Raw genomic sequence first — 144179 nt, 5'->3', positions numbered from 1 at the left:
AGTTTTCTTGGGGCTAACAGACGATGGTGAACACGAATCAGCTAGCGGAGATGATTGCCACTATGGCCCAGGCAATGACTAACCAAGCGAATGACAATGCTTTGAGACGTGCTGCGGAGGAAGCGCGTGATCAACACCAGCGTCAGAGGGAGGCGACTTTGGATCAGAACAGAGGGTTGAATGACTTCAGGAGACAGGATCCGCCTAAGTTTTCGGGAGGTACTGACCCGGACAAAGCGGAACTCTGGATAGAGGAGATTGAGAAGATCTTTGGAGTGTTATAGACTGCTGAGGGAGCCAAAGTGGGGCTGGCAACCTATCTGTTGTTGGGAGATGCTGAATACTGGTGGAGAGGCGCCAGAGGAATGATGGAGGCAAATCATGTGGAGGTGAACTGGAATTCTTTTCGAACAGCTTTTCTCGAGAAGTATTTCCCGGACAGTGCTCGTGACGAGCGTGAATCACAGTTTCTGACTCTGAAACAAGGAAGCATGACCATTCCGGAGTATGCTGCCAAGTTAGAGTCTCTGGCAAAGTACTTTCGGTTTTTCCGTGATCAAGTTGATGAACCCTACATGTGCAAGAGATTTGTGAGGGGATTGAGGCCTGATATTGAAGATTCGGTGAGACCATTGGGGATCATGAGATTCCAGGCATTGGTTGAGAAGGCAACTGAGGTGGAATTGATGAAGAATCGGAGATACAACAGGGCTGGAACAGGAGGACCGGTGAGGTCGACACCACAGAGTTTTCAGGGAAAAGGGAGGTTTCAGGCGAGGAAGCCATATCAACGACCTGCGGGGAGAGGATTTACCCCGGGATCTTACAAGCCTATGGCTGCTGCTACTTCTGGAGGGTCGGGAAGCCGTACCCCAAATCGTGAAGTGACTTGTTTCCGTTGTGGAGGAATGGGGCACTATGCAAACAATTGCACGAGGCCACCAAGATGCTACAACTGCAATAAATCTGGGCATCTGGCTACGGAATGCAAGGCACCGAAGGTTGAACCGGCTGTGAATGTTGTTAGTGGGAAGCGCCCAGTGGCGAAGGGAAGAGTGTATACCATGGATGGAGAAGAGGCTGAAGGAGCTGATGGTTTGATCAGAGGAGAATGTGAAATTGACGGTAATCTTCTAACTGTACTCTTTGATTCTGGTGCAACTCATTCATTTGTCTCTAAGGATTGCGTATCAAGACTGCATCTGCCTATTACTACTTTGAGTTTTGATCTTATGGTAACTACACCTGCTAGGACTCTAATTGCTAATGCCGCATGCATGCACTGTTCAGTAGTATATAAAGATAGAACTTTTCATGCCAACCTAGTATGTCTACCCCTTAAAAACCTAGATGTAATCCTAGGGATGGATTGGTTATCCCACTACCATTGTCTTTTGGACTGTAGTCGAAAGAAAGTGGTGTTCCCAGACTCGGATCTTTTCGAGTATCTTTCTATTAACCACATTAGTGCATCGTTGAGCGAGGGCACTCAGAAGTACTTTTCATTGCTAAGTCTGGAGGGGAAGAAGGAATCGGATATTCAAGGTATTCCGGTGGTTCGAGATTTTGCGGATGTTTTTCCTGGAGATGTACCTGGACTGCCGCCTGTACGCGATGTGGAGTTTGTGATCGACATTGTACCCGGAACCGGACCGATTTCGATTGCACCTTACCGTATGGCACCTGCGGAGTTAGCGGAGTTGAAATCTCAGTTGGAGGATCTTTCGGCAAAAGGATTCATTCGACCAAGTGTTTCACCGTGGGGAGCGCCAGTGTTGTTAGTTAAGAAGAAAGACGGAAGGTCGAGATTGTGTGTGGACTATCAACAACTGAACAAGGCGACGATCAAGAACAGATACCCGTTGCCGAGGATAGATGATTTGATGGATCAATTACGAGGGGCTGCTGTATTTTCGAAGATAGATTTGAAATCAGGCTATCATCAGATCAGAGTGAAGACTGAGGATATACCGAAGACTGCATTCAGAACACGCTACGGACACTACGAGTACCTAATGATGCCGTTTGGAGTGACAAATGCACCTGCTGTTTTCATGGATTACATGAACCGCATCTTTCATGAGTTCTTAGATCGGTTTGTGGTGGTGTTTATCGATGATATATTGATATATTCGAAGGATGCAACGGAACATGAAGGACATTTGCGCCAAGTTCTACAAGTGTTGAGAGAAAAGAAGCTGTATGCGAACCCTTCCAAGTGTGAATTCTGGCTGAAGGAAGTTAATTTCTTAGGCCACGTTATCTCAAAGGAAGGCATAGCTGTGGATCCGACGAAAGTAGAGACTGTTTTGGCTTGGGAGCAACCGAAGACAGTGACAGAAATCAGAAGTTTTGTGGGTTTGGCTGGATACTATAGACGCTTCGTTGAGGGATTTGCCAAGATCGTTGGACCTTTGACTCAACTGACGAGGAAGGATCAACCTTTTGCATGGACAGAGGCGTGTGAAACAAGTTTTCAGACTCTGAAGGAACGTTTGACGACGTCACCTGTGCTTATTTTGCCGCAACCGGAGGAACCTTATGAAGTTTATTGTGATGCTTCGTATCAAGGCTTGGGATGTGTGTTGATGCAACATCGAAAAGTTGTGGCTTATGCTTCGAGACAGTTGAAGACTCATGAGAAGAACTATCCGACTCATGATTTGGAGTTAGCTGCCATTGTGTTTTCGCTGAAAATCTGGAGACATTACCTCTATGGTTGTACTTTCACGATATTTAGCGATCACAAGAGCCTTAAATACTTGTTTGATCAGAAGGAGCTGAACATGAGGCAACGAAGATGGATGGAGTTCATCAAAGACTATGAGTTTACGTTGCAATATCACCCTGGGAAGGCGAATGTAGTTGCTGATGCTTTGAGCAGAAAGATGCATGTCTCGTCAATGATGGTTAAAGAGCTGGAGTTACTGGAACAATTTCGAGATATGAGTCTAGGTGTGACACCGTCTGAGGGAAAGTTGAAGTTCGGTATGATCAGAATTGCCAGTGGACTGATGGAAGAGATTAGAGAGCAACAACTGCAAGATGAGTTTCTGCTGGAGAAGAAGAACTTAGTGATTCAAGGGAAAGACCCGGAATTCAAGATCGGAACTGACGATATCTTAAGATGCAAGAACAGAGTGTGTGTACCCAATAATCCAGAATTGAGAAGGCTGATCATGGATGAAGGGCACAAGAGCAAATGGAGTATTCATCCGGGAATGACCAAGATGTATCAAGATTTGAAGCTGAATTTCTGGTGGCCAGGAATGAAGAAACAAGTGGCCGAGTATGTAGCTGCATGTTTGACTTGTCAGAAGGCAAAGTTAGAGCATCAAAGACCTGCTGGTATGCTACAGAGCTTAGACGTGCCAGAATGGAAATGGGATAGTATATCCATGGATTTTGTGGTGGCTTTGCCAAGGACACAGAAGAGACACGATTCGATTTGGGTGATTGTGGATCGTTTGACCAAGTCAGCGCATTTTCTACCAGTGAGAACTACCTACAATGTGGAGAAGTTGGCTGAGATCTATGTGGCGGAGATTGTGAGACTACATGGGGTTCCGACAAGTATTGTGTCTGATCGGGATCCAAAGTTTACTTCGCACTTTTGGGGAGCTCTTCATGATGCGTTAGGAACCAAGCTGAGGTTGAGTTCGGCGTATCATCCACAAACGGATGGGCAAACAGAAAGAACTATTCAGTCGCTAGAGGATCTACTACGGGCTTGTGTGTTAGATAACAGAGGAAGCTGGGATGATCTTCTGCCATTGGTGGAATTCACCTACAACAATAGTTTCCATGCGAGCATTGGGATGGCACCGTATGAAGCTTTGTATGGTCGGAAGTGTAGGACACCTTTGTGTTGGTATCAAGATGGGGAGAGTTTGTTGATTGGGCCAGAAATGCTGCAACAGACGACGGAGAAGGTTAAGCAGATCAGAGAACAGATGAGAGCTTCACAGAGCAGACAGAAGAGTTATGCTGATCAGAGACGTAGGACCCTAGAGTTTGAGGAAGGTGACCATGTGTTTCTACGAGTTACTCAGACTACGGGGGTTGGACGAGCTATTAAGTCAAGGAAGCTTGCGCCAAAGTTTATTGGGCCTTATCAAATCACTCGACGTGTTGGACCAGTTGCATATCAGATTGCACTACCGCCATTTCTTTCCAACATTCATGATGTATTTCATGTGTCGCAGTTGAGGAAGTACATTCCAGATCCGACTCATGTAATCGAGCCAGACAATGTTGAACTGAAGGATGATTTGACCTTTGAGGCACCGCCAGTGAGTATTGGGGATAGGAGAGTGAAACAGCTGAGGGGAAAGCAGATTCCGTTGGTAAAGGTGATATGGAACAAGGATACGGGGGATGCTACATGGGAATTGGAAGATAAGATTAAGGAATTGTACCCCGGAATTTTTGCTGAACTCTGAGTTTCGAGGACGAAACTTTCTTTTTGGAGGGGAGTATTGTAAGACATGAATTTTCAGAACAAGCTAGTTTCCGACTCACGCGTAGAATCAGTGTAAGCGTGACAGGAGTTTGATATTTGAGGAAGATTAATGAAGAAGAAAGTTCAGGAATTGCTTGAGGAATGTTGCGTAGTCGTTTTCGGAGTTAGTGCGAGTCGTCTGCACACTTGCCTTAGGGCGAGCGTGTCCAGAATAGGCTATTTCGCTCTTAAAGCAACGTTTTGAGCGAGATTTCGAACTCTCGGAAAATTTAAAGATTCTCTTTATTTTTCCATCGACCAGCGTTTCATTTCGGAACTCTGGACTGTACGCACGATAGGTTTCACTTTTCGGATGTCCGCCGACGCTAATTTCTTTGCTTCGAAACCCTATTTTCGAGCAATGGATGAAGACTTTTTCTATTCGGGACTTCTAACGAAGATTCCGTCCGCGTTGCTAGACTTGTTTCGACGTTTCCAATCTTTCTTCAGTAGGAAGTTTTGTCGTTTGAGCATCACAGCAAAAAGTAGTTTTTCGGGGCAGACTAACCGACACCGCTTTTGAGTTTTTCGATATCGTTTTTCCCAAATCCTAGATATTTGTTTTGAGTTCTGGAATTCTGACGCTAGAATCTCTCTTAGAATTCCACGGTGATCGTGCTGCAAAAATCGGAATCGCGAAATTTTCATTTTCCCGCGATTTCGCCCGCCTATAAATAGCGCGAAAAAAGCAAAAATCTCCTCATTTGCAACCATTGAGGCCGCGAGTTCTAGGGGGAGAAGAGGAGGAGAGATTTTCGCGAAATCTTGACCAATCTTCGTGCAGTTCGTCCCTACTTCTAGGTATCGAGGTAACTATCATGAATCCTGCCTCTGATTGTTGTTTCTGTTGCGTTTCTGAAGTCGTTTCTGTGCTCACAGTTTTGAGCTTTTTCTAAAATTGTCCGATTTCTCTGATTTCTCGCTTGGGTTATGTTCCTTATGTTCCCCTGAGTCTAAAACCTCTGTCAGTAAACTCTGATTGCGATTCAGTTGTCCAGGATCTGAAAAATTGACTCAAAACTCTTTTTGTCTCACATTTCGAAACTTTATTGTCGTAAAGACTTAATCTGACTTCGTGCCTTTAGGATTTGTTGTCACGGATGTCATGAGGATCGTTGCTGTCAAATCTGTTTTCAGAACTGATAACTTTGAAGTTTTGAGCCTTTATTTTGGACCAAAATGCCCCTGCGTAGTCGTATTTCGACCCGATTGTCCGAAAATTGTTCTGACAGTTTCTTTGCCTTAGTTTTACCCTAAAACTACCTTGTAAACTGATTTGATCGAAGAAAAAGAGCCGAAGCCCTTTTCTCCTTATGGTCGTGGGTTTTTCCTAAGGGGGGGGGGAGTTTTTCGTTTTCGAAAGCTTGTCCTTTCGTACCCGTTTGTCGTATTCTGAAGCTTTGATGCTTTGTCTATCGTTTATGTATTGTTTTGCGATCAAACTAATCGATTTTGTTTGAATTCTGCTTTGTTTTTCTCCGAGGTTCAGTTGAAGGAACTTTGGAAAGTTCAGAGCACTTGAGTGAAGGAGCTTGTGATTTCGAAGCTGGAACAGCTCGAGGTTAGGGCAACTTACTATATATTAGCTATGAATGCATGATAGGCGTCGATCAATTCGACTTATGCTTTACTTTGATGTTGATTGTGTTGATGAACTGATGTTGTGATGTTGTGCTTTGTTGGATTGTGCGTTTTGACGCGACTTCGGAGTGGAGATTCATTGATCTGGTGATCTTTGATGTTTCGGGTTGGATGAACAACCCTAGGCAAGTTCAAACGAGGGGTTTGGGACTTAGCCATTTATTGGGATTTGTTGGAATTCTTAGACTTTCCCCGGGAAACTTCTTTTGGGTGGTTGGTTTTCGGAAAACCTAGAATGAATAGAATTTTATAAACTAGAGACTTTGGGAGACTTAGACTTTGAGAAATAAACTCATAACCTGACTAATTCAATTCGAAACGTTTTTACTAAATGAATAGTTATAGGAGAACTAAAGGGGAAAACATTTACGAAAGACGGGGAAAAGTCGACCTTTGTTGTGGGTTTGGAGAGCTATCGGAATTGGGGAAAGCCACTAAGGTGAGCTATGGTGATGATTGAAGTCACCGAGTACTTTAGTACTCTTGGGGAGTGTTGTGGAGCCGTGTTGTATTGACCGACACCTAGTGCTCTTGTTGTTTGGGCTGTGTTGTATTGACCGACACTAGACCCTTGTGTTTTCTTGTTGGAGTTGTGTTGTATTGACCGACACTTACTCCGAGTTGTGTTGTATTGACCGACACTAACTCATTGGGTTTGGTTGAGATTGGGTTGTGCGCTAGACACTTTCGTGGTAAGGACGATTCGTTGTTTGGCTAACCACGTTGCATTCAATCGGGTGAATAACGGGAATGGTTCACCTGTGCATATCATGGTGAATAACGGGAATGGTTCACCTTGCATTAATGATGAATAACGGGAATGGTTCATCATTCGGTGAATAACGGGAATGGTTCACCAAGGATGAATAATGGGAATGGTTCATCCAGGATGGATTTCATCCAGGATGGATAACGGGAATGGACCATCCATAGTGAAAATGCTTCACTTGTGGCGAACGGGAACGCGTCACAAATCCGGATTCATATTGTGCATTTCACGCATACATTCATGCTGACTGAGACTGTGTGCTGTTTGTTTATTGAAGCAATGTTAGAGCCATAACATGCTAGGATTACTTATATGCTTATATAACAACTTATATATATATACCCTGTCACATGTTGTGTGTATATGTACTTATTGCTGTGAGTTGACCCTAGCGCCTTGGCTTTGTTTGTATGTTTGTCTTTGGGCGGTCGGCCTGCTGCCAGATGTCGATGGCCGACTGGTTCTCGACGGTCTCTCCCTCGAGGGGGATCAGATATGAGTTGCTGGATAGGGATGCCCCCACCGCTTGGGTGATCGATGTGGCTGGTCACCGGGCGACGTATAGGGGAAGGGTCATGGAGGACCGGACGGATGAGCGAGGACGCCTGACGAGCGGAGTGCTACAGCGTATGGAGCTGAGTTTTGACTTGCCGCCCTCAGTTAATTGTGGACCAGGCACTGGACATGCACCACCTGCACCACCTCCGACTTCACCTTCTGTTGAGGAGGACCCAGAGGAGATCGAGCCTGCTGTTGCTGCTACACCTGTTGTGCCACCTCCGGCTACTGCCATCGCTTCTACCGACGTGGCGTCGTCCTCTAGGCTCGTACAGCCGAGGGGGGAGTCTGTTGTCCCATCTGTCTCACGTCTCTTATCTTTCTCTTCACTGCACGGCTACCGTGTGGACCCCTTGATGAGGGTGGAGGAGGAGGATGTTCTCACAGGAGAGGTGGATGTGGAGACCGGCTCGACTAGGGCGGTGCGCAGGACAGTGAAGAGGGAGGTTATGGATTTGGACACCGAGATGATTACGGTGGATTCCGACTCTCACTCCGAGAGCAGTGGGGAGAGCTACTCGCCGAGCAGCGATGAGGAGGAGGAGGATTGGTGAGCTGAGCTGGGAGGGTAGGTTAGGATTAGTGACATTTTTTTGTGTAGAGCTCTGATCGTCAGTTTCTTTTTGGGAAAGGGTAGGTTCCGATGTGTGGCTTTTTGTGTGGTTCTTTTGAGGAGGATCACAGAGAGTCTGTCGGAGTATAGAGGTCTTCCTTTCAGGCCATTTTTGAGTGCCGACTTTCTCTTGGATAACTGTATTTTGATACTTTTACTCACAGTTCTGGTTTGTATATTTGCCTGCGGGCGTATTACTTTGGAGTCACTGCGGCTTCGCGTGACATGGAGTGCAGCCGAGGCTGTACAGATGTATATGTTTGTATATCGGTTAGTTTAGTTGTTGGGTGTTGTCTCTACTTCTTTCTCGCTTTGATTTAAAGGAAAAAAAAAATTACCTGTTTTCCGCGTAAAGTTATTTTTGGTTACTAAAGTGACACCTGGAAATCGGGGTGTTACATTGTTCGTTTGTGCTTATATATGCATATCTATATATATTCATGTCACATATGTCTGCAAAAATCCTTTTATTCATAATATTTTTTTTCTGTTTACATCATACATTCGTTCTGTTTACATTTTTTTCCTAAATCTAGAATGGAGGATCTCTCCTCATTCTTCTGCACTCCTGGCGCTGCTCTGACCTATCCTTCTCCAGACGATCCAGTGCATACTGGATGTTGCTGAGCCTGTCCTTAAGCTCATCCCTCTCCAGACTCTCTTCTGCGGTATTGAGATTCTCTTCCAAACTTTCCTTCTCTTCCAGCAGCTTGAGTTCAAGCCGGCTGAGTTCTTGTACCTCCTCCACGAAGGCAAGAAATTCCTTAAGGTCTCTCTCCAACTCTGGACGCAGGTCCTCTTCCAGCAGTGACCGTGTCAGCTCCGCGATGGTCGTTGCACCCTCTGGATGCCTGATGTTCAGGAACAAGTCCTCCTCAAAGGCCTTCTTCCTCAGCTCTTCTAGTGCTACGATGTATGATGCCATTTTTTTTACTGAAAATCGTTCGAGGTGTGAAGCTTACCTTTCTCTCCAACGCTTTATATAGGTTTCACTCTCTCTCTGAAAGTTAATGCTCCTACGGTTTTTTCGAGGTTAAGTTCTTGGTAACTGACCCTTCTCTTTCCTCGCTTGGCCGGTGGTAAACGTTCTTATCTTGCATTAACTCTTCTATTTATTTCGCCTAACTCTGATTCTTGCATCGTTTTCATTTCCTTTAAACTTAGACCTTCTCTAAGGGGGAGTACCTTGTACTTCAAGCTAAGTTTTTCACACCCCAAGCTTTTTGCTTATGACAAAAAGGGGGAGTAAACCCAGTTTTTGATGTGTAAGATGTGTTAGTGTGATTTATTTTTCTTTTGGAGAATTTAAGAGTTCCACCTTCATGACCATAGATGTGTCACTGGGCAAATACAAGGAATACATTTCACTTCTTCTGAAGTGATTCTAAGTTGACTCTGATACTCAAGACTCTGATACCCTGTCCGTGACTCTGATTACTTATGCGCTCTGATTACTCGATTTTCATCTATGTCATAAGTTTTTCACTCTGAACTCTTATATCATTTAGCTCATAATCTAGACTTTACTAACGTTTTCATCAAGTATTAGATTCAGGGGGAGCTAAGCTCAGAATCAAGCAGTGACTTGAATTCAGAATGAGCAAGATAAACTATTCACATCAGGATAAGTCTTATTCTATATCTCTAAACTCTAAGTGAATTCAGCTTAATGTTTAAGAATTGTTCATCAAAAATCTTAGTTTTGTCATCATCAAAAAGGGGGAGATTGTAAGATCAAGTTTTGATCTAGTAGTACAACTCTATGTTTTGATGATTACAAGTTAACCTTTTGATATGAACAATTGTGGTACTCTAACGTGTTTTTCTGAGTGTGCTATTTACAGGCTCTGACCTCAACTCAATCTCACACAAATCAGAAGCACTGTGTATAAAGAGTGACCCAAGCAACGCTTTCGCATTCACCATGTTCAGTATGAACAGTGGAAAAGCTTCAGAAGTTCTGAAGTTACACAAACTCTGATGAGGACTCAGTCACTAGAAGTTCTGAAGATCCAGAAGTTCTGATAACCAAGAAACACTGAAGGTTCAGATGTTCTGATGGTGTAGAAGACTCTGAAGATCCAGAAGCTGAATAGTGGAAACTCTGAAGTCCGAAAGCAAGAAACTCTGAAGGCCATGTTCTTCCCTCTGAGTTCAGAATCAGAAGATACAATGGTCAGAGGATCTGTGCCTTCCCTCTGACTCTGATCAACCGGCTTCACAAGTTCCAATATGAAGCATTCCCCTGATCAGAAGTCTCCTAGGTTTAAAGGTCGCATCGCTATCCAAGTACAAAAGCAACTGTACCTTCCTGACGACCTACCTAACGTTCTCAGCCACAACAGAAGCTGGATTTTCCAGAACTGCCCTCCAACGGTAGCATTTCCCATGCATCGCTCAACCCTAATCCTTGGAGTATATAAAGAGGCTGAAGACTGAAAGAAACGGCTAGAAGCAATACATACGCGCAAGACATATTTAAAATCTTCTAAGTTTTCTTTCATCTGAAATTCATTGAGTTTACTATTAGCTTTTTAGAAGCAAATCTCTTGTAAACAATTCTTTGATAAACAGTTTGTTTAGTTCCTTTAGGAGATCAAGGTTGATCGGATCCTAGAGAAGACTAAGAGAGTGAATCTTAGTGTGAGCTAAGTCAGTGTAATTGTTAGTCACTTGTAGGTTTCAAGTGCAGTTGTAACTCTTACCTGATTAGTGGATTGCCTTCATTCTAAGAAGGAAGAAATCACCTTAACGGGTGGACTGGAGTAGCTTGAGTGATTTATCAAGTGAACCAGGATAAAATTCTTGTGTGCTTTTCTATCTCTTATCTCTAGCACTTAAGTTCTCGAAAGATTTGTCAAAATCTTTAAGGTGGAAGTTTTATACTGAAAACGTTATTCAAACCCCCCCTTTCTACCGCTTTTCATACCTTCAGGTCGGAGGTGAGTGTAAGGAATTATAGAGAGGTTGGTTTCAGGAGAGGCTGGGTGATTGCTGCTGTGAGCTTCAGAGGCACCTTGTGGAGAGGCAATGTTAAACATTTGAGCATTTGGTTCAGAGGTTCCAAGGTGAGGTTCTGAAGTTTCAACCAGAGGATGGGGTGATCTAACTGAGGATTGGTTAGACACAGATTGTTCTGGTTCAGGTTCTGGTTGAATAGGCTCTTGTTGGTCAGGGGCAGGGTGAGCTTGTTGAGCCAAAGGGTCTGCCTCATGTAAAGGATTGGCCAAGATAGGTTCATCTGGGTCAACTAGACGTTCAGGTCTAGGGCCAGGATATCTCCTAGGGCTTGGACAAGTGAGATAGTATTCTTCTAAGGTAGACACCTTTTCTTTTCTAACTTCCATGAATTTTCGAAGGGATTCAGAGTTGTTGGAAGGAGAAGAATCAGCAACATTTGTTGGGAAGGATACGGGTGTAAGGGCTGTGGAAGAGTCTGTATCCGGGGTTCTGGGAGCCAGACGTTCTGATGCTCTTGGGACAGAGTGATCAGATGTTCTGGGTCCAGGTTCTGTTTGGTTAGGCTCTGGTTGCTCATGAATGATGGGTTCAGAAGTTAATGGGTTGTACGGGATGGTAATGGGAGAGGTTGGTTCATCTGGCCTAGAGGGTTGGTTCTGGAGCAAATTCCAGAGAGGTGCTTCAGTAGGAGAAGGTTGAAAAAATGAAGACCTTGGGGAATGTGGTGGAGAGGTGGTTTGTGCAGCTGGTTGGGACTCAGGAATAGGAGTGAGGGGATTTGAAGATTGTTTGAGCATGGCTGATATGGGGAGTGCATCAAATAAATTCAAATCATCATCAAAAGCAACTGCAGACTTACTTGAATGTGCTGATGATCTTGTCACTCTGGCAGGAGTTTCAATCCTTCTGATCACTTCAGCAGCTGGTTCCACCCGAGTAGGCTTCACCACAATTCTGACCTGCTTCTTCTTCTTCTTAGGAGAAGGAGGACCATCCTCATTATCACCATCATCACCATCATCGGGCTTGCTGGTTTCATCATGTTTTCTCTTGGATTGACCAGCCTTCTTCTTTTTGGTCAGAGGGACATATGATTCCTCAGAAGATTCTTCTAGGATCATCTTCCTCTGAACTTTCTTCTTGATAGGAGAAGGAAACTCTGGAGCCGGCGGCAGTCTGCTGAAGAATTCATCGAGATCAATTTCAAAGCCTTGAGCCCTTAGGTTTTCAACATAGCACCTAATGGCTTCAGGATTGTCTGCCTGTGTCCACAGAGGGTAGTCATTCAGAGGCACCCTTCTACTTCTGATCTCAGAAGATGTGTCTTCATGGGCAGGAGCAATCTTCTTCTTGACTAGGCCCATTTTCTTTAGAGAATTTGCAGTGAAGACATCACTGACAATGGTGGTCAGATCTTCTGTGCATCCAGCATTTACCAGATCTTGAATGAGGTCACTCTCAATGAAGAGATCAGACAACAGTCTCCCAAAGGGAATATACTTGATTGCTGACTTGATGGAGGCAGTGGTACGAGAATTCCAGATACACTCCTTCAAGTAGGAGAACATGAAGTAGGGAAGGCAGATCTTCTTCTTGTCTTGGATGAAGAACAACATCGCCTTCTGGTTGAAGTTGATGTAGTCTGAGGAAATGCCCTTTGGTCTATGGTTTATGCAGTGGAGCAAAATCTTGTGCCAGATCCTGAGCTTGGGATGAAGGTCCATCACTTTGTAATTCGTCTTGCCCGGTTTGTAATTGGTGTACAGGGCCTTGTTGGTCTCATCCTTCGTCTTGGGTTTCAGCTTCGATTCAGTGAATTGGAAACGATACCCAAAAGCAGTTTCTGCACCCAGCAGGTTCACGAAAGATTTCTCTGTAATGATGATCTTTCTTCCAAGAATGTGAGATACCACCTGAGTATCATCGCAGTCGGCGTGCTTCCAGAATTCCTTGATCAGTTTATCATACACCGGTCCTCGAAGCCTGTTGAAGTAATTTCCCCAACCTTGAACTTGGACTTCAGGACGAAGATCATACCCATTTGTAGCAAGGTTGTCGAGGTCGAATCTCCATTCTGCCAGTACTTGAAGTTCCTCAGGAGCATATACGCAGTGAACGGCACAGCCCCGTTCTGCAATCGGAATAATCTGCTCTTGAGCTTGACCTTGATCTTGAGTCGGATTCTCAGGACCCTTTTGACCTGTTGCTAGACCAACTACCATATGAGGGAACTGGGTTGCATCTGCAGTAGCTCTTCGGGTTTGACTCACCATTTTGGAGCGGTTGAAGGTTTAGGTGGAAGATGAAGGTTGAAAGATGAAGAGAGATCGAGAGAGAAATCGAGGATAAGCGGTTTTGAAATAGCAAGAGAGAGAGAGAGAGTAAAAACCGGAAGTGAAGGAGATCGTGTGTGTATAGTGGGTTTTGACAAATAACCGTTGTTGATTGAAAAAGCAATTTAAAATCAACGGTTGAAAATTAAAGATAGATAGTAACAGTAAATACACATATCACACACAGAGAGAAGCACATCTACACGCAATCATGACAGACTGTCACACGGGCACAAGGAACTATGCATCAGAAATACTGACACACGTGTTGCTGTCTCAGCTTCAGAGTCAGTACCAATGGGTACACACACTCTGATTGAGTTACCTTCTGGACTAGACATCTTCTGATCAAGAAGTATCATAATCAGAGGTTCTGATCCATCTTCACTCTGGACAAAAGTCCATGTTCAGATTTTTCAGAATAAAATTAAATCTATCCTCTGCTAAGGGCTTTGTAAAGATATCTGCCCATTGATGGTCAGTATCAACAAATTTCAGAAGAAGTACGCCCTTCTGTACATAATCTCTAATAAAGTGATACTTTACCTCAATGTGCTTTGCCCTTGAATGCAAGATAGGATTCTTACTCAATGAGATTGCAGCAGTGTTATCACAATAGATTGGGATATTGCTCTCAAGGATCTGATAATCCTCCAGCTGATGTTTCATCCAGGGCATCTGAGTGCTGCATATTGCTGCTGAGATATATTCTGCCTCTGCAGTTGATAGTGCAATGGTTGATTGCCTCTTGCTTGCCCATGAGACTAGATTGCTTCCCAGAAATTGACAATTTCCAGAAGTACTTTTTCTCTCTGTTCTATCTCCAGCATAATCAGCATCACAATAACCTGAAAGCTTATACTCTGATGTTTTCTTATACATCAAGCCAAGGTTAGTGGTGCCTTTCAGATACCTTAGGATCCTCTTAACAGCAGTTAAGTGGGTTTCCCTTGGATCTGATTGGAAACGAGCACATAAATGAACACTAAATAGTATGTCTGGCCTAGATGCAGTTAAGTATAGAAGTGAACCTATCATGCCACGATAGAGCTTCTAACATACTTTACCACTTTTATCTTCTTTCTCCAGAATGCATGTAGGATGCATTGGAGTCTTGGCCACTGTAGATTCCAGCATATTGAACTTCTTCAGAAGTTCTTTAGTGTACTTGCTCTGATGGATATATGTTCCTTCTGGTGTTTGATCAACTTGTATTCCCAGAAAGTACTTTAATTCTCCCATCATACTCATCTCAAATTCAGCCTGCATCATCTCAGAAAATTCTTTGCATAGAGATTGATTAGCAGAACCAAATATAATATCATCAACATAAATTTGCACAATTAAGATGTCATCTTTATAAGTCTTGCAAAAAAGAGTTGTATCTACTTTACCCCTTACAAACTCATTCTTCAGAAGGAATGAGCTGAGTCTCTCATACCATGCTCTGGGAGCTTGCTTCAGACCATAGAGTGACTTCTTCAATTTGAACACATGGTCTGGCTTCTTCTCATCTTCAAAACCTGGGGGTTGATGAACATAGACTTCCTCTGAAATATAACCATTTAGGAAGGCACTCTTCACATCCATCTGATGTAAAACTATGTTGTGATTCACTGAAAAAGAGATCAACAGTCTGATTGCCTCCAGTCTTGCTACTGGAGCAAATGTTTCAGTGTAGTCTATTCCTTCCTGCTGGTTGTAGCCTTGAGCAACTAGCCTTGCCTTGTTTCTAACTACATCTCCTTTCTCATTCAGCTTGTTTCTGAATACCCATTTTGTTCCAATTACATGGACACTCTCAGGCTTCTTCACTAAGCTCCAAACATCGTTCTTGGAGAATTGATTCAGTTCTTCTTCCATGGCCAGAATCCAATCCTTGTCCTGAAGAGCTTCATCTATGGACTTGGGTTCAATTAAGGACACCAATCCTTTCAGACTAAGCAAGGTCTCTTCAGAGGGTCTGAAGGCAGATCTGGTTCTGACTGGTTCGTCTTTGTTGCCCAGAATCAATTCCTTAGGATGAGCTGCAGTGATTCTGCTCTTCTTCAGAGTTTGTGAGTTAGAGGGACCTGCTTCTTCCTCTGGTTCATCTTCCTCTGGCTCAGCTTCCTCTGGAGCTTTGCCTTTGTCAGAAACATTAATGCTTAAATCTGCAAACTTCTCAACTAGCTTTGACTGGTCAGAGTCAAGCTTATCGTCAAATCTAACATGAATAGATTCTTCAATAGTCTTAGCATTAGTATTATAAAATCTAAAACCTTTAGATCTCTCAGAATAACCAAGTAATAGACACTTAGAAGACTTAGCATCAAATTTATGCAATCTATCCTTAGTATTGAGAACATAACAAACACAGCCAAAAGGATGAAAATAAGAAATGTTGGGTTTTATGTTCTTCCACAATTCATAAGGAGTCTTATTCAGAATTAGTCTCACAGAGATTCTGTTCTGAATGTAACATGCTGTATTTACTGCCTCTGCCCAAAAGTGCTTAGCCATGCTAGTTTCTTGGAGCATGGTTCTAGCCATCTCCTGAAGAGTTCTGTTCCTCCTCTCAACAACACCATTTTGTTGAGGAGTTCTGGGACAAGAGAAATCATGTGCAATTCCATAGGAATCAAACAGACTCTCAAACTTGTCATTCTCAAACTCTCCACCATGGTCACTTCTGACACGCACAATCCTACAAGCCTTCTCGTTTTGCACTTGAGCAATGAAGGTAGAGAACACAGCATGAGACTCATCCTTGCGGGTTAGAAACTTTACCCATGTCCAGCGGCTATAGTCATCAACGATAACCATCCCATATCTCTTGCCACCTATAGACTCAGTTTTCACTGGTCCAAAAAGGTCGATATGCAGAAGTTCCAACGGCCTTGAGGTTGAGACAACATTCTTTGCCTTGAAAGGGACTTTTGTGAATTTGCCTTTCTGACATGCTTCACAAAGAGCGTCTGAAGCGAACTTCAGATTGGGTAAGCCCCTGACGAGGTTTAGCTTGCTCAGCTGAGAAATCTTTCTCATACTGGCATGCCCTAACCGTCTATGCCATACCCACTGCTCTTCATTAACAGACAGAAGGCATTTCACATTCTGAGCCTCCAACTCAGATAATCTGATCTTATAAATGTTGTTCTTCCTCTTGCTGTTAAACAGAACAGAGCCATCGATTTGACTTACAGCCCGGCAGGACTTTTGATTAAATATAACATCATAACCCTTGTCAGCTAATTGGCTTATAGACAATAAGTTATGTGTTAAGCCGTCTACCAATAACACATTATCAATGAATGGACTACTATCTACACAAATAGTACCAGTACCAACAATTTTACCCTTTTCATTTCCTCCAAAGCCAACTTCGCCTCCGGGCTTAAGTTTCAGCTCTCGGAACATACGCCTTTCTCCCGTCATGTGACGCGAGCATCCACTGTCCAGATACTATGTGAGGGCTGAATGTGTGATGTTCTCACCTGCTGTTGTCAATCAAGCACTTGGCAGAAGTGCTATTGAATTTATTGATGAAGAAGTGTCCATGGATGATGTTGCCAAGGAGCTTACTGCAGGTCTTGTGGAGAAGTGGCCCAGCAAGAAGTTGTTGTCTACTGGAAATCTCAGTGTGAAATATTCTATCCTTAACAGGATTGGTGCTGTGAATTGGGTTCCTACTCAGCATACCTCTGGTGTTTCTGCAACGCTTGCCAAGTTGATCTACAGGATTGGCAAGTCTATTGCTTTTGATTTTGGAACTTTTGTGTTTGAGCAGACATTGAAGCATGCTAATACTTGTGCTGTGAAGCTGCCTGTTTCATTTCCTTCACTTCTTACTGAGATCATTCTGAAGCAACATCCTCAGATTCTCAGGGCTGATGATGTGGCTATGTCTCGTGGTGTTCCAATCACTTTGGATCAACGTTTGTTTATGGAGCCACATGTTCTAGACATTGCTTTACCAACCAGCAGAACATCTGCTCCTCCTGTGACTGAATCTGGTACTAAGGCCATAATTGCTGAATTACAGGAAGTTTCCAAGGCTTTGGAGGAGACAATCAGGGTGAGCACTGCTAGGAAGCTTAAAGTTGATGCGTTGCTACACAAGCTTCAAGTAGAAGAATGTCAAGGTGATGAGCACCGTGCTGCTGCTACAGCTGCTCAGGAAGCGAGTAATGAAGAGGAGGAAGGATCTGAAGAAAGAGCAGAAGGGTCTGGGGAGGAGTCAAGTTCTGAAGACTAGTTTGCTATGATCTTGTGCTATTTTCTTTTGTTTTTGGATGCACCCTTTGCAAATTTGTGCTAAAAAGGGGGAGTAGTTGAAATTGAAGATTCTATGGTCTGCTATGTTTTGTGGAACTGTTGTGTTTCTTCTGCTATGTGTGTTCTGATCGTGTTAGCTCTGATAGTGTTAGCTTTGGTCTGTTTAATTTGAAGACAAGTTCAAGACAATGGCTATGTTTGTTTCAAGAGGCATGTTCTGATAGCAGTATATTTTTTTTCCTGATGGCAGTAGTTCTGAAACGTCACTTCGGAAATGTTACTTCTGAAACGTTACTTCTGAAACGTTATTTCTGAAACGTTACTTCTGATAGTAGTACTTCTGATCATGTGCGGTTAGCTTCTGATAGTAGTACTTCTGATCATGTGCTGCCAGCTTCTGATGGTAGTATTTCTGATACGATGATGTTCAAGCTGATCTATTTTGGTGTCGTCATGTGCTAAAGCTGATTATACTTCTGGTTGTGTGTTTGTGCTACTAAGTATTTTGTTCCAACTATGTCTTCTGAAGAATGGTAGTTGGTTGTGTAGTTGCATCAGTTGAGGGGGAGATCTGACTAAGGGGGAGAATTGTTTCTCTAGTTTTTATCCTCTCTAATTGGGAGTTGTTTTAGAAAAAATTTGACAAAGGGGGAGATTGTTAGAACATGTTGCCATGCATTTTGTCAAAACAACCGATTGTCGAAGCAGATGCCGTGGCATCTGACCTCGTGAAGCTAGGGCATCAGTCGTTAGCTTGTGTATCTGTTGTGGGCCCTCTGAAGATTTACTGAAGATATGTTTTTGAGTTACTTGAGGAGCAAGTAGCTATTCCATAAGGGTTTATTTGTTGGTTTGTTATTTGTTGAAACAATCTTTGTTAAAAGATTGGTTTCTATCTTTACTTGTGCAATAAGAAACCGAATCTACCAAGATTGCGTTTTGAATTGTTGTTACTGTAATCTGTTTCTTCAGCTCGTGCCAACCCTAAAGCCCATGCTACCGCTGCTGAAGTCTATAAAAGGATGAAGACCTAAAACATGAAGGGGTCGAAGCTGATAGAGAGAGATCGAGTGTTTTAGGATTTGTTAATTGTGCTTTGTCCTTGTTTGTTGTGAATCTGTCTTTGCTCACTGATTCTATAAAGCAAAGAGAGATTCTGTGTGTTTGATTGCGTTCAAACTCTACCTGTTTATTGTGTTCACCAATCACTGTGGCAGTGATTGAGAGAAAGTGAGAGGGGCTCTCATACTTAGGTTGAGATTCTAAGTAGAAATACACTGGGTAGATTAGGAAGTGAACTATGAACTGAGTTGTTCATGAGTGTCTGTAATTCCTGAATCTTGAGATAGTGGATTTCCTTTCTTTGGCTGCAAACCCTCCAGACGTAGGTGAAAGTTTTCACTGAACTGGGTTAACAATTACTGTGTGTTATTGTTTCAGTTGTTAAGTTTTGTTTTACTGTTAAGCGGTTGTCGAACCTCTTGTCCCAGCATCGTGCAGGACAATCGTATCAGAGGGAACCTGAATTACAATTGGCATCAGAGCAGGCACCCTATTCTGGTTGGGTGAGCTCCAGGGAGTTTTATTCAAGTTCTCATGGATAACAAGGAGGGAGGATCAGTAAATAGGCCACCCATTCTGGATGGTACTAACTATGACTACTGGAAGGTTTGCATGACAGCCTTTCTCAAATCAATTGACAACAAGACTTGGAAAGCTATTGTCAAGGGTTGGAAGCACCCCACTAAGGCTGAGGTTGAAGGAACCTCTACTACTGTTGTGGAAAAACCTGAAGAAGAATGGACCAGTGTTGAAGATGAAGCTGCTCTTGGAAATTCAAAGGCTCTAAATGCTATCTTCAATGGAGTTGACAAGAATATGTTTAGGCTGATCAATACGTGTACTGTGGCAAAGGATGCTTGGGAAATTCTGAAAACTGCACATGAAGGAACTACTCGAGTAAGGATGTCAAGGCTGTAAGATCAAGTTTTGATCTAGTAGTACAACTCTATGTTTTGATGATTACATGTTAGCCTTTTGATATGAACAATTGTGGTACTCTAACGTGTTTTTCTGAGTGTGCTATTTACAGGCTCTGACCTCTATTCAATCTCACACAAATCAGAAGCACTGTGCTTAAAGAGTGACCCAAGCAACGCTTTCGCATTGACCATGTTCAACATGAACAGTGGAAAAGCTTCAGAAGTTCTGAAGCTACACAAACTCTGATGTGGACTCAGTCACTAGAAGCTCTAAAGATCCAGAAGTTCTGATAACCTAGAAACACTGAAGGTTCAGATGTTCTGATGGTGTAGAAGACTCTGAAGATACAGAAGCTGAATAGTGGAAACTCTGAAGTCCAGAAGCAAGAAACTCTGAAGACCATGTACTTCCCTCTGAGTTCAGAATCAGAAGATACAATGGTCAGAGGATCTGTGCTTTCCCTCTGACTCTGATCAACCGGCTTCACAAGTTCCAACATGAAGCCTTCCCCTGATCAGAAGTCTCCTAGGTTTAAAGGTCAAGTCACTTTCAAAGTACAAAAGCAACTGTACCATCCTGACGACCTACCTAACGCTCTCAGCCACAGCAGAAGCTGGAATTTCCAGAACTGCCCTCCAACGGTAGCATTTCTATGCAGCGCTCAAACCCTAATCCTTGGAGTATAAATAGAGGCTGAAGTCTTAAAGATGCGGTTGGAAGAATTCACATAAGCACAAGCTATATTCAAATATCTTCAAGCATTCTTTCATCTGAAAATTCATTGTGTTTACTATTAGCTTTTTAGAAGCAAATCTCTTGTAAACATTCTTTGATTAAACAGTTTGTTTTGTTCCTTTAGGAGATCAAGGTTGATCGGATCCTAGAGAAGACTAAGAGAGTGAATCTTAGTGTGAGCTAAGTCAGTGTAATTGTTAGTCACTTGTAGGTTTCAAGTGCAGTTGTAACTCTAACCTGATTAGTAGATTGCCTTCATTCTAAGAAGGAAGAAATCACCTTAACGGGTGGACTGGAGTAGCTTGAGTGATTTATCAAGTGAACCAGGATAAAATCCTTGTGTGCTTTTCTATCTCTTATCTTTAGCACTTAAGTTCTCGAAAGATTTGTCAAAATCTTAAAGGTGGAAGCTTTATCTTGAAAACGCTATTCAAACCCCCCCCCCCCCCCTTCTACCGTTTTTCATACCTTCAATTGGTATCAGTGATCCGGGCCGGTGTAAAAAACAATGGCTGCCACCACCAGTGAAACTCAAAGAGATGGTTACAATGCAAAGCCTCCTATGTTCGACGGTCAAAGGTTCGAATATTGGAAAGATAGACTGGAAAGTTTCTTTCTGGGTTTCGATGCAGATCTTTGGGATATTATTGTGGATGGCTACGAGCGTCCAGTTGATGCAGATGGCAAGAAGATCCCAAGGTCAGAGATGACTGCAGATCAAAAGAAGCTGTACTCACAACATCACAAAGCAAGAGCAATTCTTCTAAGTGCTATTTCTTATGAAGAGTACCAGAAGATTACAGATCGTGAGTTTGCAAAAGGCATTTTTGAATCTCTAAAGATGTCTCATGAAGGAAACAAGAAAGTCAAAGAATCAAAGGCATTGTCTTTGATCCAAAAGTATGAATCCTTCATCATGGAGCCAAATGAGTCCATTGAAGAAATGTTCTCCAGATTTCAGTTGCTTGTAGCTGGCATACGACCTCTCAACAAGAGCTACACAACAAAAGATCATGTCATAAGGGTCATCAGGTGTCTTCCTGAAAGTTGGATGCCCTTGGTAACTTCAATAGAGCTCACGAGAGATGTTGAGCGTATGAGTTTAGAAGAACTCATCAGCATACTAAAGTGCCATGAGCTGAAGCGCTCTGAGATGCAAGATCTGAGGAAAAAGTCTATAGCCTTGAAATCCAAATCTGAGAAGGCTAAAGCTGAAAAGTCAAAAGCTCTCCCAGCTGAAGCAGAAGAATCTGAAGAAGCATCAGAAGATTCTGATGTAGATGAGCTGACTCTGATCTCCAAGAGACTCAACCGCATCTGGAAGCACAGGCAGAGCAAGTACAAAGGCTCTGGAAAGGCAAAAGGAAAGTATGAGTCCTCAGGCCAGAAGAAGTCATCAATCAAGGAAGTCACGTGTTTTGAGTGCAAAGAATCAGGGCACTACAAAAGTGATTGTCCAAAGTTGAAGAAGGACAAGAAGTCAAAGAAGCACTTCAAGACAAAGAAGAGTCTGATGGTAACCTTTGATGAATCAGAGTCAGAGGATGTTGACTCTGATGGTGAAGTCCAAGGACTTATGGCTATTGTCAAAGACAAAGAGGCAGAGTCAAAGGAAGCTATTGACTCTAACTCAGAATCAGAAGGAGATCCTAACTCAGACGATGAAAATGAGGTATTCTCTTCTTTCTCTACCTCTGAACTGAAACATGCCTTGTCTGATATCATGGATAAGTATAACTCTTTATTGTCTAAGCATAAGAAGTTGAAAAAGAACTTATCTGCTGTTTCTCAAACTCCTTCTGAACATGAAAAGGTTATTTCTGATTTAAAAAATGATAATCATGCCTTGATCAATTCTAACTTTGTGCTTAAAAACCAGATTGCTAAGTTAGAAGAAATAGTCGCTTGTGATGCCTCTGATTGTAGAAATGAATCTAAGTATGAAAAGTCTTTTCAAAGATTCCTGGCTAAAAGCGTAGATAGAAGCTTAATGGCTTCAATGATCTATGGCGTAAGCAGAAATGGAATGCATGGCATTGGGTATTCTAAACCAATTAGAAATGAACCCTCTGTACCTAAAGCTAAATCCTTGTATGAATGCTTTGTTCCCTCTGGTACCATATTGCCTGACCCTTTACCTGCTAAAGTTGCTAAAACCCCTCTCAAAAAGGGATCTTTCTCTATGTCTAAATATTATGCAAATATTCCTTTAAAATATCATGTTGAGACACCCAAGGTGATCAGAACCTCTGGGGTAACTAACAAGAAAGGACCCAGAACGTGGGTACCTAAGGACAAGATTATCTATGTTGCAGATATCCTTGATAGCTCCACTGAAACACCAATCATGGTATCTGAACAGTGGATGCTCGCGTCACATGATGGGAGAAAGGCGTATGTTCCAAGAGCTAAAACTTAAGCCTGGAGGCGAAGTTGGCTTTGGAGGAAATGAAAAGGGTAAAATTGTTGGTACTGGTACTATTTGTGTAGATAGTAGTCCATGCATTGATAATGTTTTATTGGTAGACGGCTTAACACATAACTTATTGTCTATAAGTCAATTAGCTGACAAGGGTTATGATGTTATATTCAATCAAAAGTCCTGCCGGGCTGTAAGTCAGATCGATGGCTCTGTTCTGTTTAACAGCAAGAGGAAGAACAACATTTATAAGATCAAATTATCTGAGTTGGAGGCTCAGAATGTGAAGTGCCTTCTGTTTGTTAATGAAGAGCAGTGGGTATGGTATAGACGGTTAGGGCATGCAAGTATGAGAAAGATTTCTCAGCTTAGCAAGCTAAACCTTGTCAGGGGCTTACCCAATCTGAAGTTCTCTTCAGACGCTCTTTGTGAAGCATGTCAGAAAGGCAAATTCACAAAAGTCCCTTTCAAGGCAAAGAATGTTGTCTCAACCTCAAGGCCGTTGGAACTTCTGCATATCGACCTTTTTGGACCAGTGAAAACTGAGTCTATAGGTGGCAAGAGATATGGGATGGTTATCGTTGATGACTATAGCCGCTGGACATGGGTAAAGTTTCTAACCCGCAAGGATGAGTCTCATGTTGTGTTCTCTACCTTCATTGCCCAAGTGCAAAACGAGAAGGCTTGTAGGATTGTGCGTGTCAGAAGTGACCATGGTGGAGAGTTTGAGAATGACAAGTTTGAGAGTCTGTTTGATTCCTATGGAATTGCACATGATTTCTCTTGTCCCAGAACTCCTCAACAAAATGGTGTTGTTGAGAGGAAGAACAGAACTCTTCAGGAGATGGCTAGAACCATGCTCCAAGAAACTGGCATGGCTAAGCACTTTTGGGCAGAGGCAGTAAATACAGCATGTTACATTCAGAACAGAATCTCTGTGAGACCAATTCTGAATAAGACTCCCTATGAATTGTGGAAGAACATAAAACCCAACATTTCTTACTTTCATCCTTTTGGTTGTGTTTGTTATGTTCTTAATACTAAGGATTGAATGCATAAATTTGATGCTAAATCTTCTAAATGTCTATTACTTGGTTATTCTGAGAGATCTAAAGGTTTTAGATTTTATAATACTGATGCTAAGACTATTGAAGAATCTATTCATGTTAGATTTGACGATAAGCTTGACTCTGACCAGTCAAAGCTAGTTGAGAAGTTTGCAGATATGAGCATAAATGTTTCTGACAAAGGCAAAGCTCCAGAGGAAGCTGAGCCAGAGGAAGATGAACCAGAAGAAGAAGCTGGTCCCTCTGATTCACAAACTCTGAAGAAGAGCAGAATCACTGCAGCTCATCCTAAGGAATTGATTCTGGGAAACAAGGACGAACCAGTCAGAACCAGATCAGCCTTCAGACCCTCTGAAGAGACCTTGCTCAGTCTGAAAGGATTGGTGTCCTTAATTGAACCCAAGTCCATAGATGAAGCTCTTCAGGACAAGGATTGGATTCTGGCCATGAAAGAAGAATTGAATCAATTCTCCAAGAACGATGTTTGGAGCTTAGTGAAGAAGCCTGAGAGTGTCCATGTAATTGGAACAAAATGGGTGTTCAGAAACAAGCTAAATGAGAAAGGAGATGTAGTCAGAAACAAGGCAAGGCTAGTTGCTCAAGGCTACAATCAACAGGAAGGAATTGACTACACTGAAACATTTGCTCCAGTAGCAAGACTAGAAGCAATCAGACTGTTGATCTCCTTCTCAGTAAATCACAACATAGTTCTTCATCAGATGGATGTGAAAAGTGCCTTCCTAAATGGTTACATTTCAGAGGAAGTTTATGTTCATCAACCCCCAGGTTTTGAAGATGAGAAGAAACCAGACCATGTGTTCAAATTGAAGAAATCACTCTACGGTCTGAAGCAAGCTCCCAGAGCATGGTATGAGAGACTCAGCTCATTCCTTCTGGAAAATGAGTTTGTAAGGGGTAAAGTAGATACAACTCTCTTTTGCAAAACTTATAAAGATGATATCTTAATTGTGCAAATCTATGTTGATGATATTATATTCGGTTCTGCTAAACAATCTCTATGCAAAGAATTTTCAAAGATGATGTAGGCTGAATTTGATATGAGTATGATGGGAGAACTAAAGTACTTTCTGGGAATACAAGTTGATCAAACACCAGAAGGAACATATATCCATCAGAGCAAGTACACTAAAGAACTTCTGAAGAAGTTCAATATGCTGGAATCAATAGTGGCCAAGACTCCAATGCATCCAACATGCATTCTTGAGAAAGAAGATGAAAGTGGCAAAGTATGTCAGAAGCTCTATCGTGGCATGATAGGTTCTCTTCTATACTTGACTGCATCTAGGCCAGATATATTATTTAGTGTTCATTTATGTGCTCGTTTCCAATCAGATCCAAGGGAAACCCACTTAACTGCTGTTAAGAGGATCCTAAGGTATCTGAAAGGCACCACTAACCTTGGCTTGATGTATAAGAAAACATCAGAGTATAAGCTTTCAGGTTATTGTGATGCTGATTATGCTGGAGATAGAACAGAGAGAAAAAGTACTTCTAGAAATTGTCAATTTCTAGGAAGCAATCTAGTCTCATGGGCAAGCAAGAGGCAATCAACCATTGCACTATCCAAGGAATTGATTCTGGGAAACAAGGACGAACCAGTCAGAACCAGATCAGCCTTCAGACCCTCTGAAGAGACCTTGCTCAGTCTGAAAGGATTGGTGTCCTTAATTGAACCCAAGTCCATAGATGAAGCTCTTCAGGACAAGGATTGGATTCTGGCCATGAAAGAAGAATTGAATCAATTCTCCAAGAACGATGTTTGGAGCTTAGTGAAGAAGCCTGAGAGTGTCCATGTAATTGGAACAAAATGGGTGTTCAGAAACAAGCTAAATGAGAAAGGAGATGTAGTCAGAAACAAGGCAAGGCTAGTTGCTCAAGGCTACAATCAACAGGAAGGAATTGACTACACTGAAACATTTGCTCCAGTAGCAAGACTAGAAGCAATCAGACTGTTGATCTCCTTCTCAGTAAATCACAACATAGTTCTTCATCAGATGGATGTGAAAAGTGCCTTCCTAAATGGTTACATTTCAGAGGAAGTTTATGTTCATCAACCCCCAGGTTTTGAAGATGAGAAGAAACCAGACCATGTGTTCAAATTGAAGAAATCACTCTACGGTCTGAAGCAAGCTCCCAGAGCATGGTATGAGAGACTCAGCTCATTCCTTCTGGAAAATGAGTTTGTAAGGGGTAAAGTAGATACAACTCTCTTTTGCAAAACTTATAAAGATGATATCTTAATTGTGCAAATCTATGTTGATGATATTATATTCGGTTCTGCTAACCAATCTCTATGCAAAGAATTTTCAAAGATGATGTAGGCTGAATTTGATATGAGTATGATGGGAGAACTAAAGTACTTTCTGGGAATACAAGTTGATCAAACACCAGAAGGAACATATATCCATCAGAGCAAGTACACTAAAGAACTTCTGAAGAAGTTCAATATGCTGGAATCAATAGTGGCCAAGACTCCAATGCATCCAACATGCATTCTTGAGAAAGAAGATGAAAGTGGCAAAGTATGTCAGAAGCTCTATCGTGGCATGATAGGTTCTCTTCTATACTTGACTGCATCTAGGCCAGATATATTATTTAGTGTTCATTTATGTGCTCGTTTCCAATCAGATCCAAGGGAAACCCACTTAACTGCTGTTAAGAGGATCCTAAGGTATCTGAAAGGCACCACTAACCTTGGCTTGATGTATAAGAAAACATCAGAGTATAAGCTTTCAGGTTATTGTGATGCTGATTATGCTGGAGATAGAACAGAGAGAAAAAGTACTTCTAGAAATTGTCAATTTCTAGGAAGCAATCTAGTCTCATGGGCAAGCAAGAGGCAATCAACCATTGCACTATCCAAGGAATTGATTCTGGGAAACAAGGACGAACCAGTCAGAACCAGATCAGCCTTCAGACCCTCTGAAGAGACCTTGCTCAGTCTGAAAGGATTGGTGTCCTTAATTGAACCCAAGTCCATAGATGAAGCTCTTCAGGACAAGGATTGGATTCTGGCCATGAAAGAAGAATTGAATCAATTCTCCAAGAACGATGTTTGGAGCTTAGTGAAGAAGCCTGAGAGTGTCCATGTAATTGGAACAAAATGGGTGTTCAGAAACAAGCTAAATGAGAAAGGAGATGTAGTCAGAAACAAGGCAAGGCTAGTTGCTCAAGGCTACAATCAACAGGAAGGAATTGACTACACTGAAACATTTGCTCCAGTAGCAAGACTAGAAGCAATCAGACTGTTGATCTCCTTCTCAGTAAATCACAACATAGTTCTTCATCAGATGGATGTGAAAAGTGCCTTCCTAAATGGTTACATTTCAGAGGAAGTTTATGTTCATCAACCCCCAGGTTTTGAAGATGAGAAGAAACCAGACCATGTGTTCAAATTGAAGAAATCACTCTACGGTCTGAAGCAAGCTCCCAGAGCATGGTATGAGAGACTCAGCTCATTCCTTCTGGAAAATGAGTTTGTAAGGGGTAAAGTAGATACAACTCTCTTTTGCAAAACTTATAAAGATGATATCTTAATTGTGCAAATCTATGTTGATGATATTATATTCGGTTCTGCTAACCAATCTCTATGCAAAGAATTTTCAAAGATGATGTAGGCTGAATTTGATATGAGTATGATGGGAGAACTAAAGTACTTTCTGGGAATACAAGTTGATCAAACACCAGAAGGAACATATATCCATCAGAGCAAGTACACTAAAGAACTTCTGAAGAAGTTCAATATGCTGGAATCAATAGTGGCCAAGACTCCAATGCATCCAACATGCATTCTTGAGAAAGAAGATGAAAGTGGCAAAGTATGTCAGAAGCTCTATCGTGGCATGATAGGTTCTCTTCTATACTTGACTGCATCTAGGCCAGATATATTATTTAGTGTTCATTTATGTGCTCGTTTCCAATCAGATCCAAGGGAAACCCACTTAACTGCTGTTAAGAGGATCCTAAGGTATCTGAAAGGCACCACTAACCTTGGCTTGATGTATAAGAAAACATCAGAGTATAAGCTTTCAGGTTATTGTGATGCTGATTATGCTGGAGATAGAACAGAGAGAAAAAGTACTTCTAGAAATTGTCAATTTCTAGGAAGCAATCTAGTCTCATGGGCAAGCAAGAGGCAATCAACCATTGCACTATCCAAGGAATTGATTCTGGGAAACAAGGACGAACCAGTCAGAACCAGATCAGCCTTCAGACCCTCTGAAGAGACCTTGCTCAGTCTGAAAGGATTGGTGTCCTTAATTGAACCCAAGTCCATAGATGAAGCTCTTCAGGACAAGGATTGGATTCTGGCCATGAAAGAAGAATTGAATCAATTCTCCAAGAACGATGTTTGGAGCTTAGTGAAGAAGCCTGAGAGTGTCCATGTAATTGGAACAAAATGGGTGTTCAGAAACAAGCTAAATGAGAAAGGAGATGTAGTCAGAAACAAGGCAAGGCTAGTTGCTCAAGGCTACAATCAACAGGAAGGAATTGACTACACTGAAACATTTGCTCCAGTAGCAAGACTAGAAGCAATCAGACTGTTGATCTCCTTCTCAGTAAATCACAACATAGTTCTTCATCAGATGGATGTGAAAAGTGCCTTCCTAAATGGTTACATTTCAGAGGAAGTTTATGTTCATCAACCCCCAGGTTTTGAAGATGAGAAGAAACCAGACCATGTGTTCAAATTGAAGAAATCACTCTACGGTCTGAAGCAAGCTCCCAGAGCATGGTATGAGAGACTCAGCTCATTCCTTCTGGAAAATGAGTTTGTAAGGGGTAAAGTAGATACAACTCTCTTTTGCAAAACTTATAAAGATGATATCTTAATTGTGCAAATCTATGTTGATGATATTATATTCGGTTCTGCTAACCAATCTCTATGCAAAGAATTTTCAAAGATGATGTAGGCTGAATTTGATATGAGTATGATGGGAGAACTAAAGTACTTTCTGGGAATACAAGTTGATCAAACACCAGAAGGAACATATATCCATCAGAGCAAGTACACTAAAGAACTTCTGAAGAAGTTCAATATGCTGGAATCAATAGTGGCCAAGACTCCAATGCATCCAACATGCATTCTTGAGAAAGAAGATGAAAGTGGCAAAGTATGTCAGAAGCTCTATCGTGGCATGATAGGTTCTCTTCTATACTTGACTGCATCTAGGCCAGATATATTATTTAGTGTTCATTTATGTGCTCGTTTCCAATCAGATCCAAGGGAAACCCACTTAACTGCTGTTAAGAGGATCCTAAGGTATCTGAAAGGCACCACTAACCTTGGCTTGATGTATAAGAAAACATCAGAGTATAAGCTTTCAGGTTATTGTGATGCTGATTATGCTGGAGATAGAACAGAGAGAAAAAGTACTTCTAGAAATTGTCAATTTCTAGGAAGCAATCTAGTCTCATGGGCAAGCACGAGGCAATCAACCATTGCACTATCCACTGCAGAGGCAGAATATATCTCAGCAGCAATATGCAGCACTCAGATTCTCTGGATGAAACATCAGCTGGAGGATTATCAGATCCTTGAGAGCAATATCCCAATCTATTGTGATAACACTGCTGCAATCTCATTGAGTAAGAACCCTATCCTACATTCAAGGGCAAAGCATATTGAGGTAAAGTATCACTTTATTAGAGATTATGTACAGAAGGGCGTACTTCTTCTGAAGTTTGTTGATACTGACCATCAATGGGCAGATATCTTTACAAAGCCCTTAGCAGAGGATAGATTTAATTTTATTCTGAAAAATCTGAACATGGACTTTTGTCCAGAGTGAAGATGGATCAGAACCTCTGACTATGATACTATTTGATCAGAAGATGTCTAGTCCAGAAGGTAACTCAATCAGAGTGTGCGTACCCATTGGTACTGACTCTGAAGCTGAGACAGCAACACGTGTGTCAGTTTTTCTGATGCATAGTTCCTTGTGCCCGTGTGATAGTCTGTCATGATGCGTGTAGATGTGCTTCTCTCCTGTGTGTGATATGTGTATTTACTGTTACTATCTATCTTTAATTTTCAACCGTTGATTTTAAATTGCTTTTTGAATCAACAACGGTTATTTGTCAAAACCCACTATACACACACGATCTCCTTCACTTTCGGTTTTTACTCTCTCTCTTCTGCAATTTCAAAACCGCTTACCCTCGATTTCTCTCTCGCTCTCTCTTCATCTTTCAACCTTCATCTTCTACCTAAACCTTCAACCGCTCCAAAAATGGTGAGTCAAACTAGAAGAGCTACTGCAGATGCAACCCAGTTCCCTCATATGGTAGTGGGTTTAGCAACAGGTCAACGGGGTCCTGAGAATCCGAATCAAGATCAAGGTCAAGCTCAAGAACAGATCATTCCGATTGCAGAACGGGGTTGTGCCGTTCACTGCGTATATGCTCCTGAGGAACTTCAAGTACTGGCAGAATGGAGATTCGACCTCGACAATATTGCTACAAATGGGTATGATCTTCGTCCTGATGTCCAAGTTCAAGGCTGGGAAAACTACTTCAACAGGCTTCGAGGACCGGTGTATGACAAATTGGTCAAGGAATTCTGGAAGCACGCCGACTGCGATGATACTCAGGTGGTATCTCACATTCTTGGAAGGAAAATCATCGTTACAGAGAAATCCTTCGTAAATCTGCTGGGTCCAGCAACTGCTCATGGGTATCGATTTCAACTGACAGAATCGAAGCTGAAACCCAACACCAAGAATACAATCAACAAAGCCTTGTACACCTCTTACAAACAGGGCAAGACCGATTACAAGGTACTAGATCTTCATCCAAACTCAGAATCTGGCACAAGATTCTGCTCAACTGCATAAACTAGAGACCAAAGGGCAGTTCCCCAGACTACATCAACTTCAACCAGAAGGCGATGTTGTTTTTCATCCAAGACAAGAAGAAGATCTGCCTTCCCTACTTCCTATTCTCATACCTGAAGGAATGTATCCGGAAGTCTAGGACTACTGCCTCCATCAAGTCAGCAATCAAGTATATCCCTTTTGGGAGATTGTTGTCTGATCTCTTCATTGAGAGTGGCCTCATTCAAGATCTGGTCAATGCTGGATGCACAGAGGATCTGACCACCATTGTCAGTGATGTCTTCACTGCAAATTCTCTGAAGAAAATGGGTCTAGTCAAGAAGAAGATTGCTCCTGCCCATGAAGACACATCTTATGAAATCAGAAGTAGAATGGTGCCTCTGAATGACTACCCTCTGTGGACACAGGCAGAAAATCCTGAAGCCATTAGGTGCTATGTTGAAGACCTAAGAGCTCAAGGCTATGAAATTGATCTCGATGAATTCTTCAGAAGACTGCCGCCAGCTCCAGAGTTTCCTTCTCCTACCAAGAAGAAAGTTCAGAGGAAGATGATCTTAGAAGAATCTTCTGAGGAATCAGATGTCCCTCTGACCAAAGGGAAGAAGGCTGGTCAATCCAAGAGAAAACATGATGAAACCAGCAAGCCAGATGATGGTGATGATGGTGATAATGAGGATGGTCCTCCTTCTCCTAAGAAGAAGAAGAAGCAGGTCAGAATAGTGGTGAAACCTACCCGGGTGGAACCAGCTGCTGCAGTGATCAGAAGGATTGAAACTCCTGCCAGAGTGACAAGATCATCAGCACAATCAGGTAAGTCTGCAGTTGCTTCTGATAATGATTTGAATTTATTTGATGCACTCCCCATCTCAGCCATGCTCAAACAATCTTCAAATCCACTCACTCCCATTCCTGAGTCCCAACCAGCTGCACACACCACCTCTCCACCACACTCCCCAAGGTCTTCATTTTTCCAACCTTCTCCTACTGAAGCACCTCTCTGGAATTTGCTCCATAACCAACCCTCTAGGCCTGATGAACCAACCTCTCCCATTACCATCCCGTATAACCCATTAACTTCTGAACCCATCATCCCTGAGCAACCAGAGCCCAATCAAACAGAACCTGGACCCAGAACCTCTGATCACTCTGTCCCAAGAGCATCAGAACGTCTGGCTCCCAGAACCACTGATACAGACTCTTCCACAGCCAATACACCTGTATCCTTCCCAACTAATGTTGTTGACTCTTCTCCCTCCAATAACTCTGAATCCATTAGAAAATTCATGGAGGTTAGAAAAGAAAAGGTGTCTACCTTAGAAGAATATTATCTCACTTGTCCAAGCCCTAGGAGATATCCTGGCCCTAGACCTGAACGTCTAGTAGACCCAGATGAACCCATCTTGGTCAATCCCTTACATGAGGCAGACCCCTTGGCTCAACAAGCTCAACCTGTCCCTGACCAACAAGAGCCAGTTCAACCAAAACCCGAACCAGTACAATCTGTGTCTAACCACTCTTCGGTTAGATCACCAAATCCTCTGGTTGAAACTTCAGAACCTCACCTTGGAACCTCTGAACCAAATGCTCAAATGTTTAACATTGGCTCTCCACAAGGTGCCTCTGAAGCTCACAGCAGCAATCACCCAGCCTCTCCTGACACCAACCTCTCTATAATTCCTTACACTCACCTTCGACCCACATCTCTCTCTGAGTGCATCAATATTTTCCATCATGAAGCTTCATTGATGCTACACAATGTGCAAGGTCAGACTGACCTAAGCGAGAATGTTGAATATGTGGCTGAAGAGTGGAACAGTCTGAGCACTTGGCTAGTGGCTCAAGTTCCAGCTATGATGCAGCTCTTGAATGCAGAGGGAAGTCAGAGGATCGAGGCTGCAAAGCAAAGGTTTGCTAGAAGGGTGGCTCTTCATGAACAAGAACAGAGACAGAAGCTACTTGAAGCTATTGAAAAGCCAAAAGAAAGAAAGAACAAGCAGAAGAAGCTGCACGTCAAGCGGCAGCTCAAGCTGAACAAGCAAGATTAGAGGCAGAACGACTTGAAGCTGAGGCTGAAGCTCTTAGATGCCAAGCACTTGCACCAGTAGTGTTTACTCCTGCTGCTTCTGCTTCCATTCCAACTCCTCAAGCTGCTCAGAATGCTCCTTCCAGTTCTACTCAGTCAAGCTCGTCCAGACTCGACATCATGGAACAACGTCTTGATACTCATGAGTCTATGCTGATAGACATGAAGGAAATGATCTAAGCCCTAGTCTTAGGATCTTTTCGTTTTTCTTCTTATCCTAGTTTTATTTTCTTTAAGTTCTTTTTATGTTATGTTTTTTTTCGTCTTTTATTTTTGCACATCATACATAAATATATTTGACATTATGTTTGCAATCTTCTTTATTCATACTAAACTGCGTTTACATCATACATTTTTTTTTCCTAAAATCCTAGAATGGAGGATCTCTCCTCATTCTTCTGCACTCCTGGCGCTGCTCTGACCTCTCCTTCTCCAGACGATCCAGTGAGTACTGGATGTTTTTGAGACTGTCATTTAGCTCTTCCCTCTCCAGAACCTCTTCTGAAGTCTTGAGCTTTCCTTCTATGATCTCTTTTTCTTCCAGCAGCTTTAGTTCAAGCTGGCTAAGTTCCTGCACTTCCTCCACGAAGGCCAGGAATTCCCTCAAATCATTCTTCAACTCTGGACGCAGGTTCTCCTCCAGTAGTGCTCTCGCACGCTCTGAGATGGTCTTTGTACCCTCTGGATGCCTAAAGTTAAGGAACAAGTCCTCCTCAAAGGCCTTCTTTCTCAGCTCTTCTAGTGCGATCATGTTTGATGCCATTTCTCTTTTTATGGTCTTGATCGAGTTGTGAAGCTTACCCTATTCTCCATCGCTTTATATAGGCTTCACTTTCTCTCTGAAAGTTACTGCTCCTACAGTTTCTCGAGGTTAAGTTCTTGGTAACTGACCCTTATCTTTACTCCCTTGGCCGGTGGTAAACGTTCTTCTTTTGCATTAACTCTTCTCTTTAATTCGCCTAACTCTGATTCTTGCAATCGTTTTTATTAATAACTTAGACCTTCTCTAAGGGGGAGTACCTTGTACTTCAAGCTAAGTTTTTCACACCCCAAGCTTTTTGCTTATGACAAAAAGGGGGAGTAACCCATTTTTTTATGTGTAAGATGTGTTAGTGTGATTTATTTTTTCTTTTGGAGAATTTAAGAGTTCCACCTTTTTGACCATAGATGTGTCACTGGGCAAATACAAGGAATACATTTCACTTCTTCTGAAGTGATTTTAGTTTGACTCTGATACCCAAGACACTGATACCTTGTCCGTTGACTCTGATTACTTATGCGCTCTGATTACTCTATTTTCATCTATGTCATAAGTTTTTCACTCTGAACTCTTATATTATTTAGCTCAGAATCTAGACTCTTCTAACGTTTTCATCAAGTATTAGATTCAGGGGGAGCTAAGCTCAGAATCAAGCAGTGACTTGAATTCAGAATGAGCAAGATAAACTATTCACATCAGGATAAGTCTTATTCTTTATCTCTAAAATCTAAGTGAATTCAGTTTAATGTTTAAGGATTGTTCATCAAAAATCTTAGTTTTGTCATCATCAAAAAGGGGGAGATTGTAAGATCAAGTTTTGATCTAGTAGTACAACTCTATGTTTTGATGATTACATGTTAACCTTTTGATATGAACAATTGTGGTACTCTAACGTGTTTTTCTGAGTGTGCTATTTACAGGCTCTGACCTCTATTCAATCTCACACAAATCAGAAGCACTGTGCTTAAAGAGTGACCCAAGCAACGCTTTCGCATTGACCATGTACAACATGAACAGTGGAAAAGCTTCAGAAGTTCTAAAGCTACACAAACTCTGATGTGGACTCAGTCACTAGAAGCTCTGAAGATCCAGAAGTTCTGATAACCTAGAAACACTGAAGGTTCAGATGTTCTGATGGTGTAGAAGACTCTGAAGATACAGAAGCTGAATAGTGGAAACTCTGAAGTCCAGAAGCAAGAAACTCTGAAGACCATGTACTTCCCTCTGAGTTCAGAATCAGAAGATACAATGGTCAGAGGATCTGTGCTTTCCCTCTGACTCTGATCAACCGGCTTCACAAGTTCCAACATGAAGCCTTCCCCTGATCAGAAGTCTCCTAGGTTTAAAGGTCAAGTCACTTTCAAAGTACAAAAGCAATTGTATCATCCTGACGACCTACCTAACGCTCTCAGCCACAGCAGAAGCTGGAATTTCCAGAACTGCCCTCCAACGGTAGCATTTCTATGCAGCGCTCAAACCCTAATCCTTGGAGTATAAATAGAGGCTGAAGTCTGAAAGATGCGGTTGGAAGAATTCACATAAGCACAAGCTATATTCAAATATCTTCAAGCATTCTTTCATCTGAAAATTCATTGTGTTTACTATTAGCTTTTTAGAAGCAAATCTCTTGTAAACATTCTTTGATTAAACAGTTTGTTTAGTTTCTTTAGGAGATCAAGGTTGATCGGATCCTAGAGAAGACTAAGAGAGTGAATCTTAGTGTGAGCTAAGTCAGTGTAATTGTTAGTCACTTGTAGGTTTCAAGTGCAGTTGTAACTCTTACCTGATTAGTGGATTGCCTTCATTCTAAGAAGGAAGAAATCACCTTAACGGGTGGACTGGAGTAGCTTGAGTGATTTATCAAGTGAACCAGGATAAAATCCTTGTGTGCTTTTCTATCTCTTATCTTTAGCACTTAAGTTCTCGAAAGATTTGTCAAAATCTTAAAGGTGGAAGCTTTATCTTGAAAACGCTATTCAAACCCCCCCCCCTTTCTACCGTTTTTCATACCTTCAAAGGCTTCAGATGCTTACTACTCAGTTTGAAAATTTGATGATGACTGAAGAAGAGACTATTTCAGAATTCCACATGCGTGTCCGTGACTTGTCTAATGCTTCATTTGCTTTGGGAGAACCTATGTCAGATGAGAAGCTTGTAAGGAAGATCTTGAAATCTCTTCCTCAGAAGTTTGCTATGAAAGTCACTGCAATTGAGGAGGCTCAAGACATTGAGAACATGAAGGTTGATGAACTTATTGGATCTTTGCAGACATTTGAGTTGAAACTGAGTGGAAAATCTGAGAAGAAGAATAAGAGTATTGCTTTTGTGTCAAACACTGATGAAGGTGATGATGAAGATTGTGATGGTGAAAATCTTTCTGAGGCTCTGGCCATGCTAGCAAGAAAATTCAACAGAGCATTGAGAAAGATTGACAAAAGAACCAGGCCTAATGTCCAGGACATGAAGTTCGATAACAAACCCAAATTCTCTAATTCACAGAGGAAGACCAAAGAAGAAGAAAGATCTGGTCAGAATAAAGGAGTGCAGTGTCATGAATGTGAAGGATATGGTCACATCAGGTCTGAATGCGCCACTTATCTAAAGAAGCAGAAGAAAGGTATGATGGTAACTTGGTCAGATGAAGACACTGAAGATGAGGAGGAGATATCTGCAAACAAAGTCAATGCTTTCTCTGGAATCGTCTATGAGTCTGATACAAGTGATGAGGACATTACAGATGAGGAACTGGCTGAGACTTACAAGCTGCTACACAACAAGTGGGAAGAAGCATGTAAACTTGTGAGAGAAAAGCAAAGTGAGATAGAACAACTTGTCTCTCAGAATGAAAGGCTGAAAAAGATCAGCACAAAGCTGAAGGAAGATCTGGAGGAATGGCAAAGTAAGTTTAATAATGCTGACGTTATGGAAAAGGCTAATCTAGTGTTGATTAATGCAGGACTTCAAGAGGAAGTGGCAACTCGACAAGAAAGCTTGAAGCTACTCACAAATCTGTTAGAATGTTGAACAGTGGTTCTAATATGCTTGATGAAATTCTGAAAGAAAATAGCTAGCAAGGAGGGAGTTTGAAGGGAATTGGCTTTGACTATAGAACAGCAAACAAAGAAAATCAGAAAGGTTCAAAGAAATTTGTGTCTGCTGCAAAACAAACTGAATTCAAGAAGCCCAGAAATTATCAGGTGTCAGATTCATTACCTCGACATGTACCTCTGCATGTGAAACCCCAGCTTAAGCTTGATAAAACTGTACCTTGGAAGTGTCACTACTGTGGTAAGAATGGTCATATAAAGCCCTACTGTTACAGGTTATATGGTTATCCTCAGATGCACGATAAAAAGCCTGTTCAGATGAGGAAGCAATGGAAGCCCAAGGGTGAAGTCAGATGTCAGGTAGCCTACACGTCTTTCAGAGCATCATCAAAGGAAGATTGGTATTTTGATAGTGGCTGTTCAAAGCACATGACAGGAAACAAGAGCTTCTTGCAAGACATCAGAAGTCACTCCACCAACTATGTTACTTTTGGAGATGGAGCTAAAGGAAAGATCAAGGGAGTAGGAAATCTTGTTAGCACAGAATCTCCTAACTTGAACAATGTTTTACTTGTAAATGGTTTAACAGCCAACTTAATCAGCATAAGTCAACTGTGTGATCAAGGATATGATGTGAAGCTCAATAAGATAGAATGTGTTGTGGCCAGTGATGATGAGAGAGTTGTGATGAGAGGAGTCAGATCAAAAGACAACTGTTATATGTGGACATCAGAAGATAAAGCTCATGTTTCCAGATGTTTGTTAACTAAAGAAGATGAGGTGAATGTATGGCATCAAAGACTAGGACATCTCAACTACAGGAGCATGCAAAAGATTCTTGCAGATGAAGCAATAAGGGGATTGCCCAATTTGAGCTTGGGAGAAGGAAAGCTATGTGGAGAATGTCAGATTGGTAAGAAAACCAAGGTGTCACACAAGATGCTCCAGCATCAGACCACGACAAAGGTTCTGGAATTGCTTCACATGGATCTCATGGGTCCCATGCAGGTTGAAAGCTTGGGGGGAAAAAGGTATGTGTTTGTCTGTGTAGATGATTTTTCAAGGTATACATGGGTTGAATTTATGAGAGAAAAATCAGAGACTTTTGAAATATTCAAGAATCTATGTATGAGACTTCAGAATGAGAAGGACTGTGTGATTGTGAGAATCAGAAGTGATCATGGAAGGGAGTTTGAGAATTCAAAATTCTTGGAGTTTTGTGGAACAGAAGGTATTAGTGTTTCTGCCCCCATCACTCCACAGCAAAATGGAATAGTTGAAAGGAAAAATAGAACTCTCCAGGAATCAGCTAGAGTAATGTTACATGCTAAGAAGATTCCACACCAGTTCTGGGCTGAAGCTATGAGTACTGCCTGTTACATACATAATAGAGTCACCATCAGGGCAGGGACATCCTCCACACAGTATGAGCTATGGAAAGGTAGAAAACCATCTGTAAAATACTTTCACATATTTGGAAGTAAATGTTATATCCTTGCAGATCGTGATCCTAAGAGGAAGCTTGATCCTAGAAGTGATGAAGGAATTTTCATGGGATATTCTATGAACAGCAAAGCTTATAGAGTTTTTAACTCTCGCACAAGGACCATGATGGTATCTGTGAATGTGACTGTAGATGATGAACGAAGCAAGAAGGAAGAAGCAGTTCTGAATGAAGATGATGATGGTACTGATGTTCCAGCCGATGCTTCAGGAACCGCCCTCGACAATGAGTCAGAAACAAGTGCTGATGAAAAGGAAGACAAAGATATCACATCAAACAAAGCTCCATCAATCAGGGTTCAGAAGAATCATCCTCAAGAAAACATTATTGGTAATCTTCAAGAAGGGGTGACTACCAGATCCAGAAGTATAATTGCTCACAGTTGTTTCATCTCCAAGATAGAACCCAAAAATGTCAATGAAGCTCTCACTGATGAATACTGGATAAATGCTATGCAAGAGGAGCTAGAGCAGTTCAGAAGAAACGAAGTGTGGGAGTTAGTTCCTAGACCTGAAGAAATAAACATCATTGGTACTAAGTGGATCTTCAAGAACAAATCAGATGAAACTGGAACAGTCACAAGGAATAAAGCAAGGCTAGTTGCTCAAGGATATACTCAGATAGAAGGAGTTGATTTTGATGAAACCTTTGCTCCTGTAGCTAGACTGGAATCTATAAGACTCTTGTTAGGTGTAGCTTGTCTCTTGAAGTTCAGACTATATCAGATGGATGTGAAGAGTGCTTTTCTGAATGGCTATTTGAATGAAGAAGTCTATGTTGAACAACCTAAAGGATTTACAGATCCGCATCATCCAGATCATGTGTACAAGTTGAGGAAGGCGTTGTATGGTTTGAAGCAAGCACCTAGGGCTTGGTATGAAAGGTTAACTGAATTTCTTGTAAGCAATGGTTACAGCAAGGGTGGAATTGATAAGACTCTGTTTGTGAAGAATGACAAAGGTAAGCTCATGATAGCACAGATTTATGTGGATGACATTGTCTTTAGAGGAATGTCGAACTCCATGGTGGAGCATTTCGTCCGACAAATGAAATCTGAATTTGAGATGAGCCTAGTTGGTGAATTGAATTATTTTCTAGGCGTACAGGTCAAACAAATGGAGGATTCTATGTTCATATCACAGAGTAAGTATGCTAAAGGGTTAGTCAAGAAGTTTGGCCTTGAAAAGGCTGGTCACAAGAGAACTCCTGCTGCTACACACATCAAACTTTCCAAGGATGAACAGGGGGAAGATGTTGATCAAAGTCTCTATAGAAGCATGATTGGAAGCTTGTTGTATCTCACTGCTAGCAGACCAGACATCACATTTGCTGTCGGAGTTTGTGCTAGGTATCAGGCAGCTCCTAAAGCCAGTCATCTGCTACAAGTCAAGAGAATTATGAAGTACATCAATGGCACAAGTGACTATGGTATTCTCTATACTCATGATACAAATTCCTCTTTAGTTGGATTCTGTGATGCAGATTGGGCAGGTAGTGCAGATGATCGAAAGAGCACATCTGGTGGATGTTTCTTCTTAGGGAATAATTTGATTTCATGGTTTAGCAAGAAGCAGAATTGTGTCTCATTGTCTACAGCTGAAGCAGAATATATTGCAGCAGGAAGTAGTTGTACACAACTCATGTGGATGAAGCAAATGCTGAAAGAGTATGATGTTGAACAGGATGTCATGACATTGTACTGCGACAATCTCAGTGCAATTAATATTTCTAAGAATCCCATACAGCATAGCAGGACCAAGCATATTGACATTAGACATCATTTTATTAGAGACTTGGTGGAGGATAAGATTGTTAATTTGGATCATGTCACAACTGACAAGCAATTGGCTGATATTTTCACAAAACCCCTTGATGCAATCACTTTTGAAAAATTAAGAGGAAGTCTAGGGATTTGTCTTTCTGATGCATAGCAATTAGCTTGCCCCAGTATGTTAACGGCTAGTTTATTCTTGGTCATCATTAACTGCCGTTGTGACATCAGCAGAGAGAAAGTTACTTCTTGGTTCACTTATCTTATAACTACCTCCAACGGGAAAATTGTGTTCTCTCAACCGCTTGTGCATCTATCTTCTTCAAGATTTATCATCTCTCATTTGCACTTCTGTTTCGTTGTTCTGTACTTTGTTTGTATTTGCTCTCAATTCATCATGTCTCAAAGTTCAGGAAAGAAAGAATCTGTCAAGACCAAGATTGAAAGAACTGCTAAAGGAGTCAAGTGTATGGGTTTGAAGAGTGATTCTTCTCAACCGTCTTCTGTGTCCAAGAAAGCTCCCAAGAAGATGAGATCACGAAACCCAACGTGTAAGGTCTACAAATCACAGGTCAAGAATAGCAAAGCCCCGAATGTTCCTATCCTTGAGGATGTTCCTAACGAAGAGGAAATCAATGATGAAGGCCCTCCTGTGAAATCGCCCCCTGATGTTGTGCCTGATGTTGAGACATCTGGGTCTAAGGAAAGTTCTGCTCAAGAAAATTCTAGAAAGGATTCCACTTCTCATGAAGATTCAGGTGGTGCTACCCAGCCTGATATCTCTGTATCATCCTCTTCAAAGGATGCTGATTCAAAGAATGATAACTCTGCGGGTATCAATTCTGAAGAGCCAATCCAGGATCCAGCCAATGTTCAGAACATCTCTGATGATGCTTCTGATGATGTCCCTCTGACTGAGACTTTTGCTGATAGTGTTGCTGCGAGGATGAAGAAGAAAAGAAGGATTTCTTCTCCTGAAATCACTCCTACTCCATCAAAGAAATCCAGACAAGCCAGTGTGAAGAGTAAGGGAAAGCAAAAGGAAGAAAAGACTCCCACTGAGAAGAAGAAGAGGAAGATTCCAGTTGAAGTTGAAGACTCTGAGTCAGATGTTGAAGTTGGTATCCAGGACATTCGTTCTTCTGAGAAAAAGAAGTTTTCTGGTAAGCGTATTCCTCAGAATGTTCCTGCTGTTCCTATTGATAGAGTGTCTTTCCACTTAGAAGAGAATGTTCAGAAGTGGAAGTTTGTTTGCAAGAAGAGAATGGCCAAGGAAAGGGAAGTTGGTTCTGATGTTCTGGAATGCAGAGATGTAATTGCACTAATTGAGAAAGCAGGTCTGATGAAGACTATTCAGAATGTTGGAAGGTGCTATGAGAAGCTTGTGAGAGAGTTCTTGGTGAATCTCTCTGTTGATGTTGGACTTCCTGAGAGTGCAGAATTCAGTAAAGTCTATGTGAGGGCTGAATGTGTGATGTTCTCACCTGCTGTTGTCAATCAAGCACTTGGCAGAAGTGCTATTGAATTTATTGATGAAGAAGTGTCCATGGATGATGTTGCCAAGGAGCTTACTGCAGGTCTTGTGAAGAAGTGGCCCAGCAAGAAGTTGTTGTCTACTGGAAATCTCAGTGTGAAATATTCTATCCTTAACAGGATTGGTGCTGTGAATTGGGTTCCTACTCAGCATACCTCTGGTGTTTCTGCAACGCTTGCCAAGTTGATCTACAGGATTGGCAAGTCTATTGCTTTTGATTTTGGAACTTTTGTGTTTGAGCAGACATTGAAGCATGCTAATACTTGTGCTGTGAAGCTGCCTGTTTCATTTCCTTCACTTCTTACTGAGATCATTCTGAAGCAACATCCTCAGATTCTCAGGGCTGATGATGTGGCTATGTCTCGTGGGGTTCCAATCACTTTGGATCAACGTTTGTTTATGGAGCCACATGTTCTAGACATTGCTTTACCAACCAGCAGAACATCTGCTCCTCCTGTGACTGAATCTGGTACTAAGGCCATAATTGCTGAATTACAGGAAGTTTCCAAGGCTTTGGAGGAGACAATCAGGGTGAGCACTGCTAGGAAGCTTAAAGTTGATGCGTTGCTACACAAGCTTCAAGTAGAAGAATGTCAAGGTGATGAGCACCGTGCTGCTGCTACAGCTGCTCAGGAAGCGAGTAATGAAGAGGAGGAAGGATCTGAAGAAAGAGCAGAAGGGTCTGGGGAGGAGTCAAGTTCTGAAGACTAGTTTGCTCTGATCTTGTGCTATTTTCTTTTGTTTTTGGATGCACCCTTTGCAAATTTGTGCTAAAAAGGGGGAGTAGTTGAAATTGAAGATTCTATGGTCTGCTATGTTTTGTGGAACTGTTGTGTTTCTTCTGCTATGTGTGTTCTGATCGTGTTAGCTCTGATAGTGTTAGCTTTGGACTGTTTAATTTGAAGACAAGTTCAAGACAATGGCTATGTTTGTTTCAAGAGGCATGTTCTGATAGCAGTATATTTTTTTTTCCTGATGGCAGTAGTTCTGAAACGTCACTTCTGAAATGTTACTTCTGAAACGTTACTTCTGAAACGTTATTTCTGAAACGTTACTTCTGATAGTAGTACTTCTGATCATGTGCGGTTAGCTTCTGATAGTAGTACTTCTGATCATGTGCTGCCAGCTTCTGATGGTAGTATTTCTGATACGATGATGTTCAAGCTGACCTATTTTGGTGTCGTCATGTGCTAAGGCTGATTGTACTTCTGGTTGTGTGTTTGTGCTGCTAAGTATTTTGTTCCAACTATGTCTTCTGAAGAATGGTAGTTGGTTGTGTAGTTGCATCAGTTGAGGGGGAGATCTGACTAAGGGGGAGAATTGTTTCTCTAGTTTTTATCCTCTCTAATTGGGAGTTGTTTTAGACAAAATTTGACAAAGGGGGAGATTGTTAGAACATGTTGCCATGCATTTTGTCAAAACAACCGATTGTCGAAGCAGATGCCGTGGTATCTGACCTCGTGAAGCTAGGGCATCAGTCGTTAGCTTGTGTATCTGTTGTGGGCCCTTTGAAGATTTACTGAAGATATGTTTTTGAGTTACTTGAGGAGCAAGTAGCTATTCCATAAGGGTTTATTTGTTGGTTTGTTATTTGTTGAAACAATCTTTGTTAAAAGATTGGTTTCTATCTTTACTTGTGCAATAAGAAACCGAATCTACCAAGATTGCGTTTTGAATTGCTGTTACTGTAATCTGTTTCTTCAGCCCGTGCCAACCCTAAAGCCCATGCTACCGCTGCTGAAGTCTATAAAAGGATGAAGACCTAAAACATGAAGGGGTCGAAGCTGATAGAGAGAGATCGAGTGTTTTAGGATTTGTTAATTGTGCTTTGTCCTTGTTTGTTGTGAATCTGTCTTTGCTCACTGATTCTATAAAGCAAAGAGAGATTCTGTGTGTTTGATTGCGTTCAAACTCTACCTGTTTATTGTGTTCACCAATCACTGTGGCAGTGATTGAGAGAAAGTGAGAGGGGCTCTCATACTTAGGTTGAGATTCTAAGTAGAAATACACTGGGTAGATTAGGAAGTGAACTATGAACTGAGTTGTTCATGAGTGTCTGTAATTCCTGAATCTTGAGATAGTGGATTTCCTTTCTTTGGGTGCAAACCCTCCAGACGTAGGTGAAAGTTTTCACTGAACTGGGTTAACAATTAATGTGTGTTATTGTTTTAGTTGTTAAGTTTTGTTTTACTGTTAAGCGGTTGTCGAACCTCTTGTCCCAGCATCGTGCAGGACAATCGTATCAGAGGGAACCTGAATTACAATTCTCTTATCCTTCAATTCTTCAAGAGTGCCTTAAATACTCGCTTGCTAGTGTTGTAGCCGTTGTGAGACAAGATCCAACCGTTGTGAGGTGAGATCAAACCGTTGATTCAAATGGCTTTGGTTGGTAGCTTCATTTAATGCGGACTTGGAAGCAAGTCTATCATTTAGCTATAAAGATGATGCTTGTCAGCTAGTAGGTGGCGATAGACTTTGGGCTACTTTTCAGACATGAGACAATTTGAAAATTTGATGTTGACGGCTTGTACTTTTCCTCGTTGGTCAGCGTGCCTTTAGCTGAGGTAAATTGTCTTCATGTGATCTGGTTTGAATATAAGTCAATTGGTTGCCTTTTGATATGAATGTTGGGCAACTGGTTGCAATCAATTTTTGACTTTGGCGCTCAAAGTTTGTCTTCAATAAATCTGACTGATGACATGGCATTGAACGGTCAGAGACTTGGAGCTTGAGTAAGAGTTTGTTTCCCTCACAGAACTGTTTTGCAACTTCTGAAGCTTTTTCCTTTTTGAAGTGATGGAACGTTGAAGCATATAACATTTTCTTGAGTTTCTCCTGAAATTAAAAATGTTATAGTGAGTTTAATTTCCAGCGAAACTTCTTCTATAATATTGTTATAATCAAAATAAGATTTTAAAAACGTTATGATGCGTTTGAACTTAATAATTCTCTCTTCAGCCGCAGCTTCCTCGCCGGTGGTGGCTCCACCACCGTGTTCCAGCTTCTGAGCCTCCTCAACCGAAGTATCTCCTCCGCCCGCGGGTCCTCCTCGGCCCCAAACGAATGATCTGCTACAAGGCCCCCTCCCCCGCCGCCGCAAGCCTTGTTTTTTCCGGCCAAAAGCACCTTCTCCAGAAGCCCCTTTTCATCTGACAAGAATCCGCTCATCCGTCTCAAGCACGTCTCCGGCACAAACTTGCGAGCCTATGTACGCTCCTATCACCCAGGATGATATTTTTACTGGGCAACCAATACCAACACGTCTCTTCATATATTTTTAATTTAATTTCTTTTGTTGCTTCTTTAGGTTCCAAAGTATTGTTATTTTAGGTTCCAAAGTAATTTCTTTTCCAGTGTGATTTTGTCTGCAAGTTGCGGTAGTTAATTATTTTCTGCTGATTTCTTGTGTTTTGATCGGCTATATCAATTCTACTTCTAGCTAATACTGGCTGTGAACTTGTGATTGACTCATTCTGAGATGTTGAGAGGGTATCTCGCTTGAGCTACAATCACATGGTGCATAAGTTTGCGCCAGAGAAGGACTTGCAGCGCCAGCGCCAGCGGACGGCAGAAAGATGAAACACGGCGGAGGAGGAGGAGGAGTGGAGGAAGGAATAGGTTAAAGAGATTTTCCCCAAATCAAACTTGAAATGTTTAAATTTAATTTTAATAAAGGTAAAATCAATTTGTAAACCAGAAAATAAACAATTCTTGAAAAAACAAATGTACTTTTATTATATTGTAAAATTTATAATACAAAAGTTGAAGGACTAATTTAAGAAATTTATAATTTTAATTGACATGGCTTAAGCATTCACTTGGCATTCATTTATTGGCTATGAAAGAAACAACATTATAATTGTTTCTCACCAAACAACATGCAAAAGTTTGCTAACTTAAAAACTTTCTAGTCAAACTCATGACATCATAGTACACTAAGCATCTTTTCATTGGTCAATAAAGGAGGGGCATATCAACTGTTTAAAGGGAATTTTTATTCATACCCCCTACATCTATTCATGAAACCCCGAAATATGTAAGTTGACTAAAATACTCTTAATGAATAAACTTCTTCAAACCACCTACAATCCCACTTTCATTTCCTTTTCCCTCCTCTAAGTCCGTCACCACCCTAACTTTCCCTCCCTAACTCAAATTTGAATCTTCTTCTTCTTCTTTCTTCTCCCTCCAAGCACCCACGCTCCCCCACCGTTCGTCGTCGTCAGTCGTCATCGCCAGTCGCTCCTCGGTTGTTCGTTGTCGTTGCTCGCTCTCCATTTTTCGTCGTCGTGCACAGTGGTAAGATCTCCAACTTCTGACATTTTCCCACCTATACACACTTTAAAGTGTGATGGTTTCTCACTTGACATTTGGTTTTTACAGTACGTTACCAAACTTACTTAAATTGTTCCCCATTTTTTGGTACAGATATGGCAAGGACAAAGAATCTCAATCACCCTCCTGAATCCCATGTGGGTCAAGCACATGTGCGCCAACCTATGACGGCATCGGAACATAGAAGGCGTCAAGAACCATGTGCATCTTACCAGTTACTGGCCCTAAACCTAAACAGGTTCCTCACGTTGTGAATGAGGCTAAGGAGGCTGAGGAGGATGACGATAAGGCTAATATCCTCACATTGTTGGTGAAAGTCATGAAGAGGTTGAGGTTGATGAGGATGAGGATGATGCGGATGATCATGTTCATAGTGAGGATGCTGATGAGGATGAAGTTTACTTTCCAGGGGACCTTTTGATTTGGGATTGCAGAAGAATTTTAAGACTCATGTTGCCAATCAAATATTACACGATGCCAAATGAGACAGTCGAGATATATTGAAGTCTTACCATCATGAGATTACTTTCAAGAAAGAACCAAAGTACTGTCATAAAAAGGAAAGGGTTAAAGCGAATGGTCTTTGGAGTTTGATGACATGAAATCTACCATCGGTGGATAAGGTCATGTTGTCGGCATTTGTGGAGAAATGACATCCGAAGACGTCATATTTTCATATGTCATTCGAGGAGATGAGTATCATGCTGGATTTAGCAAGAAAAAGAAGAATAGTGCAAGAAAAGGAGAAATGCACTCCTATATATAGCATCTGATTTAGCATAGGAAATAATGGTCAATATAGTGTTTAACATGTGTGTTAATTGGAAATTAGGAGTTTTGGAAATTAGTTGTTTCGAAATTTTCATAGGTCAAAGTGGCGGGTGCGTTACTGTCGCAGTTACATAGTGTGACAATAACACACTTTTTAAGTCCGAGTGAAAATATAAAGGGTGTTTACGGGTTTGATGAGATTAGGGGTGCCATGAATATATGTAGGAGTGACATGAATAAAAATTTCCCTGTTTAAAACACAACCAACATTTTTAAGCATGTCTTTTATTTATTTTTTATCTTCCACCTCTTCTTCTTCCTCCCACCCATCACCACCATCCTCTTCCTCAATCTCCTCTCACCAACACCACTTGATTCTTCTTCCAAAACTCCATCTTCCTATCATAATTTCATCATCTCCACCTACCGACACACTCACCTTCAACCACTGCCTCACCTCTTCTTTCCTCCCATCTCCCACCTCCTCCTCTCCTTCCCCAAACCTGCATCAACAACACCATAGCCACCAAACTCAATTCAATAATAAGCGCAACACACACACATTTCTCTTATTATGTCATCCTAAAAAAACAACACCTCTATGGTGAAATGTAAAATTGGAACACAAGAAAGGGGGGTTGAGTTGTGCTGTTCTAAAACTTTGGTTTTTCAAAGGATTGTCAGTTTTAGAAGACTTTTCTCAAATGTTTAGTGCAGCGAATAAATGAGTAAGATTGTAGACGATAGAAACACGACGATATATCCTAATTCAGCCACGAACGATGGGGCTACGCCCAGTCTTGGCTAAACCAAGATTTCATTATTCAAGTATCAAGGACTTCTTCTACAAGTATTCACCAGGACTTCTCCTAACAAGTATTATCCTGGACTTCTCCTTACAAGTATTAGACAGGACTTCTCACAACCAAGTATTCTACCAGACTTCTCTTAAACAAGTATTTTAAGGACTTCTCCTTCACCAAGTATTGTTCAAGACTTCTCCTAAGATCTTTTCGAAGATCCTTTGGTTCTACAGGGTTCTCTTCTCACAAGAGGGATAGTAGAGGCTTTCAAGCTCAGAAACTATAAATTATTGAATAAGATTTAACTCTAATTATATTACTTTATGTTCTAAATCAAGAGAGAGTTGGATAATAGGATTTCACTCTCAGGTATGGCTCCTTCTTGAAGCAGACTGACTGTCAAAAGATTTGACTCTTAAGCTTGTCTTGATTTCTAGCTTTTGGTAGACTTTGATCGTTGAAAATGATTCAATAAAGGTTGTATCGTTAGCCTTTGAAATCTTCAAGTCTTGCTATTATACTCCTTGATCTTCTGTGAGAGTGATTATAGCTGTTGGAGCTTGTTCTTCACAAAGATTCTAGTTGTTGGATAAAACAGTGCTTTTGTGTCCTTGATGTAAGATGCATTAAATGCATGGCACTGTTTGATGAAGACCTTTTGCCTAAATGATGTATTATGTCAATTGGTAGGTAGCATTGGTATTTGCCTCTATCCGTTGATGAGAAAATATGGAAACTTGATGGTGACAATGTCGTACTTCAGCTTTGGCCATTGTGCTTTGTCAGATCATGTGCTCTTCTAACAAGACTTCTTCTCCAAGTTTGTCTGAGATCTTTTCTGATATAAAGACGGTGCTCATTCTTCAGATGTTTCTCTTGCTTCAGACGATCTTCTTTCCTTAGACGGTTTTCTTCCTTCCTTTGGTCATTTTGAATGAAATGATAGGCTTTGACTAGTAGATTGCAACTTCTTCACAGAGATTGAAATGTCTTTTTGTGTAAGTTGTTTGGCTTGGACAGAACAAAGAGGGCATAGACGATAGGTCAAAGTGTTTCTGAAATATGAAATTTTTAGTGTTCCAGTTACGCCCTTAAAATTGTTATAGTACAAAACGTGAAAACGATATGAGTAAAGTTCAAACGTTTTTCCATTATGTGCGTGCCTACTTCCATGCCCAGATCCATGGTGATGTCAGATCGCGCTAACACAACAACCTTGCTCTGAAATCACCGGGTTCAAGAGATCAAAGAGGTGGATGGATGAAGGGTTTGAGTCGTTTCTTCACGATTGGGCCTATGCAGACCATTCGGCAAAATCTCTCATTGAACAAGTTATTCCTAGATACTATTTTTAGCAGAAACGCTAGAATCTGTTTAGAGCAGAGGAAGAGAGAGGATCACCCTCGTGGCCTACACGGCACGTTGCTTTGATTGTTTCCATTTAAAAAAAAAATCAATTAATGTCAAATTAATTGTTGTGGGGTTTGCAAAGTTTGCACCTTAGGTTCTGTTGTGAATTGCAGAAGCATGATTGGGTTTTCAACATTCATATTCTATGGTGCTTCTTTTGTGGAAGAAGACTCTGGTTGATGCTAAGAAAATTGTTTTTTTTTCTTTCACTCTTTGTTTGTGAAGTTTCTGGGGTTTAATTTGGACTTTGAATTTTGGAAGAAGAATCATGGGGTGGTGGTGGGAGGAGATGGAGAAAGAGGATGATAGTGATGGAAGGAAGGAGGAAGAAAACGAGGTGGAAGATAAAAAAAAAATAACACAGGATAAACAAATCCACCGAAGATAAGTGAACTAACACATAAGAGTTGACTACGTCAAAATTAGTGATACATAAGCAGGGATTCAAATTGGACTTACTACAAATAAAAAAAAAATTTAAGGCATTTCTTTATAGGGACCCAATAAGATTTCTCTTTAAACGTTAGGAACCAAAAACATATTTTAAGCCTTTTTCTTCTTTTGATTGTTTGTCTTCCTTCTGTCAATTATTTGATTCTATCATTAGCATAACTACATAGGCTTTCTGTGTACAAAAGAGAATAGCCAATGAGGTAAGTATGCTCACTTTTATATTCAGGGTTAAGTTTAAATCGATTTGATCCTTGCTTGGTTTTCAGTGTGTGAACATTAAGGGGAACATTAAAAAACACACACACATCACGATCTTCCGGAGGCAAAACAAAAGATTATAAGCAATGTAAAGTTAGTTTATTCATTTTAAGAATTACATGTACAAAATAAATTTCGATAATGGAAACGGTGTATCCTCTCTGTAAGCTAGAGAACGTGACAAGTAAAGCTCCCCCCCTAAAAAAATGCTAACCAGCTCTAAGTATAAACATTGTTGAAGGACTAAAAATACAGGAAATTCGTAGCTACCTACACGATTACATCAAATAATTGTAAATGGTCACTGGATACATAAATCGCGAATGATTAATCATTATGAACATGGCAAACCTTAAAGAAGAAGAAAAGAGAAATTCCTTCTGAATATGGATGACAGTATCCATTATACTGCTTTAGTGCTCTGGAACACTTCTAAGCATCAAAAATTTAGAGCAACTGAAGAAAAAATTAAAAGAAGTTTCAGAAAAGAGCGTGTGATAATTATCTTGAAATTCATGTAAGGAATAGTCTAACACAGTAACAAAGAAAGAACAAAAGAATTAAGAAACACAGATATTTTTATTAGTATGAGGGTTCAACAGAATTGTATGTATTTAGATAGCAGTTGAGTTCACGTGAAAAGCACATTCATCTCAAACTACTAGTTTAGTTCTGTTCACTTTTTACCTCGAAGTGAGTGCTAACACGAGTTAACACCGGCGCGAAACGATATGCAAACAGTTAGTCTAGTAATAATTAAAACTGTTAGTTATTACTTAGTTTTCATTTAGAAGTTTGTTAGTTACATGTAGCTGTAAAAGGAACTCAATGTAACAGAGTGAATTCATTCGATTGATTCAATAACAGAAAAACAGTTTTTCTCACCAAACTTTCTCTATTTACCAATGGAGAATCAGCAATAGTGGATGATCCTGCACAGAGTCCAGCAAGTCATTTCTATGTTCACCCTAGCGAAAATCCTGCAGCAATTCGTGACTCCACCACTCACAGGGAGCAATTACCATTCAGAGGTCAATGCAGCAATCCATGACTTTGAAGAACAAGCACAAGTTTCTCAATGGAAGTTTGCCCAACCCTGAGCGTTTTGATCCGAGCTTTGGAGCATGGGAGAGATGCAACAACCTCGTGCACTCTTGTTGATGAGGCTTAACGAACATTTTGGTGTTGTTCGATCACAAATACAGTTGATAAAGCCATTGCCTCCGCTTAATCGAGTCTTTTCTAAGGTATTGCAACTTGAAATGCAATATGGACTGGCACCAGTTGAGGATACACATATAGCCATAAACGCAGCAAGCTCTTCATATGGTAATGGCAGAAGCAGAGGATACTATAGAAGAGGCAGAGGTTTTTCTAATGGAAAAATTTGTACCTATTGACTATTGTGATAGAATGGGATATACAATAGATGTCTGCTATAGGAAGCACGGCTTTCCTCCAAACTCTCGCTATAAGAGTTCTTGGGGTGTAAACAATGCCATTGGAGAGAAAACAGAATCAAAGCATGAAGAGGTTATTCCATCTAAAGATTCCACTATGCAACCTGTTGAAGGATTTACACAAGAATAGTATTTGAAGTTCTTAACTCTTACAGCAGGAAGACATTAACAAATCACACAATGATGGTTTCACAGCACCGGCTGTTATCCAGATTTGCAGTGTTTCAGAAATGTCAGGCTCCTCTGCTACACCTCATGAAGGTAATAGTTGTGTCTTCTCTTCTATTAAATCATGTTGTTGGATCCTAGATTCAGGAGCTACATACAGATCATATATGCTGTTCTTTGCATATGTTTACTAATTACACCAAGATTCACACCACTCCACATTAAATCGCCAAATGGACACACAATAGTTGCACACATATCTGGAAACATTCAATTGACTGCTCACGTGGTGTTAAGTGAATTTGTGCCTCACTTCACTTTCAATCTACTCTCACTATCCGAACTCATAGCAGGTCTTAATTGTGGAGTTTTATTCAATACTAACGAATGTATCATTTAGGATTCAACACTTGAAGATGATTGGTTCAGCTGATTTGATAGATGCCTTGTATTACTTGAAGCTGGAAAAGAATAAAGAAGCAGATAAGCATCAAGTTACTGTTAATAGTGCTTTTACCTTTGTCATTTTAGATTTGACCATGACTCTAATGAGAAGTTGGCGATTTGGTGTAAACATTTACCTATTATTTCTGTAAATAAACATGACATTTGTGATATGTGTCATTTTCCAAAGGTTCCCTTTTCAATTGGTTGTTCTAAATATTGTCCCTTTTTCTCTCCTTCATATGGATATATGGGGCCCTTTCTCTATTGCTTCTCTGCAATCATCATAGATATTTTCTCACAATTGTAGATGATTATAGCCGGTTTACATGGGTAGTAATGTTAAAGCATCAATCTGAAGTTTCATCTCAGATTCAGAGTTTTGTGTTAATAGTTCAGAATCAGTTTGATAAAGGAGTTCAAGTAATGTGCAGTGATCATGGCCCAGAATTTAAATTACAGGACTTCTATGCTAGTAAAGGTATTCTTCATCAGACTGCATGTGTTCAAACACCTCAACAGAATGGTTGAGTGGAAAGGAAGCATCAGCATGTCTTAAATGTAGCTCGTGCCTAGATGTTTCAATCTCAGTTTCCCAAATATTTTTGGAACTAAACAGTTTGTTATGCTGTGTACTTGATCTATTGGGTTCCTTCCAAGGTGTTACAAGACAAGACTCCTTATGAGCTTCTTTACGGATCTTTACCTGATTTTCAGAATCTAAAAGTGTTTGGATGCTTATGCTTTATTTTTACAATCACAGCAAACAGATCACAAGCCAGGAAGTGTATTTTTTTGGGATACAAATAAGGTGTGAAGGGATATACTGGTTATGATCTTCATAACAAGCAACTGTTGGTTTCAAGACATGCAGTCTTTCATGAAACCATATTTAAATATCGCCTATATTATCCTCAATCTATTCAATCCACCTGGACTTATTTGGATCCTGACCCTAAGTCACAATCTTCGCCCTCACATATTGATTGTACATCTGATAGTGGAATCTCTGAAAACTCAGCTGCAGCTTCACCAATTCCTGTTTCAGCCACTGACTCAATCAGGGCATCTCCAAAATTCTATCCTACTTCATCAGGTTCAGCTTCTCCACAACCTGTGCCCCAGTCTTCCACCCGAGTCAAGAAGTCCTCTTTGCAGTTGGCATTGCAACTGCTCTGCTGCATATTTGTCTTCTTCTCGAACTCCATATCCTATTTTTAACTACATTTCCTGCACATCACTTTCTCCTACACACAGGGCTTTCACTATTTCTTTGTCATCAGACAGAACCTGCTACTTACACTGAGTCAGTGTTGGAACAAAGGCTATGCAGGCAGAGCTAGAAGCCTTGACTGCTAATAAAAATTGGACCCTTGTGGATCTTCCTCCTGGAATTACTCCAATTGGCAACAAATGGGTGTACAAAATCAAGAGGAAATCTGATGACACTATTGAAAGGTACAAGACTAGCTTGGTTGCAAAAGTTTATAATACACAAACAGAAGGAGTGGACTACTTTGATACCTTCTCACCTGTTGCAAAGCTTACAACTATTTGCACAGTCTTAGCTCTTACTTCCATCCAAAAATGGCATGTCCATCAATTGGATGTTAATAATGCATTTCTTCATGGGGATTTGCATGAAGATGTATACATGGTTATTCCTCAAGGTACCACAGGTGTTGGTACTATTAAGGTTTGCAAGTTGCTTAAGTCTCTTTATGGACAAAAGCAAGCTTGTAGAAAATGGTATGAGAAGCTCACTACCTTGTTAATTGATTCGGTAGTGTAGTACTGGTAATAACTAAAACTGTTTGTTATTACTCTTAGTTTTCTGTTAGAAGTTCGTTAGTAGTTAGATGTAGCTCGAAAAGGAACTCTCATTCTAATAACAGAGTGAATTCACTCAATTGATTCAAAATAGAAAATCGTTTTTCTAAACAAACTTTCTCTTTCCATAAGAGATTTAGATCAATACATATGGGCCTTTCAACTACAAATAACTGTACGAAAGGACATATAGAGGTGATATCAGTCCGAAAAATAAAAAAATAACTTGGTAAAAATTCATAAATAAGGTGATGTTATATATTTTCTGATACTAGAAGAGACCAGCACAACGTCACCAAACGTGTGGTTAAGGCAATTGACCCTTAGTTATACTGTTGCCCGTTTCATTTGAGTTTCCTTTTTTTCATTTTATTCTAATTTCAAAGTTTGATATAAAAAAAAGTGCAATAACTTTGTATTATTTTTACTGTTTTGTGTGCAAGTAAATGAAAATAGAAAATTAAGTGAAAATAATATGGTAGTTTTCTAATAAAAAATAAAAAAGGTAACAAAAACCAAAGCGGCCCCAAAGATTACTGGAAAACTATATAAGGAAAAAGAACTAGGAATGATATTTTATATATTACAATAAAGTGATGGTATGATTATGAGAAGATGTTAACTTCATATGCCTATTTAGATCTGCTTAAATACTAGTGTAGTGCAACTAATACAAGTCCAGCCTAATAACACTCTTGATATAATAAGACTCCAAAAACGAAAGGAATGATATATTCTAACAATTATTATTATTACTATTATTATTATCATTGTTGTTGTTGTTGACTTGTTGTATTTCTTGAAAAAAGAATGAAGGGCTTATAAATTAATGAATAATTTAATGAAATGCTTCAAAGAAGAGAACTGGTAAGTATAATGCTTACAACGCTTATAGCTGCTCCTGGATGTAGGTCATAGATCTCAGCATGGAACCTAGTGTATCTCTAGAAACTAGGAAATTCACCTCTGTTGCCCCAGTACTTGTCTTTGTGTCCTGAAGCTGGAATAAGTAGACTGTCAACATAAGCTAAAATACCTTGGATAAATTCATATAGAACACAAAATGCTAAAAATGCTAAAACTGCAGAATATTACAAAAGCACGCCTGGAAAGGTTAAAGTTTAAACAATAAATAACAAGGGCTTCCTTAGCATTTTATGTTTGTGAAAAGCATTACAGGGAAAGAAAGAACGAGGGAAAGGAAATTATCAACAAAACTGCTTAAACTAAGTTAAACCTCATACTGAGGTTTCCTTTATACAAAGCTGAGAGCATATGAAGGAGAAAATTATTTCACCCACAAAACATATACTTTATTGTAAAATGTTTAGGAGCTAGTAAAAGCAGAGGACCATGATGCAAGTTTATAGACCTTCAGATTGATGACAGCAACTCCATTGACTGGTGCAGCGAGCTGCTGACTGATGTAAGCCATTGACCTCAACATAGGCTCCAAAGTCATCCTCGTCCCCCTGAATTGCACTTCTGTTTCTCTTGAAGGGTTCTTGCTGTAATCTTGCAGCTACAGGAAGGTAAAGCAGAATTAACAGGTAGAAAATGAAGTTTTCAGCACCTTGTACATTTTACAGTATACAATTCATTAGTACTCTACAGAACAGGCACCGAAAGAGATATGATAAGTGAAATAAGCCAGATTGTTTATATTTTCTGCTGAGCACATGATGTTTAGATGGAGATCTGGAAAGAAATGGATCTCTTCCAATTATAGAGCACACTCATATACCAATGACAGAGCACACTGATGCATATTAAATTTAATCAGAGTACCAGACAAAAGATATTGAGATATTTGCTTCTTGATAAATAAAAGATACAAAGATTGTAACTCATAGGAGAACAGAAGTTGCAGCATGCAGGCATATAAAGCGCCTATATAAATACCTTCATCGTGATGGCTGCAACTTTATTGGACGGGCTTGAATTCTTATTTTCTACAACCCAAGTCATAGACTTGAAATAAGTAAGGACAACCTGCATCAATAATTGACAGTCAAATAAAGTAATGACCGCAATTTACAGTAATAATCATTAGGGTGGTTCAGATTAATACAGTGCTATCTGGACGGCCACCGTCACGGTGAATAGAAATGGGAGTCAAACTAGGATGACTCAGATCAGTAACAGGAAGCTGAATGTTATTACAATTAGAGTGATGTGTCACTGAATCTTGCCAAGGCCACAATGATGGGATGAGTTCAGAAATAGATGAAAGGCTCCCCATGCTATTGTCTTCCTGACTGCTTCCATTACCTTGAGTGTTAGGAGGTGTGACTTTCGCAACATTTTTCTTCACAACATCAACCTTTTTAGAACCTTCTCTTAATGCATTCATTGCAGTGTTATAAGTCTCTACAGCTATTGCCCCTTCTTCTGCAAGCTTAATGGCTTCTTGACATAAACTATTAAAACGTGAAGTGAGATTTTCAATGTGAAGAGGATCCGGTACTTTTTCATTTGTTCCGGTACTGGACTTTGCATTCCTTGTCCATCGCTTCAAAATGTAGTGTGATGGTAGGGTAAGAACATTTGTAACAGTGAAGACCGTCAATATATGTCGACAAAGAATGCCTGAGTATTCAAACATCTGACAGCTGCAATTTACCTTCATTTGAGAGATATCTAATGTGACCACGTATATCTTGTGATCGTCTTCATATTTTGCAACCCTGTATTTACTGACCACACCATCATCCTCAATATTATTAGCAGTATACGCGAATGTTTCGACCAGTTCCTTCTGAAACTTCGCAAAAATCTTTTTAGTGTATTGATTAGCAGCCTGTTGTTCCATTGGTGATGGAGTCTTCAAAACAGGAGTGGTACAAATGGTCTCGTAATCTGCTTCTATTTCTTTTTCCAAAGAATGTTCTAGAGATCTTTCATACTGCTTAAAAAACAAAGGCAAGGTTGTCTGTTGATTTACATAGCCATCAAAAAAAGAGCGAACCCCATGGTTTGAAGTAAATGCAGCAAAGAAAGTATCATGAAAGTAAACAGGGGCCCATTGTTTGCGAGCATTATACACTGCTTGAAGCCAATCATTTTTAAGAAGATCATATTTATCTACAAGAGACTTCCATGTTGATTCAAAATCCTCAACAGTCTCAGAGAAATTTATGCAGCTATACAGCTTCCCATAAAATGATGGATGAGCAAGGTAAATATGAGCCAGTCTTTCTTGACCTTCTCTCAAAATGTGCCACTTACAAATACAATGGCGAGTTTCTGGAAACACCTGCGCAACAGCTGCTTGTATGGCTCTATCTTGGTCTGTGGTAATAGAAACCGGTGGTCGATCATTCATAGCAGATAGCCATGTCCTGAACAGCCAAGTAAAGGAAGACTCAGATTCATCTAGTAGTAATGCACAGCCGAATAAAACATTCTGGCCATGATGATTGACTCCTGTAAATGGAGCAAATGGAACTTGGTATTGATTAGGTCTATACATTGTGTCAAAAATTACTGCATCACCAAAGTAATTATATGCACTTCTTGACCTCGCATCTGCCCAGAATACATTGATCATGCGGTTTTCATCATCAAGTTGTATTGCATAATAGAAGCCAGGGTTTTTTCCCTGCATCTTCTTAAAGTAATTGAGAAGATTTTGAGCATCTCTTCCAAGGGTCCTCTTTTGGGATGATTTTACATAGGTAAAAGGCGTAGTGTTTCTCGTTGGATGACTTTTTTCAGCTGGAGAGGGACTCCTAACTATATTAATCTGTTCTAAGTGATTGCCGTTCGTAGAAAAATAGGAATCATTACTGGCATCAAATGTCTCTGTAACATTTTTTGTAGCACCTGTAAAATGCCTATGGGGTTGAAGGTACTGCACCTTTCTAGAGGAAGCCAGGGAATGGTTATGGTCCTCAACAAATTTTGTCACTAACCACTCTGCATCTTTTCTCTCTATTCTAAGCATCGCATTGCAACTCGATACATTCTTCCTTTTAACCACCTCCCTGGAACAAGCAAAGTTCCAAGTTATAATTGGACCATCAGGCTTAGCACGACTGAATTGACCAACATGGATGCTAAATCCTACATGCCTTGCATATGCATCATAAAATGATTTTGCAGCATCTTCTGATTCGAACAGCATGCCCACTTGTGGTTTACTACATGCATCACCTTCCTGATTATTTATTCCTCTTTCAATCGCAGTCATATTTAGTAAGTGGCCTTTTTCAGATTCAACATTTTCAGAAGCAGGTCTATCATTGTTCTCTCTTTCATCTACTGGTTCAATATCCATGATAGTGTAACTAATTATGAGAGCACTTCAATGGCTTCCCTTGAAAGGACTACAAAAAGTAACACATGCTGATCCTTTTAAAGCAATGATGGAAATTGCAAGAATTACCTACCCTACACAAGGCATTGATTAAGAACATCACGTCAACAACAGATTGTATAAAATATACGGTTCACAGGAAATACTTCTTTAATTCTAGAATCCAGAAGAAAGGTTGAAGGAATTGCCAAAAAGTTCAAAATGCCAAAATCAACAATATTGCTATTACAGAATACAGATACTGATAGCTCATTCATGCTGCAAGTAAAAAACACTAATTTATTCAAACCGTCGAAGGGTGGTGTTGAGCAGCTTGGGTAAAGTAATTAAAGATATCTAAATTTTGGTCTAAAACTCCAAAATAACAATTTAGACAAATATTAGACAAAGTTACTAGTTATATGTTCAGAAAATCCATAATTGATTGTCCTCAAAGAGTTCTTATGTTACTGTTTCAAGTCTCTAGAGGTATCAATTTGTTCTATATAAAGAACAACAGGCACCTAAGCCACAAAATGTAACTAACTACAGAATTATTGAACCTTGAAGGAACAAACTTTAAGATTGTTTTGAACATGTGTTCACTACAATAATTCCAAAAATCAAGTTTTGCAGTTCTATAATTCTAAAATAGCATTGGCATTATAATGCTCTGACACTTGAAAAAGGGTAGAGAGTGAAAAAGAAACAGAGGAAGCAAAATTCACCTGGGTTGAACCTGAGATTGTGAGTGGAATCAAAACGCTGCGTTTTCTCTTTTTGATTATTGGAAATTAGGGTTTTGAGTTGAGAGGAAGAAGAGGTTGAATTGAATGTGAGCGTCGTATCAATGAATGAATAGTTGAATACCCAAAACCCATACACGCTTTGCCTTTCCTCCTCCACACCCTTATTTGCAGTCCTTTTTTCATATTTTAAATAAATCTTCACTTAAAAATTTTAATATTTCATTTGATCTACATCTTAAGCAAATATATCATAATGACATAATTTTTTTTTTTACGTTATAATGACATAATTCATTGTACCAAAAAAAAAAGTATATCATAATTAAGTTTTAGTTACATGTTAGACTAGAAATTAAGGCAGAAAAACTATACTAATAGTTACATCCTTTCCGATGTGAAAAATTGATAGTATATTGGTAGATCACTAAAATTTATGATAATAAACTAACTATCTAAAAAACATCTTCCCAAATGTTTTTTTTTATTCATACCAAATGGTCGTAATAAGTAATATTGTGTTCAGCTTTAAACTTAAATTTTGTGGATTTTTCGTTTGTTCGCCGTTCTGGGAATTCTGTAGCGAATGGTTTGGCAAAACTTTCATTTTGGCATGGGCTTAATGTTTGGAAGGAGAAACTCCAATGGAGCATATTTACTTTGTATAGGATGATCCTCGGGCAGATGACCTCATGTCGTTGCTTAATAAAATTCACTCTATATTTAAAATAAATAAATAAAAAACCTTAAGTTTTGTTACATTGACTCGCATGTTTTACTATACCTTTTCGGTTAACCCATCAATTTTATCCCGTTATTTTGTTTGTTCATATGAAAAAATGAGAATAATGATTTTTTTGTTAAATTGTTCTGACAATTCTAACTCGGTCACCTAAGTGTTGTGAATGTCAAATATCTCCCTAAAAGAGCTTCTCCTAACTCATAAGAATATCATTCCTCCTGACCTATGGGTTTAGACAACCACTTTTTACCATTGCAACGGTACTCGTTAGGTTAAATGAGAATAATGATATGAAAAGAGAAAAGTAGAGGGAAAAATTGGTTTATTATTTTATAGAATAGTCTTTATTAAAATAGAAAAGGAGAAAAATAAATTATATGATAGAAATTATTCTAGTCAGTTTCATACATATATTTATTATTAAACTATCCATATGACATGAAGCATAATATAGATGTTTACTTGTATTATAAATATATGGAAGATATCATATCTTGAAAATAATTTAATAATTAAGGATTAATACGGGTAAAAGATCTAAAAGATATCATATGGAAGATATCATATCTAGAAGTGAGTTTTATTGTGTGTCCAACCTTGCTCATAGACAATCACTAGGTAATTGTGTGAGATTGAGCCATCGGTGGCAACAAGGGTGAGGCGGTAGTTTTCACCTGACACCACCTGAGAGTCTCCCTTGATGACCCTTTCGGCTTCGTTTGGATTGGGGGAAGGTGATGGAGTGGAATGGAGTGGAGGGGATGGAGCAAGAGGTCCTTTGTTTGGATTAATTAAAAATGGATGGAAATGGATGGATCCTAGTGGCACACATCCCATCAGATACCACTACTTTCCCCCACTTTTGTTCCCCTCAAATTTGGGAGGAATGGGATGGAGCAAAAAACTGAAGTCTAATAAAATTATTAAAATACTCTTTTACCCCTGTGTATGTAACTCCCTCCATAACCCCATGTATTTACCCCACTCTTCTCCCTTTACACGTTGCTTGATTTGCCTCAATTGTGAAAAAAGCTTCATACTTTTGGACTTTTTCGGTGTTCATATTATCATCTTTCCACCGTGCAAAACTCATTCGTTTATGTTTTTTTCTCTTCAAAGTTACTGACCCGGCTAAATTTATAACTATTCTCTACTTTATAACAAAAATGGGAAGATAAATCTATCATATTTGTTTTTTTCTTCATCATACAAGCTGCACATGGAAATTGAATTCAAAGGTTGCTTGCTGGCTTACTGCGTTCTTTTTCTTTGACGTTCACTGTGTTCTTTCCTTTTTTTTTTTAATTAACCGCTGGCAGTAAATAATTGAATTAAAAAAGTAAAATAAAATGAGAATATAAATTTCTACTTTATTACAAAAATGGGAAGATAAATTTCTTGCAGTGAAAAAGATGATAATTATTTTTCGAAAGTTTTGGTAAAACAAAAAAAAATAGAAAGGGTAATATAGGGAGAAAAAAAGTTATAACTGATTCCGCTCCGTCCGCTGTCCAAACAATGAAGTGGAAATTTTGTTCCATTCCATTATAAAATACCCAAATAATGAAATGTAATTTTTGTTCCGTTCCATTCCGCTCCATTATATTCCGTTCCGTTCCGCTCCGTTGTGTTCCATCAATCCAAACATAGCCTTCGAGCTTGAGATTTTCACCAGATTGCATATTGTGTTCAGTGATGGCAAATTCTGCAACCTCCCTCACGTGGGGGTCATTGATGTCCTTCATGGGCATGTAAGTGCCATAAGGCCCAAAAGCAGAGGCCAACAAAACAAGAAGAATAACAAAAACACACTCTAATTTCATGGTGACAACAAAGGAATCGATTGAAATGTTGGGTCATATTGAGAATCGGCTAGGCCCGTCCAAATTCGTAAAAGTTACAGTTAGAAATTAATTTAATGAATATTATAAAAGGTTATTAACAAATAGCTACTCTTTATATTATTATTAACTTAAAGGTCTAGTAAATTAAATTGTTATTATGTGGCTTTTTTCCTCCAGTTGTGATCAATAATTAAAAATTAATTTTAAATATGAGAAATAAATTTTTCACAATTAGTTACTACATAATGAATAATTAAAAAGTACAAATACATAGTTAATATTGTAATTAATTTGAGTTAATTTTTCTTTTTCTTATTGATATCATTATTATTTTTAAATTTTTTCTCAATTTTTGAATAACTATTAAAATATAAAAATTGATAATATTTATTTTCAAATGTGAAATGAAAAAATTACAATTAATAATTAAAATATTAATATTATTAACTGCCTTTTTTTTGGATAAGAAATATTATTAACTACTATTTAATATTTTTATTAATGTAAATGTCAAGTCAAATCAAATTACTATTATTAGTTAAATATTTTCGTCAAGTTATGATCAATAATTAAAATTTCAATAGTATTACATATTTAATTTAAAATTTGAGAAGTTGAAATTTTTTACAATTAGAAACTTATTTAATGAACAATATAAAATACTAAAAATAAGTAATTAATATTTGTTTTAATGTGAGTCAACTTTACTTTTAATTGTTATCATCATTATTTTTATATTCTTTTTCTCAAGTTGTGATCCTTTAACAACTTTAGTTTTTTTAGCGAATTATTGATATTAGTCCTTAAATTAATTTTTCACTTATCTGAGTTTCTTCACTTGTTGGCCACTTGAGCTTTTGATCCCTCGAGCCATTTTAGTGATTATGTGGCATACGGAAATGTCGGTTATCACTAGTGTTCAATTTATTTTGTTTTTAAATGCTCTCAGGAATATAAAGATCCTCCACTAAAATAAATAATAATAATTTTTCATCATAACCTATTATCGTCACTTATTCTCCATCATCTTCATCCCAAATAAACCCAGTAATTAAATCCCAATCAAACTCAATTTACGCTCACCTTCCAGATCTCTTATTTAGAAAATAATCCGAGTGACTATAAACTCTGCCCATAAATAACACTACATCCCTTGAAAACATTGATTCCTTGATGGACTCTGACTAAGATCTTCAACCTCAACCTCTCCAACAAGTTGAAACACCGACCAGAACCAAGCAAATCTCCACAAACCCATAACCCATATGTGGAGCCACCACGAGCCAGGTATTATCTCCTTCTTCAACCCAGATCCCTTCTCTCCATGTTGGTTGTTGTTGTGTTCGAAAGGTTCTTCAACCCAAAACTCAGTGTTACGTACAAACGTCTTCAATATCTATCTTGTTTTGAATGATAAAAATTTTCAAGAGTCCTCCAAGAGTCTATTAATGATATCTAAAGAATCCTTGTTGTTTACTTTTCAGGAGCTACATAAATGTGACTTACTTGTTACGTCTTGGAACTTCATATGAATTAAACTTCAGGACAAACAAGCATAGTCAAAAGAACTAAGAACTTGCGATATACTTGTTTCGTCTGGAATTCCATATGCATTGGAACTCGGGGAAAACAAGGACAGTCTAAAGATAGTCACTTTCTCTAATCAAACGTTATGATTGCAAAGAAGAAAAGTTATATGTGCAAAGACCGTCTACATAAGGAAAAGACGAAGCTCAACAAAGCACATTATATCGTCTGACTCAAAGATGACAAGGAATATCAAGAAGAAAGTCGAAGATCGTCTCATAAGAAGAAACTGCTACATCAAGATATATGGTTCATCAACGGAAAGATTCTGAGCAAAGCTGAAAAGAAGACAAGACAGCCGACATCAGCAAGTTGATTAAAAGAAGAGCTGTTAGTAGAAGATCATAAGACTTTCAGAAGAATAGCAGGATCGTCTCAAGGAGAAAGAACGATCGTCTGTAGAAGAAAGAAAGGACAACTTGCAAAGGAGAATCAATTTTCCAACTCGAGCTGTCCAACTAGAAGAAACTGTGTTCTGAGAAAGCAAACATCATGTCAATTTGGAAAAAATATTTGAGAACACAAGAGAAAGAAAGGTCAAAGTGCAAAGCTTCAAGCAACCATGAAATATGCACAATGACCAAGGGAAACTATCATAATCTTCAGACCTGAAGTTTTCCCTTATCTCTCTCTATATCGACTATTCCTCATCCAGAAATTATCAGATCATCCATCTCCTAAGGAAGAAGCTTCAAGTCATTTTGCCTACAACCATCGTCCACATCAGAAAGGCAAACATTCGTTGAAAGGTGAAGACACAAAGTTACTCACTGAAGTCAAGCTACCTCATCAGTGGAATATGAATCATCGTCTGATTGAAGAAAACCCACAAGGGAGCTGGTCAAAGAAGTCTCGACATCTGCAGCAGCACGTGATCTAACACGGCGCAGTAACCACGGCTGAAAGCACAACGCTCCATCTATCAAAGAGTCGTTAGTCATCTCAACGGATAGTAGGTATGCATCAAAGTTGTACCAATTCAACACGTTTTACTGACTTCAGCACAGTTCGATGCAACAATCATAATTGCTGTGAAGACCATCCAACAACTAAATCTCTACTCACAGAAGATTAGAAGCTATAAATACCAAGACTAAAAACTTCACAAGTTGGCTTTAGCAAGTCCAAACACCAGACTTTTAGAAATATGAATTGGGATTCAATCAGAATATCCTAACCCAGTTCGGCATTTCCTGGCGCGCTATCAAGAACATACTCTTATCGTCTTATGAAAAGTCTAGAGGCCTGAGCTTAGAAGAATACATCATCATCAGCCTCTGCAACAAGGAGAAACGCACTTAGGAGATAGATCTTTTATTTTCATTCTTGTTGTAAAAGAACATAAAGTAATTCTATAATACTTTATAGTTCTTAGTGTTTCATATCACTACTATCCCTTTTATTCATAAGAGATTGTAAAGTAGGATAAATGGTCTTGAAAAATATCATGTAGGAGAAGTCCTTTATACTTGTATGGAGGAGTCCCGTCTAATACTCGGTGAGTCTTTAGAAAACTTGAGGCTAGAGAGGCGTTGAGAATACTCAATGTCTGGAGAGGCAGTGACAAAGAATACTCAAGTGCTTGGAGAGGCAGGGACAAAGAATACTTGTTCTTCCTGGAGAGGCAAGGACAAAGAGTAATCAATGCATGGAGAGGCAGTTCTGAAACAATACTTAGCCTGGACATGCTTTAAGAGTACTCAATGTCTGTTGTTACTTTTGTTTGTCTGCATTTTGTAAAAAACAACCTGATGTCGAAGCAGATGTTGTAACATCGTGTCTGTGACATTTGTCCATGCGGGGCTGCTGTGTGTTGCATGTTTGTTCTGGAAGTTTTGAATTGTTTTACGTGTTCAACAAGTTAGGGTTTTTGAAGAAGCTTCTATGTGTTATCTGGAATATATTATAGTGTAATCAAATCTGCTGAAGAAGGTTTGATTTGGTTTAAATTGTAGAAGATTATATCTTTTTATTTTCAAATCTTATTTGATAAGATTTGGTACTAGTTTAAAAAGATTTGTTCCAGATCTGTTTTGTGGACTCTATTTTCGTGCAAGCTCATTAAATATCAAGACCAGAAGAACAGCTATTTAAGGAGGCTTACCCCTAGTTGCTAGGTGTGCGTTGGGCACCCAAGGATTGGGGTTTTAGGGTTGTGTTTGTGAGTCCTTGTTCTGTTATTTTGTACACCACTCTACTGCCTACACTGATCATCATATGGCATAGAGTTGGTTTGTTTTAGTTGAGTTGTAATCTCTTTAAATCTGTGTTGCTTATTGTAAGCCCAATCACCGTGGCAGTGATTGAGAGAAAGTAAGAGGGGCTCTCATACTTAGGGGGAAAGAGTGGGATAAGAACTATAAACTGAGGTGCTCATGAGTGTCTGTAATTCCTAAATCTTGAGATAGTGGATTTCCTTTCTTTGGGCGAAGCCCTCCAGATATAGGTGATGTTGCACCGAACTGGGTTAACAACTCTTGTGTTTTGTTTACTTATGCTTTTTAGTTACTGTTGTTATTGTTAGTCGATTGTTGAACCGATTGTCCCAGCATCACGTTCGACATCTGTCCTGTGCCATAACCAGAATTGGTATCAGAGCAGGCACCCTATTCTGTTCGGGTGAGCTCCAGGGAATATATTCTAGTTACATGGACAACGCCAAGGAAGGAGGATCAATCAATAGATCTGATCTTGTGATCTCATGTATCCGCTGCTATTTATGTTGTGTCTCTGATGTGAAACTGATAGTTGTTGATGAAGACTCTCTCCACCGCTGTGCTCACAAGTTAATTTTAGCAAAAATACTGCTAATAAGGGGGAGTAATGTGATTGTGGTTTCTGATTTTCAGCAGTGTGTTTGTTGTTGTGACATGTACATCTGGAAACTGTCAGGTTGTTGTTATAAGTGGGCTGCACCGTTTGAGGGGGAGTTCCACTGCCAAGGGGGAGTTATGTTTATATTCTCTGAATCTCAAGTTGTTTTAGACAAAATTTGACAAAGGGGGAGATTGTTGTTACTTTTGGTTGTCTGCATTTTGTCAAAAACAACCTGATGTCGAAGCAGATGTTGTAACATCGTGCCTGTGACATTTGTCCCTGCGGGGCTGCTGTGTGTTGCATGTTTGTTCTGGAAGTTTTGAATTATTTTACGTGTTCAACAAGTTAGGGTTGTTGAAGAAGCTTCTATGTGTTATCTGGAATATATTATAGTGTAGTCAAATCTGTTGAAGAAGATTTGATTTTGTTTAAATTGTAGAAGATTATATCTTTTTTTTTTCAAATCTTATTTGATAAAATTTGGTACTGGTTTAAAAAGATTTGTTCCATATCTGTTTTGTGGACTCTATTTTCGTGCAAGCCCATTGAAGATCAAGACCAGAAGAACAGCTATTTAAGGAGGCTTAACCCTAGTTCCTAGGTGTGCGTTGGGCACCCAAGGATTGGGGTTTTAGGGTTGTGTTTGTGAGTCCTTGTTCTGTTATTTTGTACACCACTCTACTGCCTCCATTGATCATCATATGGCATAGAGTTGGTTTGTTTTAGTTGAGTTGTAATCTTTTCAAACTTGTGTTGCTTATTGTAAGCTCAATCATTGTGGCAGTGATTGAGAGAAAGTGAGAGGGACTCTCATACTTATGGGAAAATACTAAGTAGAAATACACTAGGTAGATTAGGATAAGAACTATGAACTGAGGTGTTCATGAGTGTCTATAACTCCTAAATCTTGAGATAGTGAATTTCCTTTCTTTGGGCGTAGCCCTCCAGATGTAGGTGATGTTGCACCGAACTGGGTTAACAACTTTTGTGTTTTGTTTACTTATGCTTTTTAGTTACTGTTGTTATTGTTAGTAGATTGTTGAACCGATTGTCCCTGCATCGCATTCGACATCTCTCATGTCCGAGAACCAGAATTTCAATGCCTGGAAAGACTATAATACTCAATGCTTGGAGAGACAGTTGCTAAAAAATACTATTGCCTAAGGATGCAAGTTGAAGAATATACGTAAGGAGGAGTCCTTGGAACTCACCCTTAGTGAAATCTCGATTAACGCCAAGGACTGGATGTAACCTTATCGTTCTGGGGGTCAACCAATATAAAATCTTGTGTGTCATTGTCTCAAGAATCCTAATTTCGCAAGCTTAGAAAGGGAAGGGAACCAAAAACCCCAATTTCATTTTCCATTGTCTTCTTTTGACATCTTTGTATACAAGAATAGTAGGAAAACCACAACCAGTAATAAAACTAAACCACAACCACCCTCTTCTCCTTACCGTTGCAAATCTCACTCGAACCTCCATTCCTGATTAACAACCTCCCCCAACAGCCAATAGTCTAGAACCACATGACCTTTTTTTATAGGCATTTACCACACTAGAGTCGCATGATTACCTCAACACTATTATAGAAACACGTTATCAGCACAATAGTTCTCTCCTTTAAAGCTAAATGGACGTTCCTGCTAATGTCACCACCTCAAATGGTGAAGATGTTTGTCTCACTGACTGTGCAACCACGCACACAATACTCAAGGATAAGTTCTATTTTTCTTCTTTGGCAATGCAAGAAGCAAATGTTCGTAATATATCTGGTACTACAAAAATGATTGAAAGCTCCGGAAGAGCCAAAATATTGTTGCTTAGAGGAATACAATTGAATATTGAGAATGCACTATATTTCTCTAAATCTCATAGAAACTTATTAAGTTTCAAAGATATACGTAAAAATGGACACCACATTGAGACCATGAATGAAGAAAATGTGGAATATCTTTGTATCACAAGAGTGATATCAGGGAGAAAATGCACACTTGAAAAGTTACCTGCATTCTCCTATGGTTTATACTATACAAGAATTAGTATAATTGAAACAAATGCTACTGTCAACCAGAAGTTTACAGATTTTTCTATTTGGCAATAACTGGTTAGGTCATCCCGGTTCCATTATGGTGAGAAAAATAATTGAAAATCCATGTGGAAATCCATTGAAGAGCCAAAAGATTCTTAAAACCAATGAATTCACATGTACTGCTTGTTCCCAAGAGAAATTGATTATTCGACCATCACCAACAAAAGTTGGGAGTGAATCACTTCTATTTTTAGAACGGATACAAGACGATATTTTTGGGGCCAATACACCCACCATGTGGACCATTTAGATATTTTATGGTTTTAGTTGACGCATCAACAAGGTGGTCACATGTATCTTTATTATCTTCTCGTAACTTGGCATTTGCTAGATTACTTGCCCAATTGATTAGATTGCGAGCACATTTTCCTGATTATCCAATCAAGAAAATATGCTTGATAATGTTGGTGAATTCACATCTCAAACTTTTAATGACTATTACATGTCTAGTGGAATTGATGTTGAACATCCTGTAGCACATGTTCATACACAAAATGGACTTGCGAAATCATTGGTTAAACGCTTAAAATTAATTGCAAGGCCATTAATTATGAGGTCAAAGCTTCCAACCTCTTCTTGTAGACATGCAATATTACATGCTGCGACGTTAATTCGCATCAAATGAACGAGCTATCATAAACAATCTGCAATGCAAATGGTTCATGGTCAAGAACCTAATATTTCCATCTAAAAACTTTTGGATGTGGGGTATATGTCCCAATTTCTCCACCACAACGCACAAAGATGGGCCCTCAAAGAAGATTAGAGATATATGTTAGGTATGAATCTTCTTCTATTATAAAATATATTGAACCCTTAACGGGTGATCTATTTACTGCTTGATTTGCTGATTGTCATTTTGACGAATCAGAGTTCCCGATATTAGGGGGGAAGAATAAGCAGTTGAGAAAGGAAATTAGCTGGAATGAATTATCATTATCTCATTTTGATCCTCGAACAAAAGCATGTGAACTAGAAGTTCAAAAGATAATTCATTTGCAAAATTTAGCTAACAAATTGCCAGACGCATTTGCTTATCCAAAAAGAGTTACTAAGTCATATGTACCAGCAGCTAACACTTCATTAAAGATTGATGTCGATGTTGGACAACCTAATGTTACAAATGAATCTACCACATGCCTGAAGTGTGGCAGACCTACAAGTTCCAAAGATAAAAATCCTCGGAAAAGAAAAGGAGATAAGAACCAAGATGGCATAAACGAGGATATGATAACTCCAGAAGAGCAGCAAGACATAATTAAAAGTACAGTTTCAGAAGAAACTCAGGTACCTGAAATTATTGAAAATGATGAGATTTCAATTAATTATGTCGTGAATAAAGTAAGATGGGACCTAAGCAAAGTCAACATTGATGAAATTTTTGCACATAGCACATCATTAGATGTATTAAGCGATAATGAGGATCATGAGCCAAAATCTGTTAATGAATACAAACAAAGAAATGATTTGCAGAAATGGAAAGAAGCGATCGAGGCTGAGTTAAAATCGCTTGAGAAGCGTAAAGTGGGTTTTTGTATTTGGGCATGTTGCCCTACACCTGAGGGTGTAAACACAGTTGGATATAAGTGGGTTTTTGTATGGAAAAGAAATGAAAATGGTGATATTGTCTGATATAAGGCAAGGCTTGTTGCCCAAGGTTTCTCACAAATGCCTGGGATTGATTTTGAAGAAACATACTCGCCTGTGATGGATGCAACTACTTTTCGATACTTAATTAGTCTAGCAGTACGTGAAAAGCTTGATTTGCGCTTAGTGGATGTTGTTACAGCTTATTTGTATGGATCACTTGATACCGACATCTATATGAAACTCCCTGAAGGATTTAAGTTGCCTGAAACACACATTTCTAACCCTCGGGTGATTATTCGATTAAATTGAATAAATCAATCTATGGTCTAAAGCAATCTGGGCGTATGTGGTATAATCGCCTTAGTGAGTATTTGCTGAAAGAAGGGTAAAAAAAATGATCAAATTTTCCCTTGCATATTCATTAAAAGGTCTGGGCATGAGTCGCCATAATAGTTGTTTATGTCGATGACTTGAACATTATTTGAACTCCAGAAGAGCTTCCAAAAGTTGTAGATTGCATACAAAAAGAATTTGAGATGAAAGACTTGGAAAGAACTAAATTTTGTCTAGGCTTACAAATTGAGTATCTAAATAATGGAGTATTTATGTACCAAGAGACTTATGTCAAGGTACTAAAAAAAATTTACATGGACAAATCACATCCATTGTGTACTCCAATGGTTGTAAGGTCATTAGATGTACATAAAGATCCTTTCAGGCCTCGATAAAATGATAAAGAATTACTTGGTCCCGAAGAACCATACCTTTGTGCGATCGAAGCATTAATATATGTTGCTAGTCATACTCGACCTGATATATCATTTTCCGTTAACTTATTATCAAGATATAGTTATTCACCTACACGAAGACATTGGAATGAAATAAAAAATGTCTTTCGTTATCTTAAAGGCACAATGAATATGAGTTTATTTTTTCCTTATATGTCCAAACTTGACCTAGTTGGTTATGCAGATGCTGGATATTTGTCAGACCCACATAATGAGAGATCTCAAATAGGTTATTTGCTTACTTGTGGTGGAATAGCTATTTCATGGAGATCTACGAAACAAACTATAACCGCCACCTCAGCTAACCATGCAAAAATATTAACATTACACGAGGCAAGTCGAGAATGTGTTTGACTGAGATCTGTGATTCAATGCATCTTGATATGTGTGGTTTGTCCTCTGGAAAGATGCAGCCAACAACCATATATGAAGATAATACCGCATGCATTGCTCAAACAAAGGAAGGATACATCAAGGGAGATAGAACAAAGCACATACCACTGAAGCTCTTCTTCACTCATGATCTACAAAAGAATGGTGACATAGACATCCAACAAATTCGTTCAAGTGATAATTTGGCAGACTTATTTACGAAGGCTCTTCCAATAACAACATTTGAAAAGCTTGTGCGAAACATTGGAGTTCGTCGGCTGAAAGATCTCAATTAAAATGCATTGTACTCTTTTTTCCTTAATCATATTTTTTTTTCCCATTTTGGATTTTTCCTAGTAGGGTTTTTAATGAGGCAATGTACCAAGACAAACTATAGAATGATGTACTCATTTTCCTTCACCAGGTTTTTATCCCACTAGGTTTTTTCCTAATAAGGTTTTAACGAGACACACTCTTAAGAGATGGTCATCTAGAGGGAGTGTTATGAATAGGATGACCATTGTATCAAGCTCATGTACTCTATACTTGGCTCATTGACTAATGTTATAAATATAGAGGAGGTTGCATCAAGCAACCTATATAATTAAATTCATATATATAAAGAAACTAAAAATTCCTCCTATCCGTTTAATAAAAATAGTAACTACTTGTTTTTTTGTTTGAGACATGTGTCTTTCTTCGGAGGCGATCCTGTTCGAGCCGGGAACATCCACATCATGGTGGGGCTAACTCTCCCATCGGAGGTTTTTTCCATCCACACAAGACTTGAACTCGAGACCTTGTTTAAGGGAAATCAAGCATGTACCACTTGAACCAACCACCCGTTGGTAAAACAGTAACACTACTTCAAGTTATTAAAATTGTATTCCTCCTTTATTTAAATTAGTTTTAAAATTATTTTAATCCATTTTTCAAATTTGAGTAAAATACACTCACCCCCCTCAAGATTTGCAAGAATGACACTCCACCCCATTCTTTTTTTAAATCTACACTCCACCCCATTTTTTATAAAGGAAAAATTTAGTGACGAAAACAAATTCGTCACTAATAAAAAATAATTACTAATTAGTTAAAATTTAAATAAGTTTAATGCATATACACTATCATACATTAATTTATGAAAATAATTTTACTGAATTAAATTTAAAAAAACAATCCACTCTGTCTGTTAAGTCCACGTCCCATCTGTCTCCAAATTATATTTCTCACCACAAACGGTCACCACCAAGCCTTTGCTCCCTTTAACACGACGGCCACTGTCCCAGACTGTGAAACCCCATGGCACCACCATGCATCAAAGTTTTGTTGCGACCTGAACCACAGAACGTGAATCGCACATTCCCAAAGCTACCTGTTCAACTACTTCTTGTGAACTTCACCCCCTTTAAGTTGCGAGCGAACGCTCTGTTGGTTTAAGATGTCGTTGGATTTTGTTAAAAACGGTGCTCCACCGCATCGTTGGGTTCTAATAACCTCTGATCCACTTCATATTTCTTAATTTTGTTTCTCTATTTTCTTCACCCATTTGTCTTGCTTTTTGGGTCTACAATCCAATTTTCAAAATTTGAGGTATAAAGAGATTATTTTTATTAAAATTGAATTATTACCAAATATGAAAACACAAGCATGTTTCCCTATGTTCGAGATATGGTTTGTAAACCGGTCGGGTGTGCTATTGCAGAATTTGCATTGTGAATTTATGGAGGAAGACCGCGATTGAGAGAATGAGGAGGACTGTGATGTTTTCATTTTTAAATTTATTGGATTATATTGAAAATATTTTTTGAAATTATTGATTAACAATTTAAATAATAACTAATTATTAATGAAGAATATTTTTCGTCACTAAATTTGCATCTATATAAAATGGGGTGGGGTGTAGATTTTAGACAAGAATGGGGTGGAGTGTAATTCTAACAAACCTTGAGAGGGGTGAGTGTACTTTACTCTTCAAATTTAATTGAATTTTTCATATTGATCCTCCAAAGAACTTAAACATACATTGAAATAATAAGGACTAAACTCAAATTAAAAAGAATTAGGAAGTAAAACAATAATTTAAACCATATGTGAAAAGGGATAGATGTTGTTGTTGTAGTTGTTAAAGAGAAGACAAGAAGCGTATCCATCGCGCACAGAGCTCACAGTTCAGTTCCATTCTTCGTTAAACTGAAGCTCCCAGCTCATCTTTCTCGCTCCAAATTCAACTTCAGATTTCGTTTACTGGGTAATTTTCCTATCTGCTTCATTTCATTGTTATCTCTGTTCTATTATCTCAAATTCGATTCCTCCATTGCCTGTGTATGTTGCTCACTTTGTTTCCCTATTTGCACACCAGGTGTTTGTTCATTTGCCTAACTTGGAAAAGGGGGTTTTTTTTTTCTGACCCATATTTGCTTCAGTGTCTCTTCAACATCAAATTAAAAAAATTGTTCAGGGCCTGCTTGTTCCTTCTTTTTTTTAGTGTTTAGGATTTGTGGCATTTTGAGTTTTATATATCCTTTTAGTTTTTTGAAGTTGATGATAATTGCTTTCGCTCGCATGTTTTTTCATGATAATTCTAGATTTGTTTGCAACTGGTTTGTCATAGGATGCAGATACCCCCAGTAGTGAGTTTACATTTTTATGTTCTGATATTGGTTTGTGGGTGTTGTGTTTTCGTGCCTATAATAATGCTGTTTAGGCTTTATAGATGGAATGATGTTAGATTTTGATGTTATTGAAGTTGTTTCTGGTTGACCTGCAGAAGGGGAACCGTGAAAATAATATGAGCAAGTCCGATTCCGCTGCTTCTCATATGGGTTGGATCCGTCAACAAATTATTTTTACTGTTGTCTCAATTCACGAGTAACTCAATGTGTCGAAGGATATGAGCCTGCTTTTTCCCGGTGCATCTTTGGCTTCATAGTTTACCTGCAGTTGTTGCAGTTTTTTTATTTATTAATTTCTTCGAATAAGGATTGAAATCTTCTCTCGGAACAATAATGGAAGCAGGAAAATTTCTTGCACACTCCAAAACTGGCCCTTTTTGTTTCTCTATCGTGAGCAACAAAGTCTCTCTTAGACCTTTCAACAAACATTTTCATGCTGATGTGCCTACTCACGGTTATCAATTCCAGCCAAGACCTAAGCACGTTAGTCTTCAATTGAATTGCTCCTATGGAAAACCCTTTTCCCCATTACTGAAACCAACAAGAAAAAGGGCTGATTCGCTACCTTCTTCCAGATGCTCAAGCTCCAGTGAAGCCAGCACAGAATCTCATAATACAGTCCTAAACTACTTCAGAAATCTCTCATTTGATTCAGTAAAAGCTACTCTTCAGCAGTTAACTCCAATTGACATAGTGAAGTGGTCTGGGATATTATCTGTCATAACTGCAGCTACAAAATGGACTGCGAATGTGCTCTTTAATCCTTTCTTCTGGATGTATTTTAGCTGGACTTGGTTGTTCTGGCCATGGTTGGTGGCCATAGTGCTTGCAGTTTATGGGTTATTTTGCTTTCGGAAACATCTGCGTGGCGAGGCAAACATATTTGAGCAATTGGCAATTGTTACATCAGTTTTTACATGGCTCACTCTTGTTCCACCGGGTCATGTCAATGGCTACCTTGAAGGATGGCCTTTTGTTTTCTTTTTCGTGTATCATTACTTCTTTTTCTTCAACGTTAGCGTTCGAAAGCGGTTATATGGAGACTATTATGCTCGGCCCCATGACCCAAAGTGGGATGTGAACTTGCCAATGTGGCCTCGCCTTTTGTTCAGTGCTGGAGTCATGGTTGGCCACTGGCTTGTAGCATTTGAAGGACCAGAGCTACATCGCATACCGGGTGGGTGGAGCAATCTTGGAATCTGGGGTTTGATAATTTCAACTCTCCTAATGCATTATAAGGCCACATTGTATCTTGCCAATTATTCAGAGAATGTGGTGGAGCCAACTTCTGTTGTGCAATTTGGACCGTATCGCTGGGTCCGTCATCCAATATATTCATCAACCATGCTTTTGTTTGTAACATACTGTATCGCACTTCGAGCTCCTTTGAGTATGCTGTTCATTGTGGCGGTTTGTTTGTTGTATTATAAGCAGAAGGCAGATATAGAGGAGGCTTTGATGGTTGAGTCTTTTGGCAAGAGCTACACAGAATATGCCAACAAAGTTAAGTACAAGTTCATTCCTTTTATCTATTAGTTGTTCTCCAGAAAGGTCTTTGTCAGTCATCAATATGATTTGGAATATCAGGTTTAGGCAAAACAGTGTAACTTGTCCAAATCCTAGAAAGTGTATGACTTTATTACTCTTTTTATTATCTTTTTAGAACTAAACCCTTATCCTGTGGCATTCTTTGTACTTGTGGTGATTTACTTTCGATTTTTGAATATTTAGAGTTTGAAAGCGGCTTATAGCATGTTCAATCAGCTTCTCTTTTATCCAAATTAACTCTGAAACTTAAAAGCTATGCACATAAATTTCTCTCGAGAATTGATTCTGTTTTCAGTATTACTGGATCTTTATTCAGCGCTTACAAATATCATTTGAATTTCTCATCTATCTTGAGCTATGTGCTTTGATTGGTGCTACTGCTAAGTTAGTTATACTTTACCTAACTTGTAGAAACCAAAGTTTCTACTGTATTATGTATAGCTGCTTTCGGCCTCGTGTTTGACTTTGAAACTTGAAATGCCTTCCACTTGCATTTTCTTGTTGCTAGCGGATAAAACAGTTAGTCATGTGTTCCTGTTCTGCCTCCAACTCCTATGAATAAATATTTTGGTCATGGCTGATGTGATGACCTGGTGTTCATGCTGGAGTATCACTAGAGGTTTTCTTGATAATAATTGACTGGATTTACTATATGATGAAAGTGTTCAACAATGCCCTAACTCAACACATGTAGTTATGAGATAAATTTAAATTTTAAAGTTATTCAAATACTTCATGAAATACTTGTTGATACTGTTTCATACCCGTTGGAGTCTCCATTGTCTGTTTAAGTTGTGATTTTTTTTTCTTATAAAGCCTAATTAACTTTTTTCCCAATTATACATATAATATAACTTTTAAAGTTTCTTTTTACAAAATAAAACCGTATATTATGATCCACTGATGCAATAATCTATGCCAAAATTAACTTATTTTGAACCCTCTCCTAGATGTATACTGCATGAACATTATCAGCTTGTTTGGTTCGTTTCCAATCGGCTTGACGGAAAACAGAAAAGGGTTCTGTTTAGAAGGAGGAAATATTTTTTTGCTTAACGCGAAGAGAGAAATGAAACTTGATTGTAAAACAAAGGGTTCTATTTCTTTAGAACATTCCCTTTCTCAATCTCCTTGCCCAAAAAGGGGAAAAACTATTCTGGATCTTCTAAAATCAAAGTCTAAAATGAAAGACAAGGGATTGTAAAGTAAACCAATGAACAATTTCACAAGTCACCCTATGTCAACACCCATCCACCTATGACAATTGATCCCAACAATATACTGAACAAACCCAACAATCTCAAGAACATTAATCAATATTTCCCAACCAACACCTTCCCAAGACATCATAGAGTATAGTTACAAGACACTGTAATCTGTAGTTGTTGTAGATGAAGGTGAAGCATTAAGAGACAACAGGTGCTTCTGCGGCTTGTTATCCACCATGCTTCCATCTGCACCCCCATTTGCACCATCTCCTCCACAGTCAATACTATCTAAACCTGCACTGATGTTGATGTCACTCTCACCACCAGGCTCTGTGCTGAACAGAAAATCAATGTCATCCTCAAACCCTGCACCATCAAACATGCCCATTAAATCCTCTGCTTTGCTCAGATACAAGTCTGGGTCTTGATGATGATACTGTGGCAACAACCCAGAGTGCATGAAGCTCCATGGCAGGTCCTGCTCCAGAACATGGTCCATAACAGTGCCTAGTGAGAACTCCTCACTTGGAGGAATATGAGTGTATTGAACTTGGTGCTGCTGTGGTTGCATGTGAAGATTCTCAGGTGGGGGTGTGTTTGTAATTGTCTGTTCTACTACTTCTGCTTCTGGTTCTTCAGAGTCAGGGGTGTTGGGAGCTATTTCTGCAGTTTGTGCTTCTATTTGTTGGCATTCTTCATTTTTCTTCTTTATTTTGTCAATGTAGTTGTTTATGTCAAAATTGGTCACTGCATTCAGTCCTCTTTGCTCTATTGCTGCCATGTCATATGCCACTGCTGCCTCCTCTTGAGTTTCTTCAGAGTTCAAAACAAGCAAAAAAATAATTATCTCAACATTAGTAATTAAAAAATGATACTTACAAATATGTTTGAATGCAAACAAAATAGCACTTATTGAATGTTATTTAGGTATCAGCACTATGCAGATGATTACTAACTATTTTCCAAATCAAAATTGTTTGGTGACTAATTAATTCATTAAAAATGAATAAAATTTGTAAAAAGTAACTTTAAGACATAGGATCTCACAAAGTTTAAAAAAAAATTGAAAAATCAAGGCCAGGATTAGTATTCACGTGCCCACTGGGTTTTTGGGTGTAGAGGTTGTTGGTGTTCTACGGATCTAATCCAGTTTACTTTCTGATTTTATCTAACTTTTAACAGGGAACTATAAAAAATTCCTAAACAATTTTTCATTTTCCTGCTTTGGAGATTGGGAATTTTTAAATTATTATTTTGTCCGACATGTTGGCAGGAGATTGTGGACACTGCATGAACTCTGCATCAACATTCATAAAGTACAAAGTCAAGGATCTGCTGTACCCTCCTTCATGCTTGCCTATCTTGGTTCAGGGCTCTATTTGTCAAATGTTAGATTGAACTTGGCCAACAAAATTGTGCATGATACATAGCTAAATAATACTGTAGCAAAATTAGGTAGAGTTTCGACCCCTAAATTTAGGACACAACAATTTTTAACTTGAAAGCATGACATATAAACATTTTTCTATCAAGTCATCTGCGAATACATCTATAAATAAATAAAAACTATTTCAGAATATTTTTACAAGAATTAGAGTTTTAATTATAAAAAATTATAATTTTAAAATCTATTAATGGGTTAAATATGTTCTTAGTCCTGGTCAAATTTAAAATTATTGATTTAGGTCACAAAAATAAATCGTTGAAACACATCATGAGTTTCAGGAAATACATATGTTTAAGTCCTCTGAAATCAAAACAGTTTCAAGGGGTGAAATTTACTAAAAAAGGTGATCTTCAAAATTATTTTTTCTTTGGGTAATGTTCCTTTCAGAGACTCAAACATGTGAATTTTTAAAAATTGTGGATGTATTTCAAGCAAAATTTTCAAGGGATAAAAATCAATAATTCATGATTCTGTAAGGACCAACAACATATTTAACCCTCTAATAATATATTAAACTTTATACCTTTTTCATGAATATATTTCATTTTTTAAATTTTCCTAATAAGAGCTTTTCATATATAAGAAAAACAAAGCAGAGAAAATATACTTATTACTTATTGCAGGTGTATGTAACTTTCCTTTCATACACTAATTTTGATGTATACTGCTGCAGCAAAGGGACAAGAGTACTGCAGCAGCTACAGTTCATGCAAGGAGCACAACTCACACATGCATCCTAACACAGCAGCTTTAACCAAATTCATTCACATTAATTATGAGAACTGCAGTTTTCCTAGCTGTAATGCGGTAAAATATGCTGTTACATGTGCTGCTATCTAGGAACCTCACAGTGCATTTCTGTCATTTACTTTAAAAACTGTTATTTAGAGCAAGTCACAAGTTTTGTACGGTAAGAAAAAATATGAGGTAAGAAGTGGGGCCCATTGAGTATTATTCCAATGGAATGGGTATAATTCTAAAAAAAAAAATTGGTTGAATTTAGCTCCGGCCATTATAATAGAATACTCATAGGTCGCCCATCAATATATTCCTCACATCGGCAGTAAGAATATAACACAGCCTTTTAAAGGGAAGTGGTTCGTCTTTACCGGGTGAACTAACAGTAGTTGACTACTTGGTGTTCTTAAAATTAAATTGGAAGATTAGCAGCATCAAAAAGGGTGAAAATTTGTGGAATGAAGGTGAAAAAAAGGGTGCAATTTGTGGTTTTTTGATGAGGCAGCTGAACCAATTTTGTTTGCTAGTGGAAAAGGAAACTTCATGGAACACAAACGGAAAATTAGGACATGCCGCGTGACATCTTTACCAGGCTTTCTTTGTTCTATAAAAAGAGAAATTGAACTTTCTTTGCATTTTCCCTTCTGAATTTCACAGTAATTATAAGAATAAGAATTATCTAGAATCATGATGCAGAAGAAATAAATGAAAGTGACAACTTACTATATGTCCCCAAATAGAGGTACTTGTTGCCACATACTCTTCCAATCCTAGCTTCCCAGCGTCCATTATGGTGATGCCTATTCAAATTTAAGTAAGATTAGTATTAATTAATTACATCAGTAAGTTAATGTGAATTTTCCATAACAATGTGCATTGATTTGAATGCTACATTGCTACTAACCTGGCTACCCCTCGGTACTTAGAAATGCCTCTAGAAAAACCACTGCTTTGTCGCCGCAAAGAAGCCAGGTATTCCTCTTTTGACGCCTTGTCCATTTCCTCAACATCCTTTGAATACGTTTCTATCTGCACCATTCATCCCAAAAATATACTCAGAATCAACAACATTGTTATTATTATATTCATGCTTTTGAATTGGGCTCTGCAACCACAATTGCGACCCACATCAATCCTAATTGTGGTTGCATCAACCTGCATTTGTCTGCAATTTTGTAATCGCAACTATTGATTATAATTAAATTAGTGTACCGGGAAATTCAAGGTTGCATCTTTGCCCCAATACTTAAGTGCTGCAAGATCATAGGTACGCGCTGCTGCTTCTTCAGTGTCATATGCCCCTTCATGAACAAAAAGAAAAATTGAAATTGAAAAAAATTAGAGAATTGGGTCCAGGTGACAAAATCATGATCAGAATCTTTCTTGACCATAAAATAATTCAGAAATTTGAAAAGCTGACTAGGATTGTGTGGGGATCAAATTGCATGAGAAAAGGCTTCAACTTACCCAAATAAACTAGAGCATCCCCAATTGTTGTATCAAATGTGATCGTTGCATTGACAGAGATTGTGAGGAATAAAACACGGTCAGAACAGAAAAATAATAATAATCACCATTAAAAAAGAACACAGAGCTTAAATAATAATTAAAAATACATCACAGATCTCCTTGATTTTCTCTCCCTTGTCTTTATTTATTTGTGGCTTAATTAATTTTTTAATCACAATTTTCTGAGAAAAAAAATAAAAATTACCTTGTCTTCCCTTCTTGTTCTGTATGTTGTTCCAGGAACTCTTATCCCAAAGGTGAGCTTCAAACCTCCCAGTCCATCTATGCCTGATGATGACCCAAAAAGAAAAAATCAGTGACATGCAAATGTAGCAGAAAACCCATCAAGGAAAATGCATTAGAAATCAAAACAATTGATTAATGAAATAATTAACCTGGTAACTCCTCTGTAAATGGAGCTTCTTCTGCTACCACCAGTGGTTGGATTCTGCTTGCATTTCTGTACATTGAGATTTCTTTTGGGATGCTTATTAGCCCTTCTTTTCTCTGATTGAATGGGACCTCCAAACCCAACAGAGGAAGATGAAGAAGAACAAGAGGAAGAAGTTGCTGGAGACCTCTTCATTTTTTGGGCCTCAATTAATCTCTGCCCAAAAGAAAAACACAATGTGTGTGGAGATGAATTAGACAAAAGTAACCTTTGTGTGTGACCAAGTCTCTCTCTTTTTTCTCTTTCCCTCTTCTGGTAGATTCTATGATGGCATCTTTGTATTTGTAGTACTAGTAGTAGCAATCTGGTTACCTAAAGTGGTTTACCAAAACATAGAGAAAAAGGAGAGAAGAGAATGGGACAGTGAAAGAAGGAAAGGAAATTGGGTGAGCTTTTAAAGGAGGGCAAAATTATTTAATTATTTGAAACATTTTTTAAAAAAATTGTACAAATTGAATTTGTAAATTTGGGGTTTGTGTTGGGAAGTGAAGGAAAGGTTTAACCTTGGGTTGAAATTTAACTGGGTCAATTAACCATGGGCTAATCAAAGGGCTTGAATTTGAAGCTACACTTGTCAAGGTGGTGCAGCCATGCTACCAATGGCGTTATGTATTCTAAGCTGGCTATTTTGTCAGCATTTTGAATTATCTTAAATAAAAACAAGAAATGAAATAATAATGTACCTGGCTTCTATGGTGTCAAGTGTCCAATGTCAGTTACTTTGCTTCAGTTTCTGAAATATTAGTTGGAAACAATGCATGTTAATCTCAATTAGTTGTGAATGTTATGCAAGTCATGGAATTTTGACCAATTAGTGGAAAGAACAAATACTCACAGAGATTTATGCAAGAATTGAAGACCTTTGCCATTTTGTTTTGTTTTGCTTACCTTTTTTTCCTAGGCTACCTTGAGTACTTATAAACTTTGTCAAATTTGTGTTTGCAATTTACTAGACAGTGAATAGTCGGTGACTTAGAAATTTAATCCTATAGAGCAATTGTCATGTGAATAATATGCACAGTTTCAAACATCAATTCAATCTTTTGCAAGACTAAAACTTTATAGTTGGAATTCAACATTTATAATTACCACTGACTCTATGCTTATGATCATACCGAAACCGTTTTGTTTTGGGGAAAATATATCTTAATAAACCACAAAGGAAGTCAAACAAGTATTTTGACATTATTTTACTAAACTTTTTTTCTTCAATTTTTCAAGGTATGTAGTACTATCATTGAGTTGAGTGATGTGTAGTTTCTTTCTGAAAATAAGCTTGGTCAATGAATTGAATGTGGTCAATCTATTGGTTTTGGCTAAGAAATTTGAATTTTGCATTCTCCATTCTCCAAGTGATATTATCAAGTATGAGTCACACATTACATTTATCAAGAGAACAAAAAGAATTTGCTGGGTTGGGTAGTGTTTGTTTCTTTACTTGGGCGGCCCATCAATGGTTTTACACTTTTACTTTCCGGGAGGCAGGGGATGTTTGTTTGAAATTTAATGAAAAATATATATTCCCAAAAGTCCAAAACATTAATTATAAATGAACTGCTTTCCAAATGTAACAAAAAAAAATTAACTTTTATATGAACTACTATAATTTAGCACATGTTATGCACGGGAGAATTATTTTTAAATACTTAAAATTAAAATATAAATTTTAGTAAATTTTAATATACTTTATATTATTGATTTCAAATATAGATATAAAATTATCATTTTTTAAATTAATAATTAAGATAATTAATTGTAAATTTAATTATCTTGAAATTTAATTAATGTCGTTTAGTACTATCTATTTTTTTTACATCGGAAAGATAAATTGCACTCTCTAAAGATAAATTTCCCTCCCAACTCATATGTTTTATAGCTCTTACCACTCGAGCTATCACTCGGAGACATTAATTGATATTCTAAAAAAACTAAAACCACAAAAATAGATAGACATAAAATTTTTTTGGTCTTTGTAGTTGCTACTGACATAAATTCGTGGCAGTTCATACAGGGCGTTAGCCTTCTAGCCCATTTATGCATAAGGAACTTGACCAAGAGATATGTCTCTTGTTTAGACAAAAAATAAACATGTCGATCTCTTGTTACTGCAAAAATAAAATAAAATATGTCTCTTTTTCGACAAAATAATAAAAAGAAGAATGGACATGACCCTTTTTATTATTTTTTTAGTTTTTTTACCAGCCACCTCTCTATTGATGTTTGAGGGTAATTCTTTAAATAATATGTTTCAGCCCTTTTTATTATCCTTAAAATGAAGGTAATTTGGTCATTTGAGTTTGGTATGCAAACATCTTCCAAGTTCGACTGGAAAAAGTTTAAGAGTTTTGCGAATTAAGGATTCTTTTGGGAAAACGTCTTGCCAAAGTGCGTGTGAAATTGGGTTTTCCGACAGCCGTGTGTCGAGGGATAAAAAGAAGTAAAGATTCAAAGATAAAACGCAAAATAATAAAAAATGCTTGAAGGTAAAATGCACTAATTGAAAAGCTTTACACAAAGTCAAATTGATGAATTCGACCACAAATCCAACAAAAGCAGTAACAACAACAAATTCGAAAATCTAAATGCAGGAATCGTAAATGGTTGTTTCGTCAACGTACTCCTCCATGATCACGTTAGGCTCGTTGAGTCTCTTTGATGCGGACATGAGAGCTTTTTTAGTGATTTCTAGAGCTGAGTTGGGAACCCTTTTTCTGAATTGGATTCTCCTATTTATAGAGCTTCATGTCCCGCGTGTCCTTGGCGGTTTTCTTCCTCAATGGATGAGTTAGTGGGTCTGGTTTCCCCCACGATCTGATGCTTGCCCCGGAAGTTCCATGCATGGTGGTGGAGATCGTGTTCTTCAACTGCCTCAACTGCTTATTGGCCACGTACTCGATCATCGTGGTGAGAAACTGACTCAGTCAATGCTGCACGTGTTAAATGTGCCTGTGTTTGTAGCAACGGTTGCCAATGTCCCTTTGTCGAATTCGACTACTCCCCTAACTTGGCGTTTCTTCGTAATTCCCTTGATCCATACTCGACTGCCTCATGCGCTTTGGGCCAAATTTCATGCGTTTTGGGCCAAACATTTTGGAACAACAGATGCCCCCCAAAAATGTTGATTCTCGACTGCCAGGCCTTGGAGGGATCAAGCATTTTTTGATTGTGAATTTCGAACGGAACTGACGGTCGCTCGCCACCCCTGCCTTTCTGACTTCATGTCCAATCAGCAATCCTAGCGTCTGACTTTTACTCCAATCAGAAGCTTTAGCGTCTGACTTCGTCTGTCCCTCCGCCGTCTCTACCCTAGGGTAATCATGGCTCCTTTTTAGCCTACATGTTAGGGTTCTGCGGTTATATAATAAAATAACCGTTGGATTTCAAATTTTTATGCACCATTACGTAATGCGGCTTCACGTCCGTTTCTTCATTTGCCTATAAATACGCCATTATTGCTTCTTTGCAAGCTTTACGACTTCTGAATCATCTAAGATCCGTCTGGTTTTGCCTGCGATTATCTTCAATCAACTGGTTCCTGCTTCTTCCCCTTTCTCTCTGGTGCATTCTCTGACTGCTTCCATGGCTTCCGACTCTGACAATGTCATTCCATTGGCCGCTGCTTTCGAGATGAACGAAGCCAAACGAGTTCCTATTCCAAACCCACCGTATGAGGCGGAGAAGAGGGCTATCTGGAAATCTCAGGTACTCATCCCTATCTCTGTTAATGGTACCCTGCGTGCCATTTTAGGTCCTTTGAAGAAGGCGAAGAAGGATAGGCCTACTAGTCTCCCTGATGGTTACGAACAGTTTCACCCCAGTATTCGTGGGGAAGAGCTTATTCTTGCATTTCGACCTTCCTACCGTTTGCCCTTTCTGAAGGATCCCAAGAGGGCTTTTAGGTTTGCCCCGCCCAATCCAACTGCTGGTGATGGAGCCTATTTGAAATGGCTCGACAGGGTGGAGGCCAGTAAGTCTGGGCACTGGAAAGTCACTGGGATTTTCGACCTCTTTCAGTTGTCGAGGTCGCCGATCTCTTATAATCCTGCCATGCTCTTGAGTTCACTTTTCTTTTGGGAAAGGTCCACCAACAGCTTTCATGTTCCTTTTGGCATGATCACTCCCACTCTTCTTGATGTTGCTGCCATTACTGGCCTGTGTGTTGTGGGTGATGATTATCATTCCTCTTCTGCCCCAACAAAACCCATCGCCATTTTGACAGACAACGTAGCTTTCAGTAAATTCATTAAGGATCACTACGTCGAAGACGGTGAAGTTTCTGATGCTGAGCATGTCGCGTTTCTCTTGTATTGGCTTTCTACCTACGTTTTCTGTACCAAGTCTCTGAGGATTCCAGCCAAACTTCTTCCTTTGGCTAACTTGTTGCATGAGGGTCGAAAAATTGCTATGGCCAGACTTGTGCTTGGTAATCTTTATCAGATGATATGAAGCGATAACCGATATTCGAGATCCTAAAGTTGCGTCTCTGAACGCGGCCGGTCCATTATGGTTGCTTCAGCTTTGGATGAATGCGGTTTTTGAGTCGTTTCTTCCAGCCAAGAAACCTCCCTCCGTGGTGTCCAACACAAGGATCGACGCTCACAGGCTTGAAACCCTAACCCCTCCTTATGATGCTTCTACTTTTGAAGCTGATTTCAAAAAGTACTTCACCATGTTCTTTGAACTGAAGCGCTTTCATTCTAGTTTTGCACCATATAGCAAACCTTCTTATGGCCCTCGGTGGCTAAGGAATTCTTACCCCAATCTTCCTGGCTCAGAGGACCTCTCTCAACACCAAATCGAACTCTGGCAAACCATACTATCCCCTAAGGTGCTGACTATCAATTTGCTAGCAATGACTTCACTTTGTACGGCTATAATCCTCAGCTTGTTTCTCGACAATTTGGGCTGAGTCAAGATTTGCCCAACACATTGTTCGACCAATCTCTTGTCCTTTATCCTGGCGCCATCACCAGACGTAGTGCTTTCGACACTACTATTAACTACTACAATGAGGAGCTGATTGGCCTCAGCCCTTTTAACTTTGCTTCATCCTTTTATGTCACCAAGGCGTTTAAAGCTTGGTGGTCTGCTTATTGGAGCGACATTTCGATGCCGATTGAAGATTGTTTCCAGCGCATAACGAATGTTTTTCTTTTGCAGAAACAAGCTCCTAAGAAGACCAAAGGTATGCATACGTCTGAGATCAACGCCTTCCAGCAATTTTTCGGTGTAGTATACTTTCCGGGTCCTCGACTTCAATAGACTGTTGCCAAAGCAGCTCAAGTTCTAAGGCAAATGTGGGAATCTAAAGCCAAGAAAACTCGATTGATCATTCCTTCTGATGAGGATGGTCTTTCTTTCATTACTCGAAAAACGGGCTTTAAATTCCCACCATTGCCTACTTGTAAGTATGCTTTGGCCTTTCCAGTGGTCCTTCTTAAATGGGTTGACCACGTGAGTATCAAGAACTTTTATCATAGCGCATTGCCTCCTCGGAAGCGGGTGACCTGGACTAAGTGTTACTTATGGAATTTTCCTTTCCATGTGCCGGTCGAAATCTTCAACCACATATCGATAAGAACGCTTATTGGTCAAGGTAATCATTTCGACCTGGCATCTTTGCGATATTTATGGCTTAACTTTTCTTTGCTTTTCTGTTGCAGCTGAGCCAATTCCTCGACCAACTCCTCAAGCCTCTCCCCGAGTGACTTCTGCTACTATCGAGATTGAGGATGATGATGATGATGTTAGTCTGGCCGATAAGCTCAAAGTGCCTAAGGTAACATCTAAATTGTGGAGCTTCAATCTTTCTTCGATATATACCCTTTGTGACCTTTGCCTTTTATTTCAGAGTCGAAAACGAGGGGCCACGCCTACCACTTCTGCAAGCCAGAAAAGGGCCAAAGGTGCTGGTGGGTCTGCTGTGAGCAATCCTTCCCCGGCCAAGTCAGCTAGCCGACATGAAGAGATCCAGCAAGGCGATGAACAAGGTGGTGATCAACAGGCTTCCAGCCCTCCTCTTCAAGACACTACACCTATTCCTGTCGAGATGGCTTCGGCCAAGAAGACCTCCAGGAAGAAGTCTAATCATAAGTCTGGCAGCTCCTCTTCTCGCCACTCCAAGAGTTCGACGAGTTCCAGTCCTCTCAAAGAGTCTGCTCCTAAGGTAAATCATTGTGATTCACATCTTATCTTGATTTGTTTTCTTTTCTTCCCTCTCATCTATTTCCACTTTTACTCTTCAGAGGGTTGGCATGTCTAAAATGACTGTGCCTCGAGCCACATGGTTTTCTTCTAATCCCCCACCAGTTGTTCTGTCTAGCTCTTTGAGCAGTTTGGACTCCTCGAGCTCGAGTTTAGACTCTAATGAGTCGGACCCTGTGTGGGACAAGTTGACATTCTATTTTAACTCGAAGCCAATCGCTTGGCAGCATCCTGGTTGCGAACCTTATTATACCAAAGAATGTCGAGATAATCTTTCTAATTTTCCTCCACAGGATACTCAGAACGTGTCTTCCCCTGTTCGTGAAGAAAGTGTGCCACATGTTGAGGTTCAGAGTGGCGAAGGTCAAGTGACCCCAATCATTCAGCCTGACCGGGTGATTGGTGTTATGCCTCCTCCAAAGGCTGATGTTCTGGCCTCAACACAATCTGAACCTTCTCCCCAGCAGCTTCAACGGGATGCTAGGGTTGCTTTGCTTTCTCCTCATGCCAAAGGAGGCTCAGCTTCTTCCAAGACAGCCGCTTCTTCCCACACTTCCGGTGAGAGGCTTAATGCCCTTTTGGTCGAAGATCCACTCGCCACTTTTCAGAGCTTCTTTGATGGAACTCTGGATCTCGATTCTCCGCCACGTCAAACTGAAACTACTGAGACTGCTCAATCTAGTGGGGTAGTTAATGTTGGACAGATTGAAGAAGCTTTAAGTAAACTGAAGGGGTTGATCTTCGACGAAGGTTTCATTGGCAGTGTCCGGGCCAACCCTCAACCAGGCTATGATGTCAAAGAGCTGCTTACTTTCCTGTTGGGCCAACGACTTGACCAAGTTCAGGAAGATGCTCTTGTCGAGCTTCAGACTTTCTTGGTTGACCTTTTGGCCACACTTGACAAGGCTAATACTGTGGAGCAGCTCATCAAGACCAAAAAGGCACAAGTGGCTTCTAACACCAATGGGCTCTTGCTTGCAAAAGATGAAATTCCAAGCTGACTGCTAGGAAAACTCTTATAACGGCTGAGTTGTCAAGTGTTGATGCTCGACTGGATGAGCTTCAGAGGGAAATGGCAAGGCTCGAGAAGGAGAGAGCAACGCTGATCAAAGAAGGTCCAGCTGTGAATTCCCGGCTGAACACTCTAGCTGCTGAGTGTGCAAATGTGATGTTGTCGACATCTCAACTCTCCAAGGAGGTCGCAGCGGAGCAGAGTGTGAAGCAAAGCTTGGATGCCAGGATTGCTGCTGCCGGGGTTCAACTGGAAGCTTTCAAGTCGAGGATTTAGGACTCATACTTCTTATTCATTGTTTTTGTAATGGCCATGTGTTTGTATGGCCTTTGTTGCCAATGTTGTAATGCCCAACCCTTATGACTTTGTTTGACAATGGATTTCGTATTGATGATATCGACATGATTTACCTTCTGATTGAATTTTTATTGTCGATTACTCATTACCTTGTTAAAATATTTCCTGCGTAGTATTTCTGAGTTTCATACCATTTAGCTTGGCATGTAATCTAACTTTCCATCTTCCAAACCATTAATCAACTTCTTGGAAAGTAGGGTAATTTATGACGCTCCTTTACCAAGTTTCTGTTCAACGACTGAAGGACTTCCTCCACTCACGGTAGTGGCTGGCGTGGCTTACCGTGTTTGGTTAACGCTTTGGCAACTGCATGCCATGCATAAATGCGGCTGTTTGTTACATTCCTATTATAAATAAAACCGTTTTTTACCCTTTTCTCATCAGTAACTTCTCCTTTCTCCATTCTCATCTTCTTCCTGCTACTAAAACCTTCATCTTTGATTATGGATAGCAGACTTATTCTTCGCCGTATTAGAGACATGGCTTTCCAACATAACCTTTTTCAAAGCCTGTATGAATCTTCTTCCCGCCTTGATGAGCTTTTAGGGCTCATTGATCAACTGCTCCAAAGGCCTATCATTGCACGCGTTAGGACCCCTCTTCAGGAGTTTCGGGGGCTACTCTTGGAAGCCAAGCCTCTGTTTGAAGAATTCAGGGAGCTTCAGTGATGGTGTTCTTCCAGGAATATCAGATAAATGAGTTGGAGGAGAAATTCGATTTTCTCCAAGCCTCCTTGGGCCAGCAAGACCCGGAAGGTCTCATTCGACTAACTATCGAGATATCTGCGGTCTCTCTTGAAGACCTAGCTGCTCGTCAAAAGAAGGCTCGACTTGAGGGCCAGATGGCGGCGCTGGTGGATCAACTGGAACCCATGCAAGCTAGATATAATGGATATAAAGCTAGTCTTCCGTTCTAGGCTTTTAATTCCTTTTGTATCTTGCCATACCTGTAATGTTCTTCTTGATTAATGAATCCAATTTGGCAATTTCGACATTTATCTTTTATTCGATTTTGATTTCATGCAACATTGGCTTATACGCTCTTAGGTATTTGCCATTTATTGTAACACATTGACGTTGATTGCTTAATTCTTTAATCGCGTAGGCATTATTAGGTAGCGCTTTCTCGACTTTAAATGGCCCTTCCCAATTAGGGGCCCATTTTCCGTAGGCCCTATCTTTCTTATCCAATTGGAGAATAACCTTCCATACGTAGTCTCCTGTGACAAAAGATCGATTTCTAACCTTCTTGTTGTATGTTTTAGCTATGCGATCCTTTTGCCTCGTTAAGACGTCTAGTGCCAAGATCCTTTCTTCGTCGAGATTTACTAATTCGTCTAGCATCATGTTCCAATAAACTTCATTTGGAATTTCTTCTTGTCTTTGTATTCTGCACGATTGCAAATATACTTCTGCGGGTAGCACGGCTTCTTGGCCATAGGCCAGCCGAAAAGGTGTTGTTCCTGTCGCTTCCCTTGGTGAATTCCTGTAAGCCCAAAGGATTTGGCTTAAAGACTCATGCCAGCTTTTTGGCTTTCGACCCACGTGCTTTTTAATCAAGCTTATTAGGGTTTTATTGGCAGCCTCTACTTGGCCGTTTGCCTGAGCATAGTAGGGGGTCGAGGTTAGAAGTTTTATGCCCCAAGATTCTGCGAAGGCTGCCACTTTTCGTCCTACGAACACTGTACCTTGGTCAATTGTGAGTGACTCCGGCAATCCAAAACGATACACAATGTGATTCTGTATGAATTCGATCATCGTTTCTTGCGTCACGCTCTGTAGTGGAATGGCTTCGACCCATTTAGTGAAATAGTCAATTGCTACAATGATATACCTGTGCTGCCTTGATGAAGCCGGGTGAATCTCGCCAATTAAATCTATTGCCCATCCCCTAAAGGGTCATGGCTTGATAATAGAATGTAATTCGCTGGCTGGCACATGTTGGATTCCTGAATGTTTCTGACAATCTTGACAGCCTCTTGCATATTCGATGCAATCCTTCATGATAGTTGGCCAATACATCCCTTGGCTAAATAGAATCCATTTCATCTTTGCCCCTGCTTGGTGAGCGCCGCATAGGCCGTCGTGAGTGGCTGATACGGCTATGAAAGCGTCGTCCTCGCTTAAGCATTTCAACAACGTGCCGTCGACATTCTTTTTGAACAATTCATTGCCTATGATGGTATAACTTAGAGCCCTATACTTGACTTTCCTGTCAGTTGACCCTACAGGGTTCTGCAAGTATTCGACTATTGGCTTTCTCCAATCATTGGGGGTAAGGTTATCGATGGCCATAACGTCGAGATCCAAAGGGCAAAATTTTTCCTTGATCCTAATTACCTCTTGCAATTTTAATTTATCTATCATGTACCCAGAAGCAATTTGTGCTAACTCATTAGCTTCTTGATTGCTTACCCTAGGTATCTAGCTAATTCCTGCTTGGTCGAAATTGGCCAGTAAACTCATGGCCTTTACGTAGTATTTCGCCAAATTCTCACTTACGCACTTATATTCCTTAGTAAGTTGCTTTACAACCAATTCCGAATCACCTTTAATTTCGACGTTCTTTGCCTCCAAGGCCAACAATATTTCGAGGCCTGAGACTAAAGCCTCATATTCAACTTCGTTATTGGAGCAACTTTCTCGAATCCGAAACATGAACTTAGTTGGGATGCCTTGCGGAGACACTATGAACATACCAATTCCTGATCCTTCCTTATGGCTTGAGCCGTCGAAAAACAACTTCAACGGTTGTAATCCTACATAAGCTATCTCTTCAGGCAAAGTGTGATCTGCCAGGAAATCAGCTACTGCTTGCCCCTTAATTGCCTTTAAAGGGGCATAAGTGAGTGAATATTCGGTTAATGCTAAAGACCATTTACCAATTCGACTATGTAAAATAGGCTTGGATAACATGTGCTTTATTATATCAAAGTGAGAAAAAACCATTACATCAATTGGCTTTATATAATATTTCAGCTTGGTACAAGAAAAGTACAAACACAAACACAGCTTCTTGATCATAGTGTATCGAGTTTCAGCATCGTTTAACACACGACTTAAATAAAATATGGCTCTTTCGATGCCATCTTCGTCTTCTTGTGCCAACATGCTGCCAATGGTTTCATATGTAGCTGAAATATATAACCTCATTGGCTTCCCTTTTATAGGAGGAATCATCACAGGAGGGTTTGCCAAATAGGTTTTTAACTCATCAAATGCTTTTTGGTGCTCTGCTTCCCAGCGAAAAATGTCTTCTCTCTTCAGTCGAAGAAGGGATGAGAACGGCTTAGTTTTATCACTAAGGTTAGCAATAAACCTTCTGAGGAAATTGACTTTGCCCAAAAGCGACTGCAGCTGCTTCTTGCTAGTTGGCGGACTTGTGTCGAGAATGGCTTTGGCCTTGTTCTTGTTGATTTCGATGCCTTTCTTGTGCACCACAAAACCCAAAAAGTCACCTGCAATCACACCAAATGCACATTTAAGAGGGTTCATTTTTAGGCCACGTATCCTCATTCTTTCGAATGACTTCCTTAAGTGTAACAAGTGTCCATCCCTAGAGGGGGACTTGACCACTATGTCATCAATGTAAACCTGCATAAAAATTTCAATAAAGTCATGGAAAATAGTATTCATTACCCTCTGGTAGGTCGCGCCAGCGTTTTTCAAACCAAATGGCATGACCACCCACTCATATGTCCCTAAGGCACCAGGACATCGAAATGTTGTTTTCGACACATCCTCCTTGGCAATAAAAATCTGGTTGTAGCCGGAATATCCATCTAGAAGACTTAAGTATTCATGGCCTGCTGCTGAATCTACCATCATTTCGGCTATGGGCATGTGATACTCATCCTTGGGTGTGGCAGCATTCAGATCTCGAAAGTCTATGCAGACCCTCATCTTACCATTCTTCTTGATTACTGGGACTACATTGGCTAGCCATTCAACATATTTGGCCGCTCTGATAAACTTGCACCGCAGCAATCTTTCGATTTCCTCCTTGATCTTTACTAGAACGTCTGGGTGGAATCTCCTGGGCAGCTGCTTTACTGGCTTTCTGTCTTCTTTGATTGGCAGTTGTAATTCCACCAAGTTTCGACTCAAGCCGGGCATTTCAACTTAGTCCCCGGCAAAACAATCTCTGAATTCTTTCAACAACTCGATCATCCTGCCTTTAAGCTCTGGGTCGATCAAGGAACTTATATAGGTTGGCCTTTTCTTCGAGCCATCTCCCAAATCTACTTCCTCCAAAGGGTCCTGAGCCTCCATTTTCGTGGCGTCCACTAAAGGTTTTTCGAACCCCAACGGGCCATCATCATAAATGCAATCCAACCTCGAATCGCACATGTCTTCTTTGGCCTCTTTGCTTGGCTCGTTTCCACATGCGATGTCCTCATCATTCCGAGACAGCATCTCGACAGGTGAAACTGTAACTTGAAACTTTCTTTTAATGGCAATACTTTTAGCCATTTTGTCGGCCTCTAGAGCCGTTTTCATCCTATTTTCGGCCGCGTAGGCTGAAATCCGAGCCAAGCTCGAATTAATCATCATTGTGCTGTGTTGCCACATTGGTGGCAGCCTCATCACTTGCCACTTCTTTAGTAGCAACTTCTTCCTCGTCACTGTGCCATCCACTCATAGCATCCACCTTGCATGATTCATTGAGGTGAAATCCTCGAATTGGGTCTAGTGTCACTGAGTACTCTGAGTAAGGGTTGAAATACTGATTGGCCACTGTGTCAAGTGGGGCAATTGTAGTCAAACTCTTCTCAAAATTCTTCTTGTCGACATAGCCTGCTTCCGCCAAATAGTAACTTTGGTCAGCTTGCACATTCTCGACAACTCCATCTGCTTTCCATATGGAGATTCTCTGATGTAGGGTAGAAGGCACTGCCCCTACTCCATGGATCCATTCTCTGCCCAATAAAAGGTTGTAGTTGGCCTTTGAAGGCACCACAATGAACAAGGTCGATCTACACACTGTCCCTACTGTTATATTCAGCATGATCGCACCCATGGAGGTGCTGGTTTTGCCTTCATAGTCTGATAAAACCATGTCATGGGGAATCAAATCTGTCTCTGTCTTTCCCAACCTCTTCATCATGAACCTGGGCATCAGGTTGATAGCAGCACCACCGTCGACAAGTATCTTATTGACTCCTTTGTCTTCCACTTTGGCCCACACAAACAATGGCTTCAAGTGACTCTTCATGTGCTCTGAAGGCCTTTGGAAAATGGCCTTGTCGTCTTCAACAGCTCCTCTCTGCATGACATAATAGCATAACAGGTTATCATCTGCCTCTTCCTCGACATAGTAGTCCTCGTTGCCTTCAATGACCTCTGATACTCGGTCGAAGTCAGCCGGGAGTATGGACACTATGCAAATGATGTTGAGGTCTTCCCCATCACTTTCGTCGAAGTCCTCGAGCATGTCTTCGTCTTCATCTTCATCCCCAGCAGCCACCTTTGCCTTCTCTTGAATGGGGTTTGGCAGGGTCATCCCTTGCTTGATGGCCTGGTCTAAATGATTGATGATAGATGCCACGCTTGACTTGTTTTCAGAGGCATCTGCAGGCTTGATATCCCACAGGGATCGAAATTTTCCACCCCTTTCTCGCTCCGTCTTTCTTTTCCTTAAGAAGCGTCGGAATTGGGTCCTGGTCATCTGTTCTGGCCCATAGTAGTTCCTCGAGCCATAGGAGTAGTTTCTTGACACCTGAGAATTGTTAACGTATGAAGATCCTTGGCCCAAGTCTATTTTCTGCCATTTCTGCCTTGGCTTTGGTTTAGGTGGTGCTGACCGGAACCATTGGTTTTTTGGCACCTCAGTATTGGGGAGATAGGTTTTGCTCTTCCCCTTTCGATCTTGATCCATATGGGTGGCGACCTCTTCATGAGGGAAAGTCAATCTTCTGGCCACAGGTGCTTTTTGTTGTTGATAATGCCTCTTCATTTCAGAGTCTTGGTAAGCCTTGGCTGCTGACTTGTCGAAAACAGCGCTGCATCTAGGGCACAACATGACTTCCTTTTCTCCATCTTGGTTTCGAGACAGGAACTCGACAAGAGTTTCTCCAGCTTTGGGGTAAACCTCTTCCAAGCTAACTTCTTCAACTGGTGCTTCGACTGCCACCTCTTTTGTTTCTGTTTCTTCCAGAATCAAGCCTAAGTCGAGCTTCTCGGTGATATCTACCATGCAAATGTGGAGGGGCTCCACATAATTGGCTTCAGCTTTCTGGAGTGGATCAGAGTCGACTTTCGCTTGGCCTTTAGTCTTTTCGCCATATTTGAGCCTGCCAGAATCCAGTGCTCCTTGAACAAGGTCCCTGAAACGAACACACTGTGAGGTCCAATGGCCAAAAAAGTTATGATACTTACAGTATTTTTTGCCCTTCTTCTGTTCAGGAGAAGGCAGTTTTTGGTCTTTAGGGACCACAATTAAACCATCAGAGACAAGTATGTCGTAAATTGCATCACATTTGGTTACATCAAAAGTATCAGTTTTGACAGTGGGAATACTGTCTTTGGGAGATTCTTCTCCCAACTTGTTTTCATAAGGCTTTAATGCCTTGCACACATAAGGATCTCCTGGCTGGAGCTCAGCCAGATTGATGTCATTGATGTCGACTTCGGGGGTGACCTCGTGGCAATTGTACTGTGTTGAACACACCAACTCTGTATCTATGTTGGACACACCTTAATGCCTTGCACACATAAGGATCTCCTGGCTGGAGCTCAGCCAGATTGATGTCATTGATGTCGACTTCGGGGGTGACCTCGTGGCAATTGTACTGTGTTGGACACACCAACTCTGTATCTATGTAGGCCACTTTCTCTTTTTTAGGCCATTTGTGAGTTGTCTTAGCTCTTTCATCGTTTTTCTCCGCTTTGAGTAATTCGACATGCCTTACTCTATCAGCGAGTTGAGACATATCTCGAATATACTGCGTGTTGAGTTTCTTCCTAATCGAATACTCTAAACCACCTGCGGCCAAAACAACCAACTCATGTTCTGGGACATGAGTAAAACATCGAGATTTTAACATCCTGAATCTATTCAGATAGTCATCAATAGATTCGGCATTCTTTGTTTTGACGCTGGCCAGATCCTTTAGACTCACTTTGCACTCCCCTCTGAAGAACTGCTCATGGAAAATCCTTTCCAATTGTGTCCAAGTGTGGACTGACCTAGGAGCAAGGGTTGTGAACCATGTGAACGCGTTCTTAGTTAAAGAACTTGGAAAGTACTTCATTTTCAAATTTTCGTTAATGGCCAGGTCTCCAGCCTCAATCTGGTATCTCGCCACGTGTTCCACAGTAGACTCCCCTAAGTCCCCAGAGAACTTAGTGAACTTTGGGACTTTCCAACCTCTAGGGAGTTCCGCATCGAGAACCTCTTCAGTGAAGGCTGAAACAAAATGGGGTCTGTTAGCAAAACCTACATTAAAACTGTGCTGATTTAGCAATTGTTCGACCACAGCAGCAACGTTTTGTTGCCCCCCAGCATTTTGGTGTCGAATTCTTTCCAACACTCCATCAGCGTGCTCATCCCTATTTACCATGTATACGTTCTGCGGCCCTGGTTATCCCCCTTCATTTTCTTCGAATAAAGGGTTTTGTCCTACGTGTTGGTAGGGTTGTACGAGCCTGCGAGCTGGGATTGCGACTGGTGGAATTGGTTCGATTCTCGGCAGAGGTGTTATCTCGTTTTGTGCTCCTAACGCTGTCGCCAATGTAAGATCAAGTTTTGATCGAGTAGTACAACTCTATGTTTTGATGATTACAAGTTAACATTTGAGTATGAACAATTATGGTACTCTAACGTGTTTTTCTGAGTGTGCTATTTACAGGCTCTGACCTCAATTCAGTCTCACACAAATCAGAAGCACTGTGCATAAAGAGTGACCCAAGCAACGCTTTCGCAACATCTATGTTCACTCTGAACAGTAGAAATGCTTCAGAAGATCTGAAGTTATACAAGCTCTGATATGGACTCAGTCACTTGAAGTTCTGAAGATCCAGAAGTTCTGACAACCAAGAAACTCTGAAGGTTCAGATATTCTGATGGTGTAGAAGACTCTGAAGATCCAGAAGCTGAATAGTGGAAACTCTGATGTCCAGAAGCAAGAAACTCTGAAGACCATGTACTTCCCTCTGAGTTCAGAATCAGAAGATACAACGTTCAGAGGATCTGTGCTTTCCCTCTGACTCTGATCAACCGGCTTCACAAGTTCCAACATGAAGCATTCCCCTGATCAAAAGTCTCCTAGGTTTAAAGGTCAAGTCACTATCCAAGTACAAAAGCAAATGCACTTTCCTGACGACCTACCTAACGTTCTCAGCCACAGCAGAAGCTGGAATTTCCAGAACTGCCCTCCAACGGTAGCATTTCCATGCAGCGTTCAAACCCTAATCCTTGGAATATAAATAGAGGTTGAAGATTGAAAGATGTTGTTGGAAGAATTACACACGCGCAAGCTATATTCAAAAACCTTCAAGCATTCTTTCATCTGAATTCATTGTGTTTACTATTAGCTTTTCAGAAGCAAATCTCTTGTAAACATTCTTTCTTAAACAGTTTGTTTAGTTACCTTTAGGAGATCAAGGTTGATCGGATCCTAGAGAAGACTAAGAGAGTGAATCTTAGTGTGAGCTAAGTCAGTGTAATTGTTAGTCACTTGTAGGTTTCAAGTGCAGTTGTAACACTTTACCTGATTAGTGGATTGCCTTCATTCTAAGAAGGAAGAAATCACCTTAACGGGTGGACTGGATTAGCTTGAGGGATTTATCAAGTGAACCAGGATAAAAATCCTTGTGTGCTCTTCTATCTCTTATCTTTAGCACTAAGTTCTTGAAAAGATTTGTTGAAATCTTTAAGGTGGAAGTTTTATCTTGAAAACGTTATTCAAACCCCCCCTTTCTACCGTTTTTCATACCTTCAGCCAAACGCCCCATCTGATGGGCTAACTCTTGGTTATTGGCATTTGTGTTCTGGATCAAGGGGTTGAAGATCTCCCCCATCTGTCGAGATAACATGTTAACCATCTCGTGCTGGTTATCGTCGAACTGCTGCTTGATAGCCTGAAGTGACCCAGAGTTCATACCCGTGGGCAGGTACATTTGCGAACTTTGCCCCGTGGCAAAGCCAGGAGGGCTCACTCGATTTCCTAAATTCATCATTGTGCCATTTGCCCCGAATGGAGGCATCCCAAAAGGTGGCACATTCTCGGAGAACGTCGAATAATTGCCCTGCAAGCCATGCATCAATGATGTAGGCATGCCAAAGGGCATATCTCTCGCAGGTGGAGGAAGGTTTGGCATAAAGGATGCTTGGGCCATGTTGGCCACTCCCCTCATCACAGTTGGCATTGTGACGGCCTGAGCTGCGGTAGAGATAGGTATCTCAGCCACGGCTGACATCATTACACCCTGAGGTGGTGATGTGAGGCCAAGATTCGTCCTAGGGGGCAAATCCTCCTCATTGTTACTACTGCTCCCACCAGGGCTATTCTGATTCACCACATTGGATCCTTGCGGGGAGGTTCTACCTCGATTATTCGCCATACTTACTGTCCTGCCGCTTCTCAAGTGCATAAACTAACTCACGCAAGTAAACAAACAGCAAAAACAATAAGACTTCACATGAAACGCTTCTGTAAAACTTGGTTTTCACAAAAACGGTCCCACTGGGTGTGCCAATTTGTTTACCGTGATATTTGGTAAACAAACATCTTCCAAGTTCGACTGGAAAAAGTTTAAGAGTTTTGCGAATTAAGGGTTCTTTTGGGAAAACGTCTTGCCAAAGCGCGTGTGAAATTGGGTTTTTCGACAACTGTGTGTCGAGGGATAAAAAGAAGTAAAGATTCAAAGATAAAACGCAAAATAATCAAAAATGCTTGAAGGTAAAATGCACTAATTGAAAAGCTTTACACAAAGTCAAATTGATGAATTCGACCACAAATCCAACAAAAGCAGTAACAACAACAAATTCGAAAATCTAAATGCAGGAATCGTAAATGGCTGGTTCGTCAACGTACTCCTCCATGATCACGTTAGGCTCGTTGAGTCTCTTTGATGCGGACATGAGAGTTTTTTTAGTGATTTCTAGAGCTGAGTTGGGAACCCTTTTTCTGAATTGGATTCTCCTATTTATAGAGCTTCATGTCACGCGTGTCCTTGGCGGTTTTCTTCCTCAATGGATGGGTTAGTGGGTCTGGTTTCCCCCACGATCTGATGCTTGCCCCGGAAGTTCCATGCATGGTGGTGGAGATCGTGTTCTTCAACTGCCTCAACTGCTTATTGGCCACGTACTCGATCATCGTGGTGAGAAACTGACTCAGTCAATGCTGCACGTGTTAAATGTGCCCGTGTTTGTAGCAACGGTTGCCAATGTCCCTTTGTCGAATTCGACTACTCCCCTAACTTGGCGTTTCTTCGTAATTCCCTTGATCCATACTCGACTGCCTCATGCGCTTTGGGCCAAATTTCATGCGTTTTGGGCCAAACATTTTGGGCCAACAATATGTCATATCTTATTTTCTGATCCACCTCAAACAAAGGATTTAATAGTATAATGTTATCTAGTGTGTACCGAAGCTAAGATAAAAGTCTGTTATGCTCTTATTTTATCATGTTATTATCTAGTTTTTCTATCATATAATGTCTGAGTCTTGACCACGAAATGAACCCTTAATATAAAAAGGAAAAACAAGTGTTTCACTTTGTAATTAGTGGGTTGGATCCAATGATAGAGATGTTCAATGGAGGAATTCGATGTCTTTTCCTTTGTTTAATTTGTTTTTATTTCAGTTTTTGTGGTGGCTAAGTGAGCTTGTCCAATTTTGTAGTCCATCCGTTCCTAATTATAAAACCTAATACAAAAAATTGCGTTTATTAAAAAATTGCGTTTATAAAACCTAATTAGTGTATTGGTTTTTTAAAAATACATACATTCTTTCATATTTACCCTAGATCATTTTCTCTCACTAATTAATGGTATGTGATAATTAAAACTTTGGAATTGAAAACACACAATTAATGTGAGGGGTATACATGGAAGAGTAGAATAGTTTTTGCTAGATTATTGTAAAAGGTCTTATATTTAGGGACATGAAAATTTTAAAATTAGGTCTCACAATTAGGAATGGAGGGAGTAATAATTTATGCTATAACATTGCACCAACTCATACTAGTAAGTACCTGGTCAACATGCTAAGATTTAGTAACTTGGTCGGCCCATACCCTAATTGTCCACAACACTCCAAGTTAGGAGACATGAGGCCTCGGCGACGAAGCTTGGCCATGGATCGACAACTTATCATGACCTAGGCGGGGGATGGCCTTGTAGGCCACAAGACAAATAAGGCAATTGCCTTAGGCCCCCAAAAAAATAATGCATTAGGCCCCAAAAAATCAAAAATTAATACATATATAGTATATACTATTGAGACTTAAGAGATATATTGAAATAATGGAAAATCATGTCATATTAATTACAACATTGGCAATGCAATGTGAGAACTAAGAAGTGTAACGTGAGAAGTGCAAGTTTTTTTTTTGTCTTGACCAAGATATCCCCAAAGCCGACAGCCGTGAGACTAATCCCTCGCCCCACGGTCAGCGCACTAAGCGGTAGGGGACTGGCCAAAGAGTTTTTTCTATTCGCAAGAGCTGGGATTCGAACCCTCAACCACTTGCTTAAAGGATGAAGTGCTGAACCACTACACCAACCCACTTGGTTGAGAATTGCAAGTTTAATAATTATTAGTAGTAGTAGTAATTTGTATTAGCAAATTTTTCATTTTTTTAAAAACTAATAAATAAAACATCTGTTATTATTACATTCCCAAAATTGAAAAATTAATTTGTATTTACTTATAACCGTTAATATTTTCTATGATTTATATATCTTTAGTTTTTCAAAATTAAAATATAGATAGTGTTTTATATGCTGAAAGTAGTTTTTCAAAGTTAAACTTGTTTAAATCATATATAAAGTCTATGTCAAAAAAGAAATCATATATAAAGTCAAAAATGTTACGAGATAGATTGAATGAGTTAGATATTTATCTATTGAAAGTGAAATGTTAGAATTGCTTGATTATAAAACATAGATAAATGATTTCGCAGCTCAAAAAACTAGGAGATTGATATTAAAAATTGGTAATTTATATGATATATATATATATGTATATATATATATATATAAAGTCTTTTTAAGATTATTTACGAAAGAAAATTATTTTAACATTTTTGCCTTAGGCCACAAAATGTTTGTACACGGCCCTGTAGGCGGGCGACGTACCTTGGAATTTCCATAGGTCGGGCATGCTTGAGTTATCTAGCATGCCCAATTCCGTAACAGTCCAACCTCATTTTCCTTGCATTTAAATGTATTAAATTCACTATCACTAGCACAATGCTGGATAATTATATCTTCACACCTCACTTTTGATATATGGAGAGGTGGAAGAAGAGAGTGATAGGAAGAAAGAAGAGAGAAAGTAAAGATGTGATATGTGATTTGATTGATAAAGAAGAGAGAAATAAATAGAATGAAGATGGAAAAGAAGTGGAGAGGTGTGTATATATCATAACTCCACAATGCTAATTCATTTACATTGGAAAATGTTAGAGTGAGAATGCATAAATGGAAAAAACTTATCTTAGTTTCGCCAACTTTGCAAGACGTATATCTTACTTTAGACTCGAGGCGGAAAGGGCCTATTTACTAAATAAACCATGTCAATATACTTGAAAATCATATTTAATTGAATTTCGGGCAATTTTAAAAGTCTTATAAGCAAAACACACCAAACTATTCAAGAAACACATAAATATTATAATAATATTTTAATATTATTACAATTACTTTAATATTATTATTATTTTTGAACATTTTTACTTTAATATTATTACTATTATATTATTATTATTTCAACTTAAATCCATTCAATCGAATGTTATTATTTACCATCAAATTCCGGAGCTGGAGTATTTTCTGTTGAAGGATAGACTAACCATGCGCTAGTCCCCGTGCTTTCTTTCTTTTGTTGTTTCACTTTTGTTAATTTTCCGATGTACCAAAAAAAAAATATATATATATATATATTAGTGCTTTTAAAGTAAGAGTAACTTAAGAATAAAAAAAATTATAATTCATTCTATTTGCGTTCATTATCCAAACAATAAAATTTGTCTCATTATAAAATGTCCAAACAAAGGATATTTATTGAAATTCATCTCATTCCGTTATATTTCATTCAGTTTCGTTTAATGTACAATCAGTCAACTCACATTTACATTTGGAAATATATTCACTTGTGAAAAGGACAATGGCAAAAATTACAAGGCACAGACAAAAGTTAAATAATCCACTCTTCCAAGTCAAATCCCAATCCCAAAAGATTTAGATGACAATTTGTTACCACCACTACAGAGTAACAAACTACCAGACTCTATTCTATTTTTCAGTAGTACCCTATCAATCAACAAGCTCTCAGCTGATGATTGCAAACTATAGTCATTTAGATCAGAACAATTTGATTTCATAGTTGGCAACTTCGTAATACTTTTTTCGAACTTTTTAATGTATTGTTGAAGGGTAGAGGTTTCAGATGACTTCTGTGCAAAGGAGAAGCAGGGATTGCAACCTGTGTCTCTGCTGCCAGTGATTGAACTGACATGACCGTGAATAGCTTCCACAGTATTTCTGCTGGAAGGTGGTTGAGAAATCTCATAATTTAAATTCAGGGATTGTTCGCGGGTGCCTGATTCCTGTTAAAATGTAAAACATTTATTTCCAGAACAATTCCTTTCAAGGTTGGAATAAGCTGCGCTAGATTCAACGGTGGAAAAAGTTTCAGTAAATTGAGTATTATTATTCGATTAATTTGTTAATGGATTCAGAACTATTATTCAAAAAAGGCAATCAAGAGGGACCTGTTAATTAGTGAGGAAACTAGCTATGAAATTAGAAACTCAAGCATTTGAACTTGCCTGGGCTAAACAAGCATGGCTACCAGATGGAATAGGTGGACCAACCAAATTGAGTGGAGGGTCCTCTTGGGATGAAAAGTCAGAACTATCAAATGTCGAAAGTGATACACACTCATCAAAATAAGCCTTGGCATCTTCCTCGAGACGCTTTGACATCTTCCTTCTTTCAATGCTAGACTGTCACCATGTTTTTGGTTCATTAAAAATGGAATAGAACAAATAACATAAAATCATGCACACTTGCTGAACTAGCAAGCAATAGTTCCCAAAAATCTATGGCAACAACTACGATATTATCTTTAGAATGGAATGCATATGATCAAAGTTATCTGCATCGTTGATTGAAAACATCAACAAGGGAAATTGTTAATATTTTCAAAACCTGAAAAGGAGATGCCATATTTGCTATTTAATATTTTTAAGTTTGTGGTACAAAATCATATAACAAATCTAAAGTGTAAAAGTTCATTCCCATCCATGAGAAGTCCATATAGATGCATACATAAAAGATGAAGGTAGGGTGTGGCACACATCCAGAACAGAATGAGACAGCTTGTTTTGTTCTCATTTGTCCCACCCTTTTTAGTAGTATCAATCAAAATATACCGCATTCTTACCTTTTGTCCTATTCTATTCTGCTTTAATATGCACAGAAACAAAGAGTAGCTACATGTTCTATATTTTCCTGTAACGCTACTGAAGTTTATGCTTGGTATTGATCTAAAACAAGACAACCATTGCATTTATTCAATCTTTCAACCTAATCTTTTCTACTTATAACCTATACCCCACCCAGGAAAATGTTCATACATATGTAAGTGCAAGAAAATGACCAATGAACAATGCAGAAAACATACATGCTATATAACGCTATGGTAGGAAAAGCATTAATGCACTTCACGACAAGTGTGAAAAGATGTATTAGGCTAGCTAAACAAATTTAAAAAAGAACAATAGAACATACTTTTCTTGCTGGACGAGGCTTTTGCACATTAGGGGTCATGGGACATAGAAGAACTTCTTTCAAGATTCTATCCAGTTCTTGTCCACGATGTTCTTCAACAGCTAGATCTGCTCTAATATTTCTAGCACGCTCCCGGGACTGTAAGTATGACAACGTCTACTTAATAGAGTGCAATTTGAAAGAGCAGAGACTAGAAAACAGATATACTATATAACCGAAAGAGGAAAAATACAAAGGGGAAAATATAATGTAGCAATTTGATATGGAAAAGAAAAAGGAAATAAATTAGTAGCTACTTTGAAAGTTGAAACATAAAAGCATAAAGGGAGTTCAAACAAAATGTTCTAGGGCATCAATGATACCCACACTCAAGCTCAACTATGAGATGACCATCCACTACACAATAGAGCGAAAATGAATTAAAAATGAAAGAAAAAAAAAGTAAAAGAAAGAGAAGCTAACCACACTTCATCTACAAGTATAAAAGGAAATATTACCTCTTCAAGCTTTTTGGCATATTCTCTTCTAGTCTCCAAAATCAATTCAACTTTACCAGGGTTCACCAAGCCTGGAGATATATTAGCCACGTTGGTAACAGCAATAGCTGTAGCATTACTCCCTTGGATAGCCTGAAATCCAGTGTGTCAGAAACAAGTTACAGAGTAGCATAAAAACATTGGTGTACGTGCATGAACACTTAATAGCACTCAGACCATGTGATGAGCAACCAGAATTCACAACCCGTAGAAAGCTATAAATTAAGAAATACAAAAATAAAAATCAAATGAAATTCACAAGAAATGCAGGCATTGCTACAATTCATGTAAAATGTAAAGTTGCATTGAAGAAATAGACCCCGGCAATGCAACTTTAACATTTGAAAATGCATTGACACCTGAAGACTTTTTTCACAAATGATGATTGGCCGAATGTTTCATGATTCATTCTCAAAGAAACTGACTTTGCTGATTCTGTTATACTGTAAAACCCAAGCCTAAAAACATGGTTCTAAAATTTGTAGTTCTAGTTGCGGATATAGTCATTGCAGTGGCAATGTAGTTTGTGGCCATTGCAGTGTAAAATTATTTTAAGTTTACATCAAACAAAGAGGCCCTTGCTGAGATCAATTGTGGCCTTATGGTTTGATGCAGCTGTTGCAGTGTTACACTATAGCCTTTTCCCATATTTAAAATCACTCCATAAGAGCAGAGTGATACATTTGTCGGTAACACCATAACTGCAATATTGCAGCTGCATTTGGTGGTGCAGTCCTCAATTCAGACCCATGGCCAAAACATATTCAACTTCTACTGTTGTTTCTATAATGGGAAAAAGAGACTACAGTTGGCAGTATATGAACTTTCAAGGGCAATTTTTTGCAATTCCTTCTATATGGGATAAAGTGGTCCTCTTTGCTCCATTTTGTAATGGTGCTCAGCTAGGAGCAACTTTATAGTAATAATAATTAGTGTACTCTTACCCAACCTTTTACTTTGATGGCTTCATCAGATATTGATATCAATCATTAGTCTTAGGCACACATACACACACAGAAAGGGGAGGGGGAGCTTTCCATTAAGCAGTGGCACACAGTATAAATCACCATTTGCTAAATCAATAAATCAATTAAATGGATCCAGTTGACTTAAAGCAGGCAAAGAGAAAGTCATGAGGTCATGAAACTTACACTTTCTAGGTCAATCCGAATCTCAGAAATAGCACGCCTCACTTCAGTGCGAACTGTTTCATATATATCACCAGCTTCTGGGTGATCTGTTTGTACTGACTGCAGAAGAAGTCGAAGACCCAAATTTATACCAAGAATTACCTATTTGTCATAAAGAACAATTGCCAATTTTCTGCCAGGTCTTATACTATAGAAACATTCAATTTTCTCCCTATGAGGAACGATAAGTCATGGACTGAAATTTCCTAGATGAAGATACAAGGATCTACATAAACATATAATGGCATCAATTGACAATTACTGCATCCAATCCAAAATGGTTGTGATTTAAGGTTTGCACAAGCACTAAGAAATCATTAAATAATCTTAATTTTAGGAAAATATATCTACAGAACTAAGTTACCTTCTCACAACATTAATGCTTACTTACATTCCACTTGGTAGAAAAAAGAAATATCTAGAGCCAACAATAGAATTAAAAATAATAATTAATATTACTGCCACTTCAAAACAAAATTACCTTCTAGCAACAACCACTTCAAAACAAAATAAAACTTCTAAAGTTTTTTTTTTTGGAAACAGTGGGGTTGTCTTTTTCAAGCATGAAAGGATATTACTACTACAATGAATGCAAGGCTATAACTTACCTTCATCTGTTCATAAACTGCTTTGATAGTTTTCTCATCAGAACCAAATCCAGAGCTAGCCGTTGAAACCACATCATCACAGCTTTGGTTTTGCAAGTCAGACTGCAAGAAAACAAAATTAGTGTTGAACAATTAAGTAAATCATTCCTCATCTCAATCATTTTAATATGCTTCAACTCAAGGAAGGACTAACTAACACTTCGAAAAGTTAGCAAGGTTGCGTCAGACATGACTTTTTGTACTGTTGAACACTTCCCCCACTCTTTAATTGCACTTTACAAATTCTTCTACTTTCATTATCTAAACTTTTACACCAATGCCCCAATACAGACAGGAATGCCACAACAAGATAGGTAGTAATTTATTATATCTACAATGGTTGATTCTAACTTCTTAAAAATTGATTTTCATTTTTGTTTAAGTGCGTGTTTGGGTCAGCTTGTCATTAATTTCGAACTAAATTGATTTGTAAAAAAAAAAATTGAGTTGACAAGTGAAGTGATTTATGTTTAATTACATTTACGAGAAAAATAATTTTTCCAGGGTAATGATATTTAAATAGCCTTGATTAAAATTACTTTTGGGATAATGAAAAGAAAACAATGAGGCAACTAGAATGAATCAATTCCCATAAACACAAAAGCTATATTAAGTACTTTCTGGGCAAACTCAATTCTGGAGACTAAAATACCGACTTCACTAAGGGATGCCAAATAGGCAAATACCCAAGTTTCAGCTCAGAACACATTCAACCATGCCAGTTTTTGTATTTACACATTAATTACATACTAATTTGACATGTATTACAGATTTAACAGTCCTGTATTTATGATATTTAAGATTTCAGGTATCCCAAATCCATGCCATGTACTCATATCCATGTTAGTACTCTATAACAGCAAAAACACACCAGCAAGAGAAGAATCATACATACCAATGTTCCAGTAAAAGAATCAGAGACTTCATCAGACGAATGCAGACTAGTCCAAGTGTTCAGATCTTTCACCCTATCTGTCACACCATAATCACTTCTTCCAACCAAACCACTTCTTCTACTACTCCCTCCAAATTTGATAACACTCTCACCTTTACTTTCCGCTTCACTCTGCCCAAACAACAAATATGCAAATGAATTGAATTGAATTTTCCTTAGTAGCATTAACTGTTACTGAAAGAACAATCTAACGTAGATTACAGTCTGATACACACCTCGGAAGTGGAATAACTCAAGTTCCGCCGCGAAACCGGACACTGCGAAGCGGAACGCGTCCGGCGACCGGTGTCAACCCGGGAGAGACTCCGACCCGGTTCGGAGTTTCGGGCCACAGAACGCCCCCTGTCACCGCCGCTGGATGCAGCCTGAGCCGGCGTTGAAGTTTCGAGAACGGTTTCGTCGAAGAGAGGGTTGTTCCTCTTGTTGAGAAACTCAGTGGCAACGTCATCGGAGCTGGTACTCCGCGCGAACGCGCTGACGCTCCTCGACCTCCGAGCCGGAGCTCTGTTGTTGGCGGTGGTGGTGGTGGAGGATCTGGTGGCGGAAGATGATGACGTGGCGGCGGCGGGTGCGGTGGTGGAAGAGTGGTTTCCTCCTCTTCTGGAAGAGGACTTGAATGCCGCAACGGCCATCACGGGAAAATGGAAGAAAATGAGGGAAAATGATGGAGTGTGTGAAAAGTGGAACAGAGGAAGGTTGGTATCAACTTCGAATGAATCGGGGAGTTGGGTTTGGAGCCCCACCCTTAGGCTTTGCACCCCACTAAAATAGATACGGAATTTAAATTTCCGTATCAATACGGAAAATAAAATTCCGTATCTGTTTTAGTATATAATGAGTGGTTGAAAATGTGACACGCATGCTTAAATACAGTACGGAATTTTAAGTTCCGTATTCAATATGGAGAATACGGAACTTTAAATTCCGTATTTGATAAAGTGGGGTGCCAAGCCCCATAGGTGGGGTGCCAAACCCAACTCCCAATGAATCGCAACCAGCGAAGCTTTTTGTTTTATTTTATTGTTGCGTGTTGATTTCTTCTGAAGGTGTGTGTGCTCTTTTGGACTGAATGAACGGAATATCAATATCAATTATTTTTTTTTTGAAATATAAAGGATTATATATTATTATCCACAAAAAAACCCTTAAGGACAAAACCCTTAAGAAGAGAGAACAACCACAATAAAACCAAGGCAGCTTGACAGATAATAAAAAAAAAACAATTCAGACCAAGCCAAGGGATACAAGCCAAAAAGAAGACCCTAAGACTATACAAGCAAAACCCTATAGAAACAAAATAAATCAAGACATAAAGTGTTCCTCGTATACCTTTTCCAGACCTCGAATAACATCAATGTCATTCCCCTCAAACTCTAGCCCCAAGACTTTACCAACAAGCCAGGTCTTTTTCGATCGCGTGAAGTAACGCCCTCCACTAGCTTGATCTGGAGCCTCCGACGCCAAGGGTGTAGAGGTGAAAAGATCCTCCTGAACCTCCTCAAGAACCGGAGGCAGAACAATAGGTCTCTGACAAGGGGGAAACTTTTTAGGACGCCCCCGCCGGCGAGGTTGCTGAACTGGAACCTCTGCTGAAGGCCCCTCCTCAAGTGAAGAACTTGCAACTTCCGCACCCCCAACCACAGGTACCAAACTCGAAGAAAGGTGAGACTCCGGCAGAACCAGCGGGTCTACCTGAAGCGGCGGAGAAGCTTCATCGACAGCTGCACTAAAACCAGAAGCGACCAACTCAGAAGACTCGACGCTCTCCAAAAGCCCACACCCAAACCTCACACCCGCAGAAGGGGAGGTCCTCGGAAAAACCGAATTCCTTAATCCCACCATCAACGACAGAATAGAGGGGGCAGCAAGAAAACTAAAGCGTAGGCGCGGAGCATCAGCGCATTGGAGGCATCTGCTCCACCTTCCAGCCGAGGGACCCTGAAAAAGGAAAGAAAGCAACCCTTTTTCCAAGAACCCCTGCCCCACTGAAAGAACAGCAGCAGGGGAACCACCATTCTGCACTACCACCGCATCTATCGCTTCAGCCGCTTCTAACACACCACTATACCATCGAGCCTTCCTAGCAGAATCCATGAGCTGACCATCTTGCACTCCAACGCTCCCTTTAATCTCTCTCACATCACTATCCAAACCTGAACCTGAAATCTCTGGAAAGAGGACCAAATCCGGAACTCTAAAATTCTGAACAGCAAATCTCCCAGAATTATCAAACATCCTCAACTCATCCTTGGAGAAGGAAGATGAGTTGCTTACCTTTTTAATCCCCAAGACAGTATCACGCCAGGACAGAAGGGTAGAGGTAGTGCCTACCTTCCATTGTTGCCCCAACGCAGAGGACCTCTTCCCCTGTTCTGAACTGCTCTGAGAATCAACCCGATTCTTGTCTGAAACAGAATTTTCAACCCTAGGAAACCTGGCCATAGAAGCTGATAGATAAGTTTTGCCCAATTTAAGCCCATCGAGCCCCTCAATCGCCTTCAAAGCCTGCTCACGAACCCCATATCTGACGAAGCCAAAGCGCCAATTTCTTCCAACCTTTCTCTGTCGTTGAACAAAGAGGTTGATAACCTTACCATATTTGGAGCAAAGGTCACGGAGCTGCAGGTAATCGCTCTTCTCTGCTAACCCATCGATGAACACTGAAAAGCACCTCCTCCTTCTCCCGTGATTTCCGTCTGAGCCACCATCAGTTTCGCCGTCTAGCTCTCCACCGTCCGCCTCTCCCTCCACATTGCTGTCGTCGCGGGCCGCCGCCGAGCCCCTCCGATTCGCCGCCGCCGTCTTCGCATCACATGGTCCAGAAACCCTCGCAGAGGGGTTCAAACGCATTGTTAATACGTTTCTTAGAAAAAAACTAAAAAACTCATCCTTGTCAATATCAATTATTAATGAAAAGTTTATTAATTGATGCTCATCAAATGCTCTTTTATAGGAAACCAAAAGTTCAATAATGGTTTGATTGTATGACATTTTTTAGAGTTTAATTTTTATACATTAAGGACGATTTTTTTAGATTTTTACCCAGTTAACCAATCATATTTAAAGGATGTGAGAAAATTTATTTATTTTATTTTATTTTATTAATTAATGTGGCGCATCCTTACCATCTGATTAGTTAATTGTATAAAAAAACTTTACACCGTCAATGCATCATCTTTTTTTTATAAACATCAATTACCCGGTCACCTTTTGGATGTCGTCAAATTCGGATTTAGTCAAAGTTAAGGCTCATCATCCCTCCCTTTGAGAACACTATGTGTGGATCGAACCTGAGAGTTTCTGCGTTGCCAACTTAGCTACCCCTCTTATATAATTTTTAAGATTACTTAATTGTTAGCATTAAATAAAAGTGTCCCGGTGTTGGCCAAATAATCCGCACACGCATTGCTCTCCTATTGAGAATGGGCAACCCGAACCTCTCAGAGTCTATCAAGCATTTCCTAATACTAACAATAAGGACTGCATACACATGAAAGTTTGTAGGTGGAGTCCCAATCAAAGATATAGGAAGAAGAGAATCTGAATAGAAAACGACCCTTCTGTAGCCTCGATCCTAGGCTACACGCAAGCCATGAAAATGGTCCAACGGTATAGCTCATAAAAATACCTGAGATAAAAATTATTTGTAAACTCATTCTAGTTCAAAAATCAAAGGTCTGCTTCCACGATTTCATCTATATCGTGCTCTTCCCGGGAAAGCTATTCCTTGAGTTGAGCGATTTGCTTTATAAAAAGAGGATATCAATGAACTTCTATGAAATGATTTCTTAGTCAGCCCAACATAGGTTGTCAACCAAAAAGGGGAAGTTCCTCCTTCGATGATAAAAGTTCCCTTCCCTTTTCTAAAATGCCCGAACAAATCTTACTCCTCATCTGTTGACAAATGCTATCATGATTAATTTCCCATGTGCTTAGTTGTCACTAGTATTTTGTGTTTGTGTTTTTTCCTTTTTTATCCTCTTGTGCCAAAAAACTAACTTAAAACGATTTTTAAAAATTTACATATTTACTATGAAATTGTGTAATAGATATGGATAGATAGTATATTCGTAAGGCTTAATTGCACATTTACTCCCTAATCTTTTATTATTGTGCAATTTGCCTCCCTCATATTTAACACGTGCGAATTTTCTCCCTAATCTTTTAACATTGTGCAATTTTCCTCCCTCATGTTTAAAATGAGCGAATTTACTCCCTCATGTTTCAATTTGTGAAAATTGTCCCCTTCCGTTAGTAGTCGTTTAAAGATTGACGGAGTTGGCTGACATGACTTGTTATTCGCACGCAAGCCCCCTATTTTTAACAGATTAATCCCCCCCCCCCAAAAAAAAAGAAACCCTAACATTTTAACCTAAATCCCAAATCATATTTTATGAACCAGAATGAGCAACCTTCATCGTTCTCCTTGTGCGATTTCCCCCTCGAAGTATCTCTTCAATCTCTGAAGGCCATCGATTTCTTATTCAACGTGGTTCCATTGCACGGTTCTACATCGAGACTCCCTTCAATGGCGGGTGGTTCCAGGTGTGGAGGTAGAGGACGAAAACAACGAAGGAACCAATCTCAAAGCAAGAGAAAGGAGCATGTCCCTTAACAAAGCACATGTGTGAACATTGATGCTGCCACAAAAGTCTTATTCGAAGCATACAATAATAATATTAAAATTTCCAATTTAGGTACCATTCCATCTCTAACCCCAATTTCTGTCATTTTTTCCTGTTGTGTTTAGGATTTAGTTATGTTTAGGGATTAATTGTAAATTTAATGGAATTTAATGGGGTGTCGAATTGTTTACCTTCTTCGTTGTAGGCCTACTGCTGTGAATTCGTTGACAATGCTTATCTAGCATAAAGGATATTTTGTGTTTGAGCCTAAATTTGAATATGTTGAAGGGAAGTGTGAAACTGTGCAAAGGTAGTGAAATCACTTGGTTATGTATCATATAAGTGTTAAGAAACAACGCCGCATGAGGGTGCTTCTTATAAAAATTAATAACACTGCATGAAACACCAATAAATTAAAAAGTTAACTATTTTTTTTTTAAAACAAAATAAATTCTCTATTAGAAAAAGGCTCATAAAAACAATCTTTTGTGGTAGATATTTAAATAAATAAAAAATCCTTAACCATATAAAAATCACATATGATTATAATAGAACACCCAAGAAAAAACATGAAAATCCAAAAATCAATTATCCACAACCACACATCAAAATTCAAAAGGCAAGAAAAGAAAAAAAAATTACACTAAAGACTCAGTGATTCAATCCAAATAAACAGATTCACATACCAAATGAGTAGAGGAAAGCCCAATAAGAAGTGGTATACCCTGGCCAAGGATTTTTGGCTGCGTTCTTTGGAGTATTTGGAAACACCAGAGGAACTTGGTATTCCCGAACCAACCCTTCCACCCTCAAAGTGTTGCTTCTATGACTAAGCACCTCATGGCCCCCGCTTGCTCCAACACTCCAGCCCGAGGGATGGGCCTCCCGATCCCACCTTCGTATGAAACAATGCTGATTGGCTGGTCCCCTCCCCCCGGCTGGCTAAAGGTCAACGTGGATTGCCCTATCAAAGGACCAAACACCTTAGTAGGGCATCCTTTCTGCCCTCTAGTTCGCTTGGGACCTTAGAATTCTGAGAATCATCATCGAGAGCAACTCCTCCACTGCGATCAAGGTCATCTTGGAAGGCTGCCAGGACAAACCACCCTTATGCATCATTTGTCCTCATTGCCAAAGCCTGGAAAGAAAAACCTTGGGCCCTGGAATTCTCTCATACTAGAAGAGAAGGCAACATCCTAGCATATTTCCTCGCCAACCATGGGATCACCTTTGACCATGGAATACATGTCCTCCGAGCTCCCTAGCTAGGTTGTAACCTCCTCTTGTTGGGAGATAGCCCAGGAGTACCCTTCCCTAGGCTTGTCTTAGTTTAATTTCGGGGCTTGCCCCACATTTTCACAAAAAAAGCCCAATAAGAAAAGAAAAATACCCATCCAATGTCAATCTAAATCACATAGATAAATGTGACCCTCACTTTAGTCGGGGTCCAAATTAAAGCAAGACACCGAGACCTAAAGTAGATTATTCCACAACAAACCACCCAAATTGGGACCACCTCAAAGCATTTTCTCCTAATCCCTAGAAATCATCATACTTCTTATATATCATGAAGAGATGCCTTGAAACACCAATAAGTCATTAGAGTTCCAAAAACACCCATGTCACACAAAATACAAATGTTTTAAACACTAAACACATTGACCAAACTCCCTTGAAGAGTATTACAAGGGAGCCTGGTTAATGAGTTTCTTTGATAAACAATATGTTGAAGACAATGTGTGTAGTGTCTTTGATATAAGTACCTTTGATATATCTTTTGTGTGGCACGTAAGAAAAGAAAACCTAAAGATAAATGTACTTACACATTATATTTTTATATTGTTCTCCTCATAAATTTCTTGAACTGACTTGATTTTGTTTTGATTTGATGATATAAAAGAGGTTTCACTGCTAAAAGAATCCAAGACTTCGAGGATTCCAAATTACAAGGGAATCTTGAGAAAAAGATAGAGTCAAACTCAGCCAAAGAGTCCCAAAATCCAAAAAAAAACTCTAGTAGCAAGAAGAAGGCTTCAAGCTTATCCAAGGAGTCTCTGAAACCCAAAAAGACCTGAAGAGCATGAAAATATGTTTTTTTTAATGGAGGGTACTTTGGGAATTTTAAAAAGTGGGGAGGGGTGGGAATTGTTGTGATAGGGTGGGAAGAAAAACTCCCTAATTCTAATTAGTCGATAGCAAAAACAGTATTTAAAGTAATGCACATAAATTTTATTTTTAATGAAAGTCAACGACAAATGCTAAAACTACATATTTTTGTGTAAATAAGAACTAAAATAAAGAAATGAAAGTGTGGCGATAAAAATTAGAAGATTGTATTTATGCCTAATTTTAAAGACCATTTCTCTTTTAAAGATATTTGATTTTAAAGTTTTAACGTAATGATACGTGTACCACTATACAACATTGAGATGGATTTGACTCATTTAAAGTGAGAGAGTCACTTTAGTTCACAACCATTATTATTAGTTACAATTTTTTTAAAAAAAATCAATAAATTAACTCAATCAATGACTATAATAACTTAATTTATCTTCTAAAGTGAATTACGTCTCTTCTTTTTCTACCTCTCCGTTATTCTATATCCCTTTATTAATGTTAGGGCTCGTTTGGTATGCCGTATTAGGCATGATTGTATAAGTTTATACAATACATTATGTGTTTATCCATTGTTTGGTGCTAACATTGTATTGTAGAAGCTTATCCATCAACCCACCCTTATACATCAAAATGATGTATTATTTAATCCACCATGTAGGTGATGGATAAGGCCTGATATGACGTATAAGCCACCATCACCACCACCCTCCACTGCTTCCACCATTCACCCTCAACCACCACTACTGCGACCGCCACCCTCCTCCACTGCCGCTGCCACCACCCTACGGCCACCACAACCACCGCTCTCCACCACCACTACAATCGCCAACGCAACCACAACCACCATTGGCGCCACCACCCAACCGCCACCACAACCACCGTCCTCCACTGCTGACACCATCACCGCCGATACCACCACTATTCATTCTCCACCACCACCGCTACCATCACCGCCACCTTCCACCGCCACCACCACCACCACCTTACCGCCACCAACACCACCACCACCACCCTACCGCCACCAACACCCTACTGCCACCACAACCACCCTACGACCGCCACCGCCACCACCACCGACACCCTACAGCCACCACAACCATCGTTCTCCTCCACCACCACCACCACCCTACCGACACCAACGCCCTATTTTCACCACAACCACCGTCCTCCTCCACTACCATCACCACCGCCACCCTACCGTTGTCGCCACCACCACGCCGTCGACACTACCACCTCCACATTCAGTATTATCACTACCACGACCGTATAACCACATTTATTATCTATCATTATTGGATACTTCACCAAATATAAGATTGCATAAATTTAAATGATATGGTAAGTTATACAGTGTATGACCAAACGTTGTATAGTATAAGAAACTTATCAGGTCTTATACTATCAGGCCTAATACTATCAGGTCTTATACTATCAGGCCTTATACTATACGTCACACCAAACGGGCCCTGAAATTTTTAGTAATCTATGTTATGGTGTGAAGAGGTATACTTTACGATTATGATATGAGAGATAACATGAATATATATATTTTTTATGGGGTTGTCTAAATGACCTATATGAGTTACTAACCCAAACTCAATTGACCAATATGATTTTTTATAAATAAATTAATAAATAAAATATAAAATTTCTAACTCATTAATCTTCAATGTAATTAGAGACGATGAGTTATTTAATCCAAACTTTCTCATGAGTCCTTAGACAAACCTCATTTATGGGGTGAGGTTGTCTAAATGACTCATGTGAGTTACTAACTCATGACTCAATGGACCAATAAGATTTTTTATAAAAAAATAATAAAAAAAATAAAAAAATTCAAACTCACTCATCTTCAATATAATTAGACGAGTTATTTCAAAGTTTCAATGAGTCATTTATTTAGAGAACCCCTCACATATTACCTTCTCTACTCTCTAGTTCTCCTCAACCTACGTACGTTCCTGAGATTTAACATTTTATTTCAAAAGCAATATTCTTCTTGACTTCTTCAATAGATTTCACCTTGCCTTCGTCGAACAGAAATTCTCTCTGGTTCTTGCTCCACCCATGCGCTCTGCGATTCTGCCGCCACATTCATGCTCTCTGACGAACCCTTCAAGCTTCCAAAGAAGAATGTAATTGACATTTTGCATTTTAGGTTATCATAAAGTTCATCATTTTGGGTATAATTGCAAGTTGCTTATGACTTTATTGCTGAATTTAACTTGAATAGTTATTCTGAATCCTTTGAAAGCATTTTGTTAACTCCTAATTTCAATTTTTGCTTAATAATTAAACATGTCATTCACATGTTTTTCTCTATTCTTGGAGCATGTCAGGTTCTTAAAAGTGTAGAGCATAACATGGTTTATGAGGTATAACTTGAAGAAGAAGATATAGAGTTGAAGCTAGAACATGAGACAGGGTTTATGGCAGGTTCTCATTCACATGTTTTTCTCTATTCTTGGAGTCATGTATGTCTGAAGGAAATTATTCTATCTACAATGTGTCTTTGGAAAATAAAAACCAATGATTAGCATGATTGTAGTTGATACCAAATTGTAGACAACATGTCAAATCACTCAAATTACAATTTTCCTGAAGCCACCCCATTTATTTAGTGTGCATTTTATCTAGAATATAGTTTATTTGCTTGAGGACAAGCAATTGTTAGGAATACAAAAAACACTCGGATAATTAGGCTGGTGAAATCATACTTCATACCAAATTGAAAACATGATATCAAAATACTAAATTTAAAATTGTCTCTAAGTCTTCCCTTTTATTTTGTGATTGACCTTTTGCAATTTGACTGACTTCAGCTCTTCAAAAAGTTCTTTCAACTTAGTGTGAGAAGACCCACCAACCTGTATAGCTTTCTTTGCAGCATCACCAAGCTCTTTGGCTTTTCTCCTCATTTCTAAAGACTCTTCTCCACCCCCCATCAATAAAGCAATAGCCTTTCCTATGTCCTCCCTCTTCACTGTCTCATCCCTCAACTCATTCCAGTTTTTCCATTCTTTTGATCCAACTGCCACCCCAATTCTCAGCACATCAACTAACAACTTCTCATTGTAAAATTGCTCAGCAAAAAGAGGCCAAGTTGCCATTGGTAATCCTGCATTGACAGTTTCCATAATGGTGTTCCACCCACAGTGAGTCACCACAGCTCCAATGGCTGGATGCTCCAGTATCAGAAGTTGTGGTGCCCAACCCCATATTAGATAACCTTTGTTGCTTGCTTTCACTCTCTCCTCAAATTCCTCTAAGAAAGCATCACCTACATCTTCACTTTCTTTACTTTTCCTAACCACCCAAATGAAATCATGACCAGAATCTTCAAGGGCATGAGCTATTTCAACTAGCTGGGAGGTGGGGAAGTTGTTCATGCTCCCAAAACTCACATAGAGAACAGAGCCCCCTGTTTTAGAATTAAGCCATGTAAGGCACCCTTCTTCCTTTCCTTTTCCTTCTTCTTTGGCATGCCCTCTACCCTCCTTATCTGAATCATCTTGGTTCACCCATAAAGAAATTGGCCCCACACTCCAACTCTTGGTTCCCATGGCTGTCTTGTAATGCTCCTCATAACTTCCCTCAAGCTCATAAAAGCTATTGAACAATGATCCATAGCTCTTCTTCTCTGATTCTTTCATCATCTTCATCAAATAAGTGTAGCCAGTTGGTGCTCTAAGCCAATCTGGCAACTGCAAACGCGTCATCTTCAACTCATGGGGCAACCCAGGAAGCAAAAAACTCTCAGTATCCGAATCCACCTTGGTATGAGGAGCAAATACTTCAACAGAGTTCTGAGCAGAGTGAGCAATGTAACTTCCACCAACACAAATCAGCCTTGGAATTCCCAATTCAGCTGCAGCATCAACAGTCCAAGGGTAGAACATGTCACTGACAATGAAATCAGGTTTCAGGTCACGGAACAGTTGTTGGAAAGGCTCTTGAAGAAGGGAGAGTCCCTGATAGATTTTGGAGACTATGTGTTGAGGAGTGGCAGCGCTGAAGCTCTCCATTCCTTCTGGCAAACCAGCAACTTGTGGGAACTTGACAACACGGGTTCGAATTGAGTGACCGCGAGCCGAATCGCGGTCGATAGAGGTTTGGAAAATGGTGGCGTTTGCTGGTGTGGTGATTATGGTGACATCCACACCATGCATAGCAAAGAGCCTTGCTGTGTCAACAACGGGAATGAGATGACTGGTTGATATGAAAGGTAGAAAAATGGCCTTCAGCATTTCAGCTTGAACTTCAACAGCAAAATTCTCCATCAGAATATAGAAATGGGAGAAAGTTTCTTTGCTGATATGATAGTGCTAATAACTGATGACATGTATATTTATATTCTAACACATCCTTCTTGCCTCAGCTCTTGCAACAAATTCTATTGTTTATTAACATAAGTATCTTTATCCGCCTTCTAAGGATAGTTTTCTCGACTTTAGGGGTTCAAATAGTCACTTTTAACCACCGCAACTTATACTCATTGGGTAATTTTTAGTTAAGACAATAATGATACTATACACAAACACCAAAAAGTGTAAATCACTCTTAAACACCTCACTTTAGTAGCGATTTTTTATTGTGCACTTTGTTATGATTAAAAATCATCACAAAAATGGGTGTCTAATAATAGTGGTATGCACTATTTCCACTATTTCCATGGTCACCCATCTTTCTAGGGGATGATATTTAAAACATTTTGTCGTTTTATCATGCATGAATAACTCGGTTGAATAATTAAATATTCTTTTTCTTGTTTTTTAATACCCATGCGGATCTCGTTTCAAAAATTTAATACTACTTTTTTCTTTACTCGTTTGAATAATTTAATACTAAACCCAACACGCAGGGACAAATCACATGTTACAGAATAGGAATTTCCAAAATGCAGTTTCAGAATGGTACTATGAATTTTGACAAAAAAAGAAAGAAAGAATGGTACTGTGAACCAGTAGCATGCTTTTTTTTAATACAAGCAGCAAAAGAAAGAACCAGTAGCATGCTTTGCTGCTCTATTATTGTTTTCTCTAATATTCTTTATGGCCTTTCGTTACTGGCCCAATTCTGTTATTTTTTTTATCTTAACTTGAGATTATCTATCTACTAACTTAAAATGCAAGGTGCAATTTCACTGTTCATAGTGCACCATTATTTTTTTTGTTGCAGTTGTTAGATAGTTGGGCCTATTTTTCTTTAGTTGACTAATAGGTTCTATTTCAATAGGTTAGCACTTAGCAGAAATCAGTATCTCCCTTTCTCCTGTGTACGCACTCGACCCTCTCATGCTCTACCGTGTAGGCTCTGTCAGGACCTCGCCACAGCTGGCCTCCGCCCTCGCAAAGGCTATGCCCAAGATGGGAGATCTATCGTTGTAGTCCCAACTGTCCTCATACCTATTCACTGCTGGATCGTACTTTCCCTATTCTCATTTGTTCCTATAGTTGCTCTCATCATCCAGCCAATTTTCATGGCTTTTTACCCATAGCTACGAGTGTATCAATCCGTAAGTACCTTCAAGCTACTAAAACCAGCTGTTGTGTGCCTACTACACCCTATCTCCACCCTTTTTCCTTTACAGCTTTGCTCTTATCTCATCTGAATGCCCATTCTTTTGCTTATAAATTGACCCATTTGCTCTTATCTCATCTGAAGGCCTTGATGCATGCCCATTCTTTCTCAATTAATTTCTGTTTGAAATTTGAAGTAGTATCTTAATTGTTTACATTTTTTAGGGTTTTGATTTCATTGATGATAAAGTTCGGTTCTTTATGATTTAGGATACATTGGGGAGTTTGAATATGTTGATGAACACAGAGCTGCGAAAATCGTGGTTGAATTGAACGGTAGACTGAACAAGGAGATTGAAGGTTGGACTGCTAGGCTTCTCCCTTCAAGACAAGTAAGCTGAAATGCCTTCTTTACTTCATTGCTTTGAATCTGATTGCTTTTTCAAATGTACATTTCTATTAACTTTTGAGATGCCTTGAGGTATTTGATTTGTGCAGTAATATGGAAATAAGTCTTTCTTGATCCCTAATAAGAGCTTATTTAAGTGTTTTCATGCGATAATTTGTGTCCAGATCAGTAGATTAGTTCTAAACAATGATGCATCATATAAAAGTGTTCAATTGTTACTTGTGGTGATTTATTAATTTGTGTTGTAGAATTTTCATGTAATGTTTGAAGAGATTGGTCAAGACTTTGGGCGTTTTCTTATGGAGAAAACAAAGTGCTGGCTTTTAATTTGCGCACAGACACAGTAGTGAAGCCATACCGTGCTTTGTCCAAACAAGTTGAAGCGGCGCTTCATAGTTATCCGATACTCACATCATTTTAAGGATATGCTTTCAATATACTGGTTTTCTCTGACCAACCAATCTTCAGATAGTTAGATTACTAATCAATATGTGGTGTTCAATCATTAATCTGGTCTCATTTCTTAAACTGATTTCTTCAGTCTTATGGATCTCTGCATCATACTCTAATAGGATAAGGATCCTTTCAATTGTATAACAATCTTAACCATGTCAAGTTGCATCATCTTATGACTGACTGAAAAGATAAATTATTGCAATTAATTAAATGGGAAAATAGATGACAAAGGTTTGAATTAATTAAATTATCAAACTGACTAAGTCGTTTGTGCAATATAATCATTTCATTTTAATGTTTGCACCCATTTGTTCCTAAGCTGGCTGTCAACTTCGTTCGTATATTTTAATATAATCATACCTAGGGAGCAGTTGAGTTTTATATTTTTCAAAAGAATTTTCATGTAATGTAGGATGTGCTTAATCCCCTTAGTAATATCAAGCATAGCAGGATCTTTTTATAATGTGCTTCATTTTGTTTGCAAAACCAAGTTGTTAACTATAATTTATCTGGTTAGCAAGGAAATGATGTTTAGGAGTCTAACAGCTGTTGTAACAATGCTCTCCTTTACTTTGCTTTCTAACTTAGTAATTTGTATCCTTTGTTATTATTTGGTTCAAGTGCTGTTAATTTCCTCCAGAAAATGCTATACAAGCCATAAGCTTTCTACCAAAGTGATTTCAAGAAGTGAGTGCTTATCAACTGATTTAAATAATGTTAGGAATTAGGACTACTATTATATAAATGTGTTAAATTAGAAGAATGATTCTGATTCTACTATATATTTGCCAAGCCAAAGGCTCATGCTCCATGTTTTCCCAATTAATTTTTGTACATTGATCACTTAGACTAGGAACTGGATTGGAGGATTGCAGACATCTATGTTTTTAAACCTAAGAGGCTAAGACTTTTTTGCACCTTCTCTTTCCTTTGATGGCTATTGCATTCCATTTCAAAGAAAGATGAATTTTGATATTAAATCAACTTGCAAAGTGTAGTGTGATCTTTCTAGCAATTTGTTGTTAGAGTGGTTTATTTAAGATGCTTCCCAATTTGACTTCTATGTCAGTATTTAAAGCAATTGGCCCAGCTGGAGGTGGTGTTATGTGAGTGTCTCTAGCATTTTTTATACCAAACTTTTATTATTGTTCAAACCTATGAATGCACATATCTAGCTAGGAATTAATATTTTAAATGAGAAAAGGAAAAACAAAAAGGCACTTGCATAGTAATGTAAATGTTTTACATAAAATCTGTCGTGTATAGATTAATTTTAGAGAACATGTATGAAATTTCATGCTAAGTTCCTTAATGATATGGTCCTGTGAGAAAGATAAAGTTTGTACATCCATTAGAGTATCACTTTCCAAGTTATAAAGTCATAAAAGCTTTGAAAACAATTCAACTAAGCAAGCTATATATGTGTTCAGTTTTCCTATACTGAGTTTGGTCAATGCATATTAACTTGGTCACAGAAGCGGATAGATGCATCTTTCCTTCCAGGTATGATGATCAATTCATATAACAATTCAAAATATCCTATATATAATTGTCAAATGCTGAGCTTGGTCAAGCATATGCTGCTTAATATGAAAAAATACAGCAAATTTCTTATGATTTTTGCAGCATAAAGAGTTTAATCCCTCAAATAAAGAGTGCAACTTCTAAACTTGCGAACTCTTATGAACATTTGCACATGCCATTCTTTTTCCAGCTATATTACCTTGAGCTAACTGTTGTAAATTTGACTGCAGGCACACATATGGTCTTCTTTATCCTGAATGTTGTTGCAGGATATGGATTGCTATTGATGTGTACACCATTTCTGAGAGTAAAGAAGAAATCTCCCTCTTAGCAGTTTAGTAAAGCATCCCCAATTCATTAGTGCTTCGTTTGGGGATTGGTACTTGGTAGTTACTGTATATACTGGATCATGGTGATAGGGATACATGTTGCTGATTGATGGTGTTAAAAAAAATGGATTTTAAGTGGAGTTTAGTGCAGCATTTAATGAAATTTGATTCATCATTTGTTTCATGTGTTCTGAGATTCATAGGATTTAACCTGTACATGTGTCTTATATTCACTACCTAGAATTTTCCAATAGTTGTACTGTTTCATAGTATGTCCATTGTTCCAAGAGGTTTCTTATGTATCTATAAATACACATGTACTAATTCATTTTCCACGAAGCCAATAAATATAAATCAAGTTAGTTTCTTAGATTGTTTGTTTGTTCTTCTTTCTCTTTCTTTCTCCTTTATTTCCTTCAAAGCGATATTAAAAGTGTGGTTATTTTTAAGATGTCTAATTCCATTATTTCAATCCCTAATCTTACAAAAGAAAATCATGATAAGTGGTGTATTTGTATTAAGGTGATTCTTGGCTCTCAAGGATATGATGAACCATAAAATGAATCAGCTTTGGATCAGCAACAAAGACACGTTACAAAATAATTGATGGTGAAGGTGCGTCTTCAAACATTGATAGGACTTGGATCCTAAGGAGACGAATCCATCCATGACTATTTCACATGAGTCTTGACTACTACCAATCAAATTGAAACCCACCAATTTCACTTTTTTCTCATTTTTTGTTAAAGAAAAGGACCCACCAATTTACTTAAGACTGAAGACCCGCCCTCCCGCAGCTCAACTTTCTGGGAGAGGGAGACGATTATGTGTGTTAGGGGCGTGCTTCGTCGAGATTGGCACACTCCCATAGTGTGTCATATGATATGGTTATTTTGTGATGCTTAGATATTGATGTGTAGTTGTGTTTCTTTTAGTCTTCTTCTTGCAATAAAAAAAAAAAAAAAAAGAACTGAAGACCCCTCAATTTTTTTTCTAAATCATCAATCACCGCAAGAATAACACTCATTAGCATACACCAATGAGGTAATTGGTTATAAGCCCATGTTAATAAGGCAAAAACTGAATGATGCCTACAATTGAAAAATGTACCAATCATCGTCAAGTAATCAAACGTTATCGCCATCTGCCATTTTGTGATAAATACTAGGCTTACTAATTAGACTCTGGTTGAGCGGATAAAAGTGGGAAATGAATGGTGGAGGTCGTGTTGATCTAGCACATGTTCATCCTCGAACGTGGAGTGAGGTCTCCGACCACGCTTAGTCATAACAACTCTACTAGAAGTGTGATTTTCGCTTCACCGTTAATCCATTAACTAGGATCTCTCCTATCTCTGGTAAACATGTGAAGTGCACCTTCTCAAAGTCTCTTTTGAGTGCTCCAGCAGTGTTGCGGATAATTGAGAATAAATCCATATACTTACTGTTGTGGCAATCTTTTTCCCATCTTAGTAGAGTTGCCTGGAGTTCTGTGAGTACTACCAGATTCATATCATGATATTCCCACCAAAGACTACGGTTGTTGTCTTGAAAAATGTTCATTGACTCTTGGGGAGGTAAAAAAAATAGGGTTGCTCTGATTTTTTTTACTTCTTTTCACATATATAGCTGTTGAATTTAGGCTTGAGGATTGATTGTATTTGTTTACATAGATTTCTCTTGAATTTTTGTTCCCAATTTCTGGTATCACAACTTCTAATGGATCATCCAATCTGTGTGTTTATTTCTAATCCGAGATATAGATGTTCTTGTGCTGTATTGTTATCTTGTGCCTTTTTCTAACTCTTTTTGTGTTGAGTTGTGCCTAGAGTTGGACAAAATTCACATTAGAATTAAGAAGTTTAATGGTGGTTAAATGATGCTTGTGACAGGTATGAAGAGTATGATATCATTGTGCGGAGAAGAAATTCTACAAGGCACGAAGAGTATGATATCATTGTGCAGCCTCTTTTTATTAGTCATAAATGATGGCTGCTAATTTTAAACCATAATAACTATAGGTAATATAGGGTGAAAAAGCTTCCCACTAATTTTCCTTGGAACTTTCTACATCAATTCAAGGTCAAATTATACTGTGTGTGTGAGAAGGCATATGAACTTCTAGATTTTGTAGTATGTGTCTGTCTATAGTAGGATTTCATAATTCTGAAGCAACATGTATGAATTTTTCATCCATCAAAAGAAAAAACATAATTGTTTTTTATTTTGGTAATAGCTACTAGCTAGCTATTATGGATAGTTTATCTCTAAAAATTATTGTAGTACTATACCAGAGTGCAGTGGACATAGAGATTAAATTAACCCATAAGTTTATAATGGCATTATGGATTCAGTGTGGTACTGTGGTTCGATTTAAGTTATGGAGAATCTTCAAGTAGAGGGTGGCTTGCAGGCGAAGTGATTGCTTCACTTCATTGTATGAATGTAAAATTAATTCTTGAACATTTCTTAAATGCTTAGTGTACTGACTATATAGATTTAATGCTTATTTTAAGTAATGTCTAATTTTCACATATTAATTGTTGAACTGTTTGTTGTATGGTGCTTAGTTCTGCTTCATTTAGCTGACAAAGGCATGATACATGAGAGGTGATGGCATGATATATGGTCTATTGTTGTGATATGAGAATCTGTGGTTTTTTGTTGCTGAGACAAAAATGATCTATTGAAAATGGGAAAAGTGTTATAATTTTTGAGAATATGTGGTTTTCTGTTCCTGTAAAAGGAGTAAAAGACCATGTAAAGAGACCTGAATTCAAGTCTTACACAACAATTGATTAATACAATAACAAGACTCTTAATTTATTTAGTTAACTTTTTCTCTAATAAAAAGTCTAACCTTATTAAAACTTGCACTAATTGTTTTGAAACGGATAGCCTCCAGTTATTTCACCGTTGGACAAAGCCTCCGGATGGGAGGTCTTATCTTGCAGTTCTTGTTTGTGAATGTGTTATTCTTTGTCGTTTTTTTTATGTTGTTCGTTTTTCTTTTGTTCGTCGTTCTGGCAATACTGTTGTGGATTTTTTCGCCCCCTCATTCGTCGGTTTAGTGTGGATTGAGGAAGTCCCTCCGGCGGCTAGCCCGTTTGTAGTTTCTGACATTTTAACTTCGGTGCCTACCCGTTCTTAATGTTATTTGATATGTTTCAAAAAAATATATATAATAATTTGAAGATTACTTTCATGTCTTTTATTAGGTCATACTCCATGTCACTTCAAATCTTACATACTTTCATTACTACTAAATATCTAAATCACTATCATAAATTTAATTGAATTTGTCCCCGCATGAGAAGTGGCAAGAGCTGGAGACACCCTAGAGGGTATAATTCACCTTTTTGATGTATCAAAAAATTTACTTAAATTAAAAAATTACTTTTAACATGTATTAATATAGAAATATATGATATGTTTTAAGTTGCTGGTATTGTGAATTTGAACCGATGTTTATTATATAATGTATATCTCTTACGTAAAACACTTAATTAAGCCAACAAATTTAGAAACTAAACCTCCGTGCATCGCACCGGTATAATCCTAGTATTTTGTAAGGGTTAGGGTACCCTGGTACCCCTAATAATAAATCTTTGCTTATAAAAAACGCAGGGACAGACCACATTAGACTTGGTGGGACAATTAAATTGACCTAACATTTTAGTAAACTTATATATATATATATACACACTAAATTATCACCATGATAAATTACTCCAATATCATTCTAACTCATACTATATTCAAAACAAAAATAAATGAGAAAGTTTAACCACGTTGAGGTTTTATTATTTTAAACCAATGGACTTATTTTTATCAGCAAGAGTGGATCAGTTGGTGTATGGTTGTACTAGTTTAAGTAAAGAACATGATAGTTCATTTTGTATAGTTCTACTGAAGCAGTCATCATCTACACGAGTTCGACTCACAATATATAATTGGTAAATTATATGGTACCTTGAATCTTTTTTAGGTGTGGTACCCGCATTAAGTAATTTATTAGATTATTATCATGTTATTCAAGGTAAGTAATACATTTTTATATGAGTTTAATGGAAATACACTGACAGTGTAAATCATGTTTACACAGTCATCCAATAGAAAGACTTCTTTTTGCCACATCATACTAATTTTAAAAATGATTTTGTTTCATTAAAAATAAAAACAGGAAAAAGCAAATCACGTTTTCCCCTTTTCCAGAACTGCAGATTTCAGTCCTTCAACTGCAAAATCAATCGTTCCCAAAATTTACCCACTAGAGGAAGCGAGTGAGGAATTAGATCACAGGAAGGTTTGGTTTCGTGAGTAATTGGGTTTGGATTGAACTTGCATCGTTCTCTTTTCTTTGAGGTCATCACGTTTTCCTCTGTTCCCTCACCATCCTTGACATTCTCTTCCGCCAGATGAAATCCACTCTCTCTCTCTATTCCTTTTTCATTTTCTTCGTTTTCATTAGGGCTTGGTTGTGTGGATAATAATCAATTCAATTTGGGGTTATGGATCATGTATTATATGGTACAAGTGGAGTGGCAAATATCTCACGACACTACCAATGCAGTAGATGAATCTGAGTTAAGGTAGCCGGTTCTGGAACAGGAGAAACGTGTTCTGTTTCTTTTCCCCTAATTTTTATTTTTAATTGAATAAAATCATTTTTAAAATGACTCTGATGTGGCAAAAAGAACCATTTCTATTGGGTGACTGTGTAAACATGATTTACACTGTCAGTGCACCCCAATTAAACTCTTTTTATATTTTACTTCATTTGCCAATTAACTTTATCTCATGAAATTCCACTACTAAAAAAAAGCAATAAAGCGAGGGACAATATCCGTCGCTAAATAAGGAAAAATCGCTCGCTAAAAATTTAGCGACGAAACTGCGTCCGTCGTGGTAAGTGGCCTCACTAAATAATTACCAAGGGATACTTAAATTCGTCGATGAATTTCCGTCGCTAATTTATATATTTTCGTCGCTAAATGGTTTGTTGGATTATCCCATGAATCTGTCGCTAATTCTGACGGAACAGTCCGTCGATATTTACGGGTGGATCATAACAAGTCGTCGCTATTTGCGACGGAACACTCCGTCGCTATTTAAGACGGAACATAGCAATCAATCGCTGTTTGCGACGGAAGTGTCTGTCGCTAACCACCTGACATTATTATTTCCATTCCCTCGCTAAGTGACGAATTTTATTTTTGAGCACATTTTATTTTCCCAGAACAATAACAATTCAGTTTGATCATTTTCCCCAAATCCTAAATGAAGTAATTCAAAATCTACTAGTGGTTTGAAGTTTCACATTCATATTTAAGATCATGTTCATTAACATACATAAACATAATCATAGTAGTGAAGCCATACATAGTCATAGTAAATTTTCAAAAGCATAATTAAAAACATTAGTGTCAAATACATAAATATTCATCTAAATACAAGGTCATCAAACTCAGCATCTAATTCATCATCATCTTTGTTCTACTGATCTGTAGGTGATTGGACTAGTTGTTCAACAGAGCGTGAATCCAATCTATTATCCATCCATTTCCTATTTTCAGGCACATCCATGTTTCTAACACACAAACACAATAAGCAACACAATAAGCAATCAATTAAAATCCTTTCAACAAATATATTACCCCAATAAAATCTTTTACCCTAACGTGTCCTTATTCATTTTTCATATAAGCAACAGAAACCTATGGCACACCCACATTCACCAAATCTAGATGCAAAGTAATTATTGAATAGAGAAAACAACTTCAGACTTCTCTATAATAATGTAAAGGTCTAAAAACATCAATAAGAAAACAAGTTAGAAAAGATGTGACAAGATAAACAATCTTCCACGAGTAAGCATATATAAGGGAGCATATCTATTTTGACAAGTACAATCTTTTAAGATGAAAGAGTTCGAAGATCAAAGGTCAAACCTAAAATTATCCATTTGAACCTGCCAAAGCTTCAAACAATCCACAACAACTCAACCAGGAAGTCTTTTGCACCATTTTTGGAACTGATGTTACATGAGGCTTCACATCAATTCAGCACACATCAATTCAGCACAGGAAAATAAATTTAAAATGACTGTAAAAAATGCAAAACCTGATCATCTTCAGAGCATTGTGGAGACTCAGAACTCCTAATATGTTTGAGTACCACTAGTAAATCCAGCTAAAGGGCTGGTGTAACACCCCGATTTCGGTGGCGTCACTTTAGTAACCAAAAATCAATAAAGTGGAAAAACGTGATTTTTTTTTTGATTTGTTTTAAAAATAAAACACTTGTCGAAATAAAGATTCAACCCCAAAAAGTAAACAAAACTAATGTACAAATATATTTACAGCCCGCGCTGTAAGTAGCAAGCCACGTCACGAGTAACCTCCAGTGACGGGAAAAGTAGCAGAAAGTATCTGAAAGTAGTGCCCGTGGGCAAATATGTACAAACCAGAGTAAAGGTCAAGTATTCCAAATACAGTCCTCCAAACGAAAGTAAGTCAGCCCAAACGACCTAGACAAGACCACCTAGCCCAACCAACTCTCTGTGATCCCCATAGAGAGAACCACACAAAAAGCTAAAGGTCGGGGACCTACCCTGCCCCAAAATGAGAACATGACGACCAGAGCTATAACGCTAATCCTACTCTATCCACCCCAGAGAAGCGTATCTCAACACTCCTCATCCTACACGCTGGCATGGTCGTCGTCTGAATCAGAATCCAGAACGACTAGCTCCCTGTCTGCATCAATCACCTCCCTCGCTACCGACCGGGTCTCAATCCTAGAAACTCCCGTCACCGCATCCTCTACGCAAACGAACACTTCCTCCTTCGTTTGGTGCACCAATGGCACAACATGATAACCATGGGGAGAAGTCGATGTCCTCAAGCGAAGGGTGGCAGCAACGACAAGCTCCTCTGCAGGCATCGCGGGTCCGGAATTCGATCCAGTATCATCACGATCAGCAACGGTGGGGGAGCTCGATCCCGAAGAAGCCCCTCCCACAGACTCCTCCTCTGAGGGGTCCTCGTCGTCAAACGACGACGATGGTGGTGGTACTCCTGCACCAGGTCCACAGTGCACGCCGGGTGATAGGTTAAAGCTGACAGAATAACGCCTCAGTACTCCCTCCGTCAAGTGTCCCAGATGGTCGACGTGGTCCTCCATTATTCTCCCCGAGTAAATAGCTCGGTGGCTAGCGGGGTCAACCACCCATGAGCCGGGGATATCCTGATCTAACATCTCGAACCTAGTCCCCCCCGAGTGGTGGACCATCGTGAACCAATCCGCCATTGACATCGGACAATGGGCGTACAACCGCCAAAACACAAACAGCAGGCGCAAGGGTCAACTCAAGGAATTACATAAATAATACAACCAATAGATAAAGATTACGAGGATAGATACTTAGGTTCAATAGGATTATAATAGCATTGTAAGTAGTATATCCTCCAATGAAACATAAATGACAATTACTGACAATTTAACAATTATCAAGATAACAATTATCAATCACATTCGACAATTAGGTCAGCATGTATGATGAGATGTAATGACATGCTCTGGATAGATGGGAACCATCGAGTCAGTCACCACTGGCCTAGTGTGTAACCTTTTCCGCTCGGGCGCCTCTTACACCAAACAAATGTAGTCAGATCAGCAGTATATCATAGGCCTGCCATTTCCGTCTACTACTAAGAAACACTCTTGGTGTTCTTATATGGAAATTCGGGTCTTATGACCATTTTGGAATCCATCGAGGTCCGGCATCCCACCGTGTATAAACCTCAAAATGTATGAATGGTGCAATATGATTAGCCAAACAACGTCTCCGACCTCACTCGTCACGTCGTCACGTGTTCTAGCTAACTTATTGTCTCTAAAAAGAATACCTTAAGGTAAATGTCGATTCTACGACAAAAGACAATTAATTATAAAAAGAGTGCAATCACCTGTGATGACTTCTCGAGTCATCTGACTCATCCAATTTCGATGGTCAAAAACTGCTCAGCGAGCGAAAGAGTACCAATGTACTTGGAAACTTATAGTTCCCCGGCTTATCTTTTAGATAGCCAAACAATAAGCTGCTCATCGAGCGAAAAGTACCAATGTACTTGGAAACTTATAGTTCCCCGGCTTATCTTTTAGATAGCCAAACAATAAAACCGCTCATCGAGCAAAAGAGTATCAACATACTCAGAAACTCATTAGTCTCCCCAAAACTTGGATTCGACGACACTTCTCATTTTCCAAAACTAATATCCAAGCCCTAAGCTTTCATTTGAGATTGTTATCATTATTTAAAGGGTTCAGAGGTTGTTTAGTGTCTTATGAATTTTCCTTGTAAAATAGTTTTCATTTAGGTTTGTCTCTAATCTTATAAGATTAAAAGATCTCATCATCCCAAGTGGCTCCCAGAGAAGGTCTCGATCCACTAAAATAATAACAAGGGTCCGAACCTCGGTCCGTCCCGTCAAACTTTCCCAAAATCTCATAATGAGTGGGGCATAATTGCGTGTGTTCTTCACTCTGATGTACAACAGATATATGTATAATTGCATAACCAAATGACACAATCAAACAGTCATGGTACATATATCAACACATCCTAAGATTAACCATTTAGCACACAACATGTGAATCAATCAACAACAATCAAAGTGATAAGTAAATCTAAATCAACAATGTCGGCCAAGGCCTCAGAAAACGGAGACACACGTCTCAATTAGTTCACTCGGCCGAAGCCTCCAGAAAACATTTCCTAGTCAATCACAATCAAGTGCATAAACAATAAATCAAGTCGAATTCGATGACAACTAAAGCATTAGCTAGTATTCAGTGAGTAGCCCTCACCTCTAGTTCCTCCAGTGCATTCTTGCAGGGTTCCTTCACGATCCTCTCCTTCCGCTCCACAGAATTCTTCAAACGAACCTTTGAGCGAAATCACAGAATTCAATCACAACAAGCCATAACTAACCAAACAATAATTTCTAACGTTATACGAAGCATTATAAGCTCCAGAGTACGATAACCTAACGCGATAAGACGAGTTTTCGCAAAAGAGAAATTTTCTCCTCCCCCTTAAGGAGCTCTCGGCCACAACACATCAAAATGTGTTCCGGCGCTTTTTCTTCGATCAAACTTGATTCCTAGGTTATCATTAGTCGTAACTAAGGTGAATTAAAGCTCGGTTATCGGATCGAAAACTGCAGCAGGGGTATTTTGGTCAGTGTTTTTAGCTCGGAAATTCAAAATTGGAATTTCGAAAAAAAAATTGGATGGGGTCGTCACTAACGACGTTTATGACAACTAATCCTACTGCCACTAAGCTCAGTCGAAAGTTTTCAGTCCAAAGAGCGAAACTTTAGTCGAAAAATGGGTATTTGAGCAGAATCGAAGCTCTGCGACGATTCGGCGAGATTCGGCGAAATATAATCCGCTAAACATGTTCTTGGGTTAGTAGAGAAGAGGTTTTGACAGAGAAATTGAGTTATTTTGACAGTTTTACAAAAAGCTCGAAACTTTGAGCACAAAAAGACATCGAGAAAAGCGACAGAATTTACGATCAGAGGTAAGAAATAACATCAGTACCTCGAGGTCTACGCGTAGCCACGAACGGTGCAACGATCAGGCAAGAATCGGAGAAAAATTTCTTCTCCTCCTTCCTCTCCAAGCTCGCGGGTTTGATGGTGAAATGGTGCTAAAATTTTTGATTTCTCACCTATTTATAGGTGAGGGAAAATGTGGGAAAATGAAAATTCCGCGATTCTGATTTTTTCTGCGCGTTCCTCTATGAATTCTAAGATAGCTTCTGGCGACAGAATTCCAGAACTCGAAATAGGTTTCTTGGAATTAAAGCAGACGATCCAAAGTCAGTGTGGGTCGATTTAACCCGAAAAAACTACTTTTTGCAAATGATGTCGGATAAGAAAACTTCCTTCTGAAGAAAGATTAGAAACATCGAAAGAAATCGGTACATGCATGTGGAATCTTCGTTTGAAGTTCCGAATAGAAAAAGTCTCCATCGAAAGTTTATTTTAAGGTTCTTGAGCTATCAGGGATTTAGTTTCGGCAAACTTCCGAGAATCAGAATCGGACGTTCATACATTTCAGGGTTTCATGTCGAAACACTTGTCATGGAAAGGAATAAGAGAAATTCTTGTATTTCTCTGAAGATTTTTGGAATTAGTCTCTATAGTGCTTTTAGAGTAAATTAGTCGTATACTAATGTTCTTGCCCTAGGCATAAGCGAATAAGACTCGCGCTATAACTTATATCGACTTTAATACTATTCTTAGCCTTTTGCTGAACTTTCTCCTTCATAAATTTATTCCATTTGATAAACACTTGTTCAGGTTTCCTTCACGTTATATCGAACCTAATCGTGAATAGGAATTTCATCAATTTATTCTAAGCTTAAAAACTTGGGTCTCACAACTAGCAATGATGAAGTTAACACTTTACTATCATATTCCTTTTGTTTAGGTTCCTCCAAACTTGAATCTGCAGCATTGTCATCGGTTAAGGGATATGCATTATTCTCTTTACCTTCACATTTAACATCAAAGTCAGCAGAGTTGGCACATTTAACAAAAAATTTCTACTAGCTTGTAGGTGATTACTACATAATATAAACTTGAGTCAATAACTGTACAAACTCTTAAAGTTTAACATATGGGAAAGTTCAACAATTTTAATCTCAAGCTAATACATCAAACAAAACACTTCCCCTCATTCATAATTTTTAAAAGATTTTATTTTTCTATAGTGCTATTCAGCCTTAACCCGATCTTAAACTATAAACAAAAAAAAAACTCATTTGTTTAACACAAACATTAAGATTTAGGGCACATGTAACAAATTTATATTAGCAATTTAGCGTGTTGATGATTACTAGCTATCACAGAATATAAACTTGAATCGATAACAGTGTTAACTCTTAAGAGTTGAACATATTGCAAAGTTCAACAATTTAAACCATAAGCTAATAATACATCAAACAAAACACTTCCCCTCATGCAAAATTTATAAAAGATTTAATTTTTCTATAGTATTCAGCCTTAAACCAACTCCTCTTCTTACACTTCTCAACTTCAGCAGTTAGTACAATTTTCTGACCACCCGACCACCTCTTTCTACAACACATCTTTGACATTTGTAATAACAGGTAAGTTAATGTATGATATGGTGTTAATAAGCTAAGAAGCCATCACCAATTTCAATTTATTCTGGGATGGCAACCACTCCTATAATCCTAGCTCCCTCAGAAACCTAGGAAACCAATCAACTGCAATGAGCATTTCAATATAGAGATGACTAAAAACCACAGTCACAAAGAACACAGTCATGTTCAAAGAGTCCATGCCGCTAATCCAACATATCTCAGCCCATGTCTAATAATAAAAAACTTACAAATTATAAATTGAATAAAGCAACTAAAAAATAAAGAATTGTAGTAAGATTAGTCACCAGTACCACAATTCTTGGGTTCCACAATTCTTGGGTTGAGTCATCGGCTCCTTGCTTATATACAGATTTGGTAAAGATGGTGAACAATTCACATAAGGAATCTATAATAGAAAGTAGTTGTAGTTTGAAAATTCTCCAATAACCCTCTCCTGCCCTGTTAAATATTAACCTTAGAGAACCCACATGCTATTAAATATATCCATGTGTGATTTCATTTTAAGGATGAATTGCATCCACTTTTGAAATGTCAAGTTTTAAGGGACCAAAAACATATTCTAGTCTTAATTATTTCATGGAAAATGAGCACAACTAAGATTTCCATTTTAGTATCTGATTGTTTACTAGTTTTTTAATGTATAATTAAGTGATCGTTGCCTTAAATCTAAGTTCAACTTCATTGCCTCTTCCACTTATCATTCTAGAGGCCACCATATCAACTTTAGGCTATTCATCCTTAAATCTAAGTTCAACTTCATTGCCTCTTCCACTTATCATTCTAGAGACCACCATTTCAACTTTAGGCTATTCATCCTGATCCTGACTGTAGCACCCTCGTGTCTACCTATTGTTAACACTATCCATGGTATTGATATTCTTTCTTACAAAAATAAATCACAATAGAACTTCAGATTTAAATAAACCCAGAAAATAAGTCTTGCAATTAAAGTAACTATCAATGACAATGTTGAGCCATTCATCTCACACTGTTGTATGGAAATACAATTAGATTTTGCCGTTTGCACACACATATACCTGTTGGCTGTGGAGACAAATTCTCTTAAACAGTATCAGCAGCATTCTAATCCATCCGATTATCAATCTAATCTACTTCTCAAACCCTAATTGGTGATTTAAGGAAGAAGAAACAGGTACTGTAATGTATTTGCTAATCTATAGTTCAAAGCTTAATTGGAGCGTATTGAAGAGTGGGAGAGTGAGAAAGAGTGAAGTTGTAAACTTTAACACTGACAAAGGGAGAAGAAGAGCGAGAACGTTGTACCTATGATGGCGAGGAGAAGATGGGCGTGCAACAGCTATGGCCGTTCTCTCAGGAAGAAAGAAGCGCAAAGTTCAGAGCTTCGATCTTCCTCTAGGATCTTCAAAAAATCACAGGAAGATGGATAGGGTTTCAGTTTCAGATCATCAACTTCGAACCTTTTGATTTGATTTCAGTTCTACTTCTTGAATCGTCGCGGTAAACCGCTAAAAATATCACGACAGAGAATTCAACGGCGGTGACTGTTGACCCGAGATTTAAGGCTATTTTTCTAGTTTATTTGCATACATTTTAATATATTTTTTAGGATATTTCAATCATTTTAGTACACTTTAGGCTTATTTCATACATTTTAATATTTTTATTTAGTTTTAGTATTTTTCTATGTTTTATATTATTTTCTATATATTATTAGGATATATTTACTTTAATTTAGGATGAGATAAGTTTATTTTAGGGTGTTATCTTATTTTTATCTCTTATATATTTTTATTTGCTTTATTTTAGGAGATGATTCGGAGGAAAATAGAAAAAATCCAAGAAATGAGGGGAAATTCGTACCTGACATCTTTCCCAACGGACGAAATCGCTGCAATAGCACCAGATTTCACCTGCTGTTTAATGTAGCGAAAATTAAACCGCCGCGATAGGTCCTTCACGGAACAGAACGATAAAAACCCTATAAATTCCGTTTTGACCTATTTTTTTGGGATCTTTTCCATCTTTTCTCTTCTTCTAAACCTAATAAACACTTGCGAGGTTTTTGGAGGCAATTTCTTGGTGGAGAGGAAGGCTAGGCCCTTGAGGGCCGGTGTCAGAGCCATGGAGGAGGTGACAGCTTCTCCGGATGTCCATGACTCCGTTCTATTTTGGGTTTTGCTTTTCTCTTTACCTATTTTTTTTATGTTGTGACTCTCTTTTAGTATTTGGGATGACTTAATTTGGTTTTCTCTCTTATTCAATATACTTTCATGCCATTATAATTATGAATTGTCATTATTTGATGTTTCTCTCTATGTTTAATGCTTCAATTGGTTAATTGGTAATTTAAAGAGTTTATATTAATTCATAAATAGATAGAGAAATTGATATGAGTTAATGTAGCTTAGTTTATAGAAAGGGGAAAAATTCATATGTCTTAGGTTATTGATTCTCTTTACGCGTTCATGTATTTTTTGCCAATATGATGCTTTTTAGGATTTGCATGACAATTGAGAAGTTGGTGTGAATTTAGTTAATGAGAGAAACCACTTTTGCATCAGTCATCTTAAGAAAGGCATGTCTTAGGTAGGGTTTAGGTTTTCTAGGTGACAATAGGAGACATTAACTCTTAGGTATGAATATCATGAGTTGGAAAAGAGATCTATACCGAGTGACAAGTCGGGATACTCACCTCTCTAGAATAGGATTATCTAGTAGGAACTATTAGGATTTCTTGAGTGACAGTCAGAGATTCTATCCACTAGGACATGAACTTCTTGGGTTAGGAACAGAGCTTGAGAATGTATTATCGAGTAGGTATGTGTATAATGCTCCTTTTATGATCACTAGGGCTTAAGAGATTAAGGCTAGGTTCTTAATGGGTAGATTCGCTTAGCTAAGAAATTAGTGGGTGAATAGCTCTTATCGGCATCTTAAATGTCAATTTCATCTTATAAGAGTATATTGGTTGAGAATAAGTTGTAAATCAAATGAACTCATTTTCCAAATACATTTTCTTCTTTGTTTGCCTCTGTGAAACTTCTTTTATCGCTTTAATTATAGTTTTTCCTTTATTTAAATAAACCCACATTTTACTTTTTAAGCCATTCATCAAACATCTAACTAGTAAGATTAATACGTAGCAACACAATCTCTGTGGAGACAATAAAACCCGATACTATACTACGATTGAGTCTTGAAAGGGATTTGATAGTAGTTAGTGGAGGAAAATCTCTTCATTAAATATCCTTTCATCAGTGACATTGAAGCAGGAGCGACGGTGTTGGCCATGAGAGTGTGAGAGGAAATTTCTGAAAAAAACTGAGACTTAACACTTTTAAACTACTAATATGTATATTTCATAAAATAATGCCAAAATGTACCGTAGATGAAATGGCTAAGCCAAACTCTTTGGCCATGGATGTCCCATGTTCGAATCCCTGAGAAATCAAGTGTATCATTTTAAAATAAAATAAAAATCTTTAGCGACGGAATTAAGACATTTATGACCCGTCGCTATATTTCCGACGGGTGTACACCAGCGACGGTCATTATCCGTCGCTAAATTCCAAGATATGATATTAAAATAATGTTAGTGAGGGAATCAGCGACAGAACTACATCGAGGTTACTAATCCGTCGCTAATTCCATCTCTAAATTTTAAAACATCATTTTGAATTCCAAACCATGAGTCTGTCGTATTCTGTTACTAACAGCGAGGGATTTTTGTCCCTCGGAAAATCACGCTTTTTTAGTAGTGTTCATTTTTTAATGAAAAATTGATGAGTGGTGGAAATGAAAGATGGTGATGGAGATGCGCGTAAAATGATCATGGATGATGGATGAACAAAGCTTAGAAAACACAACTCGGATATCTCACGTCCCTAAGAATGGAACAATGCATTACAATGATAGAATGAAATCAAAATTTTAATCAATACACGAGTCTTTATTATTGAACAAGCTCATTTTACGTACCACGCCTTAATTTGGCTTAAAGTACCACAACAAGTATGATAGGTACACATGGTTTAGTTAGTTAAGTGAGGGAGTTATCTTACAATTAGATAGTTAGTTAAGAGGGTTGGTAAGGTTTGTTGCCTATAAATAAGAAGGGGTTAGAGAATACGAATCATCTTGGTATTCAGTTAGGTTTTGGGTTCTAGAGAGAGTGGTCTCTTTCTGGGTCTGAAGGGTGTTTGGCATCTCTTCTCTCTTGTATCTTCCCCTAGTTCTCAGTTTAGGAATTAGGGATTTCTATCAATAAAATCAGGTTCTATCATTGGTATCAAAGCACCAATTAAGGTGCCCTGGCCAACAAGAAGATCCAACCACAACAACATCCATGGCTAGAGGATTCATGGATTCATTTCCACGTGAGGAAAGGATGGAGATATTTGCTCTTGTAGAGGAATTGCAGAAGGAGTTTGCTGAGAGCAAAAGGGAACTAGAGTCAATGAAGATTCAGTGGAGGGAACTTGAAGAGAGGAGGCAGAAGATGGAACAAGAAAGGCAAGAATCAGAGGCGGCAATCGAGACGGAGCGAACAGCGGCAACATTGTTGAAGGGAACTAAGACCGCAGCGGAAGAGGAGCAAGTTGCAGCAGTGGTTGGGCAAGCTTCTGAAGCAGGAGAAGACTCAACCTCTGCGATTCAGAATACCAACCTTGGAACAGAGGGTGAATCGAAAACTTCACCAGAAGAAGAGAGACAGTACGGTGGGTGTGCAAACACCTGAAGCAAAGGAAGACTTGACCTCTGAGGAGAGGTAGGAACCCAATCTTGAAGCGTCGGAGGAAGAGCGAGAGGCGACGGATGCATCGCCGGCGAATGTGGAGGTCACGCCGATGACAGATTCAAAGATTCAATGTTGAAACAAAGGTTGAAAGAAGTAATGGTGGGATGATCGTTGCAATTGCGACTCAGAATCAAACGGTAATGGAAGGCTCGTTAATGGAGGGATTCCAGAATTGCAACCTTCGTGGTGCAATGAATTCCGATTGGCCTCGATTTGTTGAATTAGGGTTCAAGGGATCGAGAATTCCATAGTTGGGGTGAATGGAAGCAAGTTTTTGCCTTTCCAAAACTCAGATGCAACTGCAAGCGTGGCAGCGATGGTAGCCACCATGGAAGCCGCCGTACGCAGTTCTTTGTGGCTAGAGAAGGCAGATCATCCGTCGACAAAACCACCGAACACATGTGTGCCGAGAATCGCAGTGCTGGAAGAGGAGGTAAACCCGTTCCTATTGATAGATTTTCTGGTCTGCGAGTATTTTCCAAAGTTTGCAGCTTCGGGGGAATAGACTTAGGATAGCAAGCTTGAAGGAGATTGGAGAGTCTCGTGGGTTCTTTTTTATGTGTTAGAATGGTTTGGAGGTAACCAGTATGTGTTGGCAGAAAACAGTGACACCTATAAATTGGGTTTTACAACAGAAGGGTGGAGACAAAACTTTGGCTTGTTGGGCTAACTTTTCTGTTTTTGGGTTAAAACCCAATCTACCCATTCACTTTTGAGGCAGCGGGGAATTAAAAATCATTTCACAGAGTCACAAGGGAAATTACAAATGTTGAGGGTAAGTGATTTTGGTGACTTTCAAGTTTTTGCTGGAATTATGGTGTTGACTACAAATGTGGGCAATGAAGAAGGTAGTGTTGCTTTGTCAAAATTATACTTCACCATTAATTGTGAAATGTATTCATATAATATTTTTGGTAGATTGGAACAAGGCCACTGCAGTACGCAAAAATGGGACGTTGAGGCTTTTATTGCTAGTTTATACCATTTCCAACATGGTACAAGAAAGAAGCATGACAGTATTTGTGGGTTATTAATTGATCCGGGTGGACACATTATGAGGATGGGGTGAGGAAGTCGAAGAATAGTAGTGGCTAAGAACAAGTATTTAGGTGATTTGCTCTATATTGTCATTCTGTGGAGTAAACTTGAGCTCTTGGTCCAAAATGTTGATAATGAGGTTTATGAGCCTTGTGGTTATTTCCCTCCAAAGTTCAAGTATCGACTATTCAGAAATCTAGGGAACCATGATGCTGAGTCAATTGTCACATCCACAATTGCAAGGGAAGGGGTGAATTATGCTATTGGTATTCAAGACATGGCTATAGTAATGACATGGACTGAAATTGTGGATATGCACCAGCAATCTTGAAATATTATGTTGCTCCTTTGCCATGTTGACCACACCAAAGGACATTTGCTAACTTGGAATTCATTAGCTCACTATATTCAGGTTGGAGGGGGACTTTTGCTTTCACCAATTCCTCAAGAGGTTGTAGCAAGCATTGAGTTTCAAGGAGATTTGGGGCATTTTAGCTTGGAATGGTCTGCATTTGAAGTTAGCAGTGGGAAAGAGCCTTGTAGTTGAAGATTATACTAGCTTGATACATCCAAGGTTAAGGGACCATGGCAGAATTTATACTAGTTGTTCAGAGGATTGGTTCAACACTTTATACCAGTTGTTCAGAGAAATTAGTGCTCATTCTAGTGTTGTACTTCTTGAGGACTTATTAGCTGGTGATGGGAAGATGTCTACCAATTCATTCATGTCTGGATCTACTTTTGAAGTTGCTGTTTCTGGGCTATTTTTAGTGGGAATCTGCTTGAAATTCTGCCATATGCCTCTTAGCAGAATGTGTTTTGGGCGCCCAGGGATGATGTTCAACCATTCATACATGACTGAGGCTATTTTCTCCATGCTATGGGATCCAGGTGGAAGCTATGATTGTTTGAGTTGGATCTGTGGTGCGGCTGTTCATTTAGATTGCTTGTACTGTGTCCTTCACCTTGAGGACAAGGTGAATTTTCAGGGGGAGAGTATTGATAGGTACACATGGTTTAGTTAGTTAAGTGAGGGAGTTATCTTACAATTAGATAGTTAGTTAGGACTTAGGAGGGTTGGTAAGGTTTGTTGCCTATAAATAAGAGTTAGGTTTTGGGTTCTAGAGAGAGTGGTCTCTTTCTGGGTCTGAAGGGTGTTTGGTATCCCTTCTCTCTTGTATCTTCCCCTAGTTTTCAGTTTGGGAATTAGGAATTTCTATCAATAAAACCAGGTTCTATCAAAGCACTTATATAATTTACCTTTTTCCTCAAACCGCAAACTACCCTGTTTGTTCAATTTTATTGGTTGTTAGATACTGAGTCTAATAGCTTGGTTAAACCGATCATTAAGTTTGATTCTCATTTGTACCAATCAAATCGTCTAGTTTGGTCCGGTTTTCATAACATAGAATAACACATAGTAAATTTACTATTATTTTCTATTCCACTTTTCTATATTGACTCATTACAAAATTGTGTGATCTTGAGCTGTAATTAGATAAAAAGAGTTTGTAGAGGTTTCTTCTCGTGTCATATAGCTTTATTGATTGATAAATAGCCTTGAAACCATAAGTTTTAGAAATTAATCTCTTTAGGAATATTGATACCTTCATCATCAGAATTGCTATTTAATATTGGAAAAATATGTTTGAACACTTTTAGAAGGGATATATCAATATTATAAGTAAAAGCACGTGTGTCAAAAAGGGGCCGGATCTGGTGGAACGACTCAAACAACTCAAGTTAAAACATGAGCTAGGTTATCAAAAGTTAAGCATATTCTAAATTTAGCCTAACTTGGGCCAACTCGAAAATCAGATAATTTTTTTTTACATGGTAAAGATAAACTGCACCATTGAGGAATTGAACCATAGACCTCCCTCACCCAACCTACATGCCCCCTAACTCTTGTCACTTGAGCTATCATTCAGGGACAAAATTAAATAACTTGACGTAGACTGATCAGTTATACATATTTAAAAAATGCATATTACTTTTTATTTCTATTTTCATGTGTTTTTTTGTAATTGGAAAATAAAAAATGATTGTTTTACTATAAATGAATTCTTTTAATTATTTCTTAAGTGAATTTTCAAAAATAAATGGCTCCTAACATTTAGCCAACAAACCGCATTGGGCTGGGCTGGGAAATTAGGCACAAATTGTGCCAAACTCCCAGGATTGACATGTATTTAACCCACAAGTATATCATACCATATCAAATAATAGCGATAAGGTTTGGCTGATCTATTTTTTCATGGGCTTAGTGTTACGGTTGTAATTCCTCTTAGGTGTTTTTTGCAAGTAATTTTATCTTAATATCTTTTAGTTCTAATTCTGTTTAAATGTATTAAGAAGTCGATGGTTTAAGTGTATATGACCTGTCTTGTAAGTTGGTTTGGGTCATGACCTAAGTTCCTTCATTCAATATATGAAAGGTCAATTGTAAGTACCGTTAGAAAATCCCCATATCAAATGAATCACGAACCATTGAAGAAAAAAAATAATATGTTTTTCTCTGTAAAGAATTGTTCAATTTTTTTTTATAACAAGAGCTTAAAGAGAACAAAAAACAAAAGAAAACAACCCCTAATGCCTACTGTGCACCGCACCCCGGCGATCCGCAACCAGCAACGGAACAATCCCTTGAGGAAGATCCTCAAAAACCTCCAGGTGTGTTGACAGACCAACACCCAATTTCGCCATGAAATCAGCTGCTGCGTTCCCCTCTCGCAACAAATGACGACAACTCACGTCCCAATCTCGCTACAAGAGACCTTTGACTCGATTAAGAAGCGCTCCATACCGGTGGAAAGGAGAATGCTCAGCCGTGATGAGGCCCAACGCTACTTGCGAGTCTGTGAAAACCTATATCTTCATGTACCCTCTGTCCCAGCAAACCTCAAGGCCATGAAGAAGCCCAAGCAATTCCGCATGGAAGCTATTTGTCACACCAATGTGGCCAGCAAAGCCAAACAACCAAACTTCATTACTGTCCCGAGCCACACCCCAAACCCCGACATACCGAGATTCCCCAGCGAGCTACCATCAGTGTTCAACGCAACATATCCTTCCCTTGGAAACTGCCATTGCACAAGCCTGACTTGACGAGCACTAGTCGTGCTAGGATGTGTGTGTCTAATCACCTCCCACAACGAATGCACCTCACGAACCACACGATGAACCTCCCGCAAATCACCCGCGAAATAGAATCTGCACCGCTGCTTCCACACCACCCACGTAGTAGCCAACAACGCCGTGAGGCCAAACCCATGAAACATCGCAATCCAAGAGCCAAAATCAGCAGGCACGAAGAAGCTAGTTGGAAGCACAAACCGAATTGCACGCCAAATCTTAGTAGCCAACGGACAGTCACGAACACAATGCATGAGAGTCTCTGGCACTAACTTACATCTCTGACAAATATCTGGTGGAGCCATATGTCTGTACGCCAGCCTCCATCGTTGGAACGACATTATTCAAAGCTTGCCACACAAAAAATCTGATATTCTCCGGTATTGGCAACTTCCAAATTTCTGCCCAATTATGCCCTACAGTCATTGGAGTATCCTCTTTACCCAACAACCATTGGTAGCCTGCTTTCACCGTATAGTCCCCATCCACGTTATGATCCCACAGTAGGAAATCCTTTGTAGTCGCATCACACACCACATGACTGCACTTTCTTAGAAAGCTCGCGAGCTCAACCGGGATAACTGTATAAAGGCTTGCCGCATCAAAACTTCCTGACCCAAACACATCCCCAAGTTGGACTTGAAGATCATGCACATCCACATAAGGGACGCGATCACACAAACGGCCAAAAGGGGACCAATCACCAAACCATAAAGAGGTCTGCCCACTACCAACACGCAGGATGTAGCCCACATGCAACACTTTCTTAGTCTTCATGACAGCCTTCCAGAACGGGGAACCCTCTAAATGATCAGCAGAAAGAATACCTGGCCCAGCTACGTACCTGGCCTCAACAGTTCGCACCCAAAACTTGTTAGCTCGATGCACCAAAGCCCACAAGTGTTTCCCCAACAAAGTCGTACTCTTCATCCTCGCTGAACGAATCCCAAGGCCACCACACCTGCGCGGCTGAACTAGCTTCTTCCAAGACAACAAAGGAATCCCAGCACCAGCCGCATTACCCCACACGAACCTGCGCACCACAGCATCAATTTGATCACATATCGACTGAGGCAGCCAATAGAGTTGCATGACATAGACCGCGATGGTTGTGAGAACTGACTTGGCCAAAGTTACTCGAGCCGGTTTGTTCAGGAGATTAGATTTCCATGTTGCAAGCCTAGCCGCCACACGATCCACAACAAACTAGAAATCTTCTTTCCTAGCCCTTCCAAGGTGAATTGGGAAGCCCAGGTACTTCCCGACATCATTCGAGAACGAAATAGAGGTAAGAGACACAATCCTCTCCTTCAAAGCACCATCTACACACCAAGACGTCATGGCCCTAGATTTTGCCAAATCCACCTTAAGCCTTGATGCCCTACAAAACCGATCCAACACCGCTCGTGCCATTCAGATTTGAGCCACCTCAGCCTTGGCAAAATAGAGGACATCGTTCGCAAAGAACAAATGAGTTATTCCTGGTCCACCCTGCGAAATAGTTACCGGCTTTCACCTACCCGCTCCTACCTCATGTTGTATCATATGAGCCAACCGCTCCATGCACAACACAAATAAATACGGAGACAAAGGGTCACCTTGGCGAAGGCCACTCGATGCACGAAAGGAAGGCAAACGCGTTCCATTCCAAATTAGAGACAAAGAAGAGGACGTAATACAAAACAGGATGAGAGCAATGGTTTGGGGAGGGAACCCAAACTCTTTCAATGTATCCTCTAAGAACCTCCAATCAACCCAGTCGTAGGCTTTTTCTAAGTCAAGTTTGAAAATCACATTCTTGCTTCTCTTCCTCTTAGCTCGCATAAAATGCACAACCTCCTGCAGTATTATCGCATTATCAGTTGTTCCTCTTCCCGGGATAAAACTGCTTTGAAGAGGGCCTACAATCTCCTGAAGACAACCCCGAAGGCGAAGAACCAACACCTTAGTGATAATTTTGTAAACCACATTACACAAGCTGATGGGCCTCAATTCCCTAAAGGTCTTAGGAACATCCACCTTAGGTATAAGGGCAACCAAGGTTTCTGACACAGCCGAGTCAAAGCTCCCTGGCAAAAGCATCTCGGACTAAACTCCACTCATCGTCCCCCATGATGTGCCAATAGGTTTTGAAGATCAAAGCTTGAAACCCATCAGGGCTCGGGGCTTTAAAAGAGCCCATGGTCGACACTGCTTCCCATACCTCATCCTTCGTCACATCGGCCACCAATCGGGACACATGGTTCTGGCTCAACACCGGGCACTGTAACGCCCCGATTTCTCGAGTGTCACACAGTAACCAAAATGTCGTGAATTTTCGTCGTTTAATTAATTAATCTTCAATTAGTGACAAAAGTTCAATTTTACAAAATTCTTGAAACTTAACCATTTCAAACTTGCGGAAATAATCATCAACGTAAACTTCAAACTTTATTAATCATTGAAAGAGTATGAAAAACTTCAAAGTAAATTACATCAAGTTAAACTATCCCAACTAAAATAAAGTAATGGTTCAATGCTTCCAAAACCCGGTACTCTCAACCCAAAAGAAAATGGATGTCTCTCAACCCAACCATATCCTTGGCCCCTTCCTCTTTATCTTCTTCCTCTTCTTCAGGAGTGTAGTCGTCATCCGGTAGTGGCTCGTCACGTAGTATCAACTCCCAAGAATGAGTCGTCGCCGTTATCTTCACGACCATCTACCCCCCCCCCCCCCAAATAAACACATAAACAAGTAGCGCAAGGGTCAGGTCTCATATTCTCATAAAGACATTCACATATACATGTACTCTCATAAATAACAAGGTATAATAAGCATAATCTTTAAGTTATATCTCAGTCTGTCACCTAAGTTCAGTTAGGCTAGCGACCTCACCATTCACACAACCACCTCAACACCAATGGTCATATCACGATCATCCGCAGATGAACAATTCTCGGAGGGGACACACCGTACAACCCTCGATCATGTAGGGGACACACCGTACACCCACAAGATCACAAGGTGACCGCCGTCAACCAAATCACGTGGGGACACACCGTACAACCCACAAAACACCCTCGCGTGCAAGTAACCGTTTGTCTCTAACGGTACCATCATTCTCGTGGCCCATAGTCTTCACTAGACCTATGTCCAAATTATTCACATTTACTTGCAAGCGAGTTAATTACACGTTTCTCTTTGTTTAAGTCTCTAAAGTCAACCTAGAGTCTTACAATATTCATCGAATAAATATAACAATTAAGCGATCACATGCACATCGGGAATTACAGTTAGATGAGCGACCCTTTGAACCATTAACTGAAAAATAAATATAATTCGCTTAAAGAAACGCATAATCATTCACTCATGCATAACATATCATGGCAAACTTTGTAAACTTGCATGTAACTTGTGCATGGTATCAAGAAT

At 39.2% G+C, this 144179-nt stretch overlaps 6 protein-coding genes and 2 long non-coding RNA genes across 13 annotated transcripts; 3 read left to right on the top strand and 5 right to left on the bottom strand.

Annotated features, from left to right (window-relative positions):
* Positions 1-49500: 49500 nt before the first annotated feature.
* On the bottom strand, positions 49501-58533 carry LOC130745233 (protein FAR1-RELATED SEQUENCE 3-like). 5 transcript variants are annotated; one of them, XM_057597400.1, is made up of 6 exons: positions 58351-58533; positions 55397-57717; positions 55228-55317; positions 54698-54847; positions 54210-54319; positions 49501-49879 (listed from the first exon to the last, which is right to left on the bottom strand). In XM_057597400.1, exons 2-5 carry the CDS (start codon positions 57602-57604, stop codon positions 54215-54217), a joined length of 2553 nt encoding a protein of 850 aa, XP_057453383.1. In that variant the 5' UTR covers positions 57605-57717; positions 58351-58533; the 3' UTR covers positions 49501-49879; positions 54210-54214. The 5 variants fall into 5 exon arrangements, with proteins under 5 accessions (XP_057453383.1, XP_057453379.1, XP_057453380.1 ...); XM_057597396.1 differs by having other exon boundaries at positions 54210-54325; positions 58351-58531; XM_057597397.1 differs by having other exon boundaries at positions 54210-54325; positions 55397-57712; positions 58351-58531.
* Positions 58534-72305: 13772 nt separating this feature from the next.
* LOC130745232 (uncharacterized) lies at positions 72306-74595 on the top strand. The gene is made up of 2 exons (XM_057597395.1): positions 72306-72445; positions 72965-74595. Exon 2 carries the CDS (start codon positions 73203-73205, stop codon positions 74403-74405), a length of 1203 nt encoding a protein of 400 aa, XP_057453378.1. The 5' UTR covers positions 72306-72445; positions 72965-73202; the 3' UTR covers positions 74406-74595.
* An 898-nt stretch (positions 74596-75493) lies between these two features.
* LOC130745231 (AP2-like ethylene-responsive transcription factor At1g79700) lies at positions 75494-80133 on the bottom strand. Its single transcript, XM_057597394.1, has 7 exons — positions 79715-80133; positions 79525-79607; positions 79278-79286; positions 79023-79111; positions 78715-78839; positions 78534-78610; positions 75494-76438 (listed from the first exon to the last, which is right to left on the bottom strand). Exons 1-7 carry the CDS (start codon positions 79903-79905, stop codon positions 75777-75779), a joined length of 1236 nt encoding a protein of 411 aa, XP_057453377.1. The 5' UTR covers positions 79906-80133; the 3' UTR covers positions 75494-75776.
* Positions 80134-100569: 20436 nt separating this feature from the next.
* On the bottom strand, positions 100570-106332 carry LOC130745230 (uncharacterized protein YMR317W-like). Its single transcript, XM_057597393.1, has 8 exons — positions 105848-106332; positions 105573-105743; positions 104639-104740; positions 103992-104090; positions 102802-102933; positions 102305-102442; positions 101341-101517; positions 100570-101118 (listed from the first exon to the last, which is right to left on the bottom strand). Exons 1-8 carry the CDS (start codon positions 106262-106264, stop codon positions 100729-100731), a joined length of 1626 nt encoding a protein of 541 aa, XP_057453376.1. The 5' UTR covers positions 106265-106332; the 3' UTR covers positions 100570-100728.
* Positions 106333-114893: 8561 nt separating this feature from the next.
* LOC130745229 (soyasapogenol B glucuronide galactosyltransferase-like) lies at positions 114894-116715 on the bottom strand. The gene has a single exon (XM_057597392.1). The coding sequence runs from the start codon at positions 116653-116655 to the stop codon at positions 115144-115146; it is 1512 nt and encodes a 503-aa protein (XP_057453375.1). The 5' UTR covers positions 116656-116715; the 3' UTR covers positions 114894-115143.
* A 552-nt stretch (positions 116716-117267) lies between these two features.
* Positions 117268-120982, top strand: LOC130745228 (uncharacterized). Of its 2 annotated transcripts, XR_009021606.1 has the most exons (3): positions 117558-117890; positions 118165-118286; positions 118552-120982. It is a non-coding gene; the product is annotated as an uncharacterized LOC130745228 (long non-coding RNA). The 2 variants fall into 2 exon arrangements; XR_009021605.1 differs by having other exon boundaries at positions 117268-117890; positions 118165-120982.
* A 735-nt stretch (positions 120983-121717) lies between these two features.
* On the top strand, positions 121718-123085 carry LOC130745227 (uncharacterized). Its single transcript, XR_009021604.1, has 2 exons — positions 121718-122188; positions 122504-123085. It is a non-coding gene; the product is annotated as an uncharacterized LOC130745227 (long non-coding RNA).
* Positions 123086-140580: 17495 nt separating this feature from the next.
* LOC130744495 (uncharacterized) lies at positions 140581-141021 on the bottom strand. Its single transcript, XM_057596675.1, has one exon. It carries the CDS (start codon positions 141019-141021, stop codon positions 140581-140583), a length of 441 nt encoding a protein of 146 aa, XP_057452658.1.
* Between the last annotated feature and the right edge of the window lie 3158 nt (positions 141022-144179).

Source organism: Lotus japonicus, chromosome 3 (assembly GCF_012489685.1).
Source record: "Lotus japonicus ecotype B-129 chromosome 3, LjGifu_v1.2".
Taxonomy (NCBI): domain Eukaryota; kingdom Viridiplantae; phylum Streptophyta; class Magnoliopsida; order Fabales; family Fabaceae; genus Lotus; species Lotus japonicus.
Note: the sequence above shows the minus strand (reverse complement) of the source record. Positions and strands in the feature narration are given on the sequence as shown.

What these genes read in the sequence shown, in the direction of transcription:
- LOC130745233 (XM_057597398.1), bottom strand. Translation starts at nt 57,604, where the DNA reads ATGGATATTGAACCAGTAGATGAAAGAGAGAACAATGATAGACCTGCT. An exon ending in GTGGCCGTCCAGATAGCACT is followed by an intron (nt 55,318 to 55,396) that starts GTATTAATCTGA and finishes TTATTGATGCAG; the next exon opens with GTTGTCCTTACTTATTTCAA. An exon ending in TTGCTGTCATCAATCTGAAG is followed by an intron (nt 54,326 to 54,697) that starts GTCTATAAACTT and finishes TACTTATTCCAG; the next exon opens with CTTCAGGACACAAAGACAAG.
- LOC130745232 (XM_057597395.1), top strand. Translation starts at nt 73,203, where the DNA reads ATGGAAGCAGGAAAATTTCTTGCACACTCCAAAACTGGCCCTTTTTGT.
- LOC130745231 (XM_057597394.1), bottom strand. Translation starts at nt 79,905, where the DNA reads ATGAAGAGGTCTCCAGCAACTTCTTCCTCTTGTTCTTCTTCATCTTCC. An exon ending in ATGCAACCTTGAATTTCCCG is followed by an intron (nt 78,840 to 79,022) that starts GTACACTAATTT and finishes TGAATGGTGCAG; the next exon opens with ATAGAAACGTATTCAAAGGA. An exon ending in AAGTACCGAGGGGTAGCCAG is followed by an intron (nt 78,611 to 78,714) that starts GTTAGTAGCAAT and finishes AAATTTGAATAG; the next exon opens with GCATCACCATAATGGACGCT.
- LOC130745230 (XM_057597393.1), bottom strand. Translation starts at nt 106,264, where the DNA reads ATGGCCGTTGCGGCATTCAAGTCCTCTTCCAGAAGAGGAGGAAACCAC. An exon ending in ATGCCAAAAAGCTTGAAGAG is followed by an intron (nt 102,443 to 102,801) that starts GTAATATTTCCT and finishes TCATACTTACAG; the next exon opens with TCCCGGGAGCGTGCTAGAAA. An exon ending in AGCCTCGTCCAGCAAGAAAA is followed by an intron (nt 101,518 to 102,304) that starts GTATGTTCTATT and finishes ACATGGTGACAG; the next exon opens with TCTAGCATTGAAAGAAGGAA.
- LOC130745229 (XM_057597392.1), bottom strand. Translation starts at nt 116,655, where the DNA reads ATGGAGAATTTTGCTGTTGAAGTTCAAGCTGAAATGCTGAAGGCCATT.
- LOC130744495 (XM_057596675.1), bottom strand. Translation starts at nt 141,021, where the DNA reads ATGCATTGTGTTCGTGACTGTCCGTTGGCTACTAAGATTTGGCGTGCA.